Raw genomic sequence first — 125700 nt, forward strand, 5'->3', positions numbered from 1 at the left:
GTTTATGCTCACCTGTCTTCCCATTGTTAATAATAGATGCTGTGACATTGTATGAGTACCTGTGGACTGGGGTCAAGGTACTGCGGTGCCGGCTGAGTACAGCTATGTTTGTGGGAGAGAGTGCTGTAGTGTGAGCACATACTACAGAGCGGAAGATCCCTGTGATCTCATAGCGGAGCTCCTTGAGAGAAGTGCTGACTTCTCCATGGACTTTGCATGATGGAAGGAAAGGTTGCAAATGATGGTCATGTCATTGCAGGACACCTCAACTGTCATGTTAACTGATTGCCAAATACCCAAATTGCAACCATATGACTATGGAGTATCATGATGACCAAAGCTTTAAGGACTGATTGTAAACACCAATTATTCAGCTCCATTACAACTTCAAATGGTCACTGAATGAGTGATCATCAAATGATGATTACCTGAACTCCCATATGGCCTGTCATTTCAGTACAGAATAATGTCACTGTTTCTTTGCAGTTTTCTTTCTGGTATAATTTAGACCTTGAATGGGAGAGCAGCTCTGCATACTTTACAAAATATACATTGTGGTTTTTCAATGCATATTTTTCCATACCAATGTATACAATTTTTAAAAAAATAACTCAATATTTTGTTCATTCTCCCATAATAGGCATTCACAAGCGTGAAGCAGGTAATTGACGGATAATTCGACATTTTGAGAACAGATTTGCGATGGAAAGGCTTATTTGCGAAGAATAATAAGGAATGCTACTGTAACAGAAAATTAAAAAGCTACTTCCATTTATCCTTTCTATTATGTGCAGTGATTTCTTTTTATAATCATTTATTAAAGAATAGGCAAGGCTGTATTGCTGAATCTAATTACTTAATCTCATGAAACAGTTTTGTCATATTTTGAAGTATAATGTTATTTTTTATGTTGGAATAGACGCTGTATATTGTTAGTGTATTTCACATAATAAATCCTGAACTATCAGGAGGTAAATTGTGCATCCAATATTACCAAAAATTTATATAAAATAATTCTAGTTAAAAGTTTAAAAATGTATAGATCAGTTGCAACTTTTGAGGTGTATTAGTACTATTATTGATTACCGCTCATTAAGAAACATTTTATAATAAAGCTGGAAATTGTTGTGTTTCCAGTGACATTTAAATTCACTTTGAATTGGCTGTGCTAATATAGGTGTCTACTGTACAAACTCTAGCAGTAATTTCATGTTACTGACCTGTATATAAGCTATATGTATGCAAAAGAAAATAAATACAAATCTCTTTGTGTAAATGTTTTTGGTAAGTTCTTTTACATGAACTGTGTTTAAGAATTGTATTTTAGAAATTACTGGTTACATTTTTATAATTATTAGGTTACTAAATCTTGGAATTATTTAGTTTTATTTGTAATGGTAGAACTGAAACACTTTTTAAAAAAGTAAATGTTAAAGTATTGGTTTTTTTCCCCTAGGGATTTATCATCCAGGTGTGTATTTAAGAAGCAAAGAATTTATTTTTCTTGAAATCCCTTCGCTGGCAATCTCTGCAAGGTGGAGGAAACAAGTCAGACACAGGAGAGGTGTAGAAGTGGCTTTCCTTCCACCCACTCCAAAGAGTGAAGAGATTGGAGAGGAAGAGATTACAAGAGAGGAAGCAAGTGAATATATTTGAATAGCATCCTTGCAGCTGCCAATGACAGTGCATTGCTTTTGTTGTATATTCCTCAGTGTGCATGCTTATTCTCTTGCAATCCCTAATTTCTTCACTCTGCAACTGGGGAAAAAAACAAGGTAGGAACAGAAAAATATGTATTGATTGAAATGGTGATCATGTGACAAAGGAATGGGGTAAAGGTAAATCTGGACACTGGTTATAAAATTATTTTTTCAACACCATAATTTTGAAAATCCCAGACAAGGCACTCAATAAGTGAGGACTATCTGTATTGGCATAGATTTCATGGGAAAAGTGTTCTGAAGTGTTGCAGAAAATAACAGGACTTTTCAGGACCAAGGAGAAGTTTATTTGGCAGCCAGGTTCAGAAAAGCTAGTCAAAGCAAGCATGTAACTTCTGAACAACTCTTCTAATGGAAGCACGCATTCTTATACTTTGTCAAAAGCAGCACAATATGGAAATACTTAACCCATTTCTGATTGGTTACCTTGAGGAAAGAACCCTTATAAGCAGATGCTGTCTTGCTTCCCTTTTTGTCTGGGCTGCAGGTCATAATGGCTACGTGGCTTTGTAAGAACTTTAGCTAAACTCTGTGGTTTTGTGAGAACTTTAGCTGAACTCTTTGGCTAGGCATTCACACTTCCTGTTCTTTTGCAAGCTTCAAACTCATCTTTTACTTTATAATAACAAGATGAAAGGACCCCTGAGAGGCTATCCAGCCTGACCCCGTATGTTCACTCTTAATGTCCAAATCTCACTTTACATCCTACATTATTCCCCCCTTCTAGACAATTTTTAGCTACAATTGAGTCTAGCCTACTACAGAGCTTTAAATAAACAATACAAGCATATAATGTACATATGTGCCTGTGTCTGAAATCTCATCCTCATTATATGGCTATAGGGCCAACAATGGGGAGGCGGCTCATCCCCAGCCTTTTTAATGCATTGTAAAAGTCACCGTACAACTTTGCTTCCACCGATAGGGTTCTCCATCTACCACCCTTCTCAAAGGCCAGTGTGACCCTGGTCTTTGCCCAAAGATCTAGCTCAACTGGGACAGCATTACCAGATGAAGGGCGAGCAGATAAACACAACCAGCATTTTTGACCTAGTGCGGGGTCAGATTGATTAATTAGACTCTGGCCTAGTTCCAGTAGTCTCAACATATAGTTCCCTTCTCTTAATTGTCGCAGAAGCCCATTCTTCCTTTGTTCCGCCCCATGTTTCACATGGATTGTTGAGCGTTTGTCCTTAGGGCTTGGAATTGGTTTAGGTTGAGGGTACTATCCCCACCGAGAGATGAGACGCCGGTGGCGGGAGCGAGCTTGCTCCAACCCCTCGTCCATCATCTCCAGGAATCCCATACCCTGAGCCCTGATCTTGTCCTGTTCTTTGGGGTTCTCAACACCCTTGGAGCCTCTTTCAGGGGTAAAAGGAGTTAATTGGCCATTCTTACAACATTGGGAATTGCTGTCCAGAGTCTTATCACCCTAGCATGCCACTGGCAAATATCATCCAAAGCCACAGAAAACCCATACTTGACATTTTAGAAGGGGCCTACACTGCTATAATTCCTTTTAACTCACTTAATGGAATTACCACATCAGGAAGAAGGATGGGGTTAGGCTTGATTTGGGGAAGGGCAATGCCAATTTTGGGCGATCCACAAAGCCAAGTCTTATTTGCTAAATATATTGCCCACAATCCCAAGACTCCTACTGAGAACCCACTCCCACAGTTCCTCAAACATAAGTGTCATCAGAACATTCATACTGCCCATTGTCACAGTCAATGATTTTAGCCTCAGCACCTGTCTTTCTTGGGAGGGGGCAATTCCAGAAGAATGAATATCCAATATAACAAATCACAATAAGGGCAAGAACACTCACTAAAGCAATAGATAGTGCAGTTATGGTTATGTATGCTCGACTTTCCATGCCCTGACAGGTGGACAGGTTGCCTAATACATGGAACGTTGTCTTCCTCTTCCAAATCTTCAGCTGTACGTAGAGGGTCAGCTTCCAGGGGGTGACTAGCAGTAAGGCCTCTTCTGCCCCGTATGTAGTTTGACTGTTGCTGGTAGGACAGTTATAGGGGGTGCTTCTTCAAGCGTACCACTAAAGGACGGACTTCGTCCTGGTCTGCCTCCCAATATTCATCAGTAGCTGGCTTAACTCGAGTCCAGTGAATTCAAAACTTGGATTCCAACACTCTTACTGCAGGTGGAGAACACATGACCACAGTATATGGGCTCTTCCACCTGGGTTTCAAGTTCTTTCCTTTCCAGTGTTTTACCCAGACTTTGTCTTCCACTTGAATATTATTACTAGGGATACTCACAAATGGTGGACTGAGGACACACAATATTCTTGAATTTCTTTTGTTTGTTTAATTCTCTCACCATTTGACTCTCGCATGAGATCCCTATTTGATCTAGGTCCCCTATGTGATTTTTCAAGTTAGCACTTGTAACTGGGCTCTCCCAAACATCATTTCAAAAGGAGATAACCTTATTCCCTTTCGTGGAGTGCATGCACAGACCAAAGTGCCAGTGGCAATGCATTCACCCATTTAAGGTGAGTTTCAAGACACACCTTTGTCCTTGAATAGGATTCTAGTCACTTCGCATGCCTGTTTTGTCTTGGTGGGAAAACATTCAGGCCACCTAGTATAATTACACACTATGACTAGCATTGCCTTATACAGCCCACACTTGGGCATGTGTGGGCTTCTGGGAGAGGGCGCGGTTTATAAATTAAATAAAAGTTAAAGTTGTGAAATCAATAACTAATGAATCCATAGGGTAATGTCCCTCGGGCTGAATTCCTGGCAGAAGCCTAGGTCCTTGTCTTGGATTAACTTGAGCATATGTTTTACATCTCTCAGTTGCATGGGCACATAGTGAGTGAAGGTGATTGATGTACATGATACGCTAAAAGGTTTCTGCTAATGCACTCTTGCCCATGTGAGTTGTTGAGTGAGAGTCTTTTACTACTGGCCAGGCTAAATTTTCTGGTACATAAATTCTTCCATCTGGAAGTATATACCATTCTCCCTGCTTATGTCCCTTCAAATCTACAGTTGTCTGGAGTTCCTCTGCTTTAGAATATCTGGCGCTCAGTCCCCTTTGCATTTCCAATGCTGCATAAGCTATCATGTCAGGGTGGCTCAGATCATCTCAGGTTGCTGACAGCTTTGCTTCTCTGTTAGCTGCTCTTCCCTTTTCTGCTGGATCCAAGCATCCAGCTTGGAGATTGTGCAGATCCCCCATATGAGATCTTTAATTCTCCCAGGCAAGCACACTAGTTGCTCTTTGTTTCTAATGCTCCATGAATTGTATGACTAGTAAATATAGTAATTGGCTGCCCACAAGTCAATTTATTAGCTTCCTTGATCAGAAGAGCAGTTGCGGCCAGGAGTTTAAGGCAATGTGGCCACCCTTTTGCTACTTCATCATTGTTTTGACAAATAAGCTGTGGGTTGTTGCCTCTTCCCTTTTCTTGAGTCAAGAAAGATTTCTCAAGGTTGGGAAGTCCCTTAACATGTGCTTGAGGCAATGTTTACTTTAAAATCTTCAAATGCCTGTTTTGTGCATAACAGAGACAGGCTGGAGCAACCTGATTAACAATGGCATATGTGCCTTTTGCCATGTATCGAGTGACAAATTCAGTGAGTATTTTCTTTCTAAATAGCCCCATGAGCATGTAAAACTCTAAATGCATACTTTCTGTCTGTGTAGACATTAACCATCTTCCCTTTTGCTAACTGGAGGGCTCTTCCTCTGACTGGGCGTGGGATTCTAACTACTGACACCTCCTCGTACAATTCTTCTGGCAGTTCCCCTGGCCTCCCGCTTTTCCTGTCAAAGGGCCTTGGCGAGAAAAATTACATTTCTTCTTGCCCTTTGAAGTTCCTTCTTCTCTGAGATTTTGAGCCCACTTAATATACGTTTTGTATGCTCATTCCACAAGTTCAGAGATGCCTTTCCTGGCCCCCCTTTTTGTCTTCTGTAATTTTTATCCTAATGTCATCTGCAGTGACCAATGAAGATCATATTGAGCATTCTTTTATTTTCTTCAACCTCAGGATCTAATTTGGTACATTGCCTAAAGGTTTGATAAATGCATTCTAGGAATTTCCCTGAATTTTCATCCTTTTTCTGTTGAATTTGATAGACCTTCCCTAAGTTCTTAACTTTTGTTTGAGTCCTAACAAAACTAAGGTCCAAAAGTTTTGCAGCTGAATGGACTAAGGTTCCCAATCTGGTTCCTCCCATAACCATGTCCAGTCCGGATCTTTTGCATGATCCTTCTGCAAAGGCTTATTCATGGTTCCCTTCACCAGCCCTCTTTCCTCTGGTGTTAAAAAAAATTCCACCAGACTTCCGGTTGTTCCACGAATGTCGTGGGCAGGCTTTTTCTGAGCTTGTCGAATCAATAGGCTGTAGAGGTGTTTTTTTTAAGATCTTTAACGCCTTGGACACTCGTAAATTCTTAGGAATTTACGAGGGAGAGATACAGCTGTCGGGTAGAGCCACTTGTGTAGCCCTCCAGAAGGATTTATAGCCTCTGGGGTGCGGGCAAGGAGAGACCCCTTTGCAGCTGTTGTATGCTCCGGTCTTTTGAGATCCTCCGCTAATGATTTTAGTGGAGCAAGACGCTGGGAACAGCTTTTAACTCCGAGCATCCCAAGAAGGAAAACTCTTGCAAGTATTTTAAGTTTTAAGTTTGAAAAAAAAAATTCTTAAAAAGAACGCTACTGCTGAATTTGAAAGGCGTCGGCTTAGAACAAAGGATTCAAGATGGCGTTAATTTATAGTTGAAAACCTAAAGAAAACGAAAGCCAATTGCTTGCTGACAGCCGGGGCTGGAAAGGCAGTAAAGGTGGAACGGCTGAAATAACTATTAACAACTCCTAAGTCAGTTTATATAACCTGACCTACTTGGAAGAGTATTTTGTGAGAAAGTTGGGAAGAACTGTCCTCCTTTTTTCTAATAATAATAATAATTAATAATAATAATAATAATAATAATAATAATAATAATAATAATAATAATAATAATAATAATAATAATAATAATAATAATAATACTTTAATTTATAGACCGCACCCATTCCTAAACAGGACTCGGGGCGGTGTACAGTCATATTAAAAACAATGTGGATACAAAAATATAGATATACATAGATACATAGATACATAGATAGATGGAGGAGGTAGGATATGCACTGTACAATAATAAATTAAAATTCGAATAAAAATTAAAAATTACCCTTAAAAACTACCCAAAATAAGATGTTTGCCAGGAGGTTGAAAGTGGGACTATAAATCAGCTAGGCCAGCTAATTGGAACAGGTGGGTCTTAAGTTTCTGTCGGAAGGAGCGGAGGTCGGTAGTAGTTCTAATATCGGGGGGGAGGTCATTCCAGAGGGTTGGGCCCATCACAGAGAAGGCTCTACTCCTGGGCGCCGCCTGTTGACACTGCCTAGTGGACGGTACCCGGAGGAGTCCCTCCCTGTGGGAGCGGATTGGTCGCAGGGATGTATGAGGTGAGATGCGATCCCGCAGGTAACTAGGTCCCGTGCCATGGAGCGCTTTGAAGATAGTAACCAACACCTTGAAACGCACCCGAAAAACCACAGGCAGCCAGTGCAGCTCGCGCAGGAGTGGTGTTATATGGGAGTATCTGGTCCTCCCCATGATAGCCCGCGCGGCCGCATTCTGAACTAGCTGTAGTCTTCGGGTGCATCTCAAGGGGAGCCCCATGTAGAGAGCGTTGCAGTAGTCCAGGCGAGACGTCACCAGCGCATGAGTGACTGTGCGTAAGGCGTCCCGGTCCAATAGGGGGCGCAATTGGCGCACCAGGCGAACCTGGTGGAACGCCCCCCTTGCCACGGCTGCCACATGGTCATCCATCGACAGCCGGGCATCAAGGAAGACGCCCAAATTGCACGCCCGCTCCACAGGGGGCAGTTGTTCGCCCCTTATGGCCAGCGATGGAGTCCACTGGTTGAACCGGGGTGCCGGTAGCCACAGCCACTCCATCTTGGAAGGGTTGAGTCTGAGTCTGTTGTCCCCCATCCAGACCCGAACGGCTTCCAAGCACCGGGACATCATTTCGACGGCCTCGTTGGGGTGGTTTGGGGTGGAGATGTACAGCTGTGTGTCATCAGCGTACAGATGGTATCCAACCCCAAAACCACGGATGATCTCACCCAGCGGCTTCACGTATGTGTTGAACAGGAGGGGCGAGAGGACCGACCCCTGCGGCACCCCACAAGTGAGCGGCCTCAGGATCGACCTCTGCTCCCCTGCCAAAACACATTGCGTCCGGTCGGAGAGGTAGGAGCAGAACCACCGTAAAACGGTGCCCCCTACTCCCACCCCCTCCAGCCGGCGCAATAAGATACCATGGTCGATGGTATCGAAGGCCGCTGAAAGGTCTAATAGGACCAGGATAGAGGAACAGCCCCTATCTCTGGCCCTCCAGAGATCATCCACCAACGCGACCAAGGCCGTCTCCGTGCTGTGACCGGGCCGGAAGCCGGACTGGCGCGGGTCTAGATAGTCGGTTTCCTCCAGGTGACGTGGGAGCTGTTGTGCCACCACACTCTGTACAACCTTCGCTAAAAAGGGAAGGTTAGAATAGAATAGAATAGAATAGAATATTTATTTCTAAGCCGCACCCTCTCCCGAAGGACTCGGGGCGGCGTACAATAAAACAGATAAAATACAAAGTACAATACAAATCTGGACAGGACATACATATAACAAGGACATATATAAGACGTATACAAGGAGGAGGTAGGCTGATAGCTAAAAACAATTAAAAAGTCACAATATTTAAAAACCCCAATAAATAAATTCAATTGAATTACACTAATAAAAACCCGTCAGGAGCAATATAGTTAGATCATGGTTGAGCCAGGCCAGCTACTTGGAATAGGTGGGTCTTGAGCTTAACTCGGAAGGAACGGAGGTCAGACGTAGTCCTAATATCCGGAGGGAGGTCATTCCACAGGGCTGGGCCCGCCACAGAGAAGGCTCTACTCCTAGGCGCCGCCCCTCGACACTGTCTGGTGGACGGCACCTGGAGGAGTCCCTCTCTGTGCGAGCGAATTGGTCGCAGGGATGTATGGGGCAGAATACGATCCCGCAAGTAACTAGGTCCTGAGCCATGGAGCGCTTTAAAGATAGTTATCAAAACCTTGAAACGCACCCGATAGACCACAGGAAGCCAGTGCAGCTTGCGCAGGAAAGGTGTCACATGGGAGTACATAGTACTCCCCATAATTACCCGCGCGGCTGCGTTCTGGACCAGCTGTAGCCTCCGGGTGCATTTCAAGGGAAGCCCCATGTAGAGAGCGTTACAGTAGTCCAGGCGGGACGTCACCAGGGCGTGAGTGACTGTGCGTAATGCGTCCCGGTCCAGTAGGGGGCGCAATTGGCGCACCAGGCGAACCTGGTGGAACGCCCCCCTTGCCACGGCTGTCACATGTTCATCCATGGACAGCCGGGCATCCAGGAGGATGCCCAAATTGCGCGCCCGCTCCACGGGGGCAAGTTGAACGCCCCCGATGGCCAAGGATGGAATTAATTGGCTGAACCGGGGAGCCGGTACCCACAGCCACTCCGTCTTGGAGGGGTTGAGTTTGAGTCGGTTGTCATCCATCCAGACCTGTACGGCCTCCACACACCGGGACATCACTTCGACGGCCTCGTTGGGGTGGTTCGGGGTGGAAATGTACAGCTGAGTATCATCAGCGTACAGATGATATCCCACCCCAAAACCACGGATGATCTCACCCAACGGCTTCATATATGTGTTGAACAGGAGTGGCGAGAGGACCGACCCCTGTGGCACCCCACACGTAAGGGGGCTTAGGGTCGACCTCTGCTCCCCTGCCAACACACCTTGCGTCCGACCGGAAAGGTAGGAGCCGAACCACCGCAAAACGGTGCCCCGGACCCCCAGCCCCTCCAGTCGGCGCAACAGGATACCATGGTCGATGGTATCAAAAGCCGCCGAGAGGTCTAATAGGACCAGGATAGAGGAACAACCCCTATCTCTGGCCCTCCAGAGATCATCTACCAACGCGACCAAGGCCGTCTCCGTGCTGTGCCCGGGACGGAAGTCGGACTGGCGCGGATCTAGATAATCATCTTCCTCCAGAAGAGACGGTTGGAGACGGGACGATAATTAGCTAGCTCCGCCGGGTCCAGGGAAGGCTTCTTGAGTAGGGGCCTCACCACCGCCTCTTTCAAGGCGGCCGGTAAGGACCCCTCCTCCAATGAAGCGTTCACAAGACCCAGGAGCCAGCCTCGTGTAACCTCCCAGGATGCCAATACAAGCCAGGAGGGACACGGGTCCAATAAACATGTAGTGGCTCGCAGTCGCCCACGCAACCTGTCCAAATCCTCGGGGGCAACAGAGTCAAACTCCTCCCAGCGTGGTGCCTCAAGATTTGCCTCCAACGTCTTCCCTGGTCCACTGAAGGGGGCCCATCCACTCCGGATCTGAGCGATTTTGTCCTGCAGATATTCCCCAAACTCCTCTGCTCTACGCTGCAAAGGGGCTTCCCACGGCCTCTGTGATAGGAGGGAGCGGGTCACCCAAAACAGGGCGGCAGGGCGGTTATCTGCGGACGCAATAAGAGCGGCACAGTGTCCATGTTTGGCCGCTCTCAGTGCCACAAGGTAGGTCCGTAAATAGGCTCTTACCTGTGTTCGGTCAGATTCGGAGCGTGAGGACCTCCATCTGCTTTCTAGGCGTCTCTTGTGGTGTTTCATCATCCTCAGCTCCTCGGTAAACCAAGGAGCCAGGGTGGTTCGTTGCCGCAGGAGAGGCCGCAAAGGCGCTACCCGGTCCAAGGCCCCAGCAGCCGCCCTATTCCAAGCGGCTACTAGGTCCTCCGTCCGGGAGCGGGTCAGGGCTACAGGAAGTGGCCCAAGCTCCGTCTGGAACCTATCTGGTTCCATCAGTCGCCTGGGGCGGAACCATCTGGGACAGTCTGGTTCCGCCTCCCCACGGTGGGGGGTAGCGCCGGGAAAGTCGAGCCAGAGAGATGAGTGATCTGACCATGACAGGGGTGTAATAACCAGATCCCCTATTCCCAGATCACTCGTCCACTGACCAGAGACAAAAACAAGGTCCAGTGTGTGCCCACCTTCGTGTGTGGGGCCCTGAATTAATTGGGTCAGGTCCATGGCTGTCATGGAAGCCATGAACTCCCGAGCCGCCTCGGATGCTTCACCCGTCGACGGCAGGTTGAAATCCCCCATAACCACAAGTTTGGGGGTATCAACCGCCGTCTCCGCGATCAGCTCGAGGAGCTCAGGCAGGGCCGCTGATGCATAGCAAGGAGCCAAGTATACAATCAGCAAGCCCAACTGCCTCCCTGGGGCCCATTTCACACCAAGGGACTCACATCCGGATATCTGTGGCACAGTGAACTCCCTCGGTTCCAGACTCTCCCGTATAATTACTGCCACCCCACCACCCTTACCCAGGGCCCGCGGCTGATGAAATGCACGGTAGCCTGGCGGGCACATCTCCACGAGGGGTAAACCACCCTCGTGGCCCAACCAGGTCTCCGTTATCCCTGCAAGGTCCGGCTCCCCCTCCGAGATCAACTCATTGGTGAGGGGGGCCTTGTTGACAGCGGACCTTGCATTGCAGAGCATCAGCCCAGGCCCTGGCTCTGTAGGTCCTGGCCACCTAGACTGCAGGGGTTGGTACAAGCGACCGGGGATGTCCAGCAGCCACGGTCTCCCAACCAACTACGAGATTTTCTTCCGTCCTCGCACCCACCCCTCCCCACGACCGTTGGAATAAAACAACCCTCTATAGGAATATCATTCTCCCTTCCCCCCCCCACTCCGCTCACTCCCCCCTTGACCTCACCTGTTCGCCTGGCAAAAGTCCCCCTCCTGGCCTGATTATCCCTCCCACCCACCCTGGAACCCCCTAAAATGGATAAAAAACATTTAGTTAAAAACCCCCTGAGTCTTCGCTTCCTCCACCTCTCTGGGTTAACGAACCCGTCATTAAGGTGGGCCCTTGAGAGGGCAAAGGGCCATACCTGCGAGAGGGGGGACTCCCGCAGTAGGAGCAAGTCTGACCTCAAATATATGCTGGGGAGAGCTGTAACAGGGCCAGGGTGCTATGGATGTTAAATTGAGTCAGCAAGCCAGGTTCCACGTCAGATGATAAGTCAAATAATAAATAGATGATAAGTAGATGGTAAGTGGATGGTAAGTGGATGGTAAGTAGATAGTAAGTAGATGGTAAGTAGATGGTAAGTAGATGGAGGCCAGGAGGCAGTCTGTGGTGTGAGTAAAGGCAGACAGTCTAAGTAAATACTTGATGATATTTGATGGTAAGCGGGGTGGGTAGATGAAACAGTAGGATGGCAGGGGTGAGAGATGGTGGGGGGTAGTCACGCAGGCACGCACAACAGTCAGCTGGAAGCAGTTATAAATAGCCAAAATAACAGGTGGGCAGGTAGTTATAGATGGTTACAGATGGTCAGCGAGGGGCACCTGGGCACAGCCATGGCAGGCAGATGGCAGGGGCTGATAAATCCTTTGCCTGCCTGGCGCTGAGCCTCCTGCCAGTCTCCAGGGCAAAAACCCGCCCTGCCCCTGGTGCCACAGGTCTCCCTCCTTCTGCCAGGCTCCAGCACAGATCTTTAGGAACTAGTCCCATCGTAGCCTGCCTCCCCCTGCTTCGGCGACCCCCCCCGCTGCTGGTCCTGGCCCGAGCGCTGCTCCGGCCAGTCTACGGCTATCCCGCAGGCCTTCTATCGGCCTCCAGCATCTCGAGCCTCGCCCAGCCCCCGAATGGCCTTCCGACGGTCTTCACCCTCCAGTTCGGCCTTGTTAACATCGCCGGTGCCGTCGTCGCGCCGCCCGGGTTGCTGGGACGCTGCCGCCGCCACCCCCTTCGTCCTGCCTCTACCTCCGCAGCCGCCGTTGTCGCTGCCACCGTTGTCATCGCCACCGCCGCCATCACCGGCCTCCAGCTCAAGCTCCGACTCCGACCCCGCCTCCAGCTCCCATTTTGGCTCCAGCCGGTGCTTTCTCCTTTTCTCCTCTGGCTGTTCGACCACCCTGGAGGGCCAATTTAGGCCCTACGGAAAGCCAGGGTGGTCGCTGCTCTAATTCCCGACCCTCAAGATGGAAAGAGGGCCGGGGGCGCCCCCTCCCCCATCAGAGAGCTCCGTAGACATACGGAGCTCAGAAGTCAGCAGCCATTTCCCCGGAAGCTCCATATGGAGCTCAGAAGCCAGTAGCGATTTCCCCGGAAGCTCCTCCTCCTCCTCCTCCTATCCGTTGCCATATTCTGTTAAATATGGCAACGGATCAAGGGGTGGTTCCCCCAGCCGCTACAATGAATCTCCAGGACTTGAAGGACTTTATAGGCAAAGAAATTAAAGAGGTTAAACAAATGGTCCAAGACACTATAAAAAGGTCTGACCAAATTGATAAAAATATGCAAGCTATAGCGACGGGATTGTCAGAGGTGGTTCTTAAGGTGGACAGCAAGGTGGAGCAATTAGTCGTGGAGCTGGAAACTAAAACGAAAGAAACGGATTTGAAATTTGTGGAAATGGAGGGGAATATGCAAAGGATGGATAATGAGATTATTATGATACAATTTAGATCTATGGACTTTGCTATCAGACTCAGAGGCTTAAGAGAAAATCCTAGAGAGGACTTAAGAAAAGTTTGTGCAGATGCCTTGGCTACGTTATTAAAAGTGGATGACCCCCGTGAGATCTCAGCTAAGATTGATAAAATCTACAGAGTAAATTCACGCATAGCATTACAAAGGCAACTACCAAGAGATGTTGTGATATACTTTACTGAGAGAAATTTTAGAAATGACATCTTGCAGAAGTCTTTTTACTCTGCCCTTCAAATAGATGGGAATATGATTGGTGTTTTTAAGGAGCTCCCACCAGCGATGTTAAAGTTTAGAAGGGATTTTGGATTTTTGGTAGCCGAGTTGAAGAAGAGAGAGATACAATATAGGTGGGATGTTCCAATTGGTGTTATATTCAGATATCAAGGGGTAAGATATCGTTTGAACACAATAGATAAAGCCAGAGACTTTTATTATGAAATACTCAAGGAAAGTGCAACCCCCCCACGTACATCTACACCAGTGCTTCTCAATTATTTTCTGTCATGCCCCCCCTAGGAAGAAGAAAACATTTCGCCGCCCCCCCCGCGCGACTGTAAATAGTATCATTTGTCTATAAAATTGTTATAAGTACACCTCTGCATAACATAGCACACCGGTCTTTCCTCGTCTCCCACCGTAGTCACATGCTTTCTTTCCTCTTTCCCTCTTACTTGTCTATCCTTCCTTCCACCCTCCCTTCCTCCTTCCCTTCCTTCCTGCCTCCCTTCCAGTTCCCTCCTTCCTCTTTCCCCCTGCCTGCCTGCCTTCTTTCCCTCCTGCTTATCTATGCTTTCTTCCTTCCTTGCACCTCCCTCCCTTCTGCCTGCCTGCCTTCTTTCCTCTTTCCCTATCCTCCTATCCTTCCTTTCTCCCTCCCTCCTTCCCTGCCTCCCTTCCAGTTCCATTCTTCCCTCCTTCCTTCTGCCTCCTTCCTGCCTGCTTGCCTTCTTTCCTCTTTCCCTCCGGCGTGTCTGCTTTTCTTTCCTTCCTTCCACCTCCCTTCTGCCCTCCTGCTTTCTTTCCTCTTTCCCTCTTGCTTGTCTATCCTTACTCCCTCCTCCCCTCCCTCCCTGCCAGCAGCTCCTCCAGCATCCCAGCTGGAAGCAGCAGCACAACAGTCGCCGTTACCAGGGGCGAAGGGGTGGCGGTGGCAAGATCGGGCGACCGCCGCCCCTTTGTCCCTTCCCCAACAGCGGCTGTTGCACTTCCGCTTCCAGATGGAATGCTGGCGGTGGAGCTGCTGGCGGGGAGGCGAGCTACGCGGTGGCGAAGACGGGCGGTCCCATGCTTCCCTCCCTCCCACCCCCGCCCTAGCAGGCTTCTTGCACAGCTCCAGCCCGCAGCTCCAATGAAAATCCACAGTCCGAAGTGCTGCCACTTCCAGGCGGGTTATATTATGCCTCGCCCAGGCCTTCGCCGCCGTTGCTCCCAGATGGAAAGGGAGCCTTCGCGCCCCCCTTTACGGAGCCTCGCGCCCCCCAGGGGGGCGCGCCCCACTATTTGAGAACCGCTGATCTACACCAACACCAGCAGATTTGAATGTCTTAGAGCAGAGGCTGTTTGAAAAAGAGTCAGAAGAACAAAGAAAGCAGATGCAAAAAGAGAAGTAAGTTCAGGGTGCTGTTAGTGGATCACGAGTAGACCCCTCCAGATCTCTGTTGAGCTCCTTCTTGGAAGAAGAACCGTCTAAGACCCTCATTGAAATGCCGATACTTAAGCCTGTGGAACGTGTTACTAGATCCACGACTAGACAAATCCTAGAATCTCACAAGCAGGGGGACCCCCAAACACAATGTGCTAAGAAAGAAGCTAAGAAACAAACTGGAGCCATGGGAAGAGCAGGGCCGAAGATTAGTCTTGTGGAGAGAGATCTTCAGCAAATGCTTTCAACGCTCCAGATCAGACCCAAAGATGTTTAAGTTATTATCTTGGAATGTGAATGGATTGAACTCTCCACAAAAAAGGAAAAAATATTTTATTATTTGAAGCAATTTAATAATGATGTTGTTTGTCTTCAAGAGACTCATATTAGGCTACAAGACCAGAAGTACTTAATGAATTCAAAATTGGGAACATTGTATGCTGCCTCTAATTTGGTAAAGAAAAATGGAGTGGTGATATATATAAACAAAAGATTCCCAACTAAGGTTATAGAGGCAGATGACAATGGTAGATATATAGCAATTGAACTTGATACAGACTTTGGTGCTATTTTGGTTGTAGTAATTTATGCACCTAATCAACAACAAGAAAGTTTTTATAAGATGCTTCAGTTAAAACTCTTAGATTGGAATTTTAAGAGTATTTTAATTATGGGAGATTGGAATGGAGTGATCTCTCCAAGGATAGATAAGAGGACAACGACTAAATTCATTACCAAATTACCAAAGGCTTTTTTTGACTTACAAGATGACTTGAAATTAAAAGATGTTTGGAGGACACAACATCCAAATGAGATGGACTTTTCTTTCTACTCAGATAGACATAAATCCTTTTCAAGGATTGATTTCTTTTTGTTAACACCGGATTTACTTCTTAAAGCTAAGAAAGCTAAGATATTCTCCAGGACACTTACTGACCATAGCCCGGTGTGGTTAGAAATTGAGTTAGGGAAGAGGCCAAGAATGTCTTGGAGAGTAAATGAAAATTTATTTAGATATGAGAAAAATGTTGATGAACTTAAAAAACACATGAAGGAATTTTTCAGGTTTAATATGAATAAGGGTACTCCCATTGAAACAGTTTCGGATGCAAGTAAAGCTTACATGCGTGGGGTCCCGATGCATATGAATTTCAAACATAAACAAATTAGACAGAAAAGGAGAATGGAACTGGAAGATGAAATAAAAAATAAGGAACAGTTACTTATAGCAACCCCGAAAAATGAGGCGCTCCAGATGGCGATAAAGTTGTTGAAAGATCAATTTCAAATGCTTATAGCAGAACAAACAGCAACCAACCTACAATTTGCTAAACATAATACTTTTGCTAATGCTAATAAACGTGGTAGGTGGTTGGCTTATACCTTAAAAAAGAATGCGAATGACAGAATTATTGATCGAGTATGGAGGGAAAACGGTATATCAACAAGATTTGATTAAAAAATCATTTGTGGACTATTATGCTAAGTTATATGTACAGGATAATATACAGAACAGTAGATGATTTTTTGGAAGGAAAAAGGGTTACTAAAATACCCATGCTTCAAAAGGCAAATTTGGAACGTCTAATAACTGCTGATGAGATTACTTTAGCTATAAATCAACTTAAACTAGCTAAGGCTCCAGGGACTGACGGCTTGACTGCAATGTACTATAAAACTTTACAACTGGAAATGATTGAATATCTTACACAACTATTTTGTAATATACAGCAAGGAGGTAAAATACCCTCCTCATGGAAAGCGGCTTTTATATCATTGATACCCAAAGACAAAGAGGGCCCTAAGAAACCAGAGGATTACAGACCGATATCTCTTCTGAACACAGATTATAAAATATTTGCTAAGGTACTAGCCAACAGATTGATGCCGGTTATCCAAGAGATTATTCATCATGATCAAGCAGGATTTATTGAAGGTAGACACATGAAGGAGAATGTAAGGCAACTCATAGATTTAATTGACTATCTTGATAAGAATAAGCAGATCTCTGCAGTGCTGGTCTTCTTGGATGCAGAGAAGGCCTTTGATCGAGTGAATTGGAATTTTCTAACCAAGACTTTGGAAAAGATGGATATGGGACCACGATTTCGGCAGGCGATTGGAGCAATTTACCAGCAACAAAATGCATAACTTATTATTAATGGAAATTTGTCAACAACTTTTGAGATACAAAAAGGCACAAGACAAGGTTGCCCATTATCTCCATTGTTATTTATTTTAACTTTGGAAGTCTTATTGAACGCAATTCGGGACTCAAAATCCTTAGATGGCATAGCTATCAGGCAAAAGGAATACAGAACTAGAGCATTTGCCGACGATCTGGTTGTTACCCTTTCATATCCTTTGAACTCAATAATCCAGATGAAAAATATCATAGCAGAATTTGGCATGGTGTCCGGGTTTTCAAGTGTGGAAAAAGTTACAATTATCTTTGCTTGGAAGGATTTCAGCAATTAAAATGAACATTCTACCTAGATTCATCTTTTTGTTCCAGATGATACCGGTGCTTAAATCAGATAAAACTTCGTTAAAATGGCAAGCAACATTAAATAAATTTGTTTGGAAGGAGAAAAAACCGAGAGTAAAGATGAAGATTATGCAAGATACTCGTGAAAGAGGTGGCCTTAGATTCCCAAACCCCCGATTGTATTATGAAGCTGCGGTATTGACGCATGTAGCAGATTGGTTTGGGAAAATAAAAACTCCGCAAATGTTTTTACTGGGTATAACTAAGGACTTTACTAAAGGGGAAACAAAACTGGTCACAGCAGCTAGGTTGTTGATTGCGCAACATTGGGAAAAAGATTTTTTACTGACAATTGATCAATGGATTCAGAAGGTGGCGGGGTTCGCCGAAATGGCAAAAATTTCAGCTTTCCTAAAAGCTCAGAAGCAGGAGAATTATACACAGGAATGGGTAAAATGGATTGATTACATACAGAATAAATACCAGACTAGGAAGTACTATGTAGCCTTTAGGTAAGAATGTTTAGACTGATAGATGATCAGAGTAAATAATACATGGGATGCTTGGAATTGTTAGAGTGGTGTACAGCGGAAGTCATAGGAGAGAGAGAGAGAGAGTTAAAAAACTTACTTTCACTTCCTCTAAACAATGGAAGAATAATTTTTGACCACAATTGCAGAGAGAAAGGATGGTTGAACTGACTCTTCTCTAAACTATGTATGGGAACTTTGGACTTGTTGTTTCCAGTCACTCAGCCCAACACACCTCACAGGTTTATTTTTGGGAAAATAGGAAGAGAAAGGGGTGTTGGATAGGTTTGCCTTCTTGAATTATTTGTAAAAGTAATAAAGGTGGGTTACAAATATAAAAATTATGTGGTAACACATTGTGTAACCCTTTAAATTATTGTAATTTTCAATTTGAACAAAGTTTTAAATTCTGATTACTTCTGTGTGAACATTAATTCACTTTGATTTGTGATCATGTGAAATATTGATAAAAGTAGTGTAGGAAGTTATCACCCAGCCCTCTCCCAGAAAAATGAAATATCCTAGGAAATATTGAAAAGGCAGAATATTTCTCTGGATGTGAAAAGAAACATGTTTCAAAAAGACAAGGTAACTCTCCCTGCAGCTTCCTGCCCCCACCGTTTGTCCATGAGCCATTAAAGCCTGAGCCAGTCCGTTTACATAATAAAAGAGTTCTCCCCTTCAGCTCCAGGGGGATGGGAATGAAGGCATGATAATATAAGCCTTTTCTCAACTGACCACATGGCATCTGAACTCAATCAAACCTGGATTCAAAACTCAGCCTAGAGCAGCGATGGCGAACCTTTTTTGGCTCGCGTGCCACAAGTGGGGGGAGCGCGGGGGGGGTCGTGTGCGGGCGTGCCGCACCCATAATGCAACGCGCCCCCAGTGCGCATGCGCGCAAAACACGCCCATTTTTGCATGATTTTTTTGCCTTCCCCAGGCTCCAGAGGCTTTATAGGAGCCTGGGGAGGGCGAAAAGAGCCCCCCTGCCCCCTCCAGAGGCTTCAGGGAACGTCCGGAGGCTTCCCTGAAGCCTTCGGAACACTTAAAACCACCCTCCGAGCAACCCGGAAGTGACTTCCGGGTTGCTCGGATGGTCGTTTTAAGCGCTCTGAAGGCTTCAGGGAAACCTCGGGACGGTCCCTGAACAGGCACGAGACGTGCGTCTCCATCGCCCGGGCCCGGATTGCCTCCGCTGCGCGGCGCCTCAGGCTTCACATCGCTGCCGCCGCCACCGCCGCTAGGACGGGCTCGGCCGAAGGGAAGTCCGTCAGGGTTTGGCCGCGCCGCCCTCGCCTCCTCCTCCTCCTCCTCTACCCGCGCCATCGCAAGGATTAAGGCGAAAGGGGGAGGATGGGGAAAGCGAAGGAGGCTTTGTTGTCCTCCTTCTCCTCCTTTCCCCCTCCGGCTCGAACGTGGTGCCGGGGCCCGGCAGGCAGCGAACGAGTCGGAGCCTGCTGACTGGAGGAAGAGGGTGAGAGGCTGGTCCTGTGAACGGCGGCAGCAGCGGCGACAATAGTCGCAACTCGGCTGCCTGCCGCCTTTCCCCTCCTTTGTCTCCCAGCCGGGGCGGCCCGCCACCGAGTTACGACTTTTGCCGCCGCTGCTGCCGCCGTTCACAGGACCCGCCTCTCACCCTCTTCCTCCAGTCGGCAGGCTCCGACTCGTTCGCTGCCTGCCGGCGCCGCGTTCGAGCCGGAGGGGGAAAGGAGGAGGAGAAGGAGGACAACAAAGCCCCCTTCGCTTTCCCCGTCCCCCCCCCTTCACCTTAATTCTTGCGATGGCGCGGCTAGAGGAGGGGGAAAGGAGAAGGAGGACAACAAAGCCCCCTTCGCTTTCCCCGTCCCCCCCCCTTTCGCCTTAATCCTTGCGATGTAGTAAGGGAAGCCTCCGGATGTTCCATGAAGCCTCCGGGGGGCGGGGGAGGCTCTTTTCGCCCTCCCTCAGGCTCCTATAAAGCCTCTGGAGCCTGGGGAAGGCGAAAAAATCATGCAAAGCCCTCTTCGCTTTCCCCGTTCCCGCCCCCTTTCGCCTTAATCCTTGCGATGGCGCGGCTAGAGGAGGAGGAGGAGGAGGCGAGGGCGGCGCGGCCGAGGCCTGACGGACTTCCCTTCGGCCGAGCCCGTCCTAGCAGCGGTGGCAGCGGTGGCGGCAGCGATGTGAAGGCCGGGTGCAAGGACGCCGAGCCTGAGGCGCCCCGCAGTGGAGGCGATCCGGGCCCGGGCGATGGAGACGCACGTCTCGTGCCTGTTCAGGGACCGTCCCGAGGCTTCCCTGAAGCCTTCAGAGCGCTTAAAACGACCATCCGAGCAACCCGGAAGTCACTTCCGGGTTGCTCGGAGGGTGGTTTTAAGTGTTCCGAAGGCTTCAGGGAAGCCTCCGGACGTTCTCTGAAGCCTCCGGAGGGGGCGGGGGAGGCTCTTTTCGCCCTCCCCAGGCTCCTATAAAGCCTCTGGAGCCTGGGGAAGGCGAAAAATAGCTTTTAAAAAGGTGAACTCATTTGGCCAGCGCGCGCATGCGCGCTGGCTAGCTGACAGGGCAGCGCCTCGCGTGCCCTGGCAAATGGCTCCGCGTGCCACTTGTGGCACGCGTGCCATAGGTTCGCCATCACGGGCCTAGAGGATTGCCTTTGCATGGGCCCCTGTGAGTCTGCCAACCAATCAGAATACATTTCTAACACAGGAACAGGAAACAGATAGGTGGGGCTGAACTGATTATAAAAAGCCCTGCAAGTCCTTCTTCAACCCTTTTTTCCCCTCTCCCCTTTTCTTCTTCTTCTTCACCCAACACCTGGAAGCATGTGATCACCTTTTTCCCCAGGACCTCCAGCCATGCAGTCCTGTCCTCCATTAAAACATTAAACCGTTTTTCTAAGCAGCCTCCATGCCTCCAGTGTCGTTTTCCCCACTTGGGGGCGAACGCAGAAGGACATTTCTTCCAACAATAGTTAGCTGATGATTGGTGGATTATGACTTGCATAGAACCAACCTTGTTGACTTGGCGATGCAAAGCGACAAGCCGCCCGCAAACAAGGCTTCCGCCCAGCAAACGTAGCGAAAAGGGTCGACAGCAATAATTGTTGGCACATCTACTGTTAGTATAAAAGCAGTCACTAAACCATATCAGTGGTTATTGGCTCCCATTAGGGAGCCTCCGGGACTCCAGCAGAAGGGTTAGAAAAGGGTAGCAGCAAACACTCCTGCCGTTAAAACAACTTTTGAGATCCCCCTATTCTCCCCGGGTGGTCGCCTTTCCCCTTTCTTTATGCCGGGCCTCTTAAGAGACACTACGCAATAACAGGTTTGATTCACTGCTTCCCTCCTTCCCTGTTCCGAAAACGTTACAGAGATAGAAACGTTGAGAGTTAAAGCTCGGATTCACTCGTTACTCTGAGAAAATGTGGCCAGTTTGGAACAAGGTCGGTGGGTGCAAGGCTGAAATAGAGTAGAATATTCTTTATTGGCCAAGTGTGACTGGACACACAAGGAATTTGTCTTCGGTGCATATGCTCTCAGTGTACAAAAAAAGCTATACATGGTAAATCATGATCATATAGGTAGAAATAGCGTTCACACCGTCAAGGCCGCGAAAACCAGCTCCGCGCCCAGGAAGCCTCGGCTGAGTGCGAGCGCATCTGACGGTGTATCTCTATGGCAGACTCCGCCGGAGTGCTTCGCCAGAAGTGACGTCTGGGGGCGGGGCGTGAAGCATTTTCCCGCGGTTTGGGAGACGGGTGGGGATGCTTTGAGGAAGGCGACTACGGTAGCAGCCGGCCTTTTCTGCAGCAGCGTCTAGGCTCCCGGGGGAACCTCTATGTGGCTGGAGGCGTCGAACATGGCGCCGACCAGCCCTCCCCGGAAAATGGGAACTGTCCCCCCAAGCCAGATGGACGACAGCTCCGAGTCCGCGGGGGAATCTGAAACGCCCGCCGCCGCCGCCCCCCAGGCTCCTGACAGGTCAGTTCGCTCCGCGTCGGTATCTCTCTCCTGGGGGCGGACGGTGGGGTTGGAGTGAGGCGTGGGGCAGCAAGAGCTGGGTCAGGGGAGCGGAGAGAGCGCCGTCAGTCCAGCTCCTTTTACGTGGCCCGTAGGTTGCCATCTTCTTTTCGGTGCAAGGAAGGAAGTTATATTTCTGGGACTCATGGCTGCATTTGCCCCCTCCCTCCCCGAGCTTGTTTGTTACATCGAAAATAAAGTAATCTAAATAAAATAAAATTACCAGTCGAGCCTTTCCCGTTTTAAAAGCTGTCGCCCTTATTTCCTCTTGGAAATCGAATGGGTGCCAAACGAGGTCCCAAGAGGAGTGAAACAGCTTGATGGCTTGGAAAAGATGCTCAGGAGACCAAACATACATGTAAATAAACGTCCATCCTGATAGTACTGAGTTTTGAGATCAGTGATATTTAACAGAACAGAGGAATTTCAGGCGTCATTCTCAGCGTTTGCCTTATTGATCAGATGTAATGGCTGCTAAGCATAGAATTGAGAACATGTTTCTCTCTCTTGTTGCCTGTGCAGTTTTCATTTGTGGCCGTTAGGCTCATCATAATCTGAATTTTACCTGGGAGATAGATGACCTTGCAAAAGAAACAGAAAAAAATTATAAACATTGCCAAGTTCTTGAGATTTCTCTCTCCACAATAAATACCTGCAAACGACAATTGTGTATATGTGTGTGTGTGTGCGTGCGTGCAAGAAATTATATTGCAAAGGAAAGGCAATGCTATAACAAACTCAAAATAATAATTACTGATTAAAATTAGTTTCCTGTAAAATCCTTTTCTCTAACTGCTATAATGTAAAAACCATACATCCTTCACAGATATATGACTACTCCTTCCCTAAAGCAGTAATAGTAAAAGAAAAGCCAAGATGGAGATATCCTAGGAAGGGGTTAAACAGAAGAAGGAATAGAAAACCGGGGAGAATAATATAGAAGTAACAACTGGAAAGAAGAAAGTACTTGTTTATTATGGAAAATATTAAAAGATCACTTTAGGTCAGTGGTGGGCAACCTTTTTTTTCAATTGAGCCAAATCTCGCCAAAACCACGATTGAAATTTATTTTGAGAGCCACATTTTTAAAACCGAAAATACATAGGATGGTACACTGTTTTTAGTTTCAATAAGTTTTTATTGAGAATATTCTGCATGCAAGTATCCACATAGGTTGGGAGGATACAAATAACACAACTAATAAAACAAAAACTTTAGAATGATATTATTTATCGATAACGTTAAATTCCGTAAAATTTGCCTTACAATGTAGAGAAAATTACATCCTGACAATGACTGACAAAGTCACAACCACTAATGTGAGCATTGGCCTTGCATTTCCTTGGATAGTTTGAGTAAGTCAGGTTTGTATGTTGTTTTTAATTTCATCTCTCTCTCCCACTTTCTTTCTTTTTTTCTTTTTCTTTCTCTCTCTCTCTCTGGCTCTTTGTCTCTCTCTCCCTCTCTGTCTCCCTCTGTCATTTTCTCTGGGTGTCTGTCTGTCTGTCTCTCTCTGTATCTCTGTCTCTCTCTCCTCCTCCCCCCATCTCTGTCACTCTGTGTGTGTGTGTGTGTCTCTGTCTCTCACTCACTCTGTGTGTTTGTGTGTCTGTCTTTATCTCTCCCTCTGTCTCTCTCCCCTCCCTTCCTCTCTCTCTGTCACTCTGTGTATGTGGGTGTGTCTGTCTCTCACTCATTCACTTAATCACTCACTCTGTGTGTGTCTCTCTCTCTGTCTGTCTATCTTTCTCTCCCTCCCTCCCCCCCTCTGTGTGTGTGTGTGTGTGTGTGTGTGTGTGTGTGTGTGAGTAAGACAGACAGACAGACAGACAGAGAGAGGAACAGAGAGAGGGAGTGAGAGAGGGAATCAGAGAGAGACTGACAGAGTCTGACAGAATCAGAGAGGTACTTTTAACTACCTGGCAGCCGCGTTTTGCCTTGGGGGGCTCCTCAGAACATCCCAAGACTTCGGAGGGAAGCTTACAGCCCGGAGCAGGAGCAAAGCCCCTTTCCCAACTGGCCCTTCCTCCCTCGGAACGCTTCGGAGGGAAGCTTCTGCAAAAGCCCGGGCGAGTGACGACAAGTTCCCGCCGTTACGAAGTCTCCGAGGCTGTAATTTTCTGACCTGTGCGTGCGCGCCTGTTTTCCACTGCGTAGAGCAGCGGCGAGATTCTGTGCGGCGAGCGATGATTCCGGGGGCCATCCGGGAACATGAGGAACGCGAGGGAGGACCCTGCCCCCCCACTGATGGCCTCCGGAATCATCGCTCGCCGCTGCTTCACACCGTGGAAAACAGGCGCGCGCACACAGGTCAGAAAATTACAGCCTCGGAGACTTCGTAACGGCGGGAACTTCTTGTCACTCGCCCGGGCTTTTGCAGAAGCTTCCCTCCGAAGCGTTCCGAGGGAGGAAGGGCCAGTTGGGAAAGGGGCTTTGCTCCTGCTCCGGGCTGTAATTGCGCCTATGTTTTCCACGGCGTGGAGCAGCGGCGAGCTCTGCGCGGCCAGCGATGATTCCGGAGGCCATCAGTGGGGGGCAGGGTCTCCCCTCGCGTTCCTCGTCTTCCCAGATGGCCCCCGGAGTCATTGCTGGCCGCGCAGAGCCTCGCCGCTGCTCCACGCCGTGGAAAACATAGGCGCAATTACAGAGGCTAGCTGCAGAGTCCTGACTTTTGGGGCGGCTGCCTGAGAGGAGGGAGGGGAGCGGGCGCCCGGCACACAGAAGAGCCGCATTAAAGTGTGTAAAGAGCCGCATGTGGCTCGCGAGCCGCGGCTTGCCGACCACTGCTTTAGGTGATCTTTTAAGAACACTTTATGTGATTTTCCAATCTATCCAGCTTTTCAGCAGCAGCAGTCATATTAAAGAAAACTGAGGGCAAGGCTGGTGGGAGATGAGCCCTCTCTTTTCAGGAGATAGTATTTGGTATTGGATTAATAAAATTCAGTTGAGCCATAGCTGCATTTTTAGAAGAGTATAATTTGTTGTGAAAGCTTGAACCTAAGTTTGGCTAAATATTGGCTCCTTTTTTGTCATGACTTTAACCTGATGTTGGGCTTTGCTCAGCAAGACTGGGACTAGATTGGGAGCAGGCACAACAATAGGTTGCACAACTCTTCTTAATAGAAAAGAGATTTGTTGTAGAAATCAGAACCACCACCGACTTTCTCTCCTTTCGACGAAAACTGAAGACTCACCTGTTCCGTTTAGCCGGCCTGGACCATTCATAACCTTATTATACCTCTTGGCAGATATATTTTAACTGGGTAATTTTAATTGGGTATTTTTAGGATTGTTGATATACTGTTTTTATCTGCTTTACCTGTACAGTGTTGTATTGCCTCCTCTTCTATGTTTTTATGTTTGCATGTTTGTAGTCCATTTTATCTATTTCATTTGACTGTACACTGCCCCGAGTCCCTTTGGGGAGAGGGGGCGGTATAAAAATCGAAATAAAGGTAAAGGTAAGGTAAGGTAAATGCTAAAGAAACATGAAAATTTCAGTGCTATGTATCAAGTGCCATTTACAGTGAAGTTAAATTTTAAATTGTGCCTTTTTTCTCCCATCCTGCAGGATGTAACAGATTTACTGCAATCATTGTGAAGGTTGGGAGGAATATTTTCCACCTGTTCTTTTTGGTTAAATAACTAGTCTGGTTTCGGCCTGATTTTTTTTCTGACCTTGTAAGAACTGTCTACGGCCGTGATGGCGAACCTATGGCACGCGGTTCCGGTTTGCTCGGAGGGTGGTTTTAAGCGTTCCGAAGGCTTCAGGGACTGACATGACCATTTTTCACACCCAGGGGTGGGTTTCAGGGGGTATGCCCCGGTACGCATGTACCTGTTTGTCAAATTTAGTGTGTCTTCCGGTACCCATTCTTCCGTAGGCCACGTACCGGAGCGCTCCCTCCCATTGCCTGCCCCTTGCTTGCTCTCCCTGCCCACCCAATCCCTGCTCGCTTGCCCCGCCTGTCCACACTAGGCTTGCCCCGCCAACAACTGCCTTGTTACCAATAGGGGGTGGGAAATCCATGCAGAGGGAGGAAAACACATGAATTCTCCACCCCCTCCATTGGAAACAAGGCAGCTGTCAGAGAGAAGAGGGCAGCGCACGCCATGTGGGCTTGTGCAGCAGCCAAAGAAGGAACAGGAGGCGAGGATTCGGCTGTTGCACAAGCCCACAGGCACGTGCTGCCCTCTTCTCTCTGACAGCTGACTGGTTAAAAAACCATCCCCGACGGCGTTTTTCCCTGGGGGGTTCCGCAGAACATCCCAACACTGATGCCACCACATCGTTGCCGGCAATTACTCCGGAGCCCATCCACAGGGAGCCTGGTTCCTTGCCTTCCCGGCTGGGTTCCAGAGTCACCACCAGCCGCACAGAGCCTTGCTGCAGCTCCACGCCATGAAAAACATAGGTGTGCGCACACCCCGTACAATTGCAGCCTCTATAACAGTGTTATAACAGTGTTATAACAGTTCCCACTTTATAACAGTGGGAACTTGTTCTCACTCGCCTGGGCTTCTGCAGAAGCTTCCCTCCAAAGCCCTCCAAGGGAGGAAGGACCAGTTGGGAGAGGGGCTTTGGTCCTGCTCTGGGCTGTAATTATGCAGGGCGTGCGCACCCCTATATTTTTCACGGCATGGGGCCGTGGCCGGAAGACGAGGAACGCGAGGGGACCAGCGGGGCCTCGTGCATCTGAAAGAGGACCTGTCCCCGAAGAGGGCAGATGTGGTGGCATCGATCTTGGGATGTTCTGCGGAGCCCCCAGGGAAAAACACCGCTGCCAGGTACTTTTAACCATATATTTTGGTCCTATGACTGCAGAATGCTGCAAAAAACCATAAATGCAGGCCATTTGTTGAGTGTTTCAAATGTGATTGGAACACTCAATGAGGCGACCACAGTATGTGTGTGTCTGTGTGTGTGAGAGAGAAAGACAGACAGACAGAGGCACACAGAGAGAGGGAGGGAGGGAGGGAATCAGAGAGACACGGACAGACATAGAGATAGAGACAGAGAGGGGGAGGGAGGAAGGGAGGGAGAGACAGACAGACGGAGAGAGACAGAGACACAGTGAGTGTGTGTGAGAGAGACAGACACACACATACATATACACAGAGTGACAGAGAGAGACTAAGGGAGGGGAGAGACCAGTGATGGGTTTCAAATTTTTTTGGAACCTACTCTGTGGGTGTGGCCTCCTTTGTGGGAGTGGCTTGCCGCCCATGTGACCTGGTGGGAGTGGCTTGCCGCCCATGTGACGTGGTGGGAGTGGCTTGCCACCCATGTGACCAGGTGGGAGTGGCTTGCCGTCCATGTGACCAGGTGGGAGTGGCTTGCCGTCCATGTGACCAGGTGGGAGTGGCGAAGACGATGTCACTGAATTCTTTGCACCAATGGATGAACTACAATAAGATTAAAATACAAAAACAATAAAAGAGCTACTTACAGAAGGAAGACGACTGTTCTTGCCAGTCTTCAGTATCACGGACTCCAGTGAATGGGCTGCACAAAGAAGAGACACAGAAATGAACTCTTTCATTGCATGCACTGCATTGGGATGAAACCAGCACACAAAATAATAGAAAAGGAAAATTACTCTCCTTTTTTGCGTCTTCTGCACCACCACCTCACCACCTTGCTCCAACAACCTGCACAAAGAAGAGACACAGAAAGCAAGACCTTAATTGCTTGCACTTCACTATTTCAAGGATGAACACAGCACAGCACAGACCACACCACACCCAGCAATAAAGACAGCTACTTACAGAGGAGGGATCACTGGCTTGCCGGTCTTCTGCACACCACCTTATCAATTTACTTTGCTCCAACAACCTGCACAAAGAACAGACACAGAAAGCATGACCTTAATTGCTTGCACTTCACTATCTCAAGGATGAACACAGCACAGACCACACTACACCCAGCAATAAAGACAGCTACTTACAGAAGAGGGATCACTGGCTTGCCGGTCTTCTGCACACCACCTTATCAATTTACTTTGCTCCAACAACCTGCACAAAGGACAGACACAGAAAGCAAGACCTTAATTGCTTGCACTTACACCTTACATAAGAATAACACAATGAAAGAGATACACTCAAGTACTTACTTGCTTTATTGTTTTTCTGGTTGTTGATATCTCCATACTGTTCTTAGGCTTCCAGATTCCTCTGTTGCAGCTTTCCTCATCTTTACTCGTGGATCATCAGCAGTGTGGTGGTGCACTCTGAGCCAAACTTTCACTGCAGGAATTGAGTCTCATCTCTCAACAGGTATGCCAACAACACTTATCACCATCAGATTACTTATGTTTGGAACAATTAGGCATGTTCTTTGCTCTGAACATATGAGGTTCATTTTTGAGAAACCCCTTTCTGCCTCTGCTGAACTAACAGCAATTGTCCTGACAATATCTCTAGCTTTTCTGATGTTGTCAGGAATTTTGTACTTCTCTGGATTTTTCAGCACATTTTCCAAAAAATCTCTAGTTGTTTAAATTAATTTCATAATTAAAAATGCTGCCAAATGCAACCAATGCTTCCTCTGCCTCAGCCCATGGAACGACTACATCTTCAATTTTCCAGTAATCTGGCTCCAAATATGTGATACTTTACTTTACTTTACTTTACTTTACTTTTATTTAGACTTTTATACTGCCCCCTCTCCCCAGAGGGACTCGGGGCGGTGTACAGTCAGATAAAACACATCAATAGATAGAAAATACAAACATAAATACAAACATAAAAGAGGAGGCAATAAGAAACTGTACAAAAAGCAAAGCAGTTAAAAACAATATTTAAATAACCCTAAAAATACCCAATTAAAATATCTGCCAGGAGGTAGAATAAGACTATGAATGGGCCAGGCCGGCTAAACGGAACAGGTGAGTCTTCAGTTTTTGTCGGAAGGAGCAGAAGTCGGTGGTGGTTCTGATATCGGGGCGGGAGGTCATTCCAGAGGGTTGGGCCCATCACAGAGAAGGCTCTACTCCTAGGCGCCGCCCGTTGGCATTGCTTAGTGGACGGCACCCGTCCTTCCCTGTGAGAGCGAATCGGTTGCAGGGAAGTGTGTGGTAGGATGCGATCCCGCAAGTACCTAGGTCCTGAGCCATGGAACGCTTTAAAGATGGTAATTAACACCTTGAAACGCACCCGAAAGACCACAGGCAGCCAGTGCAGCTCGCGCAGGAGCGGTGTTACGTGGGAGTACCTAGTACTCCCCATAATAGCCCACGCGGCTGCGTTCTGGACTAGCTGCAGTCTTCGAGCGCGTCCCAAGGGAAGCCCCATGTAGAGGGCATTGCAGTAGTCCAGCCGAGATGTCACCAGTGCATGAGTGACCGTGCGTAGGGCATCCTGGTCAAGTAGGGGGCACAATTGGCGCACCAGGCGAACCTGGTGGAACGCCCTCCTTGCCACGGCTGCCACATGGTCATCCATTGACAGCCGGGCATCTAGGAGGACGCCCAAATTGCGCGCCTGTTCCACAGGGGGCAATTGCTCGCCCCCTATGGTCAGTGATGGAATCAACTGACTGAACCGGGGTGCCGGTAGCCACAGCCACTCAGTCTTGGAGGGGTTGAGCTTGAGTCTGTTGTCCCCCATCCAGACCCCGACGGCTTCCAAACACCGGATCATCACCTCGACAGCCTCGTTGGGGTGGTCTGGGGTGGAAATGTACAGCTGCGTATCATCAGCGTATAGATGATACTCCACCCCAAAACCACGGATGATCTCCCCCAGCGGCTTCACATATGCGTTGAACAGAAGGGGCGAGAGGACTGACCCCTGAGGCACCCCACAAGTGAGTGGCCTGAGGGTCGACCTCTGCCCCCCTGCCAACACACATTGCGTCCGGTCGGAGAGGTAGGAGCCGAACCACCGCAGAACGGTGCCTCTAACTCCCATCCCCCCCAGCCGGCGCAATAGGATACCATGGTCGATGGTATCAAAAGCCGCCGAGAGATCTAATAGGACCAGGATAGAGGAACAACCCAGAGATCATCGACCAACGCGACCAAGGCCGTCTCCGTGCCATGTCCGGGCCGGAAGCCGGACTGGCGTGGGTCTAGATATTCGGATTCCTCAAGGTGTCGTGGAAACTGCTGTGCCACCACATTCTCTACAACCTTCACTAAAAAGGGAAGGTTGGAGACTGGACGATAATTAGCTAGCTCCGACGGGTCAAGGGAAGGCCTCTTGAGTAAGGGCCTCACCACCGCCTCTTTCAAGGCGGCAGGTAAGGACCCCTCGCTCAAAGAGGCGTTCACCAAGCCCAGTAGCCAGCCTCGTGTCACTTCCCAGGATGCCAGTACCAACCAGGAGGGACACGGGTCCATTAAACATGTGGTCGGTCGCAGCCGTCCACGCAACCTATCCAAATCCTCGGGGGCAACAGAATCAAACTCCTCCCAGAATGGTCTCACAAGACTCACTGTTGGCGGCTCCTCTGGTCCACTGAAGGGGGCCCATCCGCTCCGGATCTGAGTGATTTTGTCCTGCAGATATTCCCCAAACTCCTCTGCTCTGCCCTGTAAAGGGGCTTCCCGCGTCCTCTGTGATAAGAGAGAGCGGGTCACCCGAAACAGGGCGGCAGGGCGGTTATCGGCGGACGCAATAAGAGTGGCACAATGTCTGCGTTTGGCCACTCTTAATGCCACAAGGTAAGTCCGTGAATAGGCTCTTACCTGTGTTCGGTCAGATTCGGAGCGTGAGGACCTCCACCTGCCCTCTAGGCGTCTCCTATGGCGCTTCATCACCCTCAGGTCCTCGGTAAACCAAGGAGCCTAGGTGGGTCGTCGCCGATAGGGAAACAAGTGTAACTTGTTTGCAGCTGGCAATAGGCTACCTGTTCTTAGATGGTTGCAATCCATCAGCCTTTTCTTCAAATTGGTGATGATGCTTGACAGAAGCTTGTTACGAGGAAGGGCAACAAATTGTTGATTTGGAGCTCAATTAATGTTTTTGAAGGCTTGTGTTTTTAGCAGTTCCACAAGTTGGTTTTCATATTTGCTCTTTTTCTGTCTAAGCACTTCAAAAGCATCGATTGTTCGCAATACTAACTTTTCGGCCATGATGATATTTGTCTCTCTCCCCTGTAGAGCATTTGACAGACGAGAAATCTCATTTAAGATGTCAATCATCAGGGCCAAATCCTGCAAAAAATTTAAATTTTCAAAACTGGAAGCCATGCCTGGGAACCTTTCATTGCCCTGAAAAAACTGATGTAGCACTGGATAAGCACGCCACACAGTCATGGTTGCTCTTAAACTACAGGCAGCCCATCTTGGTCCCAAAACTTCCAATCTTCACAATTTCTATGCCCATTGTTTGGAGATTTGGAAGAGGTCATTCTGACTCTTGTAGGATTTGTGGAAGGTGGTGTGTACTTTATCCAGGAAGATCTTGAAGTGGTTGATCTGCTTCACTTCTCTTATTGCATCATCCAGCACAAGTTGCAGGCGGTGGTGCAGCAGTGCCAGATCATGATGTTTGGGAAGTCTTGAGCTATTCTGGCGCTGACTCCAGATTTTCTTCCAAGCATAACGTTGGCACCATCGGAGCAGAAAGCGATTAAATTCTTCCGTAGATATTCGGTGGTAAATCCAACTCTATGCAAGCTTCCCATCGATGCGGAATATATGGTCTCCGCATCTTGTCTCTGTAATTCCAGAAGCTCAACGAAGATGGTTGCTGGGCATTCTGGATCCTCAACTCTAACAAAAACTATCAGCACTGCTCTCACTGAAAGTATTGAGGCTTCATCAATTATTAGACACACCTTTTGATTATTTGCAATAATCCTTGAAAACACGGTGGTCTTGATTTGGTTTGCAATGAATTCAACGATTTTCACTGCAGATCTCCGTGAATGGAAGCCAACTCCCACATCCACTCCAACCGTATTTAGCAAATTTACTTGCTTCAATGTCTGATTACATCTTTGTGCCAGATCGTAAACAGTAGAAAATATTGGGCAAGTACTGGATAAATGTTTCTCAGTTGACTTATCCATGGATTTGGTTAAAGTTTCCTGCTCCCGTTGCTTACTGCTCTCCACGCAAATGAGGTAACATTTTATTGAAAATGTTCCCTTAATTTTTTTCTGAGCGATGCTTGTTGTACATCCTTGCTTTTCCCTGCTGGTGCCACCTGGAAATGTTTCCACTCTTTGGAAACATGAATACCTTTCTTTAACAAGAACATGGGTTTTGCACAGTACTTACAACCCACCTTCTTGTCGGATACTGCCAGTCCATCATACTTGTCCTTGAAGTGTCTGTATTGCTGCAAATTCCAGCAATCAGGAAGTTGTGGTACTTCAGTGGAGTCGATGGACTTGCTGTTTTCGCCGACCTCAACTGGTGGTAGTGGTCGTGCTGCTGGTGGTGCTGGCGCTGCTGGTGGTGCCTGTTTTGGATCAGCTGATTCCTCAACTCTTGTTTTTTTGAGAAGAAAGCAGTCATACTCTGTTGCCTCTTCTTCATTATGCTAAGTAATACTAACTGCCTGCCAAAGAAATAAAACAATATTGGACTCAATTGTGGTTGTAAGCTGAGGACTACATGTAACAGAAGGGACCTCTGCTTTCAACCAACAATGTACAGTCTTTTCAGGAAGGATGAGAAACAGGAAAGATATAAACAAACAGGAATGATATATGTTATGTATCACAAGTTTTCCCTCTGGTCCATTTCACTAGGGGGCGCTGTGCTAAACGCTGATTGGCTGGCTGCTTGACAGCCGGCATATATAAAGGCTGTCAAAGCAGAGCTCAGCTGTTGCCTGTTAGCTAAACGCGCAAAATGTGAATTGCCGCGTTGGCAACCTGTTAGCAATAAACTGTTAGCATTTTGTTAAGTCCTGGCTCGCCTCCGTTTGTCCACCTATGTTCTCCGCAAGACAGAACAATATATACTTTAGTTCAAGAATGAATGTCATAGGTAGATTCCCAGAGCAATACAGATTTCCTTTTTCTGAAATTTAGTTCTCAGTTCCAAAAAACAGGAATATATGCAAGTAGCTATTCAGAAGTTAGTGGTTAGAAGCAATGGTAAAGCAAGATATGGAATTAAAACCAGAAATATTTTGTTGGCTATTTGAAAGGGAGTACAATATATATTTAATTTTACACATGTTAGCAGCTGCTGGAATTGTGTTTGCACAACAGTGGAAAAACAGAGATATGAAAATGAATAAATATTACAATGTGCAGGAATAAATAAATTGACAATTAAAATCAAGAAGGCTTTGAATACTTTTTCACATGGGATTTGTTTTAGCAATTGCTAACTAACGGAAACAGAAATTAGAAATCCAAAAGTATGAAAGAAAACACCAATTATGTAAGGAAGGGTCCCTAAAATGTATAAGGAGATATTACTAGATCATTATTAATGCGTAGATAACTGCGAGACATTACACACCCACACCCACACAAACTATGACAGTGCCAAGAAAACACCAAAAAATAAGAATCCCCCCCCCAAAAAAAAGACTGCAAATGAAACCAGTTTTTTTTCCCTAACCCTAAGGACAGGAAAGACAAAGCCACTGGAATAAAAACCATCAAGATTGTGGGAAATTATAAAGGACAGTGCCAGGAAGCTCACAGAACCATCAACCTCCTCAGAATTACCTAAACAACGAGGGTGAAACACACTAAATCTGACAAAGCTGCCTTGCACCAACCTGGCCTGCCCATAGAAAAGCAGCCACTTTGAGACACATAAACCTGGTCTGAACACTTAAAAGCAACATATTGCATCACAAAGAAAACATTTGCAAAAAGGAATAACATTTCTTGTAGTAAATATATTTTATAAACAATTAAAAAATAAAAATTCCCAAACAATAATTTAAAAAAGATATTCTATAAATAAAAAAAATCCTTAAAAACCATTGTTAAGTATTCCACCAGCAATAATTTATACTGTAACTATTTTAAGGTATTGTACCAGCCATAGTATACTATGTAAACAAGCCCGAAGAAGGCCTTCCCTTGTGAAAGCTAGGCTGCTGCCGCCACCGCTCGCTCACCCGCCCGCCCTCGTCACGTAGGCCGCCGCCGCCTGCCTGCCTTCAGCTGTGTGGCCTACGCGAGCCCGCCGCTTTCGATAGGGAAGGCCTGAAGAAGGCCTTCCCTCGCGAAAGCTAGGCCGCTGCCGCCGCCGCTCGCCCACCCGCCCTTGTGGCGTAGGCTGCCGCCGCCGCCGCCCCCGATAGGGAAGGCCCGAAGAAGGCCTTCCCTTGCGAAAGCTAGGCTGCTGCCGCCACCACTCGCTCACCCGCCCGCCCTCGTCACGTAGGCCGCCGCCTGCCTGCCTTCAGCTGTGTGGCCTACGCGAGCCCGCCGCTTTCGATAGGGAAGGCCTGAAGAAGGCCTTCCCTCGCGAAAGCTAGGCCGCTGCTGCCACCGCTCGCTCGCCTGCCCGCTCTCATGGCGTAGGCTGCTGCCGCCGCCTGCCCACCTTCTGCCGCGTGGCGTACGCGAGCCCGCGGCTTTCGATAGGGAAGCCCTGAAGAAGGCCTTCCCTTGCGAAAGCTAGGCCACCGCCGCCCACCCACCTTTGGCCCCGTGGCCTACACCAGCCCGCGGCTTTCGTAAGCTGGCTCAGCTAGCCTCCCGAGTCCCGTCGCCCCCCCTCGCGCTTAGTTGCTTACCTGAGGGAAGCAGCAAGCTCCTGGAAGGCGAAGGAAAGGGAGTTTTGAAATGGAGGACTCGGTCAGCAAGCGCGATGTGAGACTGCTCGGGAAAGAAATACTCTTTTGAAAAGAGAAGTCTCCAAAAGAGAAAGACTCTTTTCAAAAGAGGAATGTTGGCCATTGGCGCCACGTTTTTAAACGGGTCACCTCCAGGCCGCTCACTGATTGGCTGGACTCCAGCCATTCAGTGAGCAGCGGGCTGGGCTAGCCTAGTTTAGTGCGGACGGGCGGGGGAGCGAGCGAGTTGCGACGGGACTGCAACGGCGATTGAGCGACAGGGCCGTTGTCGTTGCCAGTTCCCAGAAGTTACTTCCGGGTCTGGTCACGAACAGGTTCGCCTGAACCGGTGCGAACCGGCAGGAACCCACCACTGGGAGAGACAGACAGACACACACACACACACACAGAAGGAGAGAGACAGAGAGAGACAGACAGAGAGACACACACACAGAGAGTGAATGAGACACACAGAGTGACAGATGGGGGGAGGGAGGAGAAAGACAGAGATACAGAGAGAGACAGACAGACACAGATGGAGGGAGGGAGAGAGAGACAAAGAGCCACACAGAGAGAGACCAACAGACACAGAGAGAGAGAGAGATGGAGAGAGAGAGAAAGAGAAAGAAAGGAAGAAAGAAAGGGAAAAAAAGAAAAGAAAAAGAAAATGGGAAAGAGATGAAAGAAAGAAAGAAAGAAAGAGAACTTATGACCACAATTGAGCCCAAAATTTTGGTTGCTTAACAAGAGCGTTATTAAGTGAGTTTCACCACATTTTCCAAATTGGCCATGCCCACTCGGTCACATTACCGCTGAACCACTCCCACAAAACAAGCCACACCTACAGAATAGGTTCTAAAATTTTTTGAAACACACTACTGCTTAAGACTGTTGGGACATGCTGATGGCCACATGATTTACATTGGATGCTTGACAACTGATTCATATTTATGACAGTTGCTATGTCCTGGGGGCACCATCTTTTGTGACCTGACAAGCAAAGTTAATGGGAACGTCAGATTCACTTAACAACTGTGTTATTAATTTAACTATAGTGATTCACTTAAATGTGACAAGAAAAGTCATAAAATGGGACAAAATTCACTTAACAAATTTCTCACTTAGCAACATAAATTCTGGGCTCAATTGTGGTCATACATTGAGGACTACCTTTATATGAACATATGTAGCTGAAGTTAGAAAAATAGAGCACAAGTTAAAAAATAATTTGATCTTTCTTCTAGTGCACATTTTTCAAGCCCAAACACTATTTTATGGGAGTATGTAGTCTTGAAAATCTCAACTCTTTTTTCCCTTCCCTCCCACCCCCACTTAACTGATAAGGTAGCTCCTGGAAGTTCATTTTTTCTTTCAGTCTCATTTTTTAATTTCTCTTATAAATTTCATACCCACGGACCAAACATTCTAAAAGAGGCCCCTTATCCACTATAACCCATAGCCTGAGAATCTAAGGGCTTGTTTAAATAAGATTATGTATGTACCGCAATGTTCCCTCTAATTTTTTTTCAGTGTGTGCGGAAAAGTATAGTGTTTGAGCGGCACATTTTCATGCCTGAGCACCTGAATTTTTTTCACAGATGTCACCCAAGACAACAACGAAATCAGTGTTATTTGAAACTCAATTCTACCATGTAAATATCCATTAAGTAAATAAATTTCCCTATACAGGTAGTCCTCAGTCTACAACCATAATTGAACCCAAAGTTTCTATTGCTAAGTGAGACATTTGTTAAGTGAGTTTTGCCCCATTTTACAACCTTTCTTGCTACAGTTAAGTGAATCACTGCAGTTAAATCAGTAACCTGGTTGTTAAGTCAATCTGACTTTCCCACTGACTTTGCTTGGCAGAAGGTTGCAAAAGGTGACTACATGACCCCAGGACAAGGACACTGCAACCATCATAAATATGAGGCAGTTGCCAAACATCCAAATTTTGATTATGTGGCCATGAGGATGCTGCAATGATCATAAGTGTGAAGAACAGCCGTAAGTCACTTTTTTCAGTGCTGATGTAACTTCAGTCATTAAGTGAACTGTTGTAAGTTGAGGACTACTTGTATTCAAGTCCAATGGATGATTATGGGAAAAGGATCAAAACTTCCCTCTATCCACATTTTTCATACTATGAATTACTTTATATGCTTTATACTTTCCTCCTTACTATCCAATAGTCTGCAGTGATATTAGCAAGTTATGAATAAATTACCAATTGATGTAGATTAGCAATTGGGGTACATAAAGAAACAAACAAAGAGGGGAGAGGAGGGAGGGGGAGGAAGGAAGGAAGGAAGAGAGAGACAGACAGAGAGGCAGAGAGACAGAAAAATGAAAGAGGAGAAAGAGAAGGAGAAAAAGGGAGGGGAGGGAGGATAAGAAAAAGGCAAAAAAGAAAGAGAAAGAAAAAGAGGAAAGAAAGGAAGGAAAGAAAAAGAAAGTAAAAAGGAAGAAAGAAAAGAGAGAAGAGAAGGAATAGAGGCTAAAAAAAGAAACAAGGAAAAGTAGGGAAAAAACTTTCACTGGAAAATACTATTTTTCCATCAGCGCAAAACTTTCCTAAACAAGGTTAATTTTCCGGATTTTGACTTTCTGGTCCGGGCGGACCCCGAAGCCTCTATTTTCTTTTTCTTTTCGAGCAATAAAATCAAATAAAATCTGCGGAACACCAGCTCAACTCCCCCTTCCTGCAAAAAAAACCTCGAGCCCCAGTGCTCCGAACGCAGAGGCTGGATTTAGACAACACGTGCACACCCGGCGTGGGTTTCTACTTGCTTGTGTGGCCGAGCGCTTCCTGCACACCCACATCTCGGAAGCGGAGCCAACGGCGGGAAGCCCAGCCATGGGGACTTAACTGACAAACCGCGACGGAAACATTCTCCGCATGTCCTGTGGAGAGTTGGCTGCTGCTGCTGCTGCCACTGCCCCCCTCAGTAACTTTGATCCAGGAGGGAACGGCATCTCTGTCAATCAGCTGCACGCTGGTGGAGGGAGCCCAATCGTAACCCTACGTGGCCACGTTTCTGTTGGCCAAAGGCCCCCCCTCTTCTGGGCATGGCCAGGCCCTATAATATCCCGGCCCAGCTGACAGAAGCTGCCTGCAGACTAAAGTCCATCATGCTAAAGATCACTGTGCGGCAGTTGGAAACTGCTGCATGATGTTTTGTTGTCACCTGCACAGCCGTGCAGCCACGCATCTTAGAGGGAACATAGATGTACGTATGTGGGTACATATGCAATACTAACTAAAATATAATTTACTTTCAAATTTGATAATATTTCTTCTCATCCTTCATTTATCTGAAACTGAGCCTCAAGAGCTTCTTTGCCAAAACTATTTCTTAACCAGCCATAAGTTTTGCAGTGGTAAAAAAATATAGCAATTACGCTGAAGCTTAATATAAGTAGTGTTCTCTTTTTCACTTTTCTTTTTTTTCTTTCTTGTTACCTTCATCCTCTTAACATTTTACTATCTTAGTAAGAATAGGATATAGAATATTGGCATAATATTCTAATATAGAATATTAGAAAAAAATAGCAATGATAGCAGAGGCTGTGAAATACTGAATTTACAGCAAGGTTTAAAGATAAAATAAATGATGAGGGAAAAAGATGTGTTACAATGCTGAAAAGACCACTGGCAGGTTTAAGGAACTAACAAAACATAGATCTAAAATTACACCACTGTTTAATAGCAACAATTAAAGTGACATTATTTTGAGATGATGCTTTTCATCAGAATTCTTTTTAGGTTTCATAGTGAATAAAATGTTTCACTGCATCTAGATACCAGTAAAATAACTGTGTGCATTGATATGTATATGATATGTATATGTATATGTATATATTGATATGTATATGTTTTGAGTTCATGAAATGATGTCAGGAAAATACCATAGTACCTGTCGGTAACAGATATGGCCTGTGATTGCATTTTTCATATACAATTTGCATTGTTTCTGCTTATTGATAAATTAAAAAGTATTGGAAGTGAAAAGTCAGTACCTTATATGCTAATATAAATAGCGTAGTACACATTCCACAAAATTATACAATCTGTCAAGTATCTAAAATATTCAGTTTTGTAAGTAACATATTTCTCTTTGCTAGGCTTTTGTTTGCTGAAACAGACTTTGTTTCCTTATGTGATGCTTTACGCATAACAGACAATGTGAGAATAACTGCTTGGAAGACCTATGAAAAAATGGATGTAGTGAGTATATCTTTCTTATTAAGTATGTAATTTTATTAACTAAAATCACAGTGTAATAACTATAATACGTTTTGGAAAATAATACAAATACACACAAACATATACACCCATCCCCCCTATTTAGTTTTTGTTTATATTTTTAGTACTATTTTACTTTTCTCATGAACTGAAGTTGATTTTAAAATAAATAATATTAATTCACATCTGATAAAATCTAGACAAAGTTTTGTTTTGTAGTGCAAGTAGTGTTTAGTTTCTTGCTCGCCATGCTAAAATGATTGCAAAGTGCTAATATTTCAGAATTGCTTGTTGCTATTTATGGCCGGCAACTTTGATAATATTGAATCCTTCCTTATGTAAATAGAAGGCCCATCTATAGGTAGACCTGTATTTATTTATTTAGGAGATTTATATTTCCGCCTATTCATACATGGAGACTCAAGGTAGCTTACAAAAATATAAAAACATCATATAAAACCAATCAAAGAGAGAATCATATATAATAAAATAACCCCCTGCCTTGGCGACAACACATACGAGCCATTTAATGGGCTCCATCTCACTCTGCGTTCCCCAGGCCTGCTGGCAGAACCAGTTCTTAAGTGCTTTCCAGAAGAGTGTTAGAGTGGGGGCCATTCTAATCTTTGGGGGGAATGATGCTCCAGAGAGAGGGAGCCACCACAGAGAAAGCCGTTCTTCTGTGTCCCACCAGGTGTATCTCCCTCAGGGATGGGACCCGCTTGCTTTCCCGCTCTGGTGCATTGGGTAGATGTGACCGGCAAGAGACAGTCCCTCAGATAACCTTGTCCCAAGCCATGAAGGACTTTAAAGATGACAACCAGCACCTTGAATTGTACCCGGAAGCAAATCTGCAATCAGTGCAGCTCCCGCAGGAGAGGTGATACATGTGCACACTGAGGTCTGCACAAAACCATGTGTGGTGCTGCATTTTGCACCAACTGAAGCTTCTGGATGCTCTTCAAGGGAAGCCCCAAATAGAGCATTTTGAAATAGTCAAGACGGGAAGTGACTGGGGCATGAGTGACTGCAAGTAGGTATTGTTGGTCTAGGAAAGGGTATAACTGGTGCACAACCCGCAGTTGCGCAAAGTCCATCCTGTCCACAACTGCCACCTGCTTTTTGAGCAGGAGTCGAGAGTCCAGGAGAACCCCTAGATTATGCACAGGGCCATCCAAGACCAAACAAAGGTGGTGAGTTTCCTTGGGCCAAAGAACCCCAAACCTAGAGCTATTCAGTCTTGCCAGCGCTTAGTTTCAACCCATTGCTCCCCATCCAGTCCTTAATAGCCTCCAGGCACTGCGAGAGGAAGGATATGGCATCACTTAACTCACAATGGGCTGAGATGTATAGCTGAGTGTCATCAGCATATTGATGATACCTCAGTCCATGGTGGTGGATGATTCCTTCCTTTCCTTTCCTCTTTGTGTAATAGGGAGTCTGTTCCAGCTTCTTTCTCTGTATAGTTTCTCTAAGCTCGTGTGGCTTGTTTGGTCAGTAAGAATAAACTGGATGAAATACAGAAATCCTATTCAATAGCTTTGATTTCTTGACATATACAGGTATATCCTAGAAAGTGTTTCTGTTACTCTTGACTATTAAATTATGGTTGGAGAAATGCAATTTGATCTGCTGGCTCTAAGTACAGAGTTGTATTAAATATAAAAGGCACACATTCATAAACATATATTTATATATCTTCTGCCTCTAATAAAAGGAGTCCCATTTATGGCTTCGTTCAGTTAGTACAAGACTTTTAATATTACTGGGAGGAAAGATTTTGAAGTATAAAATATTTTTTCATTTTTCTGTTTTTTAAAAACCTCTTTTTGTTCAAATCCTATGAAACAGCGATAAATTATTCAGATATTGGGACTTGAATCTGAGACTGTCTTATGGCTTTTACCTCCTGGCATTGCCAAATCTTTGCATTTTCAATATATCTGGAAGATACAAGCTAGGAAAGGCTTCTCAAATAGTATACACTGGTGATATGGTACCAGGCTAATAATTTCAGTCTTGTAATATTACTCAATAGCAAGTATTTCAACCTCCAGATAACAGGGCTTAAACAAAAAGCCCTTTTTTCCTATTATCTCCCTTTTATTTTGATGCAATAATCTTCAATATTTGATTGATCCTAAGAAGCACATTCTTAAGTATTGCTGAGCTATTCTTATGTTTGAAATAACAATAGCTTAAAAATTCTTTTGAGTTCCCCATACATACAGCAGCAGCAATAACTTTTATAAACTGATAGATGTTGGTCCACTTACTTTGATAATAGAAGATATGATGATAAACTATATAAATATAACTGCAAAAGTTCTATGTAAAACAATTATATTGAACATAAATTTTGATTTAATATTGTTTATTTTATTACAGCTCTAAATAATACAACTGAGCTAACCTTTTTTTCTAGGAGAGCCAGCTAAAAAAAGAATTGTGGGGCATCTGCATTTTTATGGCTGCAGTTGACCTGGATGAGATGACATTCACTTTTACAGAACTTCTGAAATGTTTAAAAATTAGGTATGTTTGTTGTGTCCACATAGATCTGTAAAGTTATGCAATTATAGTTATGTCTGTTTGACATTAAAGAATACATAAATTTTATTTAGAGTCATGAAGATAAGCATCTTTTATATTTCCTTAAATGATCTGTATGAGTGTTCATAATCAGTAATTAATAAATTACATGTTAAAGTAGTAGGATTGCTAATTTTGAGGGAAACCGGGTTAAGACATTTAAGTGTTCTACCTTCTTGTTTAGCCTCTCTCCCACTGCTATTTGAGCCTCTTGAAGAAACTATTCATTTATACATATCCCTCACATTGTTTCCCTCTAGGATAAACAAAAGCATGCAGAGTCCAAAAAAAGAGTAAAATCTAGTTAGCCAAAGAAATTAAAAGGATAAAGGAAAAAGAAAAACTAATACTACTACACATCTTAATATCTTTCTGTCTTTTGTTACTGTCCTTGCTCATTCATACATGACCTCATAAATCATCATAATATAGTCATCACTTTTAAGTGTCTTATCAATACCATCCAACCAGAACTTTCTTAGTTGTTCCCTTCTTTTCAGTCTGTTCATTCATCCATTTCAGTAACTCTGCTCAGTAATACAGAATTATGTAAGGCACACTTACATACTGTAGTTCTTTTCATTTTATTCCAAGCATCTTCCTCATCATCTTTCTTTCATTTTTTATTCATTCTGTTGGGTAATTATTTTATTTAGTTAATCATATTTATATAGCCAGTCATCTTATAGTGAACGTGGGTAGCCAAGCTCATAAAGCAATCGAAATATGTACATAAAAAAGAGTAAAACAACCAATTAAAATTAAAACAAAAACAAGTAAAAATGAGTAAAAATGTAGCAAATATACATAAATATACCCTAACTGTCATAAAGCAGCGGCCCCCAACCATTCTGGCTCTGAGGACCTGGGAGGAGGGGAGAGGGGATGGTTTTGCGCATGCGCACACTGCTTGTGCAAATCCAACTTTTCATGCTTGCCTGCTGCTTACACAACCAAATTCCCAATAGACTGTGGCCCAGCACTGGGCCATGAACTGGGGATTGGGGACCCCTGTCATAAAGCCATGTGATTGAAAAAAATGTTTTAAAGGCCTCAAAGGCCAACAGGGTTGGGGCCAGTCTCTTCTGCGTTGTGGGGGGAGATGTTCCATAGGATGGGATCACAGAAAAAGGCTTTTCTTCTAGGTACTGCCCAGTGGAACTCCCTGGTTGACAAGACACGCAGCATACTTCCTGTGAATCTGATAGGATAGATGTACAGTAAGTGGGGAGAAGAATTAGATTTTGGTAGATTTGTTTTGAATGCCAGCATTTCAGGATGTTTATTCATTTAGATAAATCTTTACAGAATATAAATGTAAAAATATAACAGATGAAAGTCTGACAGAATCAGAGCTGGATACAAAGATGGCTTGAAGTTCTAAACATGGGACAAGCCATTCTGGAGGACCACCAAGAATGGATGTAGAAAAACATGAGCACAGAAGCAAAGAAAAGAAGTGAAAGAAAAAAGAGAGTGTGGATTCTGGATGAAAAAATATTAAGACAGATTATTTGATATTTGAGGAAACTGCTTTCATTTTCTCTATACTCTGGATCATAAATTGTGGATGTCACCAGTATAGATTTGTAGTATCATGTATATCCACAACTTCAATGACACTGTTTCATACTTTCTGATACATGTTTTAGCAATTTTATTTATAATTCTATACTTCCATTTCTTTGTATTCATCAACTGCACTCTACAAAATCAGTTCCTCTTCATACCTATTACATCAGTGCAGCAGTTGACTGCCATTGCTTCTTTTGATCTTATGGGATGATTTTTTTCAACTTCAAAGTTCAGCCTATGGCTCTGGGATTTTTTGATTACCACAATTCAACTACTAGCAGAGTACTTAACTTTTTTTGGCTAGATATTAAAGGTAAAGGTTCCCCTTGCACATATGTGCTAGTTGTTCCCGACTCTAGGGGGTGGTGCTCATCTCCATTTCAAAGCCGAAGAGCCAGCGCTGTCCAAAGATGTCACCATGGTCATGACTAAATGCCGAAGGCACACAGAACGCTGTTTACATGCTTTCAAACTGCTAGGTTGGCAGAAGGTGGGACAAGTAAAGAGAGCTCACTCCATTACCTGGTGCTAGGGATTCAAACTGCTGAATTGCTGACCTTTCCGATTGACAAGCTCAGCGTCTTAGCCTCTGAGCCACCACGTCCTATGGCTAGACATTACTGACTGATATAATAAATTATTCTTAATTGATTGATAATATTCAATCAATTGCAATATTTAAAAGTACAAAAACAAAGAAAAGAAAATAGATAATATGGCAACTAACAAAATAATCCACAAAATAATATTTATTATTCTATTACTATATTAATACATCTATATAAATCAGGGTAGAACAATGGCTGATGACCTCTTTCTATCGGTCCACCATAGAAAGTGTCCTCACAAATTGTATTACAGTATGGTATGCTGGTTTAACAGCTGCGGACAGGAAGGCACTACAGAGAGTGATCAATTCGGCACAAGAAACCATTGGTTGCCTTCTGACACCACCGGATGACATCGCCAGATCTTGCTGCTTCAGCAGAGTAAGGAAGATACTCAGAGATGATTCACACCCTGGTCAGTGTCTCTGCACTTCTACCATCAGGGAGAAGGCATCAAAGTATAGCGAGCCAAACAAACAGGTTTAAATACAGTTTCTATCCTTGGACTGTGAGACTTTTAAATACAACCACAATCACTCCATGCACACGCTAGTTTTTTTTCTTTTTCTTTTTTCGTTTCTGTTATAATTTTGCACCAGTGAGGTTAAAACCAATTTTGTTGTATTTAAGTACAATGACAGTAAAGATTATACTTATACTTATAAGCCAGATAATGTATATCTAAACCTTAATTGGTATATATATTAAAATATATATAGTCTCCCAGGGAATTTTTCTATTAGGAGCAAAATGAAAATAAATCTAATGTCCCTATAGAATTTATAATGTAATATGTCTGAGATGGTTTCAACTTCCTCATCACCCAATGAGCAAATAGGATCATTTATAAAGATTTTACTACACCTGCCTTGGATGGCAGAATGTTGAATTTAGGAAAGTTGGATTTAACAAAAATTACTCTTAATTGTTATTTATCTTGGTTGAAGAACTGTATAACACAACACAGTAAAACTTCTGAAAGTTGACCACCCAAGGGATTGAAGGAAAGTGGTCAACATACGGAACGACTGTACTGATATGTACACATTACTCATTTTATTATACAGCTTTTATTAGAGAATGTCATACAGAAACACACTTAGTGAAAACACAGGAAATCAATTCATACAATACTGTGTCATACAAAATGAATACATTTAAGTATGTATTTTCATGGTTTGTTCATTCTTTCTGAAAAAGAGTCAATTTTAGTCTGTTTCTTACTCTTTATCAAGGTAAGAGGAGAAAGCACACTCAATGCTAGTTATACCAATCACCATACCTGGGCATTTTTCCACGGAAATGACTAACAGCATTATCAAATGACTGACATCCTCTTCTTTCAGAATATTTAATTCCTCACTTGATTCTTCCGCTTCATCAGCTGCTTCCAACACTTTTCCACTGGGTAGTACCTTGGTCAATACTGATTGGAAAATTGCTTCTGGGTCAGGTTCATTGCGGATTACCACATCGTCATCCATTGCAACAGAATCTTCAAAATCTACTCCCTCGAATTCCACCATGGGAGGTGGACTGTCTACCAGGGCTGCAACATCTTGCCCTTAGGTTGTAACAAATCCAGCTTTCTTGAAGCACTTCTGTATTGTTTCAGTCTGAACTTTATTCCAAGCAGAAAAAATTCAGAGAATTGCATCTAGAGCAGTAACTGATGAAATAGATAATTTTGCTTCTGCAGACGAACCATAGGTTTGAATTTTAGAAATGACCCACTGCAGAAGCTGGGGTAGTGCATTTTGAATGTTTTGATTATGCCTTGCTCAAGAGGTTGAATTTCTGATGTAGTTTAATGGCTCAGATATGTCTGTGTTATGCGTGTATTTGTTTTATTTTATCATTGGATATTTTTTATTGATTCAGAAAAATGAAAACATTTGAAGTGCAAAAAAAAGACTGTGCAATTTGTATTATGAAATGAATCCATAATTATCATTGTTAAACTGATCATAGCCCAAAATATTGTATTCTTTGATATTCTTCTTGAAAGAAATTCATTGCTACCAATTCTGCATTTCACTTTAATTGCCTTGGTGCAGACTGGACTCAACAGGTCAAGTTGAGTAAATTAATATCATGTGTCATGCTCCAGGTGGTCAAGATACAACTTACGGAATTGGACTATATAGAGAGGTTGGTTTTCTATTGTGCATATATAGTGTATGTCCAGTCTATGAAAATTAGGTTAATTTAGGGAGATGGTCAATTATGGAGATTTTACTGTAATTATATTTGTTAGGGTGTGAAAACATCAGATATGAGACAGATAGTATACTTACAGAAAATATCAGACATGAAAACAAAGTCACTGTTATAATATGGAATATAATATCATAGGAATGGGAAAATATTACACTTAATTTAGTAAATGTTAGAAATGAATAATTTGGTTGCTCTCTATTTTTCTTGCAGTGTATGCAAATTTCTGCACTTGATTAAAGAAATAGATGTCAACATGGATACAATTAGTGCTAAAATGGACTGTATTATATCACGTCTGAAAAGAAAATATGATATACTCTTTGTACTCTACCAGAAGTTTACAAGGTAAAATATTCATTATCTATTGCATTTTGAAATTTAGATTTCTTTAAAAGGAGTTTTGCTTAAGCAATACTTAAATATATGTTATGAAATAGCTTTATTTATAATTGCTGGTAAGAAAATTAGGACAAATGTTTTTAATATTATTGCTGTGAAATTTAAAGGTTATTGTTTGAATCAGAATCAGGAATCCCATGATTATTTCACTTTTGTACTATTAACAATTGTTAAAAAAGAAAACTTGTAGCTTAATCCTGAACTTTCTGACTTGTTCATCATCTAATGTATATTTGAAAAAGAAAACATTATAAGGGGTATTACTGATTTCCATGTTTTTTGGCCCTTTGGGGTTAAAAATAAAATAAGTACTAACTACTGAAAGATTATATTAACTGTTTAACTATACCCAGATACCTTGACCCCCATAGTGAAAGCATTCAGGGCAAAAATAACCCAAATGCTGACTTATGGTGTGGAATTTTGGAGTCTTACAAAAGCCACCTTACTTGAACAAGTATGTTTCTTAAGAAACTAACACATACCAGCTCCTGTGGTCAGAGCAGAAACAGATATCCATTCCATACATAGTCAATCAGTAATTAAAGTTTTCACATACTGATAGGCTATATAGGCTACCCAAATACAAGTAGTCCTCAATTTATGACTTCAGTTGAGTCCAAAATTTCTGTTGGTAAGCAGGACAGTTAGATACAATAACTTTATTGTCATTTTGAATGTATACTAATTGGCATACATTAAAATGAAATTTTGTTGCATACAGCTCTCAAAGGATCACTCACCACCTCCAATATATACTATATAAACATGACAAAATAAATAAATGCAAAAATTATGCATATATCCACATATTTTATATGACACAGAGAAACAACACAGTCTAGTTCGGATGTATACATGTCATGGTGAGAAAAATGAATCTTGCGAGTTTATCAGATGGATGGCATAGGGAACAAAGCTGTTACAGAATCTGGTAGTCTTGCTAGAAATACTTTGAAACATCCTCCCAGAGAAGAGCAACAGAAACTGACTGTGAAGTGGGTGTGTGGGGTTGCTAACAATGCTTTGAGCTCTAAACACATAGTGTTTATAAGCAGTATCCTGAGTAACAGGAAGTGAGCTTCCTATAATCTTGGCTGTCCTTACCACTCTGTATGGACTTTCTATCTGAGGCACTGCTTCCACCAAGCCAAACAGTGATGCAGTTTGTTAAAACACTTTCAATTGTGCCTCTGTAAAAAATGGCCAGGAGAGAAGGAGAAAGATGTGCTCTCCTCATCTAATGCAGGAAATGCAGACGCTGGTGTACACACTTCACTAAGGATGACATGTAGAAAGACCAGTTCAGATTGCTAGTTATCTGCACCCCCAGATACTTAATAGTGTTGACTACCTCGACAGCTGCATCCTTAATACTGAGTGGAGTATAACCATGCCGTCTCTTTCTAAAATCTAGTTGTGAGTTTTGTCCCATTTTACTATCTTTCTTGTCACATTGTTAAGTGAATCACTGCAGTGTTAAGCTAGCAGCATGGTTCTTAAGTGAATCTGGCTTTCCCATTGACTTTACTTCTCAGAAGATCACAAAAAGTGATTGCATTACCCTGGGACACTGTAACCATCCTAAATACATGCCAGGTTCTCTGATAGTGAATGTTGGTTTTATTATATTCTCTTTATAATATAATATTTTTATATGAGCTTTATTATTTTATATTGTTTATCACTTAATTTTTTAAATAAGTGGTTTAAAAATATTTTAACATGAACATACATTGATGGATGTAATATAAGATGTAATAAGTTAGAGTTTTCCTTTTTCCTGTTTTTCGATAACAGCTGTTTATAACTTTTTTTCTTATGCTCTGAGAACTGCCAGACCAAGAACATAGTCGGCAAGGGCCCTTCCTGTTGAATTATGAAACCTGAGGTCTGCTTCCTAAATTTTTCAAAAATGATAAATAATCCCATTTTGCATCAGCCCAGTTTCACTAAAATTACTTTTGCTACTATAATCAGTTCTGATTATCCCCCACAGGAAAACCATCTCTTCTAAGATATTATAAATACCGTATTTTTTGGAGTATTAGACAGAAGGAAAGCTTTTGCAATCAGGAAGTTTTTGCAGTTGGGAATAGTGGAGCTGCCACCCGAAAAAGCTTTCCTTCCTGATACCAAAAACCTGGTGTGCGGAAGACTGCTTTGGCTCCTGTCACCAAGTACGGGCTTCACAGCTAGAGGGTTCCCCCTCCCCACTCTTCCCATTTCAATGTTTCCTGATAGGAGAACCACATGGCTCGCTCCCCTGACAACTGGCCTGCAAGGACTGCTTGATCAGGATTGAGGGGGGATGGATCCCCATTCCACACTCTCTTTCCACCCCTCCCCCCGAGCTCCCCTCTGAGCTCTTCCCCACCATGCACGGACAAAGGCAAAGCAGCCAGCGGCAGGGGAGAGGGGGGAGGCCGGCAGTGGCAGCAGGTGGAGCACAATCAGAAGCGGAGGCAGTTCACCTTCCACTCGAACGGCTGTCATGATAATAAAATCATCCTATTGTATGAATGTAGGGAAAAGGGTGGTGGATCTTCAACCGGGCGTGCAGAAGGCAGCAGCTGTGAAATGAAGGCGTTCCAAGAGGTGGAGATCACGGTAACTGCCTCCTGCGCAGTGCCCGCTTCGTCAACCGAATCCCTACCCCTGTGCTTCCCACGGCCGCTTCGGGAAGCAGTAAAGGTATAGGGGGCTTGCTGGGAAGCCCGGCAACGTGATTATGAGATGGCAGCATCCAGAAGGACTAAAGTGCTGCGTCTCTATTGGGCTTGCTGCAAGAAAGTCATGCTTCAATGCCTAGGGTTATAAGTAGGAAGATGGGACATCTTGGGAGTGGAGCTTTCAGTGCCAAGTCCTTCTTCTGCCCCCATGAAAATCATACCCTACCCCACCCTCTCCAGTTAAATAGCATAGTGTGATAGGGTTTGTTTAAATGGATAAAAAGATCGTTATCAAAACGAGTGGAAGTGAGGATCCCCACCGTCTGGAACCACCCGAAAATGTGAAGCACAGAGGCGGCAATGGTGTGTCGCAATCCCTGCAGCCTGGAACAGCTGATTGGGGGTATTCCACCCGCTGTTTGCTGCAAGGATCCTAGCCAGATTAATACTGATGGATGCTGGTAGGCAGAGGCAGAAACTTTTTTTCTTGTTTTACTCCCCCAAAATTAAGGTGCATCTTACACTCAGGTGCGTCTTATACTCTGAAAATTATGGTATATTAAGGTGTAATTTAAAATTTTATAACCAGATGTGTTCATTTCTGTTGTTTTTAGGACTTGCGAAATTATTTGCATTGACAAGCCCAATGATCAGTAAGTTTGTTTTCATAGAATAAAAATGCCTAATATTATTATTATAAAACTTATTATTTCAAATATTCATGGTAAGGACAGATGGATGAGCAGATAAGTATAGGGTTGTTAGCTGATGTTTTCTTTAAATGACAAAGAATCTGATTTTAAATGTTACCTTTACAATTAGTGATGGAGAAGTAAGAATAACTTTAAGAAATATTCTTACCATAATTAGATACCTTGAAATAAATTCAGAAGATAAACTAAGAAGTATAGCTATTCATCCAAGTTGATGGTACAAGAAACTGAAAACTATTGCTCCTATCTTGAATTTTTATGAGTTCTTTTTTTTTTGTACAGTATGTGTCATTTTTTTAAAATTTATATATCAATATTTTGAATACAATGTATTGTCTGGGAACATTTTACAAAAGACAAGAAAGAAAAAATAACACATACTGATAGTAATGATGATAATGCAAGTTAAAAATTATAAAGTTATTATTTTTCAATTGCCAAAAATAAACATTCCATCTTTCCTTATGCAGTGTGTCGTCTGGGTACAAACATCTCTGTGCACCATCGTTCCTTTTTTGCCACATCTTTCACATTCATATTAACATTATTTCCCTAAGTTTAGTATTATAATATACTAGGCATTTAAACGTTATAAAACTGTCAATTCTTCTTCTTAATATCTTCTAGTAATAATATATTAACATTAACCTTCATTATTCTCATCATACACATACTAAGTTTTCATCTTATTTATATCTCTAAGTGTATTGTCTACTTATTTTTTAGTTTTTTTCATTTCCAAACTCCTTTTTTATTCTCCAACCATTGGTAAACTACTTCCCAAATCATATAATATTCAGTTTGCTCTTTCTCCTTAATTGCTAATGTTAATCTGTTCATTTCTGCACATTCTAATATTTTCCTATCACCTTCTCATCAATAGGAATATACACTTTCCAATGTTGTGCAAATACAATTCTAGCTGCGGTTAATATATGAATGACTAAATATACATTCTCTTTATTATTATTTTCAGATAAAATTCCTAGCAGAAATGTTTCTGGGTTCAGCTCAATAAGTTTTTGTATCATCTCTTCCAACCATGTCTTAATTTTTGTCCAATACTTCTTTGCCTCTCCACATGTCCACCACATATGATAATAAGATCCAGGTATTTGGTGGCACTTCCAACATTTAGCTGAGTTGTCTTTAAACATCTTTGCCAACCTCACTGGTGGTAGATGCCATCTATAAAACATCTTATACAAATTCTCTTTATATGCAGTTGACATTATTAATTTGTAATTCCTATCCCACAATTTCTGCCATTTATTCAATTCTATCGTGTAGCCAAAATTTTTCGCCCATCTATCATTGTCTCTTTTACTTGTTCCTCTTCCAATGTTATGCCCAATAAGTAATTATGCGGTTTCTTTATTAATCTTTCTTCTGTCCTGTTAGAATTTTATCTAATTCCATTAATTCTTTGTAAAAACCCTGTAATTTAACATCTTTCTCATATCTAGACTATCTGCACATGAGAATACCACGTTATATCGATCCCTTGCTCACTCATTTCTTTTGTTTTAAGTTCCCCTTCTTTATTCAAAATATCTTTATATCTGACAATGTTTCCCATATTAATAATATTTGGGTGGATCAATACTTCCATTGTTGAAAGCCAAACTGGTATCCTCAAATAATGTTGTTCTTTAATTTTCTCCCACATGAATAATAATGCATTCCTTATATAATGTCTTTGAAAATATCCATGTATCTTATTTTTCCCATATCACAAGAATGCATGCCAGCCTAATTGCAAATCATGTCCTTTCAAAGTCAATAATCTTATATTTCTCAGTACAATCCACTCTTTCATCCATGCTAGTACTGCTGCCTGATAGTACAATTCCCAGTTTGGTAGTCCAAAGCCTCCTCTATTTCTTATATCTTGCATAATTTTCAGACCAATTCTTGCTTTTTCCCCTTGCCAAATATACTTATGTATTACTTTATTCAGTTCCTCAAAATATTTCTTTTCAAATTTTAATGGAATTGTCTGGAATAGATACAATAGCCTTGGCAGTATATTCATTTTAATTGTTGCTATTCTTCCTACCAAAGATAATTGCAGATTCTTCCATTTTTCCAGATCTACTTGGATTTGTTTCCACAATTTATAATAATTACCTTCCTTAATTGTTACCCATCTTGCTGTCAGTTGGATCCCTAAATATTTAACCTTCTTTACTATCTGAATGTCTACCCCCTTTACTAATTCTTTTTTTTACTTATCTGTCAGATTTTTAACTAAGATCTTAGTTTTCTTTTTATTTATTTTCAGCTCTGTTACTTCTCCATATTCTTCTATTTTTTTATTAATTTAGGCCCTGTTGTTAATGGATCTTCCATAATAAAGGCTAAATCATCTGCAAACGCCTGCAATTTGTACTATAATACAACATTTTTATGCGTTCTGAGAAAGTTAATAGTAGGAGGGCAGTCATGTTGTTTTACTTTCATTGATGTAGTGTTATGTTAACATTTTTCCTAAAAATGTAAACAAAATGTTCCTATTTAACTATTTTATTTGACTGAAAAGGTCTATGCAAACTATATTTGCAATTGTTTTAAAAGGTAAAATGTGTAAACTTATTGTGTTTTATTTGTAGAACTTGTGCTGAAATAAGTTCTTGCTTATTTATAAAACTCTGCTGGATCATGTTTCTTTTGGCAAAAGGTAAGGATGTTTAAATCATATTTATTATTACATGAATTTACTTCATTTAAAATTGTGTTTATAATTGAAATAATGGTTTGATTTATGAAGTATTTGGGGGACTTTTTGGTTTAATATTGTTTCAAGACAATAAAAACAAGTAAACTTTAATATTATTGAGTGGTATATTATAGAATTTTTAAAACTTATTTTTATTCTGAGATCTCAAAGGATTGTGATAGTCCCTCCTCATATAATTTCTATAATAAAAATGTGTGGCAACAAGAAAATGACTTGCCATGTGTCATTCAGGGAGTTTCATGATCTAGTGGAACTTGAACTTCAGTTTCTCTGTTCCAATCCAACATTTTAACAATGCATTATAGTGGCTCACTATTCTGGTATGACTGTGTAAAGTTTATCTTATCAATTTATTTGAGCAAAAGAAAGATGAATATATTTAATATCTGTACCAGCTGAAATTCCATATTCCTCTACTTATTTTTTTATTTATTTCTATCCCATATATTATTTTTACAAATAAGGCTGCAAACATATCCAGCACACCATCCTCCTGTTTTCCTCACGATAACCCTGTGAAGTGAGTTGGGCTGAGAAAGAGTGACTGGCCCAAGGTCACCAATTGGCTTTGATAGCTAAAATGGAATTAGAACTTAGGGTCTACCATTTTCTAGCATTAACCACTAGGCTGGGTGTCAGCAGCCTTTGGCTCTGGAGCCACGTGCGGCTCTTTCAGCCCGCTGCTGTGGCTCCCCACAGCGCTGCTGCAGCTACCTCCATGGCCTGCCCATCATGCGCAGCTCAGTGAAAGTTAGCGCCCTTCACAATGGGGGAGATGGGGTCCCCTCCTCCTCCTGGAGCCCATTATGACGTGGAGCCACAATATGACCTTCCCCACTCTCCCCTGGCAACAGCAGCGGCATTGTATGTGGGTTGGGAAGTTGGAGAGGGAGGGGAGAGAGAGAAAGAGAAAAAAGAGAGAGAGAGAAAGAAAAAGGAAAAAAGAGAGAAAGAAAGACAGTGAGAGAGGGTGGGAAAGAGAGAGGAAGAGAGAGGAAGAGAAAGAGAGACTGAGACCGACCTTCATTTTATATAGGTGGGAGTGAGTGATGTCAAATTGGCCATGCCTACCCAGGTTTTATGGCTCCTGGTGTTTTCTTTTCTTTGGGAAATGGATCCAAATGGCTCTTTGAATGTTTAATTTTGCAGAACCTTGCATTAGACCAAACTATTACTAACATTTTATGAATTTTGCAGCTTCCTCTGAATTAGGGGGTACAGGAGAAAAGGAGCAAATAATTATTTTATAATAGCTTTGATGAACATTTTAAAGAAAAAGTCTTGATTTCTAAAGATTTATACTCAGCACAAATATTTTTATTTAATATTTCAGGAAAAATACTGCAGATGGAAGATGATTTGGTTATCTCTTTCCAGCTTCTGCTGTGTGTTTTTGATTATTGTACCAGACAATTACCCCCTGCACTACTTAAGGAACCTTATAGTAAGGATTTAATATGTTTCATTAACAAATATAATAATAATGACTATATTAAAATAATTATAACAATTCAAAAGATGGTATCTTGCCTTATACATTTCATAGCTGTGTTTTCATTTCAACTATCACTTTCTTCTACTTCTGTTCTAACTCATTTGTGTCAGGTACAAAAGATCAGATCCACACATAGTCCAATTAAACTGATTTATTGCTACTCATGTCTATGCACAGGAATATTCTCAACTAACAGCATCTTCTGGGAGTAAGATAAGAACATTTGAATTTAAGGGTGCTGACTTAGTCTGCTTGTGGCTACATAGAAATTTTAGGCTGAGTCATCCAAGTATATGAACTGGCTTAGAATTATATTTTCTCATGATGGACAAAAAGTTATTTGTCCATTTCTTTTACATCTCTTTATAATTCTAATGGTGATTATAAAAACTGGAAAAACAACTGGAAAGACATTACCAAATGTAAAGAGAATACACATTCCTATATTTATTTTTTTCCAGAACTAAAACTGAAACAAATGTTTTATATTCGCATTACAGAATGGAAGATATACTGTTTTGTAAACTAGTCTTAAAAATGCTGGAATATCATGTTTTAATTTATATAGGGACGGCCAATCAAAGATTATAGTATTGGTCTGAAGTTGCTACTGCATCGTAATATTAAAGTATTGGAGATACAGCTGATGGTAATTCAAAAGTCAATATTCAGAAGGCCACAAATACCTCACTTGTTAATATATCTCTGAAAACATTTTATGTACAGGTAATCCTCTATTAACAGTCATTTGCTTAGTGACCGTTTGAAGTTACAACGGCACTGAAAAAAGTGACTTATGAATGCTTTTCACAATTAAGACCATTGCAGCATCCCCATTGTCATGTGAACAAAATTGGGATGCTTGGGAACAGTTCATATTTATTCATATTTACAACAAAGAAAGGTTGTAAAATGGTGCAAAATTTACTTAACAACTGTCTCACTTAGCAACAGAAATTTTGGGCTCAGTTGTGGTTGTTAATCAAGTAGTACCTGATTAACATTAAATTTATTTATCTGATCATTTATTAAATTTATTTGCCGCCCATCTTGTTTTGAAGCTACTCTGGACAGCTTTTAAATTTTTATATTTAACAATACATTTCACTTAGTGGTGGGTTTCAAAAATTTTCACTACCGGTTCAGTGGGCATAGTTAGGTGGGGGTGCATGTGACTGAGTGGGTGTGGCCAACTTGACATCACTCACGTCCATGCCCACTCAGTCACACGACCCCCCCCCCCAGGGAGAAAGACTAATGGTGCTCACAAGTAAACTGAGGCTCCTAAGTGGGATCGAGCCTCCCTGCTCACATCTTTACCTGAGGGCATCGCTGGCAGCCACTTCCTTCTGAAGTCTGTGCTCTTCCCATTGCTGCTTGGCCTGCTTGATGCGCGGAGCCAGGTGGTGGTGGTTTCGTTTGCTGCCTGCAAGCTCTGGGAGGCGAGAGCCGAGAGAGCAAGCCAGGATCTGCCGGCTGCCTGTAATCTGCAGTTTACTCGTGAGCACGTTTATTTGTGAGCATGGTGCTCATGAGTAAACTGCAGATTACAGGCAGCTGGTGTGAGCGCTACACCTGAAGGGCAAGGCAATCTTTGGTAGAGGCGGTGCTGACTGCCCTGCGACACTGGGGACCCTGCCGGCTTTTGGGGCTGCTGCTCACTGTATTCTAGCCAAAGTCGCGTGGGAAAACTCCATGGGGTGTGGCCAGACAGCGGTCACTATTGGTTCTACGACCTAGGCCAGCATACCACTATCGGTTTTATGCTTACTTTCCTTCAAGAGCTTAAGATGGTATACTCCCTTTTCACATTTTCCCCACAGCAACAACCCTATAATGAAGGCTAAGCTAAGAGCAACCAGCCCATTCAATAGGCTCCAGTGGTTGAAAATGTACTAGATTTTCTTAGTGTGTGGCCAAAACTCTCTATATATCTATATACCACACTGTCTCACACGTAATAGTTATTTTGAGAAGCACTGGGCCTGGCAAGGAGAAAGGCTTAAACATGTGTGGATCTATCTGTTCGTGCCTGACAATTTCTGATCTAGTAAACAAATCCTTTTTGTATACTTAAAAACACTTTTTAAATTTTGTTTATTGCTTTGAAGTAATCCTTTACAATAAGCAAATGATTGGCTTTTTTCCATAGAATCTATAATTACAGTATCGTCTCGAACAAGTAGACAAGGTCAGAATAAAAGTGCAAGAACATCAAAAATTGATACAGACATCAAGGTTATTGAAGAGCTCTGTAAAGAGTATGATTGTAGTTTGGATGAGGTAAGAGTAGATTTTTTATAATTTGGTATTTTTAATACAAAATATTTTTAATTTTTAATTTATCTTACCAAGTAAGATAATACATGAAAGAATATGAAAGTAATACAAAAAAAATGAAAAAAAGAAACAAACAGTTTTACAACCATTTAGTTGGTGACCATTCCAAGTGACAGCAGCACTGAATGAATGGGTGCTATGCCTGGTCCAGGTGTCCCAGAACTCTCACAATCTGGTTGTTCTTCAATTGGTGGTTCTTTCCCTCCCACCCACCCACACAGCTTTCCCTAGTTTTTCTGGGCTCATGCTAATCAGCCACTTGTGCACCCTCCCTCACCTACACCACACACCCATGTACACTTCCCAGTTTACATGGCGTCTTCTGCATACACCCTCCCTGGCCCACCTCTTGTGTACTTTTCCTAACCTTTGCTTCTCACATATCTTCCCACATCCTTGTGCACCCTCTCCAATCCTCCCTCATATTTTTTACTATGGTAAAAATGGTCTTAAAGTTGGATCCAATGACTTGATGAATAGTTTTACAATTACATTGCTTCGCATTCAAAATTCTGGTCTCATTTGTTATAAGTCAAGGAGTACTTGTAGAATGTTTTGTCTTTTATGTAATGTCATCTAAATTAATAGTGTTCCATAATTAATTTATGTATTAACAAGCACTCAAATGCTAATCCTAAGTAAAAATAAATATCTTAGGATTTCACTAGCTAAATTGAAATTATTTTATGATAATTATAATTGACTTTATATTTTATCAGCTATGGAATATGAATGGAAATTCAGCAGAGTATGCTGAAGGCTGTCTTGGAAAATTTCTTCTCATATCCCATTAAGATCCTGAAAATTGCTGGGGTCCACATAATAGAAAGGGTGTTCATTTCTGGATTTTTAAGCTGACATGTTTCCGCCCTGTTGTTTATATTTTAATGAATAATTAACTTCATGAATGTCGTGAATATTCAACTTTTTGGGAAAATTTCTGCAATATTTTTCCCCAGCCTATATCCTAATTATACATTTTTTTCAAATTCCATGATTTTTAAGTTTATTTATATGTTTATTTACATCCCACTTCTATTTTTTTTTACAAATATCTCAAGTCAGCAAACATGTCTAACACACCTTCCTCCTCCTATTTGTTCTTTGCTGTCATTACTTTGTAACAGGATCAGTAAAGCTAATCCTGAGACATGCAGTGAATTTAATTTTCAGGTGGTAAAATAACAGAAGGTATTGCAGAAAAAGAAGATGATTAGTCTTTTTATGGTCAAAACTTAGGATGCTGATCAATCTACTTAGAACAGTTCATGCAAATGGTATGTCCTAAACCATATGTTTTTATAGGAATTCATACTAAACTAAATGTAATTCTAGATAACAAATCTCAGATGTAGCAATGTCTTCATGCTACTATAGTAATAAACCACATACATTTTAATACCATTTTAAGCATGAAAAATGACACTGATGCTCTTTTATAATTTTAGGTGAAAAATGTTTACTTTACTAGCTTTATTCCATTTCTGAATTCAATGGGCATTACATCTTTCAGAAGACTTCAGGAGGTAAACCTAAATGAATTTGAAAATCAGTTTGCCATTATGAATTCTTGATTTGATTTTGATAATTAGAAACTTGTCCCTTGATAGACTTTTCTAATAGTGAAATGCTACTTACCAGTTTATTAATATTTTTTCTTAATATGGAGGTATTTGAATGTCACATGTCATGTGGTTCTTAAACTGTTTTACCCAATTACCCCTTTTCTGATAGGTTTCCAAAATTGGATCCTGGACTCAAAAACAAAAAATATATAAATCACTCCATTGCCCCCAGGATATACCCATATTATTCCTTTAGTAATAATTTCCCACAGTGTAAAAACCACTGCATTAGATGATAACTTTTATTAAAATAAATGGTATAAATAAATAGAGTATAAATAACATTTTCTAAAATAAATTACATATAAATGTATCGTAGATGAATAGTTCATTTTCAGTATGAATCCATTTTTCTTTCAACTTAAGGTTGAAGATATGTCAAGCAAATATGAAGAAATGTATTTGAATAACAAGGATATTGATGCTAGGTTATTTCTAGAGAAAGATGAGACTTTGAAATATGAAAATGAAGAAAGGTAATATGTTTTCTTTTTTGCATAGTCTGTATTCCAGTAATATCTATTCATTCATTAGATAATCTGAAGATTAGCTTCAGCTGCCTCACAGGGAGTGACTCACAGGCACCTTATTTAAGAATGAAAGATTAGAATGAATATCCAGATGTATTATCTTATTGACAATAGAACAGAGTCCAATTTGGTTAAAGATAGTATGCTCTCTTTTATTAATTCCTATTCAGCTTTGGCAATGCTGTTGCTGCTTTTGTAGAAGCTTGGGCTAAAATGGATATTTGATCCTTCCAAGTTATAATATAAATAAGTAGATATGATTTTGAATTTCAAGAGTCAGTAAAGCCAAAGTCTGGGACATTTTCTAAAGGAAATGAGAATGAATAAATACTAGATGAATATCGAATACATCTTGAAAAAAATTGAGTGAAAAGAATGAAATAAGAAACCTCACAGAACAAGGACATTTGGGGACTACAATTATCAGAACTCAACTAGGAGTATGTAACTATCCCATTAACAAGAACTCTGTCAAGAATGATGGGGGGAACAAATGTGACCAGAGATTTTAGCTTGGTTTAAAATAAGAAGCTTTTATATACATGACACATATGCGTAGAAACATTTTTCTTATATTAAGTTTACAGTTAGAGAGAACTCCTACAAAAAACCAAATTGAAGATTCTCCTATTGTACTTCCACAAACCCCTGTTCGGTAAGAATCATTTAAATTGTATTAATATTGAATTATTTTAATGATCTAATTTAATTATTTCTGAATTGTAAGTCTCACGCATTTAAATAAGTTGAAAAAAATAAGTGTCAAGTTTCATAAATATTTAGGTCTTATTAAAATATTGCATACATTTACATTTGTAGTTTCAAAAGAAAAATGCAACAGTAAGCATAGCCTGTTTTAGGGGTCCAATATTTTAATATTAGCAGTTTTCTCAGTATATAGCAGAATGTTTTCAAATCTTGCATGACTTACATCAATTTAGCAAATCTATGATTGAAATTGTCATACAACTTCACTGCCTCTACAAATAATTTCTTCATAATATGGGTAATTTGAAATGCTTCAGAGGATGTTAATACTACAATTATAAGAAACAACTATAATGTTATATTAAAAATATATATTTCTGAGGAATATATTTAAATGCTGTTGTGTTTCAGAAAATACTAAGTGTTCTTCATTCACTTTAGAGCTGCAATGAATACTATTCAGCAGTTAATGATAATATTGAACTCTGCAAGTGATTCCCCTTCAGACAACCTTCTCTTCTATTTTAATGTAAGTAGCAACAATTTAACTACTTGTGACTTCTTAATAGTTTGTATCAGATTGTGTTTTGTTTCTGGCTGGAAATAATTGCTTCAGGCATGATATGGTTAGCTTAAAAGTAGACATGTGAAGAGGTTGGCAGTGTATACTGCTCTTGGTCAGGTTTGTTGGCTTACCAATTTGTGCAATAAGTTAGAAATTTCTTTATGCCATTTTGTGTTTTTATGAAGAATATTTATGTAAGTTCTTTTCCTGCAATTCTAAAGTTGGTTGTTTAATTTCTGCAATTATTTTTTGTTAGTATAGTAACAACATTTAATAAATCCCCATGTTTGCTTTTGCTCAGGTATGATTTGGGCATGCAAAAATACTGTTGTTTAACTAAATGGAGTGGAATATAATGGGAATTCTGTTGTCTTGTAATTGCTTTTATGAAATATAAAACACACCAGAAATAGCTGGATTCAGGTTAAGACATAGTAAGACAACTGTTAAAACAAGCCCTCTAGTTATAAGCACATTCAAAATTATGGCTTAACATTACAGGAAAACCAGGCTATGTCTTAAGTTGTTAGGATCTTTATTACATTTGTGTAATAAAGGCAACATTAAAAATATGGTTTTCTGCCTGGATGGTCTCCTGGAGTGAGCCGAAAGACAGAAAAGGGAAGCTGTGTGTTCCCTCCCATATTTGGGCATACCAGGAGTTGTGACACAATACATATATATATATATACGTATGTACATACATACATACATACATACACACACACACACACATACATACATACATACATACATACATACATACATAAAGAAAATAAAGAAACATAAATTTTTGAAACATAAATTATAGAGCAGGTGTCCCCAACCCTCAGATTTCAACCCATTAACGACCCACTGCCTGTTCAAAACCAGGCCATGGGAGATATTGGCAAGTGCGTGCATGAGCTCCCTCCTTCAACGGTATCTATCCACTATGGTTAACATTGGCAGAAAGGAATTTCCTCCTATACAACTCTTACCAACAACTTCTCTAAAACATATGGATGTTCCAAAGGACCTTTTTAGAGCTCAGTGACACAGGAGGAAAGGACAAGTCAGTTTCTGTAAAATGATATTTGTGTAATTATGATTACTCCCCTACAGCGTGAATTTATTTATTTTACTTGTTGCTCTGAATAAATTTTCTAAGCAGAGAATAATTACTATCTCAAGCAACCTCAATCTCCCTGCTCTGCTATTAGCCAAGGGGCAATGGCTGAGTTTTATACATCATACTAACGCAAGATTTTGAAAGTAGTGTGGATATGACAACGGTTTGGTCCTAGTCTGGGCAACATCTCATACATGGGAATGTGCTGACACAGAAAATGCCCTTTGCAATGACCCCAGAAAATGGTCATTGCCTGTACTTCAAATTGGAGCACATTCAAAGACCTTTGTTGAACTTAAAGTAAATATAAGCAGACTTTTTAGGCTTATGGGCTAAACTTTGTTTTCCCCCCTCTTTTTCAATCATTGCACAAAATCCTAAAATCTCAGTTAAGCCAGTGGTCCCCAACCTTTCCAGCTTTGCAGACCCGCGTTGGGGGGGGGAGAGGGGATGGTTTCGCACAAGGGGCAGGTGAGCCTGCACTCACCTGCTGCTTCCATGGCCCGGTTCTGAAGGTGCTGCGGCCCAGTATTGGGCAGTGTCCGGGATTGGGGAACCATGTTGCAAGCTGCCCAGAGTCACTTCATAGTGAGATGGGTGGCAAACAAAATTAATAAATATTTTGCCAATCAGTGGAAAAGCAGGTAATAATATGAGAGGCATTGTTTTATATAGCAAGCATCCTTGTCATATTATATCCTAAATAGGTCTATAATATTCATCCCTGTAACAAAAACAACTCTGAAAGTTTCTTGCAACATGTTCATAATAGCAGATCCTAAATAGTAAGATTACTTCCATATTTTGAACTATGTTCAAAGGCAGGTTAATATAATATATAAATAAGAGGTTATCAGAGTGGGAATCATTCCTATCTACTGACTATAATGTTCATAGTAATCATACTACTTTGATAAAAGGAACTCACGTTGCAGCGTTGGTTCTTGTATTGTAATAAAACATCTGTGAGTTTAAATTTTGAATTAATTCAAAGGCTCTTTCTTATATGTTAGTTGATTTAAGAATTGATTTCTTAAACATAATAATTTAATTATTTATTTAATAAATGGGGAAATCATCAAATTTGCAAATGACACCAAGCTGGCAGGAATAGCCAACACTCCAGAAGACAGGCTTAAGATACAGAAGGCTCTTGACAAACTTGAACATTGGGCACTATCTAATAAAATGAAATTCAATGGTGAAAAGAGTAAGGTTCTACATTTAGGCAAGAAAAACGAAATGCACAGGTACAGTATAGGTGGTACCTTGCTCAATAGTAGTAACTGTGAGAGGGGTCTTGGAGTCCTAGTGGACAACCATTTAAATATGAGCCAGCAGTGTGCAGCAAAAAAGTGGCCCAAAAAACCAACACAGTTCTAGGCTACATAAACAGAGGGATAGAATCAAGATCACGTGAAGTGTTAATAACACTTTATAATGCCTTGGTAAGGCCACACTTGGAATACTGCATTCAGTTTTGGTCGCCATGATGTAGAAAAGATGTGGAGACTCTAGAGAGAGTGCAGAGAAGAGCAACAAAGATGATTAGGGGACTGGAGACTAAAACATATGAAGAACGGTTGCAGGAACTGGGTATGTCTAGTTTAATAGAAAGAAGGACTAGGGGAGACATGATAGCAGTGTTCCAATATCTCAGAGGTTGCCACAAAGAAGAGGGAGTCAAACTATTCTCCAAGGCACATGAGAGTAGAACAAAAAGCAATGGGTGGAAACTAATCAATGAGAGAAACAACTTAGAACTGAGGAGAAATTTCCTGACAGAACAATTAATCAGTGGAACAGCATGCCTCCAGAATTTGTGAGTGCCCCAACACTGGAAGTCTTTAAGAAGATGTTGGATAGCCATTTGTCTGGAATGATAGGGTTTCCTGCCCAGGCAGGGGGTTGGACTAGAAGACCTCCAAGGTCCCTTCCAACTCTGCTATTGCATTGTAATTACATGTTTGTTCTGATTAAAACAATCCTATCATGTTGCTAAAAAAATGAAGCGATTGTGATTAAATAATGTACTATTTCTAAAGCTCGTCCTATAGTTGAAGATATTTTGTTTATCTATATTATTCTATAATATTGTGTACCTAAAGATGTTGATGATGTTACCTATTCAGTTGTGTCTTACACTTCACGATTCTATGGGCCAGGTCTCACCACGTTTTCCGATCTTGCACTACTATTTTGAGTTGTTCTGTGCTCTGGCTGGCATCAGCTTTGATGGTGGTATCTAAAGATTTCCTTCCAAATATTACAGAACTGCACAGTTAATCCTCATGAATCAATAGTGAAAAGAATAGAAAATATGGGTATTATCTTCAAGAACAAATTTGCTGAAGCAGTTGGACAAGGCTGTTCTGAAATTGGATCTCAGGTAGGGTTCTTCAGTAATTCAAAACAAAATCTATTTTTTTCTTAAGTGTTAAGTAAATTCTGAACTGGGGAATGCATTGAGTTGGGGAAATCATTGAGTTTAAAGTATTTCTAATCATATAAGTGTTATCATAATTCTTATTAATTCACACCCTTTATATATTTGTGGAACAAAAATATGATGCTGCAAATAAGATGCTGTAAAGCAAGCTGATTTTAACAGCTTAGTTTTTAATATCAGTTCTATTATCAAAACATTGTGTAATCTAGAACTCAAAGAAAGAAAGAAAACATATTTGTTAGTACAATATAGAAATGAAATAAAAACCAATGTTGCCTATAAATGTATTGGAATGAATGGCATTTGAGGTGCTACAATAATTAGAATTGGAGCACTGCTGAAGATGTCTTGCTGAATGTCTTACTTGCCCTCAGCCTGCTATTTATTTATTTTTATTTATTAAATTTATATGCCATCCATCTCACCAATAAAGTGATTGGGTGGCTATCAATTATTATTGGTTGCTCATTTTTACTAAATTCTCTTCTAAAGCAATTAAGAAATGCAAAATGTCTAGAAGAGGTGTTTCAGAACAAAGAGATTGAAACAAACTTGAAAGAGACAAAAAAACTATTGGCATTATTCAAGTGGAAAAGGAAATGAGGCTGAGATGAGGCCTACAGCTTTGGCTGTTTTAGCACTATAAAGATTAATGTAACATCAAGCATTTAATTAAAGATTTTAAACAAGAGAAATTGTTCTGTAAAATAATGTTTAGTAAGTATGTCTGAAATAATTAATAAACTGTCTAAAGACTTATCAAATCACAGAAATTGCTCAGATAGCTAGTCAGGCTTATGATTTTAAGTACTTAAATATTTCTAGCATGAAAAAACCTGAGAAACACATGGATGTTGAAGTGTTTCTGATATAAACTGAAGATCATAACAGACAAAGTAGTATTTGTGAGATAACAATATGAATTGACACCCAGTTTTTCCTTGACCGATGCTATGGATGTTCCATTCCAGTGTCTGGAGGCAGTTGGGGATTAAATAGGCTCCAACTCAATTCTAGCAAGATTAGATAGCTGTGGTGTTTGTGTCCTCTGGAGACAAGATTATTCCATTTTTAGTTCTGGATGGGTAGCTCCAGATAGACCCAGTGCGTAATATGGGGGTCATCCTAGACTCACACCTCCTGCTTAAAGAGCTGGTGGCGACCATGCCTAGAAGAGCTTTTGTATATCTTTGGGTGGTGTACTAGCAATGCCCATTCCTGAACTGGGAGGCCCTGCTCACTGTTCCCCATACCCTTGTAACCTCTTATTTAGATAACTGCAATGTGCTGTATGTGGAGCTGCCCCTAACGAGCAATCAGAAACTGCAATTGGTGCAGAATGCAGCTGAGCAAGTAGTAAATTGTGCTAAATATACAGCACATGAAACAACATTACTATGTGAGCTGCATTGGTATGTTTTCAGGTGGAATTTAAGGTGCTGGTTGTCAAATTTTATTTGGGACTCAGTTACCTGAGGGATCACTTTATCTAAGAGTCTCTATCTAATTCTCAAATTAATTAACATAGATTTTGCAAAATATTACTAAGATTAATGTTTTAAATACATAATTCCTTCAATGCCTTTGGATATATTCCCATGAAGGGATATCATGCAACTATGAGGCATGTATTTTTTATTATTTGGTGCAGTATAAAAGAGAAAGGGATAAAAGCGAATTTAGCACTTTACTTAAACAAAAGTTTAAAATTCCATGTGATGTATTTCCAAAAGTATGTTATACACCGAAGTATTTTTTGGCTCATAAGATAAAATATGTTATAAAAGTCATGATATTGTGTATGCTTTTTTTGTATAGGCATTGAATTCTGTTTTTAAATTTTTGGATGATGGCCTTAGTAGACTTTCTTAAGTAGTACTGTATAATTAAATGGTCCACAAAAATTGGCAAAAGATTAAATAATTTGTATTCATAACTATGAGCTACAATGGTGCAGTGGTTAGAGTGCAGTACTGCAGGCTGCTTCTGCTGCCTGCAGGCTGCCTGCAATTTGGCAATTCAAATCTCACCAGGCTCAAGGTTGACTCAGCCTTCCATCCTTCTGAAGTGGGTAAATTGAGGACCTATATCAGTGATGGCGAACCTTTTTTGCCTCAGATGCCAAAAGCACATGTGCATGTGCTATTGCTCATGCTCACATGACCTCATAATTTAATGCCCGCCCCACAGTGACCCTTGCACATGCGCACGTGACACCCCCCACCCCCACTGCCCCTTGGATGTGTGCACGGCTTTCTAGAAGCCTGGGGAGGGTGAAAACAGCCTGTTTTCCAACTTCCGGTGGGCCTGATAGATCTACTTTTCGCCCTCCTCAGGCTCCAGAGGCTTTCTAGGAGCCTGGGGAGGGCGAACAATGGCCCAACATACAAACTAGAAGTTCGGGAACGGACTTCTAGGTTGCCTGTTGGGCCATTTTTCTCCCTCCGGAGGCTTCCCTGAAGTCTCTGTAGGGTGAAAAACAGCCTAACGCACAAACTGGAAGTCCATTCCCAAACTTCAGGTTTGCATGTTGGGCCGTTTTTTTTCAGGGAAGCCTCCGGAGGGTGAAAAACAGCCAAAAATGAAAGCCAAAAATCAGCTAGCCAGCATGTGCATGTGCGCTGGAGCTGATAGAGCAACGCCTCACGTGCCCTCAGAAATGGCTCCATGTGTCACCTGTGCCATAGGTTCGCCATCACGGACCTAGATTGTTGGGGGCAATATGCTTACAAACTGCTTACAGAGGGCTGTTATAAAGCACTGTAAAGCGGTATACACTGTAAGTCTGAGTGTTATTGCTATTATGTTTCACTTGTAAAATAATACTTTATTTGCTATTTCAGAGGTACAAAATTGGAGTAAGGTTATACTATCGTGTGATGGAATCCTTATTAAAGTCGGTATGTTTTCAGTATATTGTTTTTTATAATACTGTATGTGTTAGCTTTATAAAATGCTATGCTAAATTTTTAGTTATCATATATATATATATATATATATATATCTGTTACAGGAAGAAAAACGTCTGTCAGTTCATAATTTCAGGTATGTTTGCTAAAATATTATTTAGCTATCTCTACTTTGTTAAACTGTTTTAGAATGTTTATATGATAAAAAGTTAATCAGGTATGTTATTTTTTTTACAGCAAACTTTTGAATAATGACGTCTTCCACATCTCTCTGCTGGCTTGTGCTCTTGAGCTAGTCATGGCTACATATGGCAGTAAGTTCAAATTAACTAGAAGCATTATCAAGCAGTCATTCCTGGGACAAACTACTTTTCCCAAAGCATTTTCTGTGATAGGGGATCTACCATCTTTAAAATGTTATTTTAAATGTAAAGTGTTGTAATAATTCAGCATAACAACTAATTTTGTACATGACTTTGTTGCTCTACATTAATCAATTGTGTTCTCCTAAGCTTCAAGAAATGCTTCACAGAGCATGAACGTAGAGACAGACTTGTCTTTTCCATGGATCATCAACATCCTGGATTTGAAAGCCTTTGAATTATACATGATTGTTGAAAGCTTCATTAAAGCAGAACCAAGCTTGACCAGAGAGATGATAAAACACCTAGAATGCTGTGAACACAAAATTATGGAATCACTTGCATGGCAATCAGTAAGTTGCTTCCTAAACATATAATAACATGGTATTGTAGGTCTATGTTCCATAAAATTATTTTGATTGTATAGTTTATTGGGTAAACTCTGAATTTACATTAGGATAATTTTATAAATATATAATCCAAGTGAAGTAGGAGTTAAAGTGGTATCTATTTCCTCAGTAGAACACACATACTTTTTTAAATTGTGAAGACTAGTTTGAAGACCTACATTCCAAGGCATTTTCTATTTCTTTATAATAGTTTTGCTTCTCTACCGTGTTTGGAAACAGATTAGTTCTTGGGTTCTTAAGAGTGAATTGGGAATAAATTACTAAAAAAAGGTAGCAACTTAAGCAGGACAAAAGTATTTGTCTCAGGGGTTTCTTGTCAGTTCAGTATTGGTCTTCTTTGGGGCATCTTACCTATGGCAACATACTCCCTCCACTCCCTATTGGACAGTTATACATAATTTGAATTAAAAAAGGATGGGGAAAAGAAAAATACCTTCATTAGATTTCAAAGACCATGACTAAAGAAATCAAATGTAAGCTTTGTTCTTTAATTTTAATGTATTGTTTTAAAAATTGTAGAAATCGGTATTCGGTTGTTTAAATAATATTGAAAAATGAAAATTGTGGTCAACTCCACCTACCTTTATACATAGAATATCTCTGCTTACCTAATAATAAAGGGGCAATGAACATTGGTTTTTCTATTTTTTAAGTAGTACAGGTAGTCCTCAACTTGCAACCATGATTGAACCCAAAATGTTTGTTAAGTGAGACATTTGTTAAGTGAGTTTTGCCCCATTTTATGACCTTTCCTGCCACAGTTATTAAGTGAATCATTGCAGTTGTTTAGTTAGTAACCCGGTTAAGTGAATCGGGCTTCCCCATTGACTTTGCTTGTCAGAAGATTGGAAAAGGTGATCACATGACCCTGCCCACTGCAATAGTTATAAGTATGAACCAGTTGCCAGGCATCTGAATTTTGATCACATGATCATAGGGATGCTCAAGGATTATAACTGTGATAAATGGTCATGTCACTTTTTTCAGCACCGTTGTAACTTTGAACTGTCATTAAATGAACTATTGTAAGGTGAGGACTACCTGTAAACTAAAGGAAGAAATAAATCAATAAATCTTCATTTTTGTCATAGATCAGCATCATTAAATGAAGGACAAAACATGAGTTTTTCACTTTCTAGTTAAGCACTAAAGCAGTCAAAAGATAACTATTTAATAAGATTAAATAAACAAACAAACAAATATTAAATAAAACCTTACTCTTTTCATAGTGGTCTACTGCAGGCGTCCCCAACCCCTGGGCCGCATCCTGTTCAGAGCCAGGCTATGAAAGTGGTGCGTGACCATGGTGGATGAGCATGCGCATGCAGCTCCATTTGTGTGAGCTGTGGGCATACATGCCTGCCGCTTGCACAAATGGAGCTGCCTGTGTTCACCCGCCACTTGCACGGAACCATCCTCTTTCCTCCCCCTACACTGGTACAAAAAACAAGAAATGTTGGAGACTGCTGGTCTACTGTTTCAAAGACTTATTTTATGCTAGTTACAAGTTTTAGACTGTGTTGAATTACTTCTGAAAGTGTTCGATCCAAATGCATTCAGATAGTCCTGATGATCAAACATTATTTTAACTCTAATCAAAGCTGCCGTAACAAAAAATGGACTCTTAAGTGAATTCCACAAAATATATCAAGATTTAGCAGTACTCACAAGTGTTTTTAATTATGCAACTAAACCTTAGCTACTATTATATTGATAAAACCATCCTACAGATATTGCTATACCTCTCAAGTCTCTTAGCCCAAATTAAGCTTCTTTTCAATGTAGAAGACCTACTTAATCATCCTTTTCCAGAAACTGATTTGTAACATTTAATCAAGAGCATTCTCAGCTTTCATAAGTGGCATTCGGTGTTGCTCTCTCTTTTAGTGTTTCCTAAGATACTTCAACAAATCTTGAAAAGCTTAATTTTATTTATAGTTTATATAACTTTTAAGTATTAGATGCCTACCTACTTTTTTAAATGCCCAAGATACTGAGATACAGGCCTATCTTCTGACTGATTTTGTTCTTAAATGTATTCACATGCTGGCGTGCCTTACGGAGACCTGGTTGGGCCATGAGGGGGGTGTGCCCCTTAGCAAACTATGCCCACCAGGCTTCCGGGCGTTTCACCAGCCGAGAACCCAGGGCAGGAGCGGGGGGGTAGCGGTGGTTATTAGGGAAAGTCTCAGACCTCATGAGGTCACTGTGCCTCAGATAGGCGGGTGTGAGTCCCTCTTTGTGAAGTGAGGCCTTGGAGCTCAGGTGGGCCTTTTTGTTACATACTTGTCTCCCTGCTATGTTTCATTGGCCCTGCCGGAGCTGCTACATGTATTAGCTGGATTGGCGGTTGATTTCCCCAGGCTCATGGTCCTGGGGGATTTCAATCTGCCCTCCATTGGCGAGACAACCGAGTCAGCTCGGGAGTTCATGGCTTCCATGATAGCTATGGACCTAACTCAGTTAATTCAAGACCCCACCCATAATGGGGGACACACGCTCGACCTGATTTTTGTCTCTGGGCAGTGGATGAATGATCTAGATTTAGGGGATATTTCTATTCAACCCTTGTCATGGTCTGATCATTTCCTCATCAGGCTTGACTTCCATACCGCTACCCCTCGCCGTAGGGAGGGGGAACCGACTAGATGGTTCCTCACCAGGCACCTGATGGACCCCGAAAGGTTCCTGATGGAGCTTGGGACTTTTCCTGAATCCCTTGCTCACAACTCGACCGAAGCCCTAGTGGGAGCCTGGGATAGTGCTGCCACTGGGGCTTTGGATCGTGTTGTGCCTTTGCGGCCTCTGACCCGGTGTCGATCCTGGATGGCTCCCTGGTTTACCGGGGAGCTCCGGGAGATGAAACGCCGGAAAAGACGCCTAGAGAGTGGCTGGAGGGCCAGCCAGTCCGAATCTGATTGAACACTAGTAAGAATTTATATTAAATCCTACTTAGTGCGATAGAAGTGGCAAAACGGCAATATTTTCTCCGCTCTTATCGCGTCCGCAGATAACCGCCCAGCCGCCCTGTTTACGGTGACCCGCTCCTTACTTAACCAAGGAACTGGGGAAGACCCCTTCTGCAGGATAAAATCGCTCAGGTCTGGACAGGCTTGGACTCTGACTGGGTAGATTCGGGCGAGCCGACGGGGATGAATCTTGAGGAGACTATCTGGGATGGGTTTGACCCTGTGACCCCCGAAAGCATGGACAGGATTATGGGGAGACTCAGTGCTGCCACTTGTGTGCTGGACCCGTGTCCCTCTTGGTTAGTTTTGGCTTCCTGGGAGGTGACACGAGGCTGGCTCCAGGCGATTACCAACGCTTCATTGAGAGAGGGGTTCTTTCCCACCGCCTTGAAGAAGGCGGTGGTGAGGCCCCTCCTCAAGAAGCCTTCCCTGGACCCAGCTTCTTTAGCCAACTATCGTCCGGTCTCCAACCTTCGCTTTGTAGCGAAGGTTGTCAAGAGTGTGGAAGCACATCAGCTTCCCCAGTACCTGGATGAAGCTGTCTACCTGGATCCGTTTCAGTCAGATTTCAGGCCTGGGTACAGCACGAAGACGGCATTGATCGCGTTGGTCGATGATCTCTGGCGGGCCCGGGACAGGGGCTGTTCCTCTGTCTTGGTCCTATTAGACCTCTCGGCGGCTTTCGATACCATTGACCATGGTATCCTACTGCGACGACTCGGGGGGTTGGGGTAGGGGGCACCGTTTTACGGTGGTTCTCCTCCTACCTGTCGGATCAGTCGCAGTTTGTGTTGACTGGAGGGCAGAGATCGACCCCCAGGAACGTCACTTGTGGGGTGCCCCAGGGGTTGGTTCTCTAACCCCTCCTGTTCAACATATACATGAAACTGCTGGGCGAGATCATCCGTGGTTTTGGGGTACAGTATCATCAATATGCTGATGATACCCATCTTTTTATCTCTACCCCAAACCACCCAAACGATGCCCTCGATGTGATGTCCTGATGCCTGGAGGCTGTGCGGATCTGGATGGGGAGGAACAGACTCAAGCTCAATCCCTCCAAGACTGAGTGGCTGTGGTTCCCGTCATCCCGATTTGTACATCTTGTTCCATCTTTGACGATAGGGGGAGAAATTTTAGCCCCCTCAGAGAAGGCTCGCAATCTTGGAGTCCTCCTGGATACGCGGCTTAGTTTAGAAGAACACCTGACGGCCGTGACCAGGGGGGCCTTTTACCAGGTTCGCCTGGTACGCCAGTTGCGCCCCTTCCTGGATCAGGATGCTCTGTGCACAGTCACTCATGCCCTCGTCCTTTCTCGCCTGGACTACTGCAATGCTCTCTACATGGGGCTGCCCTTGAAGAGCACCCAGAGGCTTCAGCTGGTCCAGAATGCGGCCGCGCGGGTTGTCATGGGGGTACCTAGGTGCTCCCATGTCACACCCCTTTTAGACGGCCTGCACTGGTTGCCGGTTGTTTTCTGGGTGCGATTCAAGGTATTAATTATGACCTTTAAAGCACTCCATGGCTTAGGCCCAGGGTACCTGCGAGACCACCTACTGCCACCAGTAGCCTCACACCGTCCAGTACGATCGCACAGAGTTGGCCTCAGGGTGCCGTCGGCCAAGCAGTGTCAGCTGGTGACCCCCAGGGGGAGAGCCTTCTCTGTGGGAGTGCCTTCCCTCTGGAATGAGCTGCCCCTGGAGCTCCGCATAATCCCCGACCTCCGGTCCTTCCGACACGCTCTAAAAAGTTGGCTTTTCCAGCAAGCTGGCCTGGCCTGTTAATGTTAATGTTAATTTATTTTAAATGTATTGTTTCTTTTAAAAAAAATCGATTTGGTCTTTTGGGAAATGGGTTTAATCTTTTTTTTAACTTTTGTGATGTGTGTTTTTAATGTTGTACGCCACCCTGAGTCCTTTTGGAGAAGGGCGGCATATAAATCCAAATAAACCTAAACCTAAACATCCGATGATGGGACAGATTAAATAAGGAATATTCATGTTACTAGACCCTAATAAAATTCTACCTATTAGCCTCTTGAAATAAAGGAATCTTGCTTCCAATGATAAAGCAGGCAGATAAATCTAGAGGGGTACACTTACACATCTGGAAAATGTTTTTTCTAGTGCAAGTATAGGTTTCCCTGACTTACAACAGTTCATTTAGTGATGATTCAGAGTTAAACAGCACTGTAAAAGGTAACTTATGACAATTTTCACGCTTTTGACCATTGTGGCATCCCCATGGTCATGTGATAAAAATTCAGATGCTTGGCAAGTGCCTCATATTTATGATGGTTGCAGTGTCTTGGGGTCATGGATTACCTTGTCTGACCTTCCCCATTGACAAGGAAAGTCAACCAGATTCATTTAACCATATTACTAACTTAATGGTAGTGATTCACTTAACAATTGTGGCAATGAAAGTAGTAAAATGGGACAAAACTCACTTAATGTTTCACTTAGCAACAGCAATTTTGGATTTAATTGTGATTGTAAGTTGGGGACTACCTGTAATAGTCTTCAACAGCAAGATGTTATAGAAAACCATGTTTCCCCGTAGCTAACCAAATACAGTTATTCTGAAAGTTCATAATCTTTTCCTCTTTGAACTTCTATTGCAACTACCTCTTTAATTTTTCTGAGGATACGTCATTCCTCTGTCTGAGAGTCTTGATATTATCTTGTGCAGAACTAGTTATATCCTTGTCAGTCATGGAAACTGGGAGTTCATTTTAGTGTTCTGTCTTGGTGAAACTGCCTCAAGTGCTTCTTATGTCAGTCATTTTGGAAGAAGGCGAGTACAAAACAAGGATTAAAACTCTATGAATACAGATAATAGGATGTGAAGTTACTAGAAAACTGACTTTAAAAAAATAGAACGCAGGAAATTAGTTTCTGATAAATGTGTGTGCTTATATGTGTATATGCATGAAATAATTTTATATATTTAAATGGACGTAGAAATACAGAAAGTTAGATAGAAATTATCTTTAGGTATGTTAAATATTTCAATCTCTGCTATTGTAAACAGAGAAAAAAATAGTTTTTTAGAATAACAGATTAAAAACCCCATGAATGAATGAATTTAAATTGCATATTTTGGAACATTATTTACAAGATACTTCTCAGAATTTGTAATAATACTTATTAGCAGAGACAAATTAATACTTGCTTTAAGTCAGTGTTTCTCAAAGTTGGCAATTTTAAAATATGTGGACTTCCAATTCCCAGAATTCCCCAACCAGCATGATGAACTGGAGAAGTTCCGAGTTTCTGGTGAATTGAATCATAGGGAAAAAAATGCCATGCACAGGAAAGAAATCATATTTAGAATCCTTATGTCTTCAAAGAAATAATTAGTAAAATACAAAGAACAAGGAATGATTAAAGTTGCTTACAGAAGCTACCGTAATGTTTATATAAACAAACACACATTATGACTTCTACAACATAGTTGTAGCATTGTCCAACCCAAAGTTTTCCTGTGGTAGTTTGTTATAATTACTCTAACCCCTTCCATAACCATGCAATTACAAATATTTCAGAGAAAAGTCTGGCTCATTGCCACGTGTTATATTTATTTTCTAAGAAGTATGTTGGTTCCTGTGAGGCCCAGAGGGTTATGTGGAATTAAAATGGCAGATTGCTGGAGGCCAGCTCTTAAGGCTGAATGATCTGGTTGCTCCTAAATGAGAAGTTATAGTTATAGTTTATTTAATTTATAGACCGCCCCCTCTCCCCGTAGGGGAGACAACTGGGTGTAGCTTCCAAAAGAATTGTGTGGACCTTGTAAATAAAATTGTTGCTTTATTTAATTAAAGAGTCATGTGTTTCTATATGTTGGAAACATCTCTTTTGAATGCTTTACTCAGCCTTAGTCATAGCTTTATAGTGAAGATGATTTCTTGCACATTTTGCTTTTGAATAAGGATTATTAATATATTTGTAATTTACTATGTTTTGATATTGATTGTAACCAGAAGTGCCTTTCTCCAGTTGAGAATTATTGGCCAATTTTACTTGCCAGTATTACTGATGCAGTTTTTTTTCATACTATTACTATACAAGTATTAATTTGATTATGATTTGATTATTGTAAAATTTTCTATAAGACACTGATCCTTTAAAATCACTTAGAGTATAAAACCAGCTGATTATTGGTCTGTACAGTAATTGAAGGTGAAGTAGTTTATATTTCTGGTAAAAATTGCTGAGCAATTAATGGCTGCTCGATAGTAGTTTCCAAATGAAATTGTGCAATTTACAGGATGTGTTACCTCCAACACAATATATAAAAATCTGTCTGAGCTCTCAGCTATCTTTTAAAGACTAATCAAACTAAACAGTAAAATTAAAGGGAATAAATGTGTAAAGTATAGACCAGAAGAAAAAAATATTGGAATCTCACCATAGTTTACTCACTTATATCATTTTTTAAAACTGGATTGCTGAATAAGCCACAATTAGCCAGGTACTCAAAAAACCCTAAGTTGTGAAGTTTATAAATCAAAATAAATTGCATAGATATATCACTACAGGTAGTCCTCAACTTATAACAATTCATTTAGTGACAATTTGAAGTTGCAACAGCACTGGAAAAAGTTATTTATGACTATTTTTTTACACTTAAGACCTTTGCGGCATTCTCATTCATCACATAATCAAAATTCAGGCACTTGGCAATTGGCATGTATTTGATGGTTGCAGTGTTTTGCAACACTCTGGCAAGCAAAGTTGATAGGGAAGCCAGATTCATTTCTCAACTGTGTTACTGACTTAACAATTGCAGTGATCCACTTAATCACTGTGGCAAGAAAGGTCATAAAATGGGCAAAGCTTACTTAACAAAACTCATTTAACTTAGCAACAAAAATTTTGGAGTCAATTGTGGTCATAAGTTGAGAACTACCTGTATAGCAAGGTTCATATTTAAGCTAAAAGTAAATGAACAGTATCTTATATTGTGAACTTAGTGCATTAATTTTTCTCTATTATTACTAGCTAAAACAATTTAAAAATATCATAAGTTATCTACTTAGAAAGATGCATCTATGTGTCTTTCTTATGCAGTAGTCCCCAACCTTTGTGGTTTGGCGGCCTGGTTGGGGGGGGAGGGGAACTGGATAGCATGAGTGGCAGGACAGCATACGCATGCACAGCTCCAGTTGTGTGAGTAGCAGTGGGGCAGGCATTTCTGGGCGGCCCATCGCTCACACAAATTGATTTGCATGCGTGCACGCTCCGGCCAGCCACTCACACGGCCAAATTATGAATAGGCCATGGCACAGTAGTGAGCCATGGCCCAGAGGTTGAGGATCCCTCTTCTAAGGTACAATAGAATTCCAGTTTTTTGCTGCAATTAACTAACATCCCAAAAATGTATCTGAAAATCTCATAATATTCTGTCCAAAGGCTATGCAAATATTTTCTCATTCACAGTAGGAATTTTTTCAACTGTCACCAAAATTTTGGAGATAATAATATATCACTTAGAACTTGTTAATTCCATGTGATAGTTGAAAGTTATATTTAATACTTCATAATTCAAATAAACAAGATTTTACCAAGGTTCAGTTGGTAAACAATCACCATAAACTATTTCTTTTCACTTTTACATAGTAGAATTTATTATACAGTTCCAGTCTTTTCAATAGTGAATTACCTTTGAATAAAATGTTAAATTGGCAATGATTTTAATATTGAAACTGGTAACTTAAGAAAGAAAACAATTTATTGGATAATAAGGAAAGCTATTAGCACTTTATTATGACACCTCCTTTTCCTAAGATATTGAATAATAAAGATTTTCTTTTAAATCCACATAGATGAAATATTTTTCTAATTTGATAATATAAATTTCATAAAACAACAGCTTACAGATTAAAAATAGTGTTTAAAATTCACAACTTTTAAATTCAATTTAACTATATTTGTAGAAAAAATAAGAATATTTATAGCTTAAACATTCTATTTTCTAACTCTGTCAACACCATTTATATAGTAGATTCAATGTCTAGTACTCTTGCTTTTAATGCTTGGGATCAAACCTTGAGTATCAGAAACTTGAGTTTCAGAAAATCTCTGTCTTCTAGTTGATGAAGTTTTCATTTTTATTGAATTTTGAATACTGGTTGAAATAAAATAATATACTATAGGGTCAAAACAACAGTTTGAAACAGCAATACACAGAGTGATTGGATACATAACTCTAACAGCAGTAACAATTGAACAATTAACCCATGCTTGGGTTCTCATGAGGGCCTAAAATAGTAGGGTGATGTTATAAGGAACAAAACAGAAAAATGATCAGTAAGTGAACAAGTATCATTCGTAGAATTTTTTTTAAACTTAATTTATTCCTGGTCAGTGTAAATGGCTTATTCTCCCAGTAGATGGAGACATCATCCAGGCATGGGATATGACTCCGTCAGGATCCAATAGGACTGGGTCTACAAGTATTAAAGACATGACCACGAGGCTCTTCCCCAGAAATAGACTCAGTCGATCCTTTGATAAGCTGTGTCTCCCTATTTCTCCTTGCTAAAATTCCTATTTCTCTTCTAAACTTCTCCAAAATTGGCTTTCTCCTCTCAAATTAATTTCTATCAGGCTCCTCTGAGCCTATTTGAACACAACAGCCTTTACGAGGCTTGTTCACCTCAGGCTTTGCTGCCTCAGCAGCTCACAGCCCTTTCGGCTAGCCTATGAGGCTTGTCCTCAGGCCTTATCGTGCCGATCGCTGCTGCCGCGCCGCCCAAGGGAAACTGCCTTTGAAGTGCCGTTCTCCATGGGCCGCCGCCAGAGAGTCCAGCGCTCCAACCGCGCCGCTCAGGAGGCCTCCTTTCACCGCGCCGGACACGTGGAACGCCCAGCCAGCAGCCACTTCCCTTGCTTCCTCAATGCAATCTCCGGCTTCATATTTCAGCAACTACGACCCAAATGGCTCGCCATTTCAGGCATTTCTTAGGGCCCTGTCTACCACAGACGGCAGTTAATTTGGGCGTGAAAATCAATGGCGGCCATTTTGTTTGAGCGGGAAGGCCTTCCTCCACAACTAACAGTGAGTAAAATGGCGACCAACGAGGCTTTGGTTCCTCAGGGGGAGGATTCAACCAATGCAATGGTCCCTTCTGCTCCAGCCACAATGAAACCTAGAAGCAAAAAGAGGCCCCATTCTAAGCATCCTGCTCCAATGCCAGCTAAGGCTCCTAGGCCTGCCCCCCCCCCTCAGGAGCTTCAGGAGGCCTCTATTCCTATAGCAACTCCTGACAAGGCCTGTGATCCTGTTCCTCGAAAGGCCTCTGCCAAAACCAATCATTGCTTTATTCAATCGCCAGCTCCTAGAGCTCCTGTTCCTTCAAATTTTAACCCCTTGGAGGATCTTTCCACTGATACAGATGGGGATGCTTCCCCCCCCCCCCGGCTTCTCCTTTAAATCCAGAGGATGGGATCGGCTTCTAGGGGGAATCTGATTCTGAAGGGGATGGCAGCGTTACCCCAGACATTGATGTGGGTTCACCTGCTCCAAAGGCTGTCACCATCAACCCCGATGATATGGCTGACATCATAGCAGCTGCCATTGAACGAGGCATTGCTGCAGGCCAGCAACACCGGGGCCCTGCTTCTGCTACTCCTCATAGTACCTCCTCTAACAGGTCCAAGAGGGGGCGTTCTAACCAGGCCCAAGGGGTTTCTTCTGCAGGCACCTCTCAGCCTTCTGCTGTGGATACTGAGGAACAGGCCACTCGTGATTCTGACCTGTCAGAGGATGAGGACTTGACTCCTGCCCCTTCTGCCTTGTTGAGCCTGTTCAAACCCGCAATGTTTCATTCTCTCTTATTTAAAGCCAAGATGGTCTCTGGTATTCCAGCTTCTAAACCATCTACCTCCTTGGAGGCGGACAAATCTGACACTACTGATCCCCTATTCTCACGTCCTCGAATCGAAAACGACATTGTTCCCTCTCCGAAACTGTTTCTAGAGGTGATTCAAAACCAGTGGGGTTCCCCGGGGGCAGGGCCCCTCCCCTCTACTCTGGACAAACAGTTGTATAATGTCAGCCCAGAGCTTTCTAAACTTTTGGAGGTTCCTTCCATTGATCTCCCAGTGGTGTCCTTGTCATCTCCTAACACGGCCACCAATGCCCCTGAGGATGCCCTCCGCCCTGAGGATAAACGCTTCAAGCAGTTGCTGGTAAAGGGTCACCAGTTGGCTGGGCAGTCAAGGCCGCCGCTTCCTTTTTCAATAGGGCTGCCCTTCGATGGTTGAAGCAAATGCAGGACAGGATCCCTCCTGGGGACTCTCGCGCCCACCATGACATGAACAAACTTAAAGCGGCAATGGAGTATGCAGCTGATGCTTCCTTGGATGCGGCACGTTTCTCTTCCAGGTCCATGGCTTCTTCCATCGCCACGAGACGCCGCCTTTGGCTGAAACAGTGGCAGGTGGAGGCCAGAGCGAAGTGGTGCTTGGCATCGGCACCATTCTCACCTGGTCTGCTCTTCAGTCCTCCTCTGGAGCCGCTCTTGGTGGAATCCAAAGACAAGCGCAAGGTGCTTCCTGCCACAAATCGCAAGTCTGATCCTAAACCTTCTCCATTCTTCCGCAGGTCATCCTTTCGCGGAATAGACGGGAGATTTGTTTACTCCCGTCCTCAGCGCCAGGCTCCCCCAAGACAAGGCCAGCAGTTCCAGGACAGGTCCAACCGGAACTCCCCAAGATTCTCCTATAGAAAACCCTTCAAGGGCGGATCAAACCGCACTTTCCGAAAACAGAAGTGAAGGTCTGGACGACCTCCCAATTGGGGGCCGCCTGTCTGCCTTAGCGGATCGCTGGGATGACATCACCAGCAACTCTTGGATCAGGCATACTGTCCGTTTTGGCCTGGCTCTGGAATTTCTTTCCAGCCCCCCGCCGACTTTCGTACCTTGTCCCGTCTCCGGGGACATTACCAAAAGGCATCTGGTTGAATTAGCCATCAGACACCTCCTCCAAATTCAGGCCATCGAGGAGGTTCCCCATGACCAGCAAGGCCGGGGTTTTTATTCTCGTCTCTTTATAGTGCCTAAGTCTTCGGCGGGGTTGGAGTGCTATTCACGACCTCAAATTTCTAAACAAATTTATAATTTATAGGAGGTTTAAAATGCATTCGCTGTTGTCCATTCTGGAGAGCATTCGTCCCAATGATCTTCTCTCCTCTATTGATCTTACAGAGGCATACCTCCATATCCCCATTTTTCCAGATCACAGGAAATTCCTCTGGTTTTCTTATAATGGGAATCACTTCCAATACTGAGCCCTTCCATTTGGCTTATCATCGGCCCCGAGGGTCTTTACTAAGATTTTAGCTGCTCTGGCGGCCCATCTCAGATCTATGCCGGTTAGAATTCTCTGTTATCTTGATGATATTTTGTTACTGTCCAGGTCCTCACATCAGGTGCTCTAAGACGTCCGGATCACCCTCCAGACCTTAGCAGACCATGGCTTTCTGATCAACTTGAAGAAGAGTCATCTGCAGCCCACGACCCGTCTCACGCATCTCGCTACAGTGATAGACACCTCTTTGGAACAGGTATTTTTGTCCCCATCCATCCGCGACCAGCAGGCGGAACGCTCATCCAACTATCTCAACTCCTGGGCAAGATGGTGTCCGCATTCTACATCGTACTGTGGGCCAGATTCCACAGTCGCCAGCTTCAATGGCTCCTTCTCCCGTACCAAAAGGCAAGCTGCAGTTGCTCCTCTCACAGAATTCTCCTGACTCCGGAGGTAAGGCGATCTCTTCTCTGGTGGCTCTCCTGCAGTTACACTGGGCTCCCTGTTTCGCGAACCCCCATACATCACGCTAACGACAGATGCAAGTCTACAGGGTTGGGGAGCTCACATCCTAACTCAAACGGCCCAAGGACTCTGGTCTCGCTCCGACCAGAAGAACAGTATCAACTGGTTGGAGCTCAAGGCCGTGTTCCTTGCCCTGCTCCGGTTCAAATCTCTTGTGGCCAATGCGCACATGCTCGTCCTTACGGACAATACCACCACCAAAGTGCACACAAGCTGGCAGGGGGGAACAAAATCCTGGTGTCTGATGACTCTGTCTTACCAACTAATGTCTTGGGTGGAGGCCCACCTGTTGTTTTTTCGGTCCAAACACATAACGGGGATCCACAACGTACAGGCAGATCTACTCAGCCACACTCACATAGATCCGGCAGAGTGGAGCTTACATCACGGAGTATTCCAGCAACTGGCGGTCAGGTTCGGCCCCCCGGTCCTCGACCTCTTTGCCTCTCAGGACAACGCTCAGTTGCCAAGGTACTTCACCTGCTTCGCGTCCCCGGGAGCAGACGGAGTGGATGCCCTAAGGTCCGACTGGCCTCCAGGCCTTCTGTATGCCTTTCCACCCACCCCATTCCTTCAGAGGGTAATCCGAAAGATGATAGTGGAAAGGGCGGAACTAATCTTAATTGCTCCTCGTTGGCCTCGCAGACCCTGGTTTGCTGACCTCGTGAATCTCTCAGTGGCTCCTCCATGGCAACTGCCCCAATTCCCTTCACTACTTCTGCAAGGGTGCCAGCATCCAGACCTTCTGTGGCTATGCCTCACCGCTTGGAGATTGAACGGGAAGCTTTAAGAACTGCAAACTCTCAGCGGAAGTAATCCGAACTATTCAATCTTTCAGGCGCCCTTCCACTAACTGCATTTATGACGCCACTTGGACTCAATTCTCTCTCTGGTGTCAATCAAAGGGCATTGTTCCTCTCGAGGCATCTGTTCCACAAATTCTCCAATTCCTGCAACAGGGTCTGGACCCGGGACTGTCTCCAAACACTTTCCGCCGCCAGGTCACAGCCCTCTCATCAGTCCTCTCTCTGACTGCGGCTCAGCCTCTCTCTCATGAACCTCTGATTCTGCTTTTCTTGAGGGGTGCCACGAATATCAAGCCACCGACGATTCACAGATTCCCTACCTGGGATGTTTCTAAAGTCCTGGAGTCCCTGACCCAGTCTCCATTTGAGCCTTTGCATTCTGTGTCTATGTATGTCTTAACATTAAAAGTGTTTTTTCTTGTAGCCATTACATCGGCGCGGCACGTTTCTGAGTTGGCAGCCTTATCCACCAGGCAAGACCTATGCATCTTTCACCCGGACAGGGTAGTTCTCCGGTTTGATCCGACCTTTGTCCCCAAGGTAAATTCTGTTTTCCACAGATCCCAGGACATCGTGCTCCCAGATTTCTGCCCTCAACCATCACACGAGCTGGAACGTAAGTGGCATTACCTTGATGTGCGTCGCGCTTTACGCATTTATATTAAGCAAACTGCTTCTTTCAGACGATCTGAGGCTCTTTTCATCAAGTTCCAACCTGGAAGTAAAAAGGGATCTAAGGCCTCATCTTTGGACATTGGTCGCTGGGTAAGAGCAGCCATTTCCTGGGCTTATTCCACTCTCTCTGCCAGTTCCACCACATATCACGGCACATTCCACACGCAGCGCGGCAACGTCTGCGGCCTGGGCTACTCAGGCTCCACTGGAGGACATTTGCTGAGCGGCTACATGGAGTTCCATTACTCCATTCATCCGTCACTACAAGCTGGACAGATACGCTCCGCTGATGCTTCCTTCGGACCGTGCGTGCTGCAGCGAGTGGTGGCCACTTAATCTTATCTATTTATTTCCCTCCCGATGGGACTATTGGGCTTTGGTATGTCCCATGCCTTGGTGATGTCTCCACCTACTGGGAGAATGGGCGTTGGTTCTTACCTGATACACCCTTTCTCCAAATGGTGGAGATATCAACCAGCCCCACCCATTTTAGGGGTTTACTATCTTACCTTCCTTTCTAATGTGTACCTTTCCTGTCTATTCTGTTTCTTGGGGAGAGATAGTACATATCATTTCAGATTGCTTACACAGCGGTCTACAAGTCACTCCATCTATTTCTGGGGAAGAGCCTCGTGGGCGTGTCTTTAATACTTGTAGACCCAGTCCTATTGGATCCTGACAGAGTCATATCCCATGCCTGGATGATGTCTCCACCATTTGGAGAAAGAGCGTATCAGGTAAGAACCAATGCCCATTTAATGTCCTTATAACTATTGCATGTCACATTCAGTATGAGAGGAGTAAAAAAGCCTACTGTTTCAATGAAAATAATAATTCTTGAAATGTAGGTTTTCCAAGTTTTTTCAGAAAAGTGTTCAAAACATGTATTGTGTGTCCATCCTTCAGTACTAACATGAGCATTGGTGGATTGAAAGAAACTTGCTGGTATGCTTCCTGTTGTCACAATTATCCAAATTATAATGCAGATGATCTTTGCATTTCTTTTTGTTCTGATTGTCTTTGACCAAAATGGATATACAATTGCTAAAAAATGGTCAACACTTTTGTTTTGTTAAAAACAAAATGCTCCCATACATGTTTGTATAAAACTGTGTGACAGAAATCTTGCATAGTACATCTCCAAATGGCCAGTCTTTCGATGCAAAAGAGTAAATTCTGAATGTAATGTAAACACAAAAAGGAGATCTGATATTGCTAAATTAAGCATGTAAGTTGTAGTTTCATTTCTGATTTTTAGTGTGCACGTAAAGATGTAAATAGCAACACAGTTTGATATTAAACCAAGGACAAATACCATACTAAACACACAGCCATATAAAGTATATTTAAAGGAGTCTTGAACAGTACAGTTGGAATTTGCTACCATAATGACAATTATTTATTTACAAAATTCCTCAGTAAGTCTGTACCTTTGTTATAGCTGTAGTAAATCCTCAGATGGTTTATAAATCTAGTCTTTCCCTTCACTTGGGTCCACATTATTGAAATTTTCATAGTTCATTAAGCCAGTTCTACTTATCAATATGTCATTCCTTTCTTCCAAAAATGTTAGTTGTCCATGTTCACAAATCTAGACAGTAGTAAATTTCAGAAATAAGGAACATTGTCCTTCAAATTAATTAAAATTCAAAATATAATTTATTCAAATGTTGAGATTGCTCCTTCTCATTCACTGGAAAAAATATTGGAAATAAAAAAAATATTACAAATAAATCCTTTGTAAACTTAAATTAAGTAACTTTGAAACTCCTAGGAAAATAGACGTCCAGGTTTCATCACTGTGTTGCAGTTTTCAATCTTGTCGTTGAACTATACGATGGAATAAAATTCCGAAGCATGTCCTTTCTTGCTGAATTTCAGCTCCTTCCTCAGATGCTACTCTGCTATTATGTGTTTCCGTCTTCAGAGAAGATTAAACAAAAAGTCCTACCCATGCTTACTCAACTTACATGATAACATCACAGGAAGAAGGGGCTGAGCTACAAAAGGTTTCAGTTTTCAATTCTGCTTTAAGGTGTTGAAAAGATTTTAGTCCCAAATATTTGTATTGGAAAGTATGCAACTCAGTATGATAATAAAAAAAAATTAACTCTCTTGAAATCTTTGCTAGACTGAATTTATTTTAGAGACTTAAACTTTATTAGTCTTAAACATACAGTCAGGTCCAGAAATATTGGGACATCGACACAATTCTAACATCTTTGGCTCTATACACCACCACAATGGAGTTGGAATGAAACAAACACAATGTGCTTTAACTGCAGACTGTCAGCTTTAATTTGAGGGTATGTACATCCAATGTTTATTGATCATACATTGGATGGAAAGGACTCTTGTTAGATTTTAAGTGTTTTATAAATTTGTCTTTGATCATAAATACTCTAGATATGTGTTCTAACCCCCCTCTTCGTACACTAAAGCACTCCAAGACAAGAATACTGCTAGACAATTTATTCACAGTAAATTAACACACTGACTAGATCTTGGCAGCAATCCAGACTTCCAAGATAAGACACAGGCACGAGAACGCTTGTCCAGTGTTGGTAGATAAGTTGAACTCTGCAACCAGCCTCCAGGAAAGTTCCTCCTTAAATACTATCTTGAGGGGAGCCTAATTACAACCACCTGGCTCCAATTATCTTCTGTATCTGCGTAGTTGTTCTCTGCGTCTATCAGCCCGCCGTTGCCGAGCATCCAAAACCAACTCCCTTGTCTCCCCACTGCTCCAAGGCATGACATCAGGAGCACACTCCCTTTGGCTTTCACCACTGCTCCATGCCTCAGGCGCCTCCTGGTGGCCATCTAGCCTCTCTGATCCCTGCTCGGAGTCGGAACCCTGTCCACAGATATGTATGTATGTACTACTTTAAAATCCATTTATGAAACGTACAGCCAGGCACCACTTAGTGGTGGTATTGTGCTATATCTCACTTAGAAGAATTGATATGGCATTTTCTGTAAACATGCTATTATCTTTTAAAACTTCTGAGGAAATGTGTAAATGAATTCCTAAAAAAATAATGCACATTTATCTTTAGGTAATAGTAGATGGGGGTTTTCCACCAGAAAAGTAACATCTTTGTATAGATACTGTTTTACCTGGGTGCCGCTTTTTATTATTTCTTTATTATATTAATAAAATTCTAGACAAAAGATAAAGCAGTTTGCCTACTTTGAGAACTACAGCATTTCTGAAAAGGTTCTGTATGTGTCATGCTCTGTCACTATTTTGGTAGTTTTGATTATTCAACTAGTTGTCGTTTATCACAAAAGTTGACCTATAGAAAATAAAGAAACTTGCACTATTACTTAACATAAATGAATTTCTGTGTTCAGAGTTGGAAAGAATAGTGTAAATTGGTTGTACATTTTAAGTACTTTAATATACTCATTTCACTCTCTACATAATTTCTCATATTTGATTCTTAACAATAGAATAAATTATTTGCAAAATTATCAACAGAATAAATAGTTTAATTTTGGGAGCCTCCATAGTACAATGACTTAAGCTAGAAATAATAAAAGCTACTTTGATTGTTTTTCAATCAGATGTTGATAATCGAGGTAAACAAGTGCAGCATTCTATGAGCCTCAAGGTTATTTCATTCCATTTCAGCTATAATTTTTGTTCCTTACCAACTTTTAGAGAATATTTCATCACCCCCGAGCATGCTTAGTTCTTACCAACATTTTGAAAAAGTTTATATCACAGATTGCTTTTTTGATAACATTGTGCAATATTGTTATTCTAATGTATGATATTTGGGAATTGTTTTACTACTTATTTCTTGGCCATTTTCCTTTATATGGCCTTATCTTCGTTCCAGGGTTAAATAAGAAGTATTCCTTTGAATCATACCTACATAGTACTTGAATAAGGGACATGTAGGAAGTTTCAGGACTTGGATGCTATTGTGGTACTCTGCCCTTTTTTCATTAGCAACTAGAATTGGTAGTGCAAGATTTAGAAGGCCTGTCTATATAATATTATAAACTTATAGAAATGAACCTTATTGGGACTCAGTATAGCACGTTTTTACATGGTATTATTAATGTGGAAATCAAGCTTATTTGTGACACAAATTAAAATAAAGCAACATAGTCTTACAAAGTCTTACAAATTTGTGTATGCTTATATCTCATTGATTTCTTTATATATTTCATAATTTGTGATTTACAAATATAATTATTTAAATAACTTAACATGCAGCTTTCTGTATGCATATATACTTCATATATAAGTATTATGGTTGCTAAATTCCTTGCTGTTAAAAGCTATATTGACAAATGTTTGAAACATATATGAAAGTTAGCTTCCATTCTGAGTAAATGGCACTTCTAAGTTAGACTATTGTGTTATGAGTAAGAAGAATTTAAATAAGAAACGTAATTATTGTTTGGTGTCTTTTATAGAATTCACCATTATTTGAACTGATAAAGCAGTCCAAAGACCGAGAGGGGCAGGCTGAGGAGCCCGAACCTGCCAACTATTTTACTCAGCCTCTTCAACATAACCACAGTGCTGCAGATTTGTAAGTAAGATGGTCCTCAAAGGAAATATTTTCCACTTTCATACAGAGCTACCCTCTATGGGAATCCAGATTAAAAGATTGCTGATAGGTGGTTGTGTAGCATCTGCTTGAACATAATGCAGCAGGAAACGGAAGCTTGCTACCTATTTGGGTAACTGTTACCATTGTTAAGTGGTACTTTCTCTTAAGAATTTCCCTAATATTCACTCAGAATTTGCTTTCCTGTAATCATAAGCTTCAGTACTTGCTGATTTTGTCAAAATCATGAAACTAGTGCTCTGCTGTTGCATTGCAATCTTTCCTCTTTGGGGGGCAGGCAGACATCGTTATAATGCAGAAAAGAGTGAGCAGGTTTTTTCATAATGCAAGGCTGTTTTTGTTGATCTGCTTCCCCCTATAGCCTGCAGTTTAAATCCATGATTCCATATCTTGCACTTTGCAACATCCTTGACCATCCTTTTATCTATTTTTATTCTGTATATTACTGTCTTTGAGACATAATGGCATCTAAGGAGGTTTACAGCAAATGCAAGTTTAACTTGAATTAAAATGTAAGTAGAGAAATGTAAGTACAGGAAAGAGATCCTGTATGATGTTTTGTCTGCAATTTTTCTAGCTCTGTGAGCTGTGTCTTATTAGTAACAGTCATTGAGAGATGGATTGGAAAGCAATTAATGGAGAAGGAGGTAGCCCACCTTATACCCAGTCGTTTTGAAAATTAGGCTTGTGATCTAGAATATTATTACCCTTTGTGTTCTGTATCTCTGTATCCTTTTTTAAAGGTACCTCTCTCCCATGAAGTCCCCTAAGAAAAAAGTTTCTTCCACTTTTGTATATTCTTCTCCGGAGTCGCAGGCTGTGGGGCTAAATCAATCTCAGAAACCTCATAAATCTATTTCTTTGTCATATTTCTATAAAAAAGGTAGGTGGATTTTAAAAACGATTTTTCAACATTATCTGTTGTTGAATCTAGACTGGGATGTCCAATCCTGGCAACTTTAAGACTAGTGGACCTTAACTCTCAGACTTCTAGGAGTTGAGATCCAAAGTTGCCAGGTTGGACACCCCTGATCTAGAGTAAATCATGAAGGTAGCAGGTGAGGGGGCAGGTGAGCCAACTGCACAGGGAAGTCTCCTGTGCCAGTCTTTTTTGCCTGGCAAAAGCTACTTCTGGCTGGAGGGAAGGACTGGAGATGGAACAGATATTTAAGGCATGTTTCGGTTCTAAGTTAATGCATTGCCTCCCTTTACCACTAACTTTTTTGCAATTTAAAAATAGTCCTGAAGTATATTTTAATTGTATCATTATGTAAATTATCAATATTTCTTAAACATTTTAATGCATTTCTTGATATCTTCTGTAATTACCTGCCCATGATATATGGGTCACACAATTTCCTTACATATAGTTTTACCAAATTAAAACATTATTTCATTATTATATATGACTAATTCCTAATATGTTTCTGCAAATTCAAGCAATGATTTCAGATTACTAAAAACACTTCTGCTGAAATCACAGCAGAGTTATTAGAAAAGAAGAGCTTCTATACCATTCTCAAAAGTGACTGTTTCTCAATAAATATGCTATCTTTGTATAGGCTAATATAATTTTTGGTGTGATTAAAATAACACATACACCTTGTTACATTCCTGGAGTAAACTCTTAAATATATTCTGTACATTATATTACATTATCTCCCTGTGTCTGTATAAATATAAATATTGATTTTACCTTGTTTGTAATTTTTAAACAATTCTCTCCTCCAGTGTATTGCTTGGCTTATAGACGATTAAATAACCTATGTTTGCGCCTTCTCCCTGACCATCCTGAACTTGAACATTTGATATGGACCCTTTTTCATCACACACTGCAAAATGAATATGAACTGATGAAAGACAGACACTTAGACCAGGTAATATATTTGACTGGATGGGCTCTTTTACTATTTTACCTTTTTTTAATTTAGATTTTTCCATGCTTAAACAATGGCAATTTTACATAACATTATGTTACATTACATTGCCTTAGGCCTATCAGAAACTTGATGATAGGCAAGCAAAAAGAAATGATAATGTTATCCCTTCAGTCATGTTTGTCTCTTGGCAGTTCTGTGGGTCAGATCTCGCCACATCTTTCAATCTTGGACTGCTTTGAGCTTTTCTGTGCTCTGGCTGCTGACAGCATTGATGGTGTCCAGCAACCATTTCCTTTTGACAGCCAGGTTTCCTTTTTTGCTAACTCTTCCAAACATAAATGCTTTCTTCAGTGAATTCTCCCGCATGACATGGCCAAAGTATGCGAGAAACAAGCAGTAACACACAAATGGTGAGACAAGATTAGAGGGAGTATGAATCCATTATGTTCCTTCAGGATTATTTATCGTTGAAAGCTAGTATCCCTATTTAGAGTTGTAAATTTAGGAACTAAAAGATTCAATATCATTCCCAAGTTTGGCATATAATTGGTGCTCCATATCTATTTCTCATGTTAAATATCTACATGAATCTTTCTCAGGTTGCTGCCCCAATTATTTTGGAGTACAATGTTTAAAAGATTTTGGTTTTTTTGTTAAAATGGTATTTAATTTTACATTGTGTTATTATTCTTATAATTTTATTACCTTGTTATGTTTGTTATTTCAACTTTTTAAATAAACTTTACATATTTTTAAAATTAAATTAAAATTAAATTAAATTAGCTCCAATAGCTAAGGTCTCAAAGCCTTTTCCATTCCTGAAAAGCCGGGGCTGAACTTTTTTTAATGACGAATTTTGATGGCTCCTCTCTGTATTTAAACAGATTATGATGTGTTCCATGTATGGCATTTGTAAGGTGAAGAATATTGATCTCAGGTTTAAAACTATTGTGACAGCATACAAGGAACTCAACAATGCAAATCAAGAGGTATGGGACATTTTTTAGCATTATTTGTATTTAAACTCTTATTTTGTCTTGAGTACCTTTGCAACAATAGTAAGCAGCCAAAAGCTTTTAGACATCACTGATTTATGGATATTACCCCTGACATCTTCTAGCAGTTGTGGCAGGAAACAATTTTATTAACTTGCCTTTCTGCTAGCAATCAGAAATATTCACCAGATTATTCATTTTGCAAGAATGCCACATGTTCTCAAAATTCCAAATGAATATGTGGTCAAAAACTAAGTATAATGTCAACATTAATCAGTATATCACTATATCCAAGCATGAGATGCCAGTTAAAAATAGTTTCCTCACATTTTATTCAGCATACCACCTGTCTAAAGCATTTGAAAAGGATGATTCAAGAAAAGGTGAAATTCACTGAACAGTAATTTATAAATTATATTTTTAATTCATTCAGGACCAAACATTTTCTGAATAAATCATCATCAGATTAAGGAAGCTAACATTGTTGGGGGAGGGAGTGTGAGCATGAGAATTTTCCAAAGAAGGAAAATCCTGTACAAATTAAGTATAACACAGATATCAGAAACAGATATAGCTACTGGAAGAAGTTATTATAGAGGCTTATGCTTAAATTTCTAATCAATTTCACCTAGACATTCAAGTGTGTGTTGATCAGGGAAGGACAATACGATTCCATTATAGTCTTCTACAACATGGTATTTATGCAAAGACTGAAAACTAATATTTTGCAATATGCTTCCAATAGGGTAAGTAATTATGCACCTGTCCTCTAATGAATATTTCTCAATAAAAATTGACAAATCCCCATAGCGCTAATTTAAAATTTCATCTTCCAGCCTCCAACATTAACACCCATTCCTCACATTCTACAGAGCCCTTATAAGTTTTCTAATTCTCCTTTACGTGTTTCTGCTGGAAATAACATCTATGTCTCACCTTTGAAGAATCCCAGCAAATTTTCTGAAGGGCTATTGTCACCCACAAAAATGACACCCAGAACAAGGTTAGTAAATTATTACTTTAAGCAACTAAATCAAACACCAACCTAAGCTAGATAGATATTTTTCAGTTTTAATAGAAGTGGTCACACTCTGCTTGTCTTCCATTGTAGGAAATATCTATTTGATTAGACATAAAAAGTTGTTTGTACAATCTGCGCACTCTCACCCTCAAAAGAAATCTTGATCCCAAAGATTATATATGTATTCTATATAGACATTCTGAATGTAATGTGAATGGCATTCATAGTTTCCTAGATTTTAATGTATTTGTTAGTGGGCTAATAGAGCCTCATTTGGACTTTCATCTTGAGCTGTCTATGGGGGACTTCTAATGAGACTAAGGGAACCATAGATTCAAATAGCTAATAGGGAAGAGTGAGCAGTTCTATCTCCCTTTCTCTTGGCTTGCTTACTGCCATCCCTGCTGCTTATTAGTAATTGCTATTTTGCCGATCTGACATTCACGTAGCTGGCCTCAATTGCTGATGTGAACAGCAGCGCCCATTCTTGGTTAGAGAGGGATCCAGTTTCCATCAACTAACAACCCCTTATTTTGCTGCAGTTTTTACCCATATTTTATTGTAAAATATAGTTTTTCTGAAAAGATGCTAAAAAAAAAATCAAAACCCCAGAGCAGTGAAAAATAGTGCTCACAGAAACACATTAACACTGGGCTGAAAGAGAGCTTGCCCCAAAGAAATAAAAACAGATCTACCTTATCCTAATGCTAATATGACATTACTCAACACAAGGGCTAGAGAAACTGTAGGGCACCAGATGGAGCAAAGAAGATGGAGCTGTTGTTTGAAAGGGAATCTGCCCTTCCCCTCTTCGCAAAAGTTCTGTAAATAAGCAAGCACTTCCCACCCAGTTTAAGTGGACTGCTTCTGGGCAGGTTTTAGGGCATTCTGGCAGATAAACTCACTGGCTGACCAGAGAAGCTTATTTTAAAGTAAAACCTGTGGAGGCTTGAATATTTTCCTAGAAACTACATATGTGGCAAAACATGAATGAGAAGACTGTTTCACAGAACTTTCATGTATTTTTCTGATTATTATTGAGAAGAAAAAACATTTCAGGTACAATTATGTTTAAAGGTTAAACCACATGAATATGATTTGAGTATTTAGAATTACCATTTTAGATTTATTGTCAGAGAAGGTATCTATTCCATCTCAAGCTGAAAATCATGATTAACTCTAAAAAAATTGGATCAATAAAACTCAAAATTTATCTTTATGAATCTCCAAAAATTGAGGCAAAAATCAAATCCAGATTAATTTATCTACATATTTGAATAATTTCTGGATGGGCTTTTGACTTTGGTATAATCAAAATTTAATGAGTGCAACTCCTTTTTAGAATATTTCCTTTTGGCTTTTCTGTCTTCAGAAAGTGGGTCCTGTTGAGGCATTGGGAATTAGTAAGATAGATATTAATATTATTTATATACAATGTTTTTCCTGCCCCCAAAATACGCCCTAGCATGGTTTTTTATGCTTGTGCCTATATATAAGCCCTATCCCCAAAATAAGCCTACTTAAGAGCCTGCGCAGCTTCCCGGCTGCCCATTCTGTCTGGTTGTTTGTAGTGCCTTGGCCGCAAGCTGGAGCTGCTTGCCCCGACACCTGCCTTGTGGCGGCAGCACCAACACCAATGTACAGGAGCCCACCCACTTCTGCTTGCTCATGGCTGCAATGGAGGAGACTGAGCGGTGTGCCAATGCCACAGCTGAGAGGTGAGGCAGGTGTCGGGGCGTAGATGGGCTGCTCTGGAGGACCTGAGGTAAACCAATGGTGGGATGCATGGAGCAGCTCCAGCACCCCCACATGACGGCCAAGGCACTGGCGTACCGCAAGGCCTCCTGCCCCACCAGGAGCAAGCAGAAGTGGGGAGAAAGACCCTCAAAAATAAGCCCTAGTGCTTATTTTGGGGCCTCAAAGAAAATAAGACCTGATCTTACTTTCGGGAAATCATGGGTAGTAATACACTGGACAATGTTATATAAATTGCTTTATATAAATATAGCTTTTATATCTATATAGTGTCTAGTCTCAAATGTCATTTCTAGAAAAAATATTAAATATATTTTTATCTTGTCCCACAGAATATTGGTTTCAATTGGTGAATCCTTTGGGGTATGTTTCCTGTTTTGAGTAATTATTTAAATTACATATATTTAATTATTTAAATTATATTTAATTATTTAAATTAAATATATAAATTTAGCTGAGGTTTTAAGTTTCTCCTGATATTTTTTGATGAAACATAATCTAAAGTTATAGTTGACACTGGAAGAAAAAACAAGGCACAAGGGTTTATGACCCAGATGATCAAGGTAAAGCAGGCCTTTATTGCTGTAAGTTCCAACAAACAACCCTCTAACGACCGTTAAGGCTCCACCCCACGCTACCCTAAAGACAGCCACCCTCTCTTCCTGCAAACAACAACCCATATATAACAAAAAAAATCCACAGAGTAGGAGCATGCTCACAATCTGAGTTCCAGAGTCCCAAGAGTCCATCCAGCTAAGTGAGTTCACAAGATACAATGTACTCCACAAGGCAGTCAAGGCACGAAACAAAAGCAGGCCTCAGGGCAAAGCAAAAGGCACGAGTCAAGGCCGGGGGAGTGTAAGCCAAAATAAAAAATTGTTCCTGGCAAAGACTAAATCCCCATAGCTTATCATTAAGTCAATCCATTCCAGGTGTTCCTTATGATGGAGAGTTGGGGCAACCTTCTCCTGAGTAGCCTCACAGCCCTTCTCCGAGCTTGCCTATGCTCTGCACAGGCCCTCATGCCCTTGGATTGAGGTGGGGAGGCAGCTGTTCCTCATCAGAGGGGATCTGCTGCTTATCAGCACTGCTGCTTGTCAGCAGCCTATCCTCCCGTGTGTCTATGAGTGCAGGTAGCTCTCCATCTGGTTGACCCCCCCCCCCCAATGCCTTCGGGACCTGGGACAGCATTGTCCTCAGCCCCTGGCCTCTCTAAACGTGCTACCCCCATTGGACGGTCACAACTCCTTCGAACCAGGCTCCGAAGGGGCCAGGACACTAGGTTTCCTCTTGCCTGTTTTTCTGTTCTAAAATTACCAGATGTTTTATTTCCACCTATTAGTAAAGAACATACATTCATTAGTAGGAAAATGGTTCAAATGGGACCATAGGTAATGGTTGTGCAAAAAATTGTAGAGCCAGGGAGGGGCCATTCAGCATCCACATTTGTTTTGCTTTTTGAGCCGGCTCATTGTCCTCAGTTGTTCACCTCTCCTATCTGCCCTGTGCATATGCGCATCTGGAATAGGCCCCAGCTGTCCCCCTTTCCTACTCATCTCTGACTCCAAAGGCAGCTGCCTCTGGGCCTGGAAAATGCTGGATGGCCCTGGCTCTATCTCTGTCCGATGCTGAGCATCTATCAGAGCCTTCCCCAGGCTCCAGAACTATATATATACTTTATGTAGTCTTCAGGGATATTCTGGAATGAAATAAAAAAATATTGCCATTTCTTTAAGCCTAGTGGCTCCCAACCCACTTTTAAGATGCAGCCAGAAATAGCCGTCTTTGGGGGGAAACAGTGCTAAGCTTCAGCTTTTTAGTGCTACGCAATACAGCAGAGCAAGATCTGTTTGGGTCGGGAGAAAGATGGCTTCTCCTACCTTAACAGAATGTCAGAATAACAGAAGTGGAAGGGGTCTTGAAGAGCTTCTAGTCCAACCCCTTGCTCAAGCAGGAAACCCTATACCATTTCAAACAGTTGTCCAATCTCTTCTTAAAAACCTTGAGTGTTGGAGACAAGTCATTCCATTGATTAATCAAAATTAATTCCTTCTTTCTGCCAGAGACACTCAAAAAATTATAAAGCTGTTACTCTTGGTTGCTCAGCATTCTGAACAAGCGCATGCATAGAGACTTGGAGTATGCAGTCAATTTGTTTTAAGGGCTCCATTCATATTTTCTCTTAAAGGAATTCCAATTAATACTTATCCATCCATATGTAAAAATAAATTATTTTTTAATTTAAATTTTAAATTATCTTCCTGGTATTCTAGAGTTCTGAAAAGTTTCAAAAGATAAACAAGATGGTATGTAACAGTGATCGTAATCTCAAACGGAACGCTGAACTAAGCACCACTCCTAAGCCTTTGAAGAGATTGCGTTTTGATATAGAAGGTCAGGATGAAGCTGATGGAAGGTGAGCTGATTTCTGAATAAAATAATACAGGTCTGTATTAATGGCCCTATCTCAGTATCTAGGTTCATTCATATAGAGTTTTGGCTTACTATGTGGAAACCCATCTCTGCCATCTAGTCTATGGCAGTAATTTTTAATGAGATTATGGTGAAAAAAGAGACATGATTACATAGTCATCAGAATAGTTTAATTTTCATTAAATTTATATGTGAACTCAATATAATAAACTTTCATTTTTGGTGCATGTCTCTGCATTTCATTGTATTGCAATGATTTGTGCATAAGAGAATGGTTGGGTTATATAAAGGGGGGGGGAAATCAGTTGATTTTATAAAATGGATTATTTTATTAGTTTATGCTATTAGTCCTGAAGCCTGCCTGAAGTCTGTCTTTTGGCATATCCAAACATATGTGGACAGGCAGATATTCCCATGCATCTTTGTACTAAGCAATGGGACATCCCCAGGATTGATTTTAACCGGGTTTATACCTTTAGGTTGACATGTTGTAGAAAATGGAATTGGATAGGATATTTGTTATATATTTGTAAGAAAAATCTCACTAGTCCAGTTGGATGCAGTGGACAAATTTCTCTATTATTTGCATCATTTATTCTGTTTACATATTGATATCAGATGGGTACAAATACTATTAGCATAATATTGCTATAGACCAGGTATGCTCAACATTTTACTTGCTTAGGCTGTATTGAGGGAAAGGGAATTGTCCTGGGCCTATAAAATATAAAATGGTTCATTGCATAGTTGGCCAAATGTTGATACTGGATTTGGCATTTTATTTACCTATCAAGTTCTTCCCAGCAGCCTAATAGTATTAGGAGATAACCCCTTTTCCAGTTCATCCTGGAGAAACTCCAGGACCTGAGGAACAGATGCAGTGGAAGGCATGATGTCCTTGGTCGAGCACCAGATACAGAAAGTCCTCCATATTGCATTATAAATACGGTCCGTCGAGGACCTCCTAGAGGCCTGGATAGTGTCAATGACCCTGGAGGAGAAACTGTCTTGTCTTAGAGCGCCCTGCTCAATCGCCAGGTGGTCAGCTGGAGCCACTGAGGTTCCAGATGCTCCAGCGATCTCTGAATGAGGGATGCTCTGTCCGGCGGGATCCTCCACGGTCGCTCCATGGACAAGGCTTGTAGGTCATAGAAACAAGGCCGCCACGGCCAATGAGGGGCAAGTAGGATGATTTCCACCCTGATGGAGATGAGTTTGTGGATGACCCGGGCTATCATTGGAATCGGTGGAAAGGCATATAGGAGTCCCCCGGGCCAGGGATAACGACGGGCATCCATCCCCTCTGCACCTGGCCTATGGAACCTTGTAAGGTACCTAGGCAGCTGTGAATTGGTCGGGGAGGCAAACTGGCCCATGTCCGGAACCCCGAAGCGCCACATGATCTTCTGGAAGAGATAAGGGTACAGTCTCCATTCAGCCTGGTCAATTGAGGACCTACTGAGCCAATCAGCTCGAACATTGTCTACCCCAGAAATGTGCTCAGCTGTAATGGAAAGGAGGTTACCCAGCAATCCAGTTCACTGACCTCCCTTATTAGCAGCTTTGATCTAGTGCCCACTTGCCTGTTCAGATGTGATTTAGTGGTCATGTTATCAGCCAGGATTAAGACATGCTGATCTCGGATGAAGTGATGAAGCTCTGGAGGGACAGGCGAATGGCTCTGAGCTCCAGCAGATTTATGCTCTGGGCTGCCTCCTCCATGCTCCACTGGCCCTGCGCTATATGTTGCTCAATGTGTGCCCTCCAGCCATGGAGACTCACGTCTGTAGTAATCGTGACTCTATTCTCCACATTAAAGTGGCACCCCTTATTAATGACTGGGGACCTCCACCATCTTAGGGGCCGACAGACCTCCCTCGGTATGGTGACCTTAGTCAGAGATGTGCTGGTTCATTTCTTTTGAAAGGGCAAAAGGAACCATTGCAGATCCCTGGTGTGTAGCTTAGCCCAGGGCACAATTGCAATGGTAGATACCATCTTCCCCAGCAGTTTTGAGAGAGAGGCCAAAGAGACCCTATTCTCCCTCTCGACCTGAGTTACCAGTTGCCAGAGGTTGTCCAGTCTCTCCTCAGAGAGAAATACCTGCTCCACCAACGTGTCAATCCAAGCCCCCAGGTGTAGAATCCTGGTGGTGGGAGTAAAATGACTCTTGTCTCCATTAATGAAGAACCCATAGGACTGGAGAACTTGTATCGTGATAGATAGCTCGAACCTGGCCTGGTCTAGTGAGCCTGATTGCACCAAAATGTCATCTAGATAGCATTGTAGCCAAACAGGTACGGTCCTCAGATGCGCAGCCAGTGCGGCCAAAATCTTAGTGAAGGCTCAAGGAGCCAAAGAAAGTCCAAAGGGCAAGGCTCTGTATTGGTAATGACAATTTACATAATAGAAGCACAAAAATTGACGGTGACCTGGAGGATGGGTACATGCAAGTATGCCTCCGTTATGTCAATTGAGGTAAGAAAATCCCTCTGCCAATCCTTCTAATATTGTTTGCAAAGAATGCATTTTAAGCCTCCTATACCGTAGGTACCTATTAAGCTGCTTTAAATCCAAAATAGCCCTCCATCCTCCAGAGGACTTGGGGATAACGAACAGAATGGAGTAAAACCCCTGATGTTGCTGGGCCACCGGCACCGTCTGGATGGCATCAATGTCCAAATAGCTGGATAGCTGAGCGCATCAGGAGTTGACTTTGCAGATTGCTGGAAGCAGGGGAACAAATAAAAAACCTGGGGGAGGGAGATGAACTCAAGGGCTAAACCTGCCCTAACTGTGGATCTGATCCAACTGTCAGAAGTGGTGGAATCACACTGATCTGCAAAATGTAGCAAACGGCCACCAATGGGACAGCTTCTGGTTTACAGTAGTATCGGTTTCCCGAAAGGGCCGTTTGGCCTGATTGCCCCTCTGCTGTCTATAAGCCTGCTGATGTTGGCGCTGACCAAAGCCGCCCTGTGATCGAAACCCTGTAGGGTTGTAATCCGAGCTCCGAAATGAACCCTGATACTCCTGTTACCTAAACTGCTGCCTTCTGGGGTAGGGGCCCAGGCGGGATAACCCTTTTTTTACTGTTTGAGGGCAAAATCTTACATTTGTCCTTTCCCTCAATTAATAATGGTGTGAGGGCATCCCCGAATAGAGCCCCCCTTTGTAGGGCTCAGCTGTCATTCGCCACTTATGCCTCATGTCAGTCTGCCATTGTCACAACCACAGAAGTCTGCGGGAGGCCACTGAGGAAGTCATGGTCTGGGAGGCGAACCTCGTGGCGCTAAGAGTGGCGTCTAAAGAGAATTGAACAGCGGCTATGATCTTATTGAGATCTTGGTGAGGTCTGGAATCACTGGCCAGGATCCTCTCCTGGAGCTGCTATAGCCAGAAGCGGCTGGACCTAGAGAAAGAAAATGCGGCTGTTAAGGCACGGGCAGCCCAGGCTGCCGCCTGGTGTCCCAGCTGGAGGGTCTGGTCAGTTCTTTTGTCCTCAGGCTTGAGGACCTCCTCTTGCAAACTAGGTAGCATGGTGTTGGAATAGAGAGGTGCTATTAGGGCCTTCCCGGTGGGCCATTGGAGAAACTTATCAAGCCCCTCCACTACATTGTAGAAGCGCATGTCGGTGGTGGAAGACACTGGGCCAGATGTAGGTGAAGACCATTGCCTCTGGACCATTGCCACGAACAGCTGCGGAGCTGGTATGGTGTCGGCCTCCAACTTATGCTCCGTGAACCAAGCGCTGGCAGAAGTGGTTGGCGCAGGGGTTGCGGGAGCATCCAGTTGGCCCCCCAGATCTGATGCGGCCTTAGTCTTACCCAAGTTTGAACAAGGCAGGTGGAAAAAGTCCCATACAGGTAGGATTGTCAGGGGCCGCACCTTCCTCCTCAGATAAGTCTGCCTCCCTGATTTCCCCTTCTTCAGAAATGGGGGATGGACTGTGGGGAGACCGAACTGATGACCGGTCCTCACCCCCTGCTGAAATTGCCTCCATTTGTGGAAGAACCCGAGGGAGCCCAAAAGATGTCCTACAGTCCAGTCGCAATGCCCTGCTTGATGCCTCTGCAATGATGTCCTGTAAATTGGGGCGCCCAGAAAGTATGGAAGGAATGGAAGTCATGGCAGGCACTTGCCAGTCAAGATGGAGGCCGGCCGCGGTGGGAGTGAAGGAGGCCTCTGAACATTTGGCCTGTGCTCTAGATGTAGCTGGACTGGGAGTTGGCAACTGTCCCAAAGGCTAGCTGTGTTAATCGGCAATGTCGGGCTGAATGGCCCTGAATTTGAGTCTAGGCGCAGCGGTGATCGGTGACCTGGGTGGGAGCTTACTGATTGGGCACAATCCAGCTGGGAAGAAGAGGAGTGGTGCTGCTGGTCAATGTTGAGATGCTTGACTTTGAACTCTTCTTAGGCTTGGAGCTCTTGCTGGCTTTGGAGGCCTTATTGTGGCTCCTGGCTCCCCCTCCCCCTTGAGAGGTAGAAGGCCCAGCTGGAGAGAAAGGAGCTTGTGCTACTGCCAACAAGCTTGGCCCCAGTGCCTGACAGTCTCTGTGTCGGGGAAGGGCCCAGGCACACTGCTGTCCACCATTTTGGATTGGTGTGGAATGCTGGAAACAAAATGGCGATCGTGCCTCCTCTGAAGCCGCCCTGCTGTCAAAGATGGCGCTTCGCGCTCTTTTCACTCTCTCTTGCTGTGCCCAAATGCCTCAGAAGCGGCAGGAACAACTGCTAGGGCAGAGGCATTCTGTCCGCGGGCTGCGCTGCTCTCCCGGCGGCAAAGGTGCGCCGTCAAGTCCTGCCGCCATGGTGCGGCTGTCAGCGCTCTGGCGGTGATGAAATTGAGCCAATCGCGACCCTGCTTGCACCCTTGCTGGTGCCTGCGGCTCTGAAGCAATCTGCCAAGTCCTGCTGCCACAGCACGGCTGTCAGCTATCAGTAATGAAATGGAGCCAATTGCGCCACCGCTTGCACTCTCACTTGCTCTTGCGGCTCCGAAGCTCCTGACAGGAGACAGTGTGGGGGGGAGAAGCCTCTGACAGGAGACAGTGTGGGCGGAGAAGCCTTGTAGCTACGGCTACTGAAACGGCTGCCAAACACCTTGGCGGTGGAGGGTCAATTAGGCAAATTTGCTGACAGTTCAGTGAGAGCGATTGCCACAGCCTGCTGGACGCTCCGCTTTCCTCCACTGATGTTAGTGCCTCAGTGAGGTGTGGGTCTGTCAGGCCTAGGCCATGTGGCCCAATGCTGCCATAATCCAAGCAACAGGTAACAGTCTGTTTATCTACTATAACAACAGTACTCGCAGAGTAATTTAGATGCAAAGCCTAATTAAAAGTAGAAAAACCAATCTATAGTGAGCAATGGGATAACACGTCTGTCCTCAGAATAGACTGACTCGAAAACTGGGTTGAACTACTTAGAGGGGCAGGTTATAAAGGATATTAATTAATTATTAATCAGACTCAGTCCAATCAGAGAATGGACAGTGTCAACCCATGCTCATTGGTCATTATAAGTATTCCGGTGTGAATTGCCATTTGCTGACTAGAGCAAATCTGGGCATTTTATGGCACACAGACATCCGGTTTGCAGATGGTCCCAGTCTGGTCCATGGTGGTGAGGGGGCAGTGGTGATGCTGCAAGGACAGGGTGGCAGGAGGTGGGACAGCAGCTCTTCACAACAATTCCACTTTCTCATGTAGACTCTTGATAAAATTAATTGCCTGCCCTGGTCTGGTCACAATTTATGTTCAGCACAGTTTGAAATCAAAACTGTATAAAATATGGAATTTATCTTCCCTTATCTACAGGGAACATCTTTCTGGAGAGTCAAAATTCCAACAAAAGCTTGCAGAAATGAGTAAGTTTTTATACTGCATGAGAATAATTATAAATTACTATTGGGGACAATTGAGGTGGTCTTATACAACAATAGGCAAGTTCCTCACTAGTGTCATGTATTTACTGGGCTTTGGGGCTAGTGGTTCCCAAGCATATAAAGCGACATGCTATAATACAACAAGCTCAGCTAGTCACTATTTAAATAGCTCACGTAAAAGGAATCTCCATGCATCTAAAGTACCATTTGGATTCTAATCAACCTCAGTATCATCAGCCTGTTCTTTAACTTTCCAGCACCTTTACTTTTCCTCTTCCCCGGGAAATCCCCCAACCTTGGATTTTCCCACCCAAAGTCATCTCCATTTTGGTCTGTGTCCAAAAGAAAAGAACCCCATTTCACTCCATATTTTGGCCACTTTTAGTTCATGCATGAACAGTTTTATGAATCCCTAACTGCTACATTTAAATCAAAGGTCAACGAGTAATACTTATGAGATTCCATGTTTGAAATAGTTTCAAATGTCATTGTGTCTTGTCTTTAACTTTACATTATTGTAATCTGCTGAAAGAATATCAAAATCCCCAAGATGTAATGAAAATCTAGGTACCTGCATTTCATGAGGATTATTTTTAATTTACAGATTAGAGATTAGCTGCTTGCATGTTTTCTGTTTTATTTTGCAAACGTCTTATTTAACACAGTTTATACTAACACATTTTAAAAGGCAGTACTATTTTTGTTTCTCTAGCATCTACTAGGACTAGAATACAAAACCAGAAACTGAGTGATGGTGCTGAAGTTTCAGATACTGTACAAAAGTGAACTGCTGTCGAGACCCAGGATCTGTACTGTAGCTTTGATTTCTGCTATGTTGTTTTGCATATATTGCGTAGCTAATTTAATTTAGTTGAATTTCATGTTCTTAGCATTTCATGCTATAACATAGCATATGTATTATCCGTTTAAGTGTTAATTTATACATATTAGTTTTCAGTAAAATTGATTTCCCAGTGCATTGTTGTTGAATTATATTACTTTTTCAGTTTTTATTCAACTACTGTTCGATATTCGGGTTCAATATACAAAATGCACTAGTATTTTATTAAGAATTGTCATTTTAATGTTAGACTTGATGCACTATTTATATGTTTGAGGTCCCCCTCCAAGGAACACCCAACACTGTATCAAAGAACCGCCTGCAGGACAGAGTTCTACAATAATTTATACAATTGGATTTATAGTCATTACTTCTGGATGCCTCCCTCCCCCCCAACTCTCCTGGACAGTGCATTTAAGTATGGTGTCTAGATCCAATGCATTAGATATCTCTGTTAAATCATATACCTTGCTAACATTTTTATCTTTTTTTCCATCTTAAAACTCAGGCACAAATTAGAAAATTTGGCAGCCTGGTTGAATTTTGTTATTTTATTTCAGCAAACCACAATGACTGCAACAAAACACCTACATTGTGCATGCTGCTGTCTCCTCAGCAGAGAAGTGTAATTCTGTAGCTGTCACTTGTCTGTTAGTTTTGTAATGATCAGTAGTCAGATTGCAAACTCAATATAGACTATGAAAATAACGTTCTGAAATTTTATTAACAGTACCTATTAAGAGTTGGCTAACCTAAACTATCATAACGATGTAGTTTGACAAATTGAGCATAGAAATATTCTGTATTCTAATAAAAATTAAAAGATTAATAAAATAATTTTAAAAATAAGAATGAGAATCATTAATAATATACAATGAAAATATTTAATATTTTTTATCCTGATGTTGAGTCGCCAAAACAATTTAGTTTATTGGCTTGCTAGCTATAATTTAGTAAACATGAAATAGAAAGCAATTAAACTTTCAGAAATATTTCATACAGTGAACTAAAACTTGGAAAACTGGCTGATGGAACACAATCCACATTCTCTACATTCTATGAATCTTGTGTTTTCCCAGTAAGTATAAGAAACTATAAGAAAATAAGCACCTTAATGTTTAAATGTGGTACCTTACGAAATATACTATTTAAATTCAAATTCAAAACATTTGATATTTCATATTTTATATTTCATGTTAGGAATGTAAGCTTGGATTAGCAATATATAAACAAGGATGGTAGTAGTTTCTTTAAATACTGCTGTAATGTGATTGGTTGCTGTTACCTCAAGCAGCCATAAGAGGGAGCCAGAATGACTGTTAGCTCTCTGTTCGTTAGATGCTGATCGGTGAACACTGCTTGTTAGACGTATCTTGAGTTACTGTGTTTTTGCTACTGTTAGCTACTTTGTGTACTGAACTGAATATATGATACTGGACTGTGTTCGAAGGATCATTCCTTAACTGAGAACATTGATAACTGACTGACTGAACCTTGTATGACTTGGATTTTAAATTGAACTCTGAATACCTCTATATTTCCACATAGTAAACTATTATTATTTATACTATTCGGTGTCCCTGTATGCTGGTTTGTGCATGTTCTTCCATACCACTCTCATTACGCTTCTCTGCACACTCGCTCTCCTAACGGGGAGCTTACTTACTTAACACTGGTTATGGGCCCAGAGTGTACCAGACATATCTAAATATGAGAGTTGGTGTCAATACGCAATACCGTATACAGACAGCTGTTTAGTTTGTAATTGTTACTATTATGGAGAAGATGGCATACGCCACATCAGCAAGTCTATCACTAATAACCCGGTTGGTCTATGAAATGCATCCTACTCCTGCGTAGTGAGGGATTATGGGATGCTGTACAGAATCCACCGGACGTAACTTCTTGGGATCCAGATGTTGAGGATGATGCCAAGAAGATAGCAGAGTTTCAACAATGCAACGAATGAGCATTGTATATAATTGGTCTAACACTGACTGACCAACAATTAGTTCATATTCGTGGGGAGAATTCTGCAGCAAGATGTTGGGAGAATTTGAAGAAGATTTATGTACGTCACACTAGGTGCACATATACATCTTACCCGCAAACTGTTTAGGGTAGAGATATGTTAGCTCATTTAAACTTTATTAAAGGGGTTTTCCAAGAGCTACATGAAAAAGACCTTATTTTCTCAGAGTTACATCAAGCCTACATCATTCTGTTCTCATTGGATGAGAGTTATGATGATTTTGTATCTTCCCTTGAGGTCCTAACCCGAAATGAACTAACATTGACTGGCATGACTGTTGGAAGAGTCAAGAAAAAGGTTGGAAAGAGAACAACAGAGAGAGAAACCATCTCAACATGAAGAGTCACCTTTGACTGCCTATACTGTTAGAAAATGTTTTTCTTGTGGGGCTAAGGGGCATATAGCTAGATTCTGTAAACATGCAAAACACCAGAATACTAGAAAAGCTAAGAAAAATGTTACTGGCTATTTAGCTATGTCTACTTTGACTATCTCTAGAAATGCACCAATAAGCCATGATTCATGGGTTGTTGATAGTGGAGCATCACAGTGCATTACTAGAAATAAGAATTGTTTTGTAAAACTGTTTGCCAGCAAGCAACATGTATCTTTGGCAAATGGATGGAGGGTGAAAGCATCTGGTGAAGGTATGGCAAAGTGTTCACTTGTAAATGAGCATTTATCCATGTTGTATATACCTAAACTGAAATTTAATTTATTATCAGTAAGGGCTCTAGTTAATATTGGCTATGTAGTAACCTTTAGGGGAGATAACTGTATCATTGAAAAGGAAGGTAATAGGGTTACTGTCACATTAACAAATGGTTTATATGTTATATCTGATGCCCATACTGCTAACACAGTGCATGATAATGTGAAGCCACATGATGAATGCATACATCTACTACATAGGCGTATGGGGTACATTAATTTCAAGATGCTGCAACAAGATGCTGTTAAATTGTCAGAAGGAATAAAGTTAAAACCTTGCAGTAAATATTTAAATTGTAATGTGTGTAGTCAGGAAAAAAGCAAGGTTACTCCAGCAAACAGATGAAATGGTTTTAAAACTAAGGAACCTCTGGAAGTTATTTTTGCTGATCTAATTGGATTGGCGGTGCCTGTTACATTTTGAGTATCATGGACCATTATTCAAGATACGGTTTTACTGAAAGACAAGACAGAAACGTTTAAACATTTCTTGAATTGGCTAAGATTTGCTGAAAGAAAAATGAAATCTAAGGTGATTACTTTTGTAACCAATAACAGAACTGAGTTTACAAACTTTAAATTTCAAACAATGTTGAGATCAGCTGGTATTGAGTATAAACGTTCTGCTACTTATAGGCCACAACATAACTCGTTTATAGAACAAAGGGGGCAAACATTACAAGCCATGGCTCGAACCATGTTAGTTGATGCAGGATTGCCTGAAACACTGTGGGGTGAAGCTATGATGTGTAGTAACCATATTTTAAATAATGTTGTAAATACAACAATTGGTGAATTACTATTTACCAGTTTTAGTTTAGATTTTAGTTTAGCATCTAGGTCAGTGATGGCAAACCTATGGCACACGTGCCACAGGTGGCACAATCCATTTGTCAGGGCACGCGAGGCGCTGCCCTGTCAGCTGGCCAACGCGCGCATGAGTTCACCCTTTTTTAATGCCATTTTTCGCCCTCCCCAGGCTCTAGAGACTTTATAGGAGCCTGGGGAGGGCGAAGAGCCCCCCCTCCCGGAGGCCCTCTGGAGGCTTCCTGAGCTTCCCTGAAGCCTCCGGAGTGCAAAAAAACGGCTCTATGGACAAACAGGAAGTTTGGGAACGCACTTACGGTTTGCTCGGAGGGTCGTTTTGAGCGCTCCGAAGGCTTCAGGGAAGCCTCTTGAAGGTCCCTGAAGCCTTCGAAGCGCTTAAAACGACCCTCCAAGCAAACCGGAAGTGACTTCCGGTTTGCTCAGAGGGTCGTTTTGACTGCTTTGGAGGCTTCAGGGAAGCCTTCTGAAGGTCCCTGAAGCCTCCGGAGGGCTTCCCGGGGGGCAGGGGAGGCTATTTTTGCCCTTCCCATGCTCCTATAAAGCCTCTGGAGCCTGGGGAGGGCGAAAAAAGTATGCAAAAATGGGACGGGTTGCGCCTGTAGTGCGCGCATGCGCACTGGGAGGTCACGCATTGCATTATGGGTGCGGCACGCCTGCACACAACCACCCTGCGCTCCCCCCACTTGTGGCACGCGAGCCAAAAAAGGTTCGCCATCACTGATCTAGGCTGTTCATTGTTTTGTGAATCTATTCATTAGTGTAAACAAATTCTTCCACAATTATTTCTCTCCTTATCTGAATTTATTTGCAATAAATGTCATGAAGAAACACACACATATATATATATATATATATTTACATTTTCATTTAAAATTTCAGAAAGATCATAAAAGAACATTAATGTGTGGAATCATTCTCATTCTTATGGTCTTAATATGATTTTTTAAATCAGGTTATTTCATTGAAAGTTTGGGTTGTGCCCAAAAAGCCAAATAGTGATCCACTATTACTTTATTTCATACACAACTTTAATTGACTAGAGACAATGATGTAGGTTTAGCTGTTCCAGGATTAGATTGTTTGGAAATACAAGAGCAAGACATTTATTTCTTGCCTCAGGCATGCCCCTTGAGCTTCCCGAGCTCCTGTTTGAGAACTTAAATTCTTAGAAGCTCTAGCCACTCTGTATGCAGTCTTCACCATCGATGCTTCAGTATCTCATGAGCATCTCATGAGCAAAACCTCCCACCTCAAGCAGAATCCCTGAAGGTTTGACCAGTACTATACATAAGTCAAGGCAGATTTAGCTATAGTTTGCAATGTTACATATCCAGCAATTGTTCCACTATTAGAATTAGTTACTTGCTCTTAAAGTGTAAAAACCTCAATGGAAGGAAGTAAATATTTGTATCAATCATCATCATCTTTACCCTGCAAAGGATAGCAATGACACTGTTTTTTAGAAGATAACTAACAGCACTGTGCAAGACGGTCTGGCTAGAAAAAAGATTCTGCCTAAGAGAGGTGAACAATTTTACAGCAAGATATATGACTTTTCCTCTTATCAGCCTGTTGCCCCAACCTGTATTCTAAAAATAAGTGTTCCTCCTGGCCAGCAGTCCCAGTTTGGAAATTGTTAAATTAATTGATCAATGAAAAACTAGGAAAGCCTCCAGTGCCAGCCAAATTGTTATTTAAAAAATATTGATTGGTGTGTTCTCCATCTTTCTTTATTCACATCAATAATGCATCCGAAATACCTGAAAACTGAAACTGTTCTTTCACCGTCCTACTTTTCAAGAAAGGCAACTGTATGAACTAGCCTAATTATCACCCAGTAGCATACCAGTAAGCTAAGTAGACACTTTATTCTTTGCAAGATTGGTTTGGCTGGCACGAGAGAAATTTCTAGTAGCTCTACAAGTTGGCTTTAGGGACGATATGACACAATGTTACCTAGCATAGTTTTAATTTTATTAAAAACTCTTAATACTTGCATAATTGCTGTGGGGTTCTAAAGGTTTAATCTTTTGTGGGCTTCCCCTTCCCTTCTAATTTTTCAAAGCTCATATTCCTATTCATAGGTTAGCAACTTCAGCTATTGGTAAGAAAAATTGTTGCTTTCATATTGGGAAACCTGCAAGATACGGTAGCAACTGTCTACAAATATATCTGTGGGCAAGCTTTTCTTGAAGCATGGAAGATTATTCCAAAATATTTAAATAGTTTAGCTGTATCAAAATTTGTGTCAGGCCTGTAGTTATGTTCTTTTTAGGATCTTTGGCCTGCCACACTTTCTTATAATTTTCTATGCTGTTTCAATAGTGTAGTAGTTGGGAGGGGGGAATAGAAAGGAGTAGGATTGTAGAATGGATTGTTGACATTCTTTTGTAGAAGCCAAGGTCATCTTTTGTCTTCGCATCTCGACACCTGGCCGGAAGAAGATGGGTGTACATGCCAGCGTGGAAGATGATGATTGGAACATGTGATGGATTTGTGGGTGTGGGGAGAGATCATGAACTTTCAACTGGGTGAACTTACAGGATGTAATTCAGAGTTGAAATTTTCCATAGCCGTGCTAACATGCCTGCAGAATAAATTGCACCTTAAAGGATGTTTTGCCTTGGACAATGATTTATTTCTGCATGGTATTTAGAACCCTAACATTATTTCAACTCTCTCAAAATAATTCACTAGCACCCCCCCTCGCAGGGGGGGGCTGGTGATGGGGGTCTCGGCATTCCCAACGCTGACCGGGACAGCGTAAATATCAGTGAAGAATAAATGAGAAGCTTTTGGTGATAAGAAGCTGAGTGCGGAACTTCAAAGGCAATAGAATGCTGCTTCCAGTTTAATTGCATCAGGAGGAATGCAGGGGGAGACACAAGGAAGACGAAGGAAGGTCGCAGAAATATTTCTTCAGCAAATTGTGAGTGCATGCTCCCCCTCCTTCCCCCCAGCTTGGAAACAAGGCTTGGGAAAAAAAAACCCTAGAACAGAGGTTTGGGCTCCTTCCAGACGGCAATAAATGAAATGGCTTGTCACCCTGCAATTAGCTGGGAGGAGGATTCCCTTTCAAAATGGGAATTTCAAAGGAGGCAGGAAGAAGGAATTTTTCCAGCATCTGTCACTTGCAAGCCACCACAAATGGGGCTGCAACCAGTAAATGAAGCAAATTGGGCAGTAAATTGGGCTTTCCTCCCAGGACTTGGATGGAAGAGATGCTACTTACCAACTCCTTTGCCATCAGCATGGGGAAATGCTCCAAGCCAGCAAAGGGCACCTACTTGGCCCATAACTCATCCAAGCCAGCAAAGGGCACCTACTTGGCCCATAACTCCTCCAAGCCAGCAGGAGGGTCCTTGGCACGTAAAACCCCTTAGCCAGCCATCATTGGTTGAGCTGCAACCTGTGAAGCAGGCAACCCCGGGATGGGTCTTAACCCCAGGTCATGGATGGGAGGGATGCCAGTGGGCACCTGCCCTCCCTCAGCAGATGGCACCATGGCAGAAAGCTGGGCAGTGGCCAACCGAGGGATTGACCTCCCCACCCGTTCCAGTCTCCCCTGCAAGGCCCAAAAAGGTTCTTACCAGACCTTCCTACAGAGAAGAATTCTCCATGGAAGAAGGGATTACCAAACAGAGGCCTGCAGTGTGGATGGCGGGAGAATGTGCGCCTGCAAGGCCCCAAGTGGTTCTTACCCCACCTTCCTACAGAGTAGCAATCACCAACATGGAAGAAGGGATTACCAAAGCCAGGCCTGCAAGATGGGAAGCGGGACAAGGTGCATCTGCAATGCCCCAAAAGGTTCTTACTCCACCTTCCTACAGAGAAGCAATCTCCACCATGGAAGAAGGGTTTACCAAGGGGGCAGCTGCAAGTTGGAGAGCAAGGCAGTGTGATGAAACGGTTCCTGAGTTTAGAGATGTAACTAGGTTCCATTCCTCGTGGGGGCCAATTAAATGCAACCATTGTTGTCAACTTGGCCACAGAGCGTCAGAGTGCTTGGCTCCAGCCCCAATGCCACAAACGTGCGCACCAACCACCACGGCGGTAAAGAGAGGGTCCCAGATGCCACCACCGAAGAGTCATCTGGGCCAACAACCTCTGGACGAGGATCCCCAACTTAAGGTGAGGAAGTGTCCTACCAAGGGGGAGGCCTCGGAAGAGGAAAAGGGCAGACAATCTCCGGAGGAGGATCCCCAACTTAAGGTGACAAAGAGTCCAACTAAGGGGGAGGCCTCGGAGGGGGAAAAGTCTAAATGATCTCTGGAAGAGGATCCCCAACTTATGGTGATGAAGAGTCCTACCAAGGGGGAGGCCTCAGAGGAGGGAATTGCCGAAGAACAAATGTGTGTACCAATTGCCACGGTGGTTAAGAGAGGGCCCCAGATGCCTGCACAGAAAAGTCATCTGGGCAACCGACCTCTGGAAGAGGATCCCCAGCTTAAGGTGACAAAGAGTCCTACCAAGGGGGAGGCCTCGGAGGAGGGAATTGCCGAAGAACAAACGTGTGTACCAATTGCCACGGTGGTTAAGAGAGGGCCCCAGATGCCTGCACAGAAAAGTCATCTGGGCCAACAGCCTCTGGAAGAGGATCCCCAACTTAAAGTGACAAAGTGTCCTACCAAGGGGGAGGCCTCGGAAGAGAAAAAGGGCAACCAATCTCTGGAGGAGGATCCCCAACTGAAGGTGACAAAGAGTCCAACTAAGGGGGAGGCCTCGGAGGGGGAAATGCCCAACCGACCTCTGGAAGAGGACCCTCAACTTCAGGTGACGAAGAGTCCTTCCAAGGGGGAGGCCTCGGAGGAGGAACAAGGCCAGCCGTGGATGATTGAATCCAAGAGCCCAGAACCTACAGCACCTGCAGCAGAGAGCCCTAAACGGCCATGGGAAGAGGTCGCAATGGACTTCATCATGGAACTCCCAGACAGCAGTGGGCCTAAAATAATTTGGACTGTTATTGATTTGTTTTCTAAGCAGGCACACTTCATTGCTTGCTCAGGATTGCCATCCGCAAACGAATTAGCGAAAATGTTTGTGAAACACATTTATCGCCTGCACGGAGTACCCAAGAGGATCATTTCAGACCGCGGAGTCCAGTTCACAACCAAGTTCTGGAGAGAGGTCCTGAGATCCATTGGGTCCACACAAGAATTGAGCTCAGAGGTTCATCCCAGCATGAACGGCGCAGCAGAGGGAGCCAATGCGGTGGTGGAACAATACATCCGGTGTTTTGTGGACTATCAGCGAGACAACTGGTCGGACTTGCTACCCTTCGCCGAAGTGGCGTACAACGATGCGGTCCACAGCAGCAGAGGATTAGTGGGTTTCCAGATTACCAGTGGCATGGAAGTTGTTGCCATGCTTGAGTTGCCTAGAGAACCTCCTCCTTTCATGTCCTTGAGTGAATGGATGGACATGCTAAAGAAAGGATGGGAGAATACGAAGAAGGCTCTAGCAGTTGCGGCAGAAGCCTACCAGAAGCAAGATGATCAACATCGCTCGCTCCAAAACCCCTACCGTGTGGGGGACAATATTTTTTTTCTACCAAATACATAAGATTAGAAATGCTTAGCAAGGAATTGGGTCAAAAATTTCTAGGTCCATTCCCAATAGTGAAGATAGTTAACTCAATTACAGTTCAACTCAGTCTACCCAGAAGTCTAGGGGAAATTGACCCGGAATTTCATTGGAGCTTGTTGAAACCAGTAATTGGGTCTAACAGAAGAGCATCCACCCAAGCTCAATCTCCTCCTTTAGTGATGGAAGGGGAAACACAATCTGAGGTGGAAAAAATTGTAGATTTCAGGCTGAATAGGGGTTGCTTACAGTACTTAGTGCATTGGAAGGGTTACCCTTGGTCTGAAGCTAATTGGGTGAACAGTGGGAACCTAAAAGTGGAGAAGTTAGTAAAGCAATTCAATGGGAAGTTTCCCGAGAAGTCAAGGGGTTCCCCTGGGTGGAGAAAAGGTGGTTAATTTTGTTATGTTAACTTTTATGTTATTCTCTTTGCAGGAAACGTTTTTCTTTTGAGGAGAGGCCGCCTGTCAGGCCTGTAGTTATGTTCTTTTTAGGATCTTTGGCCTGCCACACTTATAATTTTCTATGCTGTTTCAATAGTGTAGTAGTTGGGAGGGGGGAATAGAAAGGAGTAGGATTGTAGAATGGATTGTTGACATTCTTTTGTAGAAGCCAAGGTCATCTTTTGTCTTCGCATCTCGACACCTGGCCGGAAGAAGATGGGTGTACATGCCAGCGTGGAAGATGATGATTGGAACATGTGATGGATTTGTGGGTGTGGGGAGAGATCATGAACTTTCAACTGGGTGAACTTACAGGATGTAATTCAGAGTTGAAATTTTCCATAGCCGTGCTAACATGCCTGCGGAATAAATTGCACCTTAAAGGATGTTTTGCCTTGGACAATGATTTATTTCTGCATGGTATTTAGAACCCTAACATTTTGATTACTTAGCTTTTAGTGAAAACTATTGTTTTGGTGTTTCCTTAATTTCTAAGATTAGTTGTCACAGTAGGGAGCCAGAATGCATAATGCTTTTTTAAAATTAGGTTTATGAGAAAATTATCATCACATCAGAAATACAACTTAACGATAAACTATATTCATTATTAGGCAAGGGTTTTACTTCAGTTTTTAAATGCTCCAACTTGACTGGCTTTGCTTATGAAGTTCTTCATGAGATCATGGTCCATTTCTGCAAAACCTGGAGACTGAGTAACGACAGTCAGGTGGTTGATGCAAAACCGGAAGCAAAATTCCTCTAACTCCTAGAAATGGAATGTTTACATATTAATACACACTATTAATGTGTGATATTGTTCCACATAATCACTATAGGTGGCAGGTCAGTGCTGAAAAGAAGATAACCCTAAAATGGGAAATGAAATCTTGGAACAGAAAACCAGTCATCACAATCCATATCACTCATTAAAAGTCATCTTGTTGCATCTCATAGCTAAGTGAAGTACTAATTTCCCACTCATGAAAATTTTCCTCTGAGGAAGAAAATTAAATGGAATGAGAGTAATGTTCATATTAAAAAATCCCTGGAAAACTATTTCAACAATCCTATAAAATATGAAATAAGTAAAAAACCATGATAAAGTATCAAATTATACTGTCCTCCTGTGTCCCTGCCTTCCCAATAAGTGAAGAGCAGATTCTCGTTTCTCCATCACAATGAAATGACCCATTAGGCTTTTAATTAAACTGCTTTACTAAACTCTAATTTATGTCTCTGTCTTGGGTCCTCTCCCACTCTACACTTTTCCATATCACTTAAATATAGTTGGGTCGCACCCTAACTAAATCCGGAGATCTAAAACAAATATAGCAATTGACTGTCAGGACTGAAAAAAATTATTGGATGAGAAGCAAACATTTTCAAGGGAAAAAACCAAGAAAGTCCAGTTGCCTTTTGTGTCAGGGTGTGAATTTCACCCTGAAAATAATGAGTATGGATCTTGGCATATCCTTGAAGTATACTTTTGAAATCGTAAAAATAAACCCGAGGCATAATCTAAGAAAAACATTTTATTGTAAATAAAGTAAAAATACAAACTTACTAAGCTAATTGATTACATCTTGGCAGAGAGTTTCTGTCTGCCTTGGCATACAGACAAAGGACGAAGAGTAAAGAAGGTATGGAATGTAATGACATGCGCAGTAAATCATTGCTGATAAGAGTTCATTCTGCTGTATAACTCAGAATGTAGGCACAGCTGGCAAACCAAATAAACGCAGTGACACCCCTTCTTTTGCCAGTTGAGTGGGCATCATCAAATAAGGCACATCTTCCGCAGATACTCGTGTTGAGCTGCTGGAAGTGGTTTTTTGAGCATGTTAGTAATTTGATCATGTGTAGATACATATTGCAATTTAACAAAACCTTGTTTAACTAATTGCTTTATGTTTTGATAACGAATTTCAATATGTCTGGACCTAGAACCTGTGAAATGTAACTCAGAAATATAAACCACTGATTCATTATCTTCCATCATGGTGATCGGTCGAATCGGACGTGTCCAGATATCTGCAATCAAAGCATCAAACCATGTTAGAGAATTACATGCATCTGAAGCAGAAGCATATTCAGCTTCAGTAGATGAACAAGAAACAAAATTCTGTTTTCTCACTTGCCAGTAAACAGGACATCCATTTAGGAACATCATATAACCTGAAGTACTTTTTTGTGATTTCTTATCACTTGCCCAATTAGAATCTGCATAACAACATAATTCTGCATAATCAGTATATGTTGGTTCTAACAATAACTTCATGTGTTTAGTGTGTTTCAGGTATTTCAATAACTTCTTAACGCATGTCCAATGAAATTGTTTTGCCTTACCTACGTGTCGAGACAAGAGATTAACACTAAGTGCAATGTCAGGTCTGGTCCAACTACTAATGTACAACAGTGACCCAATGACTGAATGATAAAGTGTTTGATCCTCGAACTCAGGACTTGATTCATGTGTTGAGTTGTAAAAATCTGTTTGCATGGGTGTCTTTGTTGTGTTAGCACCTTCATGTTGCAATGATGCAGGATGTGGTCAATTTTCTCCTCTTGTGAAAAACTAAACCCCTTCTGTGTTTTGTCAATCTGAACACCTAATTAAGTGCTAATATGACCTAAAGATTTCAATGTGAAGTATCTCTGCAAACTTTTAGCAAAAATGTCACTCATTTTCTTATTTGGACCAATATAAACAATATCATCAACATAAACAAGAATTATCTCATATGCATTGTTAGATCTTTTTGTGAACACACACTCATCAGTTTCGGACTTAATAAAGCCCATTGAATTTAGTTTGTCAGTAAGACATAAGTACCACATTAAACCTGACTGTTTCAGACCATAAAGACTTTTGTTTAGGAACCAGGTATCCCCTTCTTGCTGTCGGAATCCTGGAGGGCCTCTCACGTAGATCTCTTCATCTAGGTCAGCATGTAGATAAGCCGTGTCCACATCGAACTGGAAAACTTCTAAACCAAATATAGTTGCAGTGGTTAAAGCAATTTTTATACTTTCAGTTCTAACTGTTGGTGAGTAGGTGTTTGTCTTGTCCTCAGGATAACATTGAGCGAAACCCTGAGCTACAAGTCTGGCCTTGTACAATGACTCATCATTTGGTTTCTTTTTGATTCTGTAGACCTATCTAGTGCCAATGACTTTTTTGTTTGCTGGAGGTTTTGCAGGTGTAAATACATTAAGTTTCTTTAAACTGTCCATTTCATCCTGCATTGCCTCATACCACTTCTCTTGCTCTGAATCAGGAAGCTGCTTGATTTGTGTGAATGTATCAGGAGGAAGTGTAACATTGCAAATCAAAGGCAAGGGGTTTTTGTCAGTTGCCACGAATATTGCTGTGGAGGGATTCCTTTTGTGACCCTTTTGGAACGTCTCGGAACAACAGTCCATTCTTCTTCTGCTTTGCCCTCGTCCTCACATTCGTCGCTAGTATCAGCATCCGCGGCTCGCGAAGACGGAACATCAGGTTGTGAAGAAGTAGTAGATGGAATATCTGCCTGTGAATCTTGGTCATCAGGCTGCGTGGCATCAACAACATCATCTCTAGGAAAATAAACTCCAGGATCATTGGAATGAATCCTGGACCAATCAACATCTTCCTCAAAATTAGCAGATTGAGAAATCACAATTGCATGTTTGGAGTCAATAAATTTGCTCCATTTTGAATTATCATCAATACCCATAAATCTCAAGTCTCTTTGCTACTGGACCTCTCTTTCTTCTTTGACTTAAGGGAGTGTTCACCATAGCATATGAACCAAAAATGTGGAGGTTCTTGAGATCAGGCTTGTAGCCATACATCATGAAGAAAGGAGTCTGATTTATTACACTGCTCCAAGTATGGCTGACAATGTAATTTGCATATTTGATAGCTTCACCCCAGTATGGGTTACTGAGATTGGCGTCTTCTAGGAGACAACGCATCATGGTTTGTAGGACCCCTTGTCTTCGTTCTGCAACTCTGTTATGAGCCAGTGTGTACGGAGCGGATGTCTGATGAAGAATTCCATTCTTACGCATCCACTCCTGGAAATGCTGAGACATGAATTTGGCACCACGGTCACTCTGGATTCTGGCGATGTGAACTTGGTGTTGGGTAGAAACAAATGCTGCAAAGTCTTTAAAGATCTGAAAGGTCTCAGATTTGTCTTTCATAGGATATACAAATCCATATCTAGAGTAATTATCAACAATTGTTAGAAAATACTTTTTACCACCAATTGTTGGTGGAAAAGGACCCACTATGTCAGTGTGTACCAAATCAAAAATGTGTGTTGACAGGCGTGTAGCATGTTTGGGAACGGCTGCTGCTTTGGATTTGGCCTTCTTGCAGACAGCACAATCCAAAAACACCTTACACCCCTTTAGATGCAAACGTTTTGCAAACTCCAGCATTTTCCTAAGAACACAGAAACTGGCATGCCCCAATCTTCTATGCCACTTGTGTATACACCTGGAATGCAAAGGTTTACCAGTTAGTGAATTTTCAACATTAACAGTTTTATGAGGAACCTCAGGCTTGCTGAGCAACTGCTTCCTTATTTTCTGTTTGTTGGCTTTAGGAGCCTTTGGAGTAGCAACAGGATCTCCCACTGAAGCATCTTTCTCTGGGCCTGTGCTCTCCTCTTTTGGAGTTTGTATACTTGCCTGTGCTTGCGGTTTAGGCTTTGGTTTTATGTAATAAACACCACCAATTAGCATGGTTTCAGCAACAATATCTCCATTTTTAACTATGTAACTTGCTTTTTCAAGGTGGTGAACCTGGAACGTTAACATTTTAGACAAGTGAATTTGACTAAGCAAATTACTGATTGCTGTAGGTATGTAATAAACATCAGGGATGAATGCATTGAGCTCTTCAACATAAACAGTTCCTTTTCCCATGACCTTACAAGGATGATTGGAGAAAGAATAAAGTACACGTAGTTCAGGTTCAGGCTCATGCATCTCTGTGAAGATTTCCTTTCTGTAGGTAACATGCAACGCTGCACCACTGTCCAAAGTCCACAGAAGCCGTCTGTCATACTCTGGATCAGGTTGTGGATCGTTGGTTAAGGCCAGTGTGGCGAGTGGAGCTTGTGGATCACACCTTGGACCATGACGACCTTGTCTTCCACCTCTACCTCTACCTCTGGAGTCTGTTCCTCTGGGCTGGTATGTGACAGGAGCTGGAACTCGTTGGGGACAATCCCGGGTGTCATGTCCCACACGGTTACAGATGTAGCATCTTGACATCCTTGGAGCATAGGCTCTTCCTTGGAAGGGACGTCTCGCTGGAGCTCTTGACACGTGTGGCCCTCGCAAATGCGGCATGGCTAAAATTAAAGCTTCCTCCTCAATTAAGAGCCTGCAAATATTGTTGACTGTGTGTTGAGTAATAGGCACATGGTTAATCTTTGCAATTGCATCTTTCCATTCATAATTCAATGAGTTAATGATAATGCTGATCATTTGAACATCATCAATAAGATGGTCTCTTTCTCCCAATTCTTTTCTCATTCCTTTCAGTTTGGTCAAATGTCCACCAATTTGTTCACCAGGTTTCAATCTCGAACCATGGAACTCAAACATGAGCAAACATGAAGATTCGATTGAAACGGGCCTGTAGCAATTTTCCAATTGGGCCCAAATTTGATGGGCTGTTGCATCAGGAAAAATAACCTGCAGTTCAGTATCCGTGGACATCAATGATATTGTGCAAGCCTTAGTCTTTAAGTCTCTTATTGCAGGAGTCCATGGCTGGGCAGGAGGATTAAATACCATACAATGGGTACCTTCTCTGCAAAGCAAAAGTGAAACCTCACTGACCCAGGCTTTATAATTCTGTCCTGACATTTTTAGTTTTGACTCACCAGTCAATGGAGCGACAGAAAATACCTGTTGAGGAATGTGCATTTGAAATGCTTGCTGTGCAGATAGAAATGCTTGTTGTTGCACCTGTGGTCGCTGTAATCTAGCTGGGGCTCGTGCTTGAGCAGGAATAAAAGCATGGCTTGCTGGAGGCTGCATTAAGTACTGTTTTGCTCCATCTGAGAAGGCTCCAACAGCACCAGGGGGTGCTGAAAATTGGGCCTGTGGAGGCACTTGTTGCGTTGCAGCCTGAATATTTGAGTAATCTAATGACATGTGTGAAAGAGTCTTTTGCAATGTCTGAAATTGCTCTTGTATTTTAACATGCATATCTGCTCTCTGTAGTAAATTATTTCTGCCAGGAGATGGTGGTGTGGTTACATTTTTTGGCTGTAATATTTCTGCTTGCATGGCATCACAAAGGAGATCACGTGGCAATTGTGACGTGTGCACACCTCTCTGTTCTGATTTGCCTGACACAATATCCTCCAGGGGGTGTGTCTTAGGCTTTGGGGAAGAAGGCAAGATGGCGTTTTCAGAAATTTGAAAAGCATGAGAATCCCTCTTCTCTGACTTGAGCATGGAATAAGCTTTTTTTGCTTGAAATAGCTCATGTAGAAAAAAATCTTTGTGACCACGATAGCTTTTCATAGCTTGCTCAGAGGTTTGGGGAGAATCATACATTTCTCTTTCTGTGTCGGGGTGAAATTTCTCCGGCTGTGAAAGCTTTGGCCTGGCACTGAGCGTGTCAGGCCTGTAGTTATATTTCTTTTAGGATCTTTGGCCTGCCACACTTTCTATTATTTTCCTATGGTGTTTCATTAGTGTAGTAGTTGGGAGGGGGGAATAGAAAGGAGTAGATTTGTGGAATGTGTTATTGCCATTCTTTCTAGAAGCCCAAGGTCATCTTTTGTCTCCGCACCTTGACACCTGACCAGAACCAGCGGGGTGTTGTTGTCGGGGTCGAAGAAGAAGATTGGACCATGTGATGGATTATGGGAGTGGGCATAAGATTATGAACTTTCAACTGGGTGGAATTCCAGGAAGCAAATCAGAGTTGGAATTCCATAGATATGCCAACATGCCTGTATTATTAAATTGGAACTTTAAGGATGATTCTGCCTTGGACTCTGATTTACTTTTGCATGGTATTCGGAACGCTGACATTATTCCAATTCTCCCATTAAAAAGTTTAATTTTATAGGGGTACTGAATCCCAGTTCTGACCCAATCCTGGGCAGGATGAAATTTCAGTGAAGATGGAGGAAGAAAAGAATGCAGCAGCAGAAGCAAAGGGGAGTGAACTTCAGCTGGACGCCCAGTGAAAGGAACCAAAACCCAGACTTCCCTCGCAGACGGAGTTAGATCTGCGAGATGAAGCTTCAGAATTTATGGCTTCTCAGGAATGCCTGCTAGAAGGAGAGGGGCCCCCCAAGGGAACTCCGACAGACAACTGGATGATGGCTAGAAGGTCTAATGAATGGAGATCTCAGCCGCCCTCACACAACCATTCTTTGATGGGCCTCCAAGACCAATTCGGACGGCTAAATGTGAGTGAAATAAAACCCTTCGGCCCCCCAGGACCACCTACGTGGAGCCTGGCAAAGCCCACATTATCCTTTCCCAGCAGAGAAACTGCTGCACAGTGGAGTGGAGATCTTGGTTCCTTCCACACAGCCACCAGCGAATCAGCACCCCCCCTCCTGGAGTGCAACAAAATTGGGAAGTTAAAGCCAGCCAGCAAAAAAGGGCCTGGAACACATTCACCTCCCCCCCTCTGCTAAGTGGTGGCTCTGAACCCATGAATCAAGCAACCCCAGGGTGGGCTTTCTTCCGGGGTCATGGATGGGCTCAATGTCAGTGGATGCCTGCTCCCTCCCAGCAGATGGCGCCATCCCAGATCGCTGCCCCTAGGCAGGGATCTGGGCAGGGACTTTGACCACCATCGGGTCTAGCCCCCCCCAGCAATGCCTCAACAGGCTTTTGCCCAACCGATGGGTGTGGCCCAACAAAGGGGCTTGCCACCCCAGGCAGCTGGCCAACAAGCTGCTCCGGTTCAACCACCAGCAACCCCTCCTCCAACACCTCCACGTTTTCGTGCAACATTCGATGGGACCCCAGACAAGCTAGCTTATTTCATGAATTGAGTATTGGCATATGTTGACCAAGTAGGCCCACAATACCCATCAGATCGAGAGTTGATCCAAGAAATAGCAGAGGGGATGAATGAAGGAGAGGCTGCACAATGGATAGCGGAGCTCCATGAAGAAGTAGCTCCTGAATTAGATGATGTGACAGGGTTCATCCAACTGATGCGTGCCCGATTTTATGATGTGGCCCAACATGTGGATGCTGAAGACCAGATCCAGGAATTACGACAGGGTGGTCATCCTGTAAAAGAATTAGTTTGGGAGTTCCGGAGAATAGCTGGGAGACTACGATACTGGCCAGAAAGACTCTTGGTCTATACGTTCAAAAAGGCCTTAGATCTCAAACTGAAAGAAGCTTGTGCCTAAGGGGGACCACAGATCGTCTCCAGGATTGGTACACCACTGCAATCATACTGGACCATGAGATTAACACCTATCCAAAGCCTGGTACCAGAACCCCTGCCAAAAAACCTTTGGCCCACCGAACGCAAAGGCAGCAAACTGAAGGGGCCCCACCAACCCCTTGTTCCTGGGACCCAAAAATAAAGTGCTACCAATGTGGTCAGCTTGGCCACCGGGCATCAAAATGCCAGGCTCCAGCCCCGGTTCCACAACCGCGCCAAGCACCTGCCGGCACAATCAAGAAAATCCCCAGAAAACCACCAGAAAAGAGTCATCTAGTACAACAGCCAACGGAGGCGGAGAACAATGCCAATGAAAATGCCCCTGCCACCTCGGAGGAGGGAAATCCCAAAGACGACCCAATGGTGAGTGCACCTATCCACCCCTTCCAGATAAAAGCCAAACTCCAAATACAAAAAAGGGGGTAGAAGGAGAAGTTGGGGTGATTATAGATACCGGCTGCACTCGATGCTTAATAAGCATGTCAATAGTGGAGCAACTAGGTATACGCACAAGACCCCTAAAACATCCCATTCCATTTGAGCAAGTAGATGGCTTGCTAATTGGGGGAGCTCCGACTGCAAAGTTCACTGAGTTAGTAAAACTAGTGATAAGCCGCCACTATGAGTTCCTCAGATTCATCGTGGCCCCTGGGATGCAGGAGTCAATTATCTTGGGACTTGCATGGTTGGACAAATGGGCACCTACTATAAAGTGGGAGGAGGGTGTTAGAAAGGTTATTATAGGGTTTGGGCCGTTACCACCGGTGGAACCAAAAGGCCACCCGGGAACGATTGAACCCAACAGCCCAACCCATCCAGAACCTGCAGTAACCGCAGCAAACACTAAACCTCTGGGAATCCAATGAGTCCCAAAGATCTATTGGGATCTGGGGGAGGTGTTCAGTGAGGAAGACGGAAACTACCTTCCACCTCACTGCCCCACAGACTGTGCAATAGACTTCAAACCTGGGGTAACCTTACCAAAGCCAAAAATGTACTCCACAACTCCTAAGGAGATGATAGAATTGAGGAACTACATTGACACCAATTTGAAAAGAGATTTTATTGAACCAGCAAAATCGAAAGTAGCGGCCCCAGTGCTCTTCAGAGAAAAGAAAGATGGCGGAGTTTGCCTCTGTGTGGATTTATGAACTCTGAATGCGGTATGCAAAAAGAATACCTATCCCCTCCCTCTCATGAAAGATATGTTTTTTCCCCACATTTTTTTTTATTTTTAAACATAAAAGACAACATTAAAAAAATTTCATCCATTGCATACAGCATGTCGTTTGGTTGCAAGTGTTTTTGCATCCGTATTTTCAATTACATATACAATCACAGTTTTTCCATCCAATATAGCCAAAAGCCTCACTTTCATTGTACAGCATATGTTCAATTACGATTAATATTTCTTTCTTTTCAATAAGCTTAATTCTCTTACATTCTTGATTGTCTGCTTAACAACAACATACCTTTATGCAATCATTGTCTCATTTTAAATATTTTTACAGTATGGAAGAATTTACCAAGTGTTTATGTTTATATATCTTTCACTACTTTCAACAGGATATCTTTATGGTATGCACTTAGAGTTATATATTATATTACCAATCTTCTATCAAATGTACTTTGGTTCATTTATTATCTTTATCCTTCATTTTATAACAAAAATTCTAAATTATTCATATATATGTCAGTGTTTCATTGTATTATTGTTAGTCTAACAAGATTATTATGTTTTTGCTTTTCTCCTTCAATTAAAACATTGTATCGTTATTAGTCTATTTAACAACATTATTGTATTCTCAATTTTCTCCTTCAATTAAAACATAAATAAAACATTTTTCATGTCCAGGTTCTTTTTTCCAGCCACTGATAAAACAAATCCCATATCTTATAAAATTGCTCGTCTTCTTGTTCTCTAATTTCAAATGTCAATTTGCTCATTTCAGTGCACTCCATTATCTTTCGAATAACTTCTTCCTGTTTTGGTTATCATTTCGTTTTTCCAGTTTTTTGCAAATACGATTCTATCTGCTGTTAAAACATTTAGAATCAAATATTTTAAGTCTTTGTTGTAAATTTCTGGTATAATTCCCAGTAAAAAGATCTCTGGTTTGAGGTGTATGTGTTTATGTATCATTTTCTCCAACCACATGTGGATTTTAGTCCAGTATCTTTTAGCTTTAATACAAGTCCACCACCTGTGGTAGTATGAACCTGGTATCTGATGACATTTCCAACACTTTTCCGATTTATTCTTGGACATTCTTGCAATTCTCATTGGGGATAGATGCCACCTGTAAAACATCTTATACAAATTTTCTCTATATGCAGTTGACATTGTCATTTTATAATTTTGAGACCACAGTTTCTGCCATTTTTCTAAGTCTATCCCATACCCAAAGTTTTTCCCCCAAGCTATCATAGTTTCTTTAACTTGTTCCTCTTGTAATTTAATCTCTAATAAATATCCATATAGTTTTTTAATTACTTTTTCATCAGTACCAATTAAAATTTTATCTAACTCAGTCATTTCATTGTAAAGACCTATTGATTTTCTATCTTCATTATATCTAGATTGTATCTGTAAGTATGAATACCAATTCATTTCTATTCCTTGTTTCAACTCTTTAATAGATTTGAGTTCACCCTCTGTATTCAATATTTCAACATATCTTACTGTTTGTTCCTTTTTATATATTATTGGATATGAAAATGCTTCAATAGTTGATATCCAGGCTGGAGTTTTTAAGTAGTGTAATCTTTTAACCTTTTCACAGTTTAATAACAAGGCCTCCCTTATATAATGTCTTCCAAAATAACCATGTGCTTTAGTTCCCTTATACCATAAAAAAGCATGCCATCCCAACAATAAATCATGACCCTCTACATTCAATAATCTGGATTTTTTTAGTGTTACCCACTCCTTAATCCACATCAGGTTTGCTGCTTGATAATATAACTCCCAGTCAGATAGGCCCAGTCCTCCTCTTCTTCCAGTATCTTGTAGCAATTTAAGTTTTATTCTTGCTTTTTTTCCCTTGCCAAATAAACTTCAAGACTATTTAGGTCTTCAAAAAAGTCCTTGCCTAATCTAATTGGAATTATCTGGAACAGATATAAAATTCTAGGTAAAATGTTCATTTTAATTGTAGAGATTCTTCCTAACATCGATAGTTGCAGATTTGCAATTTCATCAAATCAGTGGCAATTAGTTGTTTTAATCTAATATAATTATCCTCCTTAAGAGTGCTACATCTAGTAGTTGATAAGTATATCCCCAAATATTTAACCTTACTTGTAGTTTGAATCTGCAAAGCTTCTTTCAACTCTTTCTTTCGTCTTAATGGTATGTTCTTTGTCAAAATATTTGTTTTGTCTTTATTTATTTTCAAGCCTGCTACTTTTCCATACTCCTCTATTCTTTCCAACAATTGGGTGCTGTCTCAAATGGGTCTTCAAGAATAAATACCAAATCATCTGCAAATGCTTGTAGCTTGTATTCTTCTTTTTAAATTTTCATTCCTTTTATTTCTTCTCCTCCTCTAATCTTTCTATTTAAGACTTCTAATGTTAAGACAAAAAGTAACGGTGATAATGCGCAACCTTGTCTCGTACCTTTCTTTATTTCAATAGAATCTGTCAATTCTCCATTTACCATTATCTTTGCGGTTTGTTTGTGATATACCATTTGTATAGTTTGGATAAATTTCTTACCAAAATTCATCTGTTCCAATTGTGAAAACATGAATTGCCAATTCACATTGTCAAAAGCCTTCTGTGCATCAAGAAACATCAAAGCCATTTGTTTTTCAGGATGGGCCTCGTAATATTCCAAAGTGTTTAAAATCATTCTCATATTATCTTTAATTTGTCTCTTTGGTAAAAAACCATTTTGATCAGAGTGGATAAAGCTATTTAAATACTTCTTGAGTCTGTCTGCTAATATAGATGCGAATAACTTGTAATCTGAATTTAATAAAGATATTGGTCTATAATTCTTGGTTTGCGTTAGATCTGTCTCCTCTTTGGGTAGCAATACAATATATGCTTCTGACCATGATTTAGGTATTCTGCTCTCTGATATCACTTCATTCATGACTTCTAAAAGAGGGAGAGACAAGATTTCTTCAAATGTTGTGTAGAATTCCACCAGAAATCCATCTGGACCTGAGGCTTTTCCATTATTTTGTTTTTTGAGTGCTTCCGTTAGCTCCATCATTGTTATTTTACTTTCCAGCATTATTCTAGTTTTATCTGCTATCTGGGGAAGATTAGCATCCTGTAAATATTTTAACTCCCCCCTCTTCCATTTTCTCTTGTTGATACAGCTTAGCATAGTAGTCTTGTATAATTTTCTTTTTCTCTGCATTTCCATAATTAATTTGTCCTTGCTCGTCTCTTAATTGGAGTATTTTCTTTGCCTCTCTCTCTTTTTTCAATTTATATGCCAACCATCTGCCTGGTTTATTTGCATTTTCAAAGTAATTCTGTTTAGTGCCTCTAATTTTTTCTGCCAGTTCTTCCTTTTCCAGTAGATCTATTTTATGTTTGATTGTATCCATTTTTATTTTAACATCTTTTTTGTGGCGATCTCTGTAACTCTTTTTCAAGCTTTTTATAGTCATTGTCTAGAGCTTTATGCGTTTGTCTTTTCTTTAGATTTCTCTTCCTTGTATAGTCTATTATCAGGCCTCTAGTAACAGCCTTCATTGTGTCCCAAAGGTTCTGCATTGATGTATCTTCTTTTCTATTTTCTTTAGAGAAAAAAGCCAATTCTTTTTCCATTTTCTGTATAAAATCTTTTTCTTTCAGTATGATATTATTTAATGTCCATCTAGATCTTATCCTTTGGCCTTTCCATTTAATTGTGATTGGATTATGCCCATGTGCTTCTTCAATCTCAATTTCTTGTACATTACAAATCAATTCTGTTGAGGCCCATATCATATCAATTCTGGAAAATGATGAATGTCTATTTGAATAAAAAGTATATTGTTCTTTTGTAGTATTTCTTTCTCTCCATATGTCTTTTAAATTTATTTCATCTATCATCCTAAAGAAGGATTTCGGAAGCAGTTTTCTATTTAACTTTGTTGTCTTGTGTGTTTTATAGTCCATGTTCTGGTTTACAATGCCATTAAAGTCTTCCATCATGCAAATATCAACATAGTCCAAGGCCAAAAAAAATTTGTGCAGTTTTTTTATAAAATTCATCTTGCTTTTCATTAGGAGCGTAAATTCCAATTAAAAGTATTTTTTTAATATTATCCATAATTTCCACCATCAAAATTCTTCCCTCTTCATCTGTATAAATTAATTTCGCTGGAATATTATCTTTAATATAGAAGATCACTCCTCTTTTCTTGCAGTTCGCCAGTGTAGTAAATGTTTTCCCAAGCTTTGGTTGTATTAGTAAGTGTTCATGTCTCTTTTGAATATGCACTTCTTGTAGACAAATTAAGTCGCATTTTAATTTTTCTAGTTTGTGAAATATTTTCTTTCTTTTAATTGCTGAGCTAAGTCCATTTATATTAATTGTAATCATTTTTCCCCTCCATGTTTATACTTTATATACAGGTTTTGTAGCTCTAGTTGATCTGGGTTCTCGTTGTTCTCTGAGGATTACACCACCCACCACGTCTTCTTCCTTATCAATTCCGCCTATGGCTCCATCTACTTTTTCAGTCTCAATTATAGGTGTCTCCAGTAGTTGCACTAATAATTCTTCTTTTCCAGTTTTCTCAGCCATTTCTCTAAAATGTTCTGCATAGAAAGCTTCTGCCTTGTCAATTGTATCTATTCTGTATCTTTGTCCTTGCCATGTAAATAATAAACTTTCTGGTATGAGCCATCTATAATTAACACCTTTTTTGATCAGAACCTTAGTCAAGAATTGAAATTCTCTTCTCTTCTCTCTCACTCTTCTCGGAATTTGTTTCAACACTACAACCTCTTTGCCTTTGTATTGTTGAACTTTTTCTTCAATTTTTTGAACTCTATTTTCATATTTCATCATCCAGTTTTGTATATCTTCCATTTTTCCTTCCATTTTAGCAACTTTTTGTTCTATTTTTTGGGTTTGCTGCTCTATGTTCTCAGTCTTCTTTACAATGGTATCTAACATTTCATCCTTACTATCAGCTCCTGCTTGTAATTTCTGTATCGCTTGCATAATTGAATCTAAAGTTATTCCCTTCTCCTTTTCTTGTTGGAGCATCTACTGTATTGATCTTTGACCTCCTGCTGGTGAGGAAGCAGGGGTTGTTGTTGTGGAACCAACAGATGTTGTTTTTCTGCTCATCTTCTAATTTTTTCTTCTTCTACAATCTGGTCCAGTTAATATCACAAAAATTTAAAATTAAAACGCCTCTTTGCCCAAGAACCCATATTGCAACACACCGATCCAGAGCGACCTTTCATAATCCAAACGGATGCCAGTGATGTCGTGACAGCAGCGGTGCTACTGCAAAAGAGTAAAGAAGGCCACGTCTTGCCATGCGCTTACATCTCCAAGAAACTCACCGCTACGGAAAGAAGATGGGCCATTTGGGAGAAGGAGGCATTCGCGATCAGGTGGAGCATGCTCACCTGGAGACATCTCCTGGAAGGGGGGGGGGATATACCATTCAAGGTCTGGACTGATCATAAAAACCTCGAAGCTCTCCTTGCCCATTGAAAGTTATCCCCCAAACAAGTTCGTTGGGCCCAATATTTCCAAAGGTTCAAATTTGAAATTAAACACATCCCAGTAGGAAAGAACTTGTTAGCAGATGCGCTGTAGAGAAAACCCCAATTTGACAGTAAGAAGGAAAAGGTTGTACACCCCATCATATCTCCTTTTCACTAAAAGGCAGCTCAAGTCACCACTCGAAGCCAAGATAAGCTGAAAACCGAGCTGAAAGCGGCCCTCCGGACAGATCCGTGGTTCAACAACAACAAGGACATCCTAACAATGAATGATGGCGTAGCCTGGAAGGGGTCC

General features: G+C 41.9%; 3 protein-coding genes across 6 annotated transcripts in view; 2 read left to right on the top strand and 1 right to left on the bottom strand.

Annotated features, from left to right (window-relative positions):
* The window catches only part of ITM2B (integral membrane protein 2B), a gene marked incomplete at its 5' end in the record, with an annotated part of 23568 nt that extends 22683 nt beyond the window's left edge, over window positions 1–885 (top strand). The window contains 2 exon segments of the mRNA XM_081943854.1: window positions 641–666; window positions 670–885. Of these exon segments, the coding sequence (XP_081799980.1) occupies window positions 641–666; window positions 670–729 (86 nt within the window). The 3' untranslated portion in view covers window positions 730–885.
* Window positions 886–21717: 20832 nt separating this feature from the next.
* On the top strand, window positions 21718–102248 carry RB1 (RB transcriptional corepressor 1). Of its 4 annotated transcripts, none has more exons than XM_081942188.1 (27): window positions 21718–21972; window positions 38842–38944; window positions 41388–41497; window positions 46168–46302; window positions 49643–49681; window positions 52354–52421; window positions 53815–53925; window positions 56129–56259; window positions 57765–57842; window positions 58308–58417; window positions 59052–59126; window positions 59621–59708; window positions 63128–63244; window positions 66148–66204; window positions 66318–66349; window positions 66451–66527; window positions 66726–66928; window positions 85712–85830; window positions 86613–86752; window positions 87601–87746; window positions 88634–88738; window positions 89377–89490; window positions 89581–89747; window positions 91853–91883; window positions 93794–93936; window positions 99770–99819; window positions 100550–102248. In XM_081942188.1, the coding sequence occupies exons 1-27, from the start codon at window positions 21830–21832 to the stop codon at window positions 100621–100623; spliced, it is 2766 nt and encodes a 921-aa protein (XP_081798314.1). In that variant the 5' UTR covers window positions 21718–21829; the 3' UTR covers window positions 100624–102248. The 4 variants fall into 4 exon arrangements, with proteins under 4 accessions (XP_081798314.1, XP_081798315.1, XP_081798316.1 ...); XM_081942189.1 differs by having other exon boundaries at window positions 89617–89747; XM_081942190.1 differs by having other exon boundaries at window positions 89689–89747.
* Window positions 75950–83150, bottom strand: LPAR6 (lysophosphatidic acid receptor 6; the record flags this gene model as incomplete). Its single annotated transcript, XM_081942192.1, is given in 7 exon segments — window positions 75950–75997; window positions 75999–76217; window positions 76221–76257; window positions 76259–76338; window positions 82023–82346; window positions 82348–82460; window positions 82463–83150. Coding segments are annotated over 7 exon segments (1023 nt in total). The 5' UTR covers window positions 82665–83150.
* Window positions 102249–125700: the final 23452 nt, after the last annotated feature.

This window comes from Natrix helvetica (assembly GCF_964273705.1).
Source record: "Natrix helvetica genome assembly, chromosome: 2".
Taxonomy (NCBI): Eukaryota; Metazoa; Chordata; class Lepidosauria; order Squamata; family Natricidae; genus Natrix; species Natrix helvetica.

Bases quoted from the DNA above. Each gene is read 5' to 3' on its own strand.
- RB1 (XM_081942188.1), top strand. From the start codon at position 21,830: ATGTGGCTGGAGGCGTCGAACATGGCGCCGACCAGCCCTCCCCGGAAA. The intron at 52,422-53,814 runs GTAAGGATGTTT...TTAATATTTCAG, and splicing joins CATGTTTCTTTTGGCAAAAG to GAAAAATACTGCAGATGGAA. The intron at 93,937-99,769 runs GTGAGCTGATTT...CCTTATCTACAG, and splicing joins CAGGATGAAGCTGATGGAAG to GGAACATCTTTCTGGAGAGT.